This window comes from Phyllopteryx taeniolatus, chromosome 8 (assembly GCF_024500385.1).
Source record: "Phyllopteryx taeniolatus isolate TA_2022b chromosome 8, UOR_Ptae_1.2, whole genome shotgun sequence".
NCBI lineage: Eukaryota > Metazoa > Chordata > Actinopteri > Syngnathiformes > Syngnathidae > Phyllopteryx > Phyllopteryx taeniolatus.
In genome coordinates, this window is record NC_084509.1 from 3,412,903 (window position 1) to 3,557,081 (window position 144,179).

Sequence of the window (144,179 nt, forward strand, 5' to 3'; positions counted from 1 at the left end):
CAGGACGTCTCCCTGAATTGGAGGGTTATTCTCTGTCTCTTCTACCCCGCACTAGGATGTACAAAGACCCGGAGGCCGTGCACATTAAGGCTATGGGAAATCATTGAAAGGATAAAACAAATATTAATATGAACTGCAGTTTGCTGCATGCACTAGCTGCAGTGCAGGAAGATGATGGGTGGGAGTGGTGTTGGGGGGGGGGGGGGGGGTTGCAATTCATCACATTGTGAACAGAGATACTGCAATGCATTAACAGTTCAGTGTTCTATTTAATTTTTATATCTTATGAATATGGTTGTTACTATTAATTAGGACTTCTGTCTATATCAGGGTGCTTCTCATAAAGGATGCGCCAATGACGTACGGATGGTAAAACATTTGTGAATATTATTATCAGACAACGCTCAAGGTTTTCTGGATATTTCCATGCACTTTGTTAAACCCCCATTCTCCACGCAATTGCCTCTGGATCCTGCCCTCGCCCCCATCATCACCCACTAACAGCTTTGTAGGAGGCACTTTTAATGTTTTCTCTCTCACACAAAGATTTGAAGAAAAATGTGCATATATTTATTCTGTAATTTCAGTGAAGACTTTAATTGTAAAGGTAATGTTGAATCAATGTATAGTGATTATGCGTCTGGTATAGCCTTCTTAATAAAAAGAAACTCATTCAAACAAATGTCAGGAGGGTTGATGTCACGTAAAAGTGCGTGGAGCAATACTGAAGACTGTGTGATTGTTCAAGAGACATATCGAAGGTGTGACATCATCGCTGGGGCTGGTGGAATCCTTAAACTCTGTCGGCTCAGGAGAATTTAGTTGACAAATGTACAGAAAGTAAGCATCAGTTTACATTTGAACTGGACTCATATGGAGCAACACAGGTGTCACTCCAACTGCATAATATATATATAATTTTACTTTGACTTCTCTGCATTGATTACACACATAGCAGATAGCACACACACAGCAGAAAGATCAGTGATGTGTAGGCTTGAAATAAAAATGTGTGATCAACCTTAAAATATAGAATAATTTATTTTCTATCGAGTTCAGGAGCCTGCGCTCACAAGAATTTTGTGGAATAGAGTAATAGAATAAAGAGAAAGAACACAGAAAAGAATAACACTACATTAAGTAGAAAACTACAGGTTACCATTTACATTTTCTACACCGCTTATCCTCACTAGGGTCACAGGTATGCTGGAGCCTATCCGAGTAACTGCGAGCGTACACCCTAAACCGGTCGGCAGCCAATCGCAGGGCACATATAAACAAACAATCGTTCACACTCACATTCACACCTACGGGCAATTTAGAGTCTTCAATTAACCTACATGCATGTTTTTGGGATGTGGGAGGAAACCAGAGTACCTGGAAAAAACCCATGCAGGCATGGGGAGAACATGCAAACTCCATAACTCAGGCGAGGCCGGATTCCAACCCCGGTCGTCAGAACTGTGAGGCAGATGTGCTAACCAGTCATCCACCATCTAAAGGTTAAATGAGAAAGAAATAAGGATTTCATAAAACATGTGCAGGTGCAATGACACCCATGTTTTATATATATATATATATATATATATATATATATATAGAAGTGTGTGTGTTCATTTTTTAAACAGTTATTCATGGTGTAAGTTAAGAACGAGTGAGGTGAAGAGTGAAAAGAAGCTATACAGTATAATAGCTGTAATGCCCCAAAAGTAGCAGTGTTGTTGCGACACAAGCACGATGCGCTTTACTGAGCAGGCTTAATTTAGTATTAAAATAATGCACAAATTATGTTTACCTTTTTGTTATTTTAATTCATAATAAACACTAAACTCAGAGAGCGAAACCTGCTAATGGCCTGTTTGCAGCATTTTTGACGTTATAGATTTCTGCAATTTATTGTCTATTCAATATTTTCCAGCGAAGTTATTAAAATGGCAGAATAAACAGGTTGGCGCTGAATCAACATTTGACATAATTGAAGGTGTTGCTTTGTATATTACCGGTATGTATCAGTTTTGTGTATTTTTTGCTTTAAATGTATTGTGGCTGCAGAATGTTGACAATGTAATGAAAATGTCCAACAAGCTCCAATCACAGGAACACGCTGTTAACTAAAATGATTTCACAGTGCAGGCTCCAAAATTTGGGAAAGAAATGCGACTAACATTTTGATTCCTCTTAACAAAAACCTGTTTTACTAATGGGAACATAACATGCGTTTTTCTCGCACATAATCACGCTAATGTGACATCACTCCGAATTGAAACATTATTGTTTCGCAACTGTAACTTTACATATAAAATGGAACATCAAGTAACACTTCTCCCATTAGGCTAGAAGGACATTATCTTGCAATATGAAGCTTGTATAATACTGTTAGTATCAAACATCACAATTTTAAGAGCAAAGCATCTGTTCTGTGCTCCATATGATCTTTTTGAGGGACACACCCAAACCCAAACAGCTTCTCTTTTCCATGACTACCAGTCAGCAAATTCATTTTGCACTCACCTTGATTAAAAAATAAAAATCATGCATCAGTTAGCCCCAACTTTCACCTTTACCCTCCCATGAAAAAAATAAATAAACACAATTTGGGGATCACTGAAGGTGTTGAAGTTGCACGATTCTAGACATTTTGGCAAAGGTCCATCCTCCACCGCATGACCCCAACACTCCCCTTACTATGATGTTTCACTCACAGCTGTTTTGGCTCACTGCACCGTGCTGAGTGGTTTTATCCTAATAAATCCTCTTGTTATCCTGCACTAATATCGCCAAGGGATTTCATACTTTGCTGGAATATTAAATAATGGCAACCACTGGGATTCATTTAAGACTGCCTGACAGTTTCTCTTCTGTGTGAAATGCAAAAATACATACATTTTACTTGTTTGAATTGTCCCCTGTGCTGTCAGAGATGTTTCAATTTTGCACAGAAGTTAACCTTGCCTTTCGACATTTCCCGGGGGGTTTTTGTGTCGACAAGACTTCAGAATGGTAAATAGAGAAAGTGTGTGTCTGGGTTTTCGTGTGTATTTCTTTTGCTAGTGATTTTCTGTCTTCATCCTGATACTGTTGCTCCCATTGTCGACTTTGTTCTTCATGTCCGCACTAATGTAAGGTTTGCAATGTGATTTATTGTGTTCACCTGTGGCAATGGGCTTGGATTTTGTCGCCTGTGCAGACAGTTTTTGCTAGATTGGTGCTGTACGTCTTGATTTAAAGCATTTTAATCCGATTTGAATCAAATAGAGAAGTATTGTGACACAAAGAGTCCTTTAGCATTTAACATTGTCGTGAAAAAAAAACGCTTGATATACCAATTCACCAGTTTTTCTATATTAGAATTTATTGCAGCAAAGCATGCAAATAGCATACATTCATTCACATTAAGAAAACAGTCGCAGTGGGTTTCAAGTTTGCATATTAAATGAGCAATTAGGAGACAATGTTATCGAGGCTTCTGCATTCAAATTTTTGATACACATGATTAGATTGTTAATGTAGCCATAAAGCTGTGGTGAGTCAGTGTACGTAAGACAAAAGTGAAACAGTTTAATTTGAATACATTGTACATGTTGTATCACAGAGAATTGTTGGATGCAGGTGGGCATAATGTGGTCATCTACAACTATATACAATATTTCTAGTTCTGAATGCCTCCAGAGATCAAAAGGTTGAAAGAAAACAGTGAACGTGGGCTCAGGTTGTGATAACGATTGATGAGAGGGAGAACACACAAACAAGTTTAGGGAAGGGTGAGAGAACATAGAGTCATTCATGAGAGGATTACGACGGATGCGCTACTTGGAGAAAGTGGTGATTTTCTGCTCTTTTGTCATTGAGAAAAGCTGTAATCATCCAATTAAGCAAAGCGAGAGTCGACAGCAGAGAGTTACTGTCATGAAGGCAGTGAGAAAAAGCTGTGACCACTTTTTATTTATTTTTTTTTAATTGCAGTGCATTGCATGTGTGTTCGTTTGTGAGATATGCGATATGCCGTTGGGGAAACGTGGAATTATCTCCAGTTTGCTGAAGAAGCCAATCTGTCTGACCGTAATGCTGAAGTTGCAGTTTAGTGCAGGTGGTGCATACAAATATGCCAAATCCCCTTTTTGTGTATGCGTGTGTGTAGCCTCTATGTACTCACTATGAATGTGTCTCACTCGGTTTATTAGAAGTTTGACTGATCATTCTACGGGCTTAACAAAGTTTCTTTCAAACATTCTGCAGTACAGTGCTATATAAACTCACAGGGAGGGGCATTTTAGACCCTCTTGCAATCCCAGACAAGAAAGACCATGGACGCCAACAAAAACACATATCATGACGATGGATATGCAAAGGGAGGAGCATTTTAGACGCCTCCCTGGTGAGGTGTTCCTGGCACGTCCCACCGGGAGGAGAACCCGGGGACGACCCAGGACACGCTGGAGAGACTATGTCTTTCGGCTGGCTTGGGAACGCCTCGGGATCCCCCCGGAAGAGCTGGATGAAGTGGCTGGGAAGAGGGAACTCTGGGCGTCCCTGCTAAAGCTACTGCCCCCGCGACCCGACCTCGGATAAGCGGTAGAAAATGGATGGATGGATGGATGGATACACAGAGAGAAATAGAGAGAGGGAGAGAGATAAATACAATACAGTCAGCCCAGGCCTGCCAATGTTTTAGCCATGGCTGTACTTATTTTTAGTTATTGTTTTCTTATTTCTATTTTTTTAATATATAATTATTTGATTCATTACTAATTGATTCTTTTAAGTTATATTTAAAGTTGAGTTTTGGTAGTTAAATAAATACTACGTTTAGAAATCAATGAATAATTTATTATTAATAATTATGATTATATTTGTTCGAACATACAAACTCCACACAGGCTATTTGAACACCGGTCCTCAGAACTGTGAGGCAGATGTGCTAACCAGTCGTACACCGTGCCGCCTATTTATTGATTTATTTATTTAAGTATTTATTTATTTTAAATCCTGAATACGTAACGCTGGTATGGTACATATATTCCGTGACACCTGTCCAAGACGGTTTCCACGTTCCCCCTACAATGCGCTCGCGTACTCCTAGGGGTACCCCGGGTTTGGAAACACTGGTCTATTTCGCCATTTTTGCTGCCCTTCACTGTACTGTATTTAGAGTATATTTCTGTTAAATGTAAGTAAGTAAATAATATACAGTATAGATCACAGGTGTCAAATGTGGTCCGTATCAAAAATGAGTTTGACACCCCTGGTATAGATTATAGGTAATAGATGGTCTCACAATACAGGTCACAGTTTTATTTGTATCACATTCAAATAGAGGCAATTATTATATCTCTCCTGAGTTTTGATGATGTTATGAGATCTTTTGGGTTCGATTGGTATTAAAAAAAAAAAAAGTTAACTTTTCCATTTTATTGGAACCTGATTGTTGTGTTGAACAACTTTTGTTCATCTTACAATAACATAGACAATTGAAACATTGTTGTATATGACCATGCATTTTTAACTTATGATTGTCTCCACCGTCTGTGAACAGAACTTATTAAATGATGCAGTGGTATTGTCCCTTCAATCAGTTCTTATGGAAATAACTGACCAAAATCAAAAAGAAAGGAGAAGAGTCCGTCCTTCCAAAATGGAAACATACCTTCAATACTGTACATCAGTCAGCAGTGCTGAAGTACAACACGCTAACTGACCTGGTGTGTTGGAGCAGAGAGAAAGCAAGAGAATGCTGTCTGAGCTATAAAGTGGTTTTGTTTGCCTAATGATTTGAGTCCACTGAGACTTTGGCTGTCTCCTTTTTGAATATGTTGCAAGTTTTGTAATGTTAAAAAAAGTTCAATCTGTACAGCAATCAGTTTGCTTTCAGTCTTGGCTTGTTTATGTAAGGAAGCAAAGTGAACCTTTCCCACTCATTTCAGAAACTGGGGGGGGGAATCATTTAACAGACTTAAATATGGAGCATAATGTCCCCGGCTAGAGTTGTGAATAGCCCATATAAGTCTTTGTTCTGCAGTAGGAGGCCTACTTTACATTTCAGAATGGCCTGTTTAGAATTTCTTACTGCAGCATCTTTTTAATTAGCATATTTTCTTCGTGCAGCTATTACAAACGAGATGACACTTGACAACAAATGCGGTCTTACATATTTTGTGTTCTGAATATAATTTCAATGTATTTTTTTCTTTCCGTCATTCATATGGAGGGGAATTATTCCAACTGATTTTTATTCATTTTTTATTCCTTGCACCACTGTACAGAACTCCAGGAATATGGCCAGACTACTTTAAACTTTGATAAATGGATAACATTACATTGTGTGTGCACTGCAAAAACGTAAAATCTTAACTCGTGAATTCATCTCAGTTCAAGTGAAAACATCTTACTGTACTTATTTTAAGGCAGTTTTGAGGGTTTTCTCTAAATTATTTTAAGAATAAGAATATTAGTTCTGTCACTGATGGTGTAGTAGTACACTCGCCTGACTTTGGTGCGGGCAGTGTGGGTTCAGTTCCCACTCAGTGACGGTGTGAATGTGAGTGCTAATGTGCCCTGTGACTGACTGGCGACCAGTTCAGGGTGTAGACCGCCTTTCGCCCGAAGTCAGCTGAGATAGGCTCCAGCGTCCCGCGACCCTAACCAGGATAAGCGGTGTTGAAAATGGATGGATGGATGGATATTAGTTCCATTGGCATATTTTTTCACTTGCTTGAGGAACAAAGGGCTCAATTTTCGTGACTTGCGCAAATCCAGCACTGCACTTGGTGTAACTCTGCTAGGAGGCACGCTAGACCCGGTTTTGCTAATTTGGTGGACCAGTGTACCACCAGCTCATTTTAAATGGGCCGTCTGGAGTGGTGGTTCAGAGTGTAAACTGTTACCGGTTAAGGATTGCAGAATGTTGCAATCTCAATAGCACTTTTTTAAATGAAACATAAGAAGGAGGACCTGCTCTTCCTCATACTATTTTCACTGACATCCTGTCATAGACCAAAATTAACTATGTGGGCTTAGCTGGAGCCTCTAAATTGCCATAGGTGCGAATACAGCATACATAATCTACAGCATACAGTATCTCACTATATCACCCATCACTATATTGCCATGGTGGTGATCGGTCCACCACAGTGTACCCTTCCTCTCACCTTTTGTCAGCTGGGATAGGCCCAGGTTCCACTTGACCCTGCAGAGGGGTAATAAGCACTAAAGAATAATGAATGCAGTGGTGATGAATGAAAACTCGGGATGAGCAAAGAAAGTGGAGGTCAAAAGGATGCTGAGTGATCACTACACACAAGTTGGAAACACTGATGCTTCAAACATATACTGAAGCAAAGTGTATCCTACTTGTAGGAGGACTAGATTATGCGTTATAAGCGAGGTCAGCCTGATGCAAAACCCTGTGCTTATGGATAATGCATATAGGATATACTGTACATTATAATGCACATGCTAGCATGCACCTGAACATTATTCCACATTAGGGGAACAGCAGGGAGTTGTTTCACACGTAAATAAACATAGCTCTATTTTATTTATTATTCTATTTTAAAAACAATTGAAGCTGAAACGTGTTGTACATAAATAAAACAATCATAAAAAACATTGCTATCATGAGTTTTTATTAATAATAATAATAATAATAATGAAAAAATAATAAATTATTATTGTTAATATTATTATTAATATTATAATTATTATGTACTGTTAATTTAAGTTGAATGAACAAGTCCGCCAAAATCTTTTGCTGATGTTACAGCGACACAGGTCCTGAGTTGTAAACGTTTCAATTGGAGGTGCAACAGCGCGTTGTGACACAACGTTCCGTCCTCATGCCGTCGCAGCACATGCACAATGAATGGGTTTGTCGACCGCGTGCTGTCAATTGCAGTGTGAAAAGGCCTTAAGTGGGTTACGAACATGTCAAGTGGTGCAAGAGGGAGGGACAAAGTTGAGAGAAATCCAGTTGTCATGTAAAAATAAAAAGATGTTGACTGTAATCAACATAAAGGGACTGCCATTATTGTTGAATTATAGAAAAGCATTTGCAAGACTATCCCTTGGGATTTGTGTTGTGTTTATTGTTTAATTTTGCATTTATTTGTGTATAATCATATGTGTATTGAAGTGATGATTTTAAGTTGTCACAGTTGTCACTTACAATATAAGTAGATTTCTAAAAAGAAATATACATAGACTTTTTTTGTATATGCACTTTAGTGTGTGTTTATGAGTGTGCGCAACCACACAGTTTTCAGCTGACCAAGACAGACTTACTAACCTTAGGTTAGCCAACATTTCCGCTTGGTTAATGATGCATAATGTGCTTGGACTCAATGTGTGTGTGTGTGTGTGCGTGCATGTGTGTGTAGTTAGGAAATGATGCCTGGTGTAAAAGTTGTTGTGTGTGTGTGTGTGTGTGTGTGCGTGTGTGCATGTATGTGTGTAGGTGTGTGTGTGTGTATGTGTGTAGGTGTGTGAGTAATGATGTGGATATATTGTGCTGGTCCTACAACTGCAGCAGAGAGGAAAAGATTAGTGGAGATTTTTGCTTTATGAGCATGGATCACTTGCATTGTTACCATTAGCTCAACAATACAAGCATGGCCTGAATGCTTTTAGAAGATCAGCATACAGCCACCCCCCCATGCATGCCTCTCCATATACAGCAGATGATGGTGTTATTAGACAGTGGCTGCAGGGATTTAAAGATGACTATTAAATTGTAATATGATTGAGCGATTCCGATTTCATTATCAATCCCATGTCATGATTCGATTCTTCATTGATTCAGTTTTCGATTCTCATTGTGTGAGAGAATGAAATAATTCAAATGATATCATATATACGTACATATTTCCAAATGTATTCGCTCACCTGCCTTGACTCACATATGAATTTAAGTGATATCCCATGCCTAATCCTTAGCGTTCAATATGACGTCGCTCAAACCTTGGCAGCTATAACAGCTTCAAACCTTCTGGGAACCCTGTGCTGTCCACAAGATTTAGGAGTGTTTATGGGAATTTTTGAGGTCACACACTGATGTTGGACGAGAAGGCTTGGCTCTCAGCCTCCGCTTTTATTCAGCGTTCTCCTGGCAACCACCAAACCCAGACTCGTCCATCAGATTGCCAGATGGAGAAGCGTGATTCTTCACTCCAGAGAACACGGATTCACTGCTCTAGAGTCCAGTAGTGGCGTCCTTTACACCACTGCATCCGATGCTTTGGATTGCACTTGTTGATATATGGCTTGGATGCAGCTGCTCAGCCATGGAAACCGATTCCATGTTCTCTACGCAGTGTTCTTGAGCTAATCTGAAGGCCACATAAAGTTTGGAGGTCTGTAGTGATTGACTCAGAAGAAAGTCGGCGACTTCTTCACAATATATATATCCATCCATCCATTTTCTGAGCCGCTTATCCTGACAAGGGTCGTGGGAGTGCTGGAGCCTATACCAGCAACCTTCGGGCAGCAGGCTGGGTATACCCTAAACCGGTCGGCAGCCAATCGCAGGGCACACATAAACAAACAACCATTCGCACCCACATTCACACCTACGGGCAATTTAGAGACTTCAATTAACCTAAGATGCACATTTTTGGGATTTGGGAGGAAACCGGAGTGCCCAGAGAAAACCCACACAGGTGAACATGCAAACTCCACACAGGATTGAACCCCGGCCCTCAGAACTGTGAGGCAGACGCTCTAACCAGTCGTCCACCGTGCCACCTATATATATATATATATATATATATATATATATATATATATATATATATATATATATATATATATATATATATATATATATAGTTGTTGTTTTTTTTTGCCCATCTTCTTAAAACTCGGGTCTTCTACCAGAGGACTGGGAGCTTGAGAGTTGTCCGCAGGATCTTAGCTGTTCCCAGTATTGCGCTCTTCTGGACGGCAATGTCGCATGTTGTTCCTGGTATCTGTTGGAGCCATCCTCCCAGCTTGGCGGTTACTGCTCCCTGTGCCCCGATCACTACTGGTACTAATATAGCCTTCACCATCCACATTTTCTCTAGTTCTTCCTTCAGTCCTTGGTATTTCTCCAGCTTTTCATGTTCCTTTTTCCAGATGTTGCTATCACTTGGGATTGTTAGATCTATCACGACTGCTGTCTTCTAATGTTTGTTCACCACCACCATGTCAGGCGGGTCGACCACCACTAGTTTGTCAGTGTGAATCGGGAAATCCCACCTGATCTTGGCCTGGTTTTTCTCAACCACCTTGGGTGGTGTCTGCCATCTTGATTCTGGGACCTCTAGTCCATATTTGGTACAGATGTTCTGGTCCAAGGCGACACGGTGGACGACTGGTTAGAACGTCTGCCCCACAGGTCTGAGGACCGGGGTTCAATCCCCGGTCCCGCCTGTGTGGAGTTTGCATGTTCTCCCCGTGCCTGCGTGGGTTTTCCCCGGGCACTCCGGTTTCCTCCCACATCCTAAAAACATGCATGGTAGGTTAATTGATAACTCTAAAAAGCCCGTAGTTAATGTCGCTCCATGTTTGCCTTGCCTGCCAGCATCTTACACCCTACTGTGATGTGCTGCACTGTCTCTGGGGTGTCCTTGCACAGCCTGCATATGGGGTCCTTTCTGATGTGGTAGACCCTGGCCTCTATTGATTTTGTGTTTAGGGCCTGTTCTTGTCCTGCCATGACTAGTGCATGTGTTGTCTTTCAGTCCAGCCTTTTTCATCCAATAGTATGTTTTCTCTATGTCAGCCAGCTCTTTAATTTATCGGTGGTACATGCCATGCAGGGGATTGTCTTTCCATTACAGCCCATCTGGCTCCTTCTCCTTACTCGGCTTCTGTTACCTGAGGCATTCATTTAGCTGTTCGTCCCTGGGCCATCTTCTTGATGTATTCTTGGAGACCTGTTGTTTCCTCCTGGAGAATCAGTGCCTCTGGTGCTCGCTAGTACTTGCACCGCTTCTTTCCACTTTGTGTACAGCCTCAGGATGCTGGACTGGGGGTGGAACCCTTCTTGCATTGTAAGGAGATTTCTTTACTTGATGTCACTGGCTTGCATCTATTCCAGTGGCCAGGGTATTATGCCAGTGGGGTATCTGATTACTGGCAGGGCATATGTGTTAATGGCCTGGATCTTATTCTTGCCATTCAGCTGACAATTCAGGATCTGCCTCACCCCTTTCGGTATTTGGCTGTGGCTGTCCTTTGAGCTGCCTCCTCATGGTTGCCATTTGCCTGTGTAATTAAAAATTATTTGTAGCAGTCCTACACATCTGGTATGCTAACCCCAGGTAGTTATATCCCTTTGATTATGATCATCCTCCCTCATCTAGATATCATTTGCCCGCACTTATCTCGTCCCAATGACATTCCAATGACATTGCGTGACTGGACACCTGTAGGCACCCTGTTGTTTTTTTTTTTTTTTTTTTTTCGATACCATTCAGAAATTAGGGCGCATATGCGACCACATTAGTCACACTCGAGAATCCTGTCTCGTCCCAAAAAATGCATACGCAGGATTTCCACCACCACGCCCAAAAAATGCACCCTCAGGATTTCCACCACCACGCTAGAGGACCAAGCCATGCATCCAAAGACGCCAATTGATCATACTTTACACACATCAAACGAGATCCATATGTGTGTGTGTGTGTATATACATATGCAACGACCAGTTCTGGGGACCTGGGTTCAAATCCGGCCTCACCTGTGTGGAGTTTGTATGTTCTCAACGTGCCTGCGTGGGTTTTCTCACGGTACTCCGGTTTCCTCCTACATTCCAAAACATGCATGGTTGGTTAATTGAAGACTCTAAATTGTCCATAGATGTGAATGTGAGTGTGAATGGTTGTTTCTTTATGTGTTCCCTCTGATTGGCTGGTGACCAGTTCAGGGTGTACCCCAGCTCTCGCCCAGAGTCAGCTGAGGTAGGCGTCAGCACGCCCGCGACCCTAGGATAAGCGGAGGATAAGCGGTACTGAAAATGGATGGATGAATACAGTACATATGCAACATTTTGTCAGCTTGTACAGACTACACTTTCTCACACACCCCGTTTATGTTTGTTTTTGCCTTCAAGTCTGTGGTGCCTTGTGAGTAATGGTGTTTCGTGGCACTATGTTGTGAGTTCTGGGAATTCAGTTTGACTTGCGCGCAAGGTATTTGTCCCAATATGTCCATTAATATGCATCTGCTTGAATATATTCTGCTGTCAGGAAGAGAGGGCAGCACCAGATCTCAAATATGTATGAGTGGTGAGGAGAACGCTTAGGGAAACACAACTAGACAGAGAGGAACACAGCCCCCTGCTGCATGTGTGTGTTTGGGAGAGAAAGCATGAGGGAGAGGCAGTTGGATTGAGATTAAAAAAACAAAAGACAGTGCGCTCACACACACCTACACACACACACACACACACACAAACACACACAGCCTCTACAGCTTTGAGCTGCTGTCACTCTTCTGTCTGCTATCTCCTCTTCCCCGCTGGTCTTCTCCCCTCTCGCTCTCACCATCCTGCCAGGTGATGAGAAGGAAAGCTGAGATAAGATGAGATGGAGGAACGAGGAGTAACACCAGAGTCAAGTAAACTAATGGACAAGAAGTAGTCAAGGAATGTATGGGCGCTGTTTCAAAATTAGATGTACATACAGCATGAGCATGCTCCACTGCTTCACCTGAGTAAATGTCTGGTCTTTGTTTGTAATTTGGATTTCACTTTGGCTGAGCAGTGACAGATGGAGCTGGCAGATGAGAAGAACCTACAACATAATGTAAAGTTTAAATGCCTTTGCCTCCCCATTAAAGCAAGTGTGGGTGATATGCCAGGGTGATTTTATCAACATTTTCACTGGTTATTACACCAAATTATTTTGATTTTATAAAACACGTAGCACAGTGTTCGCACAGAAAGATTGCAACTTCATTTAATTGACAAACACTTACACATCAGAGAACCAACTTGGGGTGCATAGAGCGTGAGATACAAAAAAAAAAAATTACATGAGTAAAAAACTATGGGCCTTGTTCAAAATTAAGTGCATTCTTTGTTTTAGCTCTTGTCATCCTGTCCTAATTGTCAAACTTGATTTGTCTCAAACAGTGGGTTCCAATCTAACTGAAACAGTGTCTGAATTAATTGTTGAGTGCATTTCACCCCTTTTTCCTCACCCCACCATACTCTGTATTTCTTCTTCTATGCCACGGTCATCTGTGCATCTGTTTGTCGTGGTTTGACCATTTGTTTGTTTATCATTTATCAGACCCCTTAAGAAGGAAATAGAGTACCGTTAAAAAAAAGTATTTGCTCCCTTCATAAATGTAAAGACCGTCGAACGAATTTAAATATTACACAAATATAACAAAAGTAAACACAAAAAAATCTGTTTCTAAATGAAGAGTTGTTGTTTGTAACAGTAGAAAAAGCTATTTAAACCTCCCTAGCTCTGTGTTCAAAGTAATTGCTCCCCCGTTCTGAATTAACTGTAGCTAATTGTATTTATTGGACCACAACAGAGTTTGATTACCTCCAGACCTCTTCAATCAAGGAATCACCTAAATAGAATCTTTCTGACAAAATGAAGTCAGCCCAAAAACTAAAAAATCTGCAACAAAATGCCCCAATCCAAAAGAATTTCAAGAACAGATGAGAAATAAAGTCATCGCCATCACTCAGTCTGAAAATGATTACATAGCCATTTATAAAGCGTTGGGACTCCAGTGAACCACAGTCAGAGGCATTATCCACAAAGAGAGAAAACATGGAACAGTGGTAAACCTTCCCAGGAGTGGACAGCCTACCAAAATTACACCAGGAGCACAGCAAAAAATAATACAGGTGGTTAACAAATGAACCCAAGACAACATCTAAAGAATTGCAGGCCTTGCTAGCTTCATTTAAGGTCAGTGTTCACGATTCAAAAATAAGGAAGAGATTGGGCAAGTTGTCAGAGTTCCAAGGGGAAAAACATCTTTGACCAAAGAGAACATAAGGGCTCGTCTTACTTTTGCAAACAAACATCTGAATTATCGCCTAAACTTTTGGGAGACTATCATATGGACTGACGAGCCGAAAGTTGAGCTTTTTGGAAGGTTTTTGTCTCATTACATTTGGTTTAAATGTAACACAACATTGCAGAAAAAGAACATCATGCCAGCAATCAAACATGGTAGTGTGATGGTCTGGGGCTGCTTTGTTAGATGACTTGCTGTGATTGATGGAACCACAAGTCCTGCTCTCTACCAGAATATCCTAAAGGACAATGCTTGGTCATGAATTCTTGAACTGCAGAGCTTGTTGATGATCTTAAAGAAAGTGGGGAAAATATGCAAACCATATAAATTTGATAATGGGGCAAATGCCTTTTGACAGCTCTGTCTATGAATTTGACTGAGCACTTCCAAAACAGGAAATGTTGACATCAACTTGCAAATTATCCACAGCGTAATTGGTTTGGTTGGGTCTTCGTATTACCATTATGAACCACTCATTTACACCATAAAGCACAACCCTTTTGACACTGTACTCGCTGTTTTAAATCCGAGTTACAGTAGCTAATAACATTATGCTGCTTTACTTTAAAGGAATATACCTTTTAATTTAATCCTAAAGCACTCAACTTTGAACAATTAACCCTTTGACCCATAATCTCATGCATGAGTTGTACAGTAAATGCAAATTTGACTGTAGGCCTACATAGGGCAGCTACCTGATAGCTCGTGATGGCACAGTGACGATGCAGTGATCAAAATCAAAGCAGGAGCAGAAAATATTGAATGGCTATAGAGATACATTTGTTTTGATCTTGAAAGATATAGGTATCTCTTTAACTGGACAAGGCACTTTCATTGGTTACATTGAATGTACAATGTCACCTCAAATTTCAAATGCTCCAATCTTACACTCTTTCTATAAGGTACTCATTGATTCCTACTTGATCAAATGATTCTGAATAAAATCGATACTATAGCATCTGTAACTTAGGAATTGTTAAAAAAAGAAAGAAAACACAAGTAGCGAAGAACTGATAACGCATCGAGCCTCACCACTAAAATTGTACGTTTTTTAAATACATTTTGGGGAAGTTCATCACAGCAGGGAGGTTCACATGGAGCTCACACAGGCACAGTGGCTCTGATGTTGCTTGAAAATAGGCCAGTTCTAAAATGGTATGTATTCAATGTCCTTTGTGAGCAGGTTGCACTACTTCATGTAACATACTTTAGTGAGGTATATTCTGCTTTCTGATGTCTGTTTGAAAAGTGCAGAGTGAAACAAGCACCATACACATCAACATGTTTGGGATTCTGGAAACTGTCCAAATTTAGCTTTCCACATCTCTTTTTGTACATTTTATTTACACAAACAAGGGCACTTGTTTGTGTTAATAAAATTTACAATGTGACGTTGGGACCAGAATTTTGATGAAGTGTCTACGTCCATTTGCCTTGGCTGGAGCGTCTGCGTGTGTACACGTATTTATAACACAAGGACAGTGATGTGGGGAGGAGCTGCATATTGATTAACTGAAGCCTAAGAGAAGGCCTCTGTGTTGGCAGGCACAGCCACACTCGCACAACAAGCCATTCACCCCATGTAGCACACAGAAACACACGCGCACACACGCACGCCTATCTCTGAATTTGATACCTCTAATGAACCGCAGTGTTTAACTTTCACTCTGTTTTTGCTTTTATTTCTAATTATACACATATTGGAAAAGAAATTTGACGTCTTCATTTGCTTGGACATATGCAGGAACTAAAACGGGATGAAGAGTAAGAAGAGGAGAAAGGTGATGATGAAGATGAGAAGTACCTTTATGTCCTTTTTAATGAAAAGGGGAAGCATACGACAGCTGTGTATCTGCAAGATAAAGGAAACACAGATAAGCGAGTGAGAGAAAGAAAGAAAGAAAGAAAGAAAGAAAGAAAGAAAGAAAGAAAGAAAGAAAGAAAGAAAGAAAGAAAGAAAAAGAAAGAAAGAAACAAAGAAAGAAACAAAGAAAGAAACAAAGAGAGTCAGGCAGCTGCCGGAGTGAGAGTGACAGAGTGAAAGGGGATTTGCAGTCTTTCACAAAGATAAGCACACACACTGTTTCCTTTCTATCCTTCAAAAACTCAGTGAGGTAGCATGCACATATACACAAACGCGTGTGCGCACACAGACGTATAACCAACACTATTCTACTGCAAGTGAGCTCTTGGCACCTGACAAAAGTTCACCTGCTCAGTTACTATGGCAACGAGGAGATTCCTTGTTGCGACCCGTGCAGCATCAGCTCACACAAGTAGTGGAATAAACTTAACAACAGGTGTTTAACGCTAACTTGATCCAAAAAAGGAGCATGAGAATTGTGTAGTTCATATTGATTGACCTCCAAACTGATGTTTCATTAAAACATTGTGAACATTGTTGCAGTTTAGCCCAGTGCCCAGTTATTTGCATCCCTTGCGATATTGCGCTTCACTTATTGTGGAGTCAGTGCATGTTTTTTCATAGGTCAGTGTAGTGCAGTTATTCACCTGGGCAATATGTGATAGGGTTAGGTTTACTGGCTATATGAGTTTAATGTGACAGCAATGATTCACATAAGGTCAACTGGGCTCTTTTTTTATAACAGAAAAAGACACCTTACTGAGTAGTCTCAACTCATTCGTATGCTAAATCATCAAATTGCTTGAGGATACAAAGAACATGAACGGAAAACCAGTCTGCATTGTATGAAATACATTTACAAATACCAACCTTAGTCTAACGAATAGCTAATGCACACGCTCATAACAATATCGACAGGAACAAATTCAAGTAAAGAGCAACATTTAGCTTGATTTTCTACTGCTACAGTACTGTAGTTAAAAACATCACCACAATGAATTCTGGGTTGCCATAATGCTTCTCGTTGACTACATTGCCGAGACCATCAGTGTGAGCAACAAGCCAATGCTTAAGGCTGTCTACATGTGCTGTTGTTCACATCACTGAAGCAGAGAGTACAAAGGCATGTGCTTGTGTAGTGTATGGATGGTTTCTCTGGGGGTGGTGGGGGTCGGGAGAGTGCGGCTGTTGGACCGGGTTTCAGTACATCAGTGCTGTTTCCCGGTCTAGACGCCCTGCTCCTCCCCCCCAAATTTTAATGCATTACACACACTCATCCCCTTTCTTTTAATGCACTACACACACCTATATCTGGAAGGCATCGGGTTGGGGGCGGGGGGGGGGGGTTTAGCTGCGAGGCCGCAGTGCCTGGCAGCCCTGCCCTCCCTCCATCCTCACAGGCCACTCCACATTTTAATGCACCGCACCACTCAGGCGCCACTTATACACTGGGTAGGGCCAATGACTGCCAGTCGGGGTCCAGGCAGTCATAGTAGCAGGTGGGAGGTGGGTTATCACTAGGCTCCTGGGGCCAGGCCCCTCTGGCGGGATGCCTGCTTTGTGTGCGGGTTCCCCTCACATGCCCCGTGGCTGCTCTCCGGGTTGCCCCCCCTTTCGCTCCCTTGTTAGACGCCCCTCGCCGCCATCCTTTCCACCAAACATGGGACACCGTCTTGCATCACCAGGCCCAGTTTTATATTTATATCCTTGCTAGTATAATTGTGTCTATCAAATGAAAATGATTGTTTATTAATTGGGTCTGGATCCAACTGAGGCAACATGGAGTGAACTACTTGACTGCGACCACCAGAAGCACTGTTGATTCAATTTCCATTTTCTGAGCCTCTTATCCTCACAAGGGTCACGGGAGTGCTGGAGCCTATCCCAGCTATCATCGGCCAGGAGGGGAGGTACACCCTGAACTGGTTGCCAGCCAATCACAGGGTTGATTTAATTGTAACTATATATACAGCCTGAAGAAGAACAATGTGCAGTCACGCTCCATGCTATGGTACAGCATACCCAGCTTTAATCTTCTCAATACAACAACACTAGCATGAAAACAGGAGATGAGAACATTTTCCCATCCCCTGATTGCAGTCTTACACACTGATGGAAATGAAATAGAGTGAGTTGACAAGTTAGCACATAGGCTCAACTCAGTATCTCTTCATTTATTAAGATGTGTTTAACCCACTGCACTATCAGTGATATTTACAACAATTGTTGTAAAACAAAAGTAAACAAACAATTTGTGTTGAAGTAAAGATATCTATGTGTGGAAAAATTATTTCATTTTTTAATTTCACAGCACTTTCCAGTAGGTGAAATGGATATGAGATTTTGTATATGACAGTATGATACAATAGCATACTTAGCATCACCTTTCTACTCATGTGCTAGTTCACTGTAAAGTCTTTTGATCTGAGCTCCTGAGAATCAAACCAATGAAAATAGAAATACGGATACAGAACTAAATGGTAATTAGCATTTATAACAAGCAGGTTAAGGTTTTTAATGGATGGTACTTTACATGATCCTTTGACAAAACCAACACACACACATAGACACACTTTAGCACACACATACCTAAGCTAAGGCTGACTGGTTGGCAGCTCTCAATGTTGAGTGCCTACTTTTAACAAGACAGGATCGATACAGGGGACTGAATAGCCAATTTCAGTTTGTTCTATTGAAATCGGCGCGGTGCTGCAATCCAGGGGAAGAGCACCTGAAATTGGCACTGGCAGAGTGGAATTGGATTTGTAAAGAGAGAAACGCTGATGAGTGAGCCAAATTATCAGTGAAAGATTAGGAAAATTGCACTATTCAAGAGGTTCTAATGTTCTTGTTGTACAATGTTGTGCACAGATAAGCACTGCAAAAATATATTGAGACACCAATAGCAGAGTATCTTAGTCACTTGTGCTCAGTGTCTGTTTCCTACTGCTTTGTGAAGCCCAAGTTGATGGAATAGTAGATGTACAGAATGTGATCCATGAAAATGCAATAATATTCATTTGATTCCATACATTAATTTTATTGGAATTCCATGGGAGGCCATCACCAGCATATTGAAAAAGGCTGACAGACTGGTTTGTACTGTACAGCTTCTATTAGAAACCAATGGAAACCAATGTTTAGTTTTGTGTCGGTATTATATATGGTTTTAGGAAAATTATATTTCTAATAATAATTATATTATTGTAGTTTTCATGGCATGTAGCCAATCTAGTGGTGCCCCACCAACTTTTTTTCTTTTTTTTTTTTGAAGAAAATCACTACCTTTTGAAATCATATAAAGATTTTCAGTTTCTTGTTGCACAAACTAATATTGTTTCGTTTTCTGGCAATCAGCTAAGTATGCTAAGTCTAACTTTACTCTAGCACTGTAAATACCATCACAACTTGAAATCCTGAAATACAATACATGGTAGACTGTGTTTCAGCAGATATAGTCTTGGGAAACCAAACACCAAAACAGATCTCAACTGCTTAAACAATAGGAAAGAGGGGAGATGAGTGTATTGCATATTTGTATTCTGGAATGCTAAATGAAGACTGTCATTGTGAGAGTGTCACAATAGTGTGGCTGTAATATGTTTCCCCCCCAGAAAGATAGAAGCCAGGAAACAAAGGCTATGTAGAAATGAATATCAGAAGAGCTGTGTGGGGACTGGGAGTTCATTAAACAATCTAACAAATCCCTGTGCGTAATCTTATTTCAATGAACCTCACACCTTAATGCATAAAGCAGTTCATGCCAAAATACTTCACAGATGGGTAAAGCTCAACTCAAGGTCAGGAAGATACTTGTTAAGTGTTACATCGTTGCATATTCATGTCAGAGCTTAAATTTAGACTGCATCATAGTGAGAGCCATTTTAATATTCTACCCTCGTGTGGTTCAGTACATAATATTAGATACACTTCTGCCTTCTGAAGTGTCTTGTGAGTATGACTAGAGTGATTGCAGCACATGGATTAAATATATAATGTACATAGTCCAGGTACAGTAGATAGGTGAAGATAGGTGTCTACTCATTTTCAGATGTGTGGTCCTATCAAAGTATTTTTAAGTGAATCCTGAGATCAAAAGAGAATAAAGAGCCATAAAGATTACCGTAAATATTATCGGCAAACTCATTTGTTCGATTTTAACTCTTCATTTCTCATTCATTATCAAGTATGAAACATAATGAAAACGATCCAAGTCCTGAATGTCATGGTTGGATTCAAGATATTCATAATGTACAGAACATTCAACTTTCAGAATCAGAGCATCTTCAATCACAGAACTGAATTTTATATTCTCAGATTTATGTTGGTGCCTCAAAGATGTGTTAATTAGTTTGCTGGATCTCTGCAGGTCAACCTAATTATCAAGACCCATCATCTCTCTGTGAATGGCCTATTACGCACTCATAGCATGATATTTATGTGCCTTAATAAAGGGTTATACATTTTATTTTGTAATATATTCATGATAGTAAAAGTACCTGTATCATTCGTTGGGTCTTTTCATTTCATTCTGGTACATTATTTTGATGAAAAAGTCATGCAAAGTCATCCTCAAATAGAAATCCATTAAACACCAGTGTTGTGTGTGTGTGTGTGTATGGGTGCGCCAGTGTGTGCATGCGTGAGACTAAGGTCATAATATATCATGTGGATTGTAAACTGTTGTCTTCTTTCGGCACAGGCACTTTGAGGAGAACTTTGCTCCCCGACAAAGCGGAGACAGCCAAGGTAAGACAACAGCTTGAGCCGTTCTAGCTCTTCACCAACAATAAATTAATCATTTATACTTAATCTACTTTATTAATTTGTGCAATAAATGCACTATGTTCATTATAGTCAGATTAACACTACAAAATGAGTTGGTGGTGTCTGCGTGTTTGTGTGTGTGAGAGAGAGAGAAAGAGAGAGTGTGTGAGAGACAGAGAGCGAGAGCAAGAGAGAGAGAGAGAAATAGAGAGAGAGAGAACAGAACAGAACAGAACATAACCCAGAAGATGCATGTTTTACAGTTACTTCTGATCATAAAATAGTGCTAATGTTGCCATATGCACAGCCAAAACAACAGCAAAAACATTTGCAATTTACCGCAAAGTGTTTTCTCAAGTTAGAAGTCGGCTGAAATATCCAAGTTTGGGCAGTGACAAAAGTACGGTGCATGTTAAAGCTGTTGTTTTTCGTAGTCTGTAATGCAAACCACAAGTCGCGCACGCCTGTCATAACTCTGATTGGCCGGCGAAGCCCAATAGAAGACTTTGCGTGTGGACATATGACTTTCTTGTGTCGTTTGAATCAGAATGAGAATCAGAATCATCTTTATTTGCCAAGTATGTCCAAAAAAACACACAAGGAATTTGTCTCCGGTAGTTGTAGCCGCTCAAGTACGACAACAGACAGTTAATTGACAGAGAACACTTTTGAGACATAAAGACATTGACAAAAAACAGTCACTGAGCAATAAAGGGTTGCTAGTTATCTTGTAAAGCCGGTACAAACGTATTTATTTTTTATTTTTTTTGACAATTGGGCAAACAAATGCAGTCCTCTAGCACTTAGATCAGTTTGAATGACTAATATAGCAATGGTCCAGTAGAATGACCATTGTGCCAAGGGCGCCGAGACTTCAAGGAATGTATGCAGTTTAAAGTGACTAGTAGTGCGATAATCTGTGACAATGTTGATTGTGCAAATGTTGCAGATACTCCTCAATCAATGTGCAAATGGTGCAGATGCTACTCTGGCATCAGTGGCCAGTATTGGTCAACAACAGATATGCAAATAGTGCAGCGTGGCGAGACTACTACAGTGAGTGCACGAGTAATGTATAATTGGCCCGACAGAAATCTGACAACAAACTCAAGACAAAAAAAAAATTGGTGAATTTGAGTCAAACATCACTGTGGTAATCACGGGGGATTAGAGCAACGGCACTCGATGCGGAAGTCGAAAACGCAAGTCTAAAAATAGATGCCGCACATAATTATTGATAAATGTAAGTAGCGAGCGGCATGTAGATTATTATAATGGATGTTTCTTCTTAACATACAGTAAATACTAAAAATAAAAAGTATGCTTCATTAAAACTACTCTGACAAGTACAATTAATCCAAAATTTTACTTGAGTAAATGTAACGGAGTAAATGTAACGCGTTTCTACCCACCTCTGGTTGTGATGTTTCTATTCAATATGACGTTCAATAACCTGGGTTTCCTAAAGATTCCACTGGGGTTAAAAGTTCTCTGTACTGCATGAGGAAGAACACATTCCTTCACCGAGGTAAAAGTACAGAAAAGAATAACATACTCCATCATTCTGAAGTGACTATTAAGTACTAAAGTAGTCGTCATGAAACACACATGCTGTACAAAAAAATAACTCCTTTTAGGGAATAAACATACTCCATCATTCTGAAGTAACTATTAAGTACTAAAGTAGTCGTCATGAAACACACATACTGTACAAAAAATAACTCCTTTTAGGAAATAAGATAGAGAGAGGGCCTGCCGAGGATAGCACTGGGTGGAGCTGAAAGTCTGATGTGTAGGTTACTAGGGCGACTGCACATCTTTATGTAAACCAGATCATGCCACCTGCACGTACACATAGATTCAGAAAGTTGAGATGGGATGGAACACCCATCGCTGACGTCAGAAACTGTAAGCCTTAAAATAACGTGGTGAAGGCCTGAATCCAGTTCCTCTCTCCCGGCTGCTGCGTACGCTCAGTTGGATATAAACTGCTTGCGAAAAATAAACTCTTTCCTTCTTATAACGAGCAATGCAGTCGTCCTTCATCATTTATCACCACCTCTTGACTAGAGACAGTCAGCATTCAAATACACTTCAGTTGATCTCTTTTCTGATATCAATTATTTGATGCCAAACCCAAGTGTTTTCAGTCTGCAGCAAATACAAAGGAATGGGCCTCGTGATTTGCCTCACCTTTTCATCCACTCTGAGAAACGTGTTTTCACACCACAGACGCACAATGATCCATAAAATAAAACGGTCCAGTTAGTTCAGCGGGCGTTTGAGGGATCTAATCTGAAAAAAAAGCGAGTGGACGGACGTACAACACTTTGAAATTAGTGTGCTTCGTAGTTCCAAATCTGTTGCCAAAGATGAATGGCTTGACAAAAACGAAACTGTTACTGTAACAAAAATAGCATGTTCCAGACTCCAAAGACTTGTTTTGTACTATTCAAAGTTAACGCTGCAGCCATGCCGCTCTCTCTCTGCTCTATTTATAATAGACAATAGATACTGTATAACCATCGTCACATGGCCGCCAGGTCAATGCCCCAGATTCAACATGGACACCACGTAGGCATAGAAGGCACTTCTTTTGGAATTGGATCAAGTAATACTGTATATCTTTGACACGGAAATACGTCAGTCCCATTCTCTGCCTACATTGCGGCAGTTAACAACAGCGGCCGGTTCTGGAACTAACAGACTTTGTCAACGGCATTTTAAGTGACAAATAGAAACTGTTTCTGGACCCATTGTTCAGTCCTGATGGTCAGTTTTATCCGATATCGTGGACTTCAGGAGGCATCCTTCGCCACAGCTGCCCCTCACGTTGTCCACCTGCCTTGTGTCAACCGTCGAGACCTTCAAGTTCCTGGGAATTACAATCTCCCAGGACCTGAAGTGGGCGACCAACATCAACTCCGTCCTCAAAAAGGCCCAGCAGAGGATGTACTTCCTGCGGCTTCTGAGAAAGCACGGCCTGCCACCGGAGCTGCTGAGACAGTTCTACACAGCGGTCATCGAATCAGTCCTGTGTTCTTCCATCACAGTCTGGTTTGGTGCTGCTACAAAAAAGGACAAACTCCGACTGCAACGGACAATCAAAACTGCTGAAAGAATTGTCGGTACCCCCCTACCCACCCTTGAGGACTTGCACGCTGCCAGAACTAAGACAAGGGCGTGCAAAATCCTCTCGGACCCTCACCCACCCCGGTCACCAGCTCTTCCAGCTCCTTCCCTCAGGTAGGCGCTACCGATCAATGCAAACTAGAACTAGTAGACATTCCAACAGCTTCTTCCCTCTTGCAATCAACTTCTTAAACAGCTAACTTATAATTCCATTACAACAAGCTGGCAATTTTTTGACTTGAGTTCGTTGTCACATTTCTGTGGGGCCAATTATGTATTACTCGTGCACTCACTGTAGTTGTCTCGCCGTGCTGCACTATTTGCATATATATACTGGCCACTCATGCCAGAGTAGCATCTGCTCCATTTGCACACTGATTGAGGAGTATCTGTAACATTTGCACAACCATTGTCCCAGATTATCGCACTACTCGTCACTTTAAACCACATACACTCCTTGAAGTCTCAGTGCCCTTTGCACAATGGTCATTGCACCGGACTATTGCGATATTAGCCATTCGAACTGCTCTAAGTGCTAGAGGACTCTGCATCTTTTTGCACAATTGTTGTTTGTTGTTGTTTTTTGTCAATGTCTTTCTGTCTCCAAAGTGTTCTGTAAATTGACTGTCTGTTGTACTAGAGCGGCTCCAACTACCGGAGACAAATTCCTTGTGTGTTTTGGACATACTTGCCAAATAGAGATGATTCTGATTCTGATTCTGATATCCGTTACTGTATATCGGGGACCGTTTTATTGAGGTTCTACTGTATGAAAATTCAGAAGTTTTAATGGTGAACTCATTCCAATTATTGGATTCAAAAAGAAAATCAATATAAGACACAGAGAAGAGAACTAAAAAGGAAAATATTCTTATGAAATCATTTTACATTTTTTTTACTCTTCATATGCAGGTGAGGCTCTGCCTCCCCAGGTTTATGGCATTTTCTACCATAAGCTAATGAGAAGTTGAGCCTAAAGCAGCTTGACATTCAATTTGTTTCTGTCTACAATAGTACATTGGAGGGAAGCTTAATGGCTTGAGTGACATGACGAATGTCTTGGAAATGCTCAAGATAACCTGTCTGTGCATTTTGAAACAATATGTGGACAAAAGTATTGGGGCATCTGATCATTTTCAGGAACAGAAAATGGATGGAAGAAATTCAGTAGAAGGTCTATTGATAATATAGTGGTTCACATCGCTCACTTTATTGCAGCTGGCATGGGCTCAATTCCCACACAATTCTCTTCACAATTGCTTTGTGATTTGGTGGCGACATGCCACTGCCGTCACACAGAATCGGTTAAAATGAAAATGATGGCATGCTTGATTGTTTGAAATATAGTGGTTGAGTCAAGTGTCTGAGAAAAAAATTGTCTAGTCATCAAAAAGAATAATTTTATTGTATATTCTCCCTCATAGTTCATCCTAAAGGGCCTTTCCAAACTGTCATTTCATCTGAAATTTTTAGATTAAAGGGGAGTTTATGGATCTAGCCCAACTGTTGAATGATTAAGTGCTTTGACTCTATATTTCTGTCCAATTGCTGTTTGTCTTCTAAAGTACCTCAATATTTCCCTTCATAAATATTTCACAAATGGTTTTGTTAAAGGTTACTGGTTGTTCTAAGAGAAAATGTCCACACGTGTACAGTATAGCAGTTGTGTGTCCTGCCAATGGGGCTCATTAAGCAAGGAATGATATCTGAACTTTGGGACTTTGCCTTTAGAATCATGGTGTCGTTAATTGGTTCTAAAGTTGTTGACCTTTGTAATCACTCAGCTTGCATGCCTTTGGTTTTGTGTTTTAGATGGGGAGAAGGCGGTTCTCGGGTTTGGAGGTGACCTTAATGGTCATGTTCGCATTGATGTTGGCAACATCCATTGCTCTAATAGTTCTTTTTGTTACTGGCGAACCTGGGGTCATCAAGGATGGTAAGTGAATCGACGTGTGGAAACCCAAATACAAGGGATTTACTTTCATGGCTCACAATAATAGGTACACCTGCCTAATAATGTAGTAAGATCAACTACTAGAGCTTTTAAAATGTACATTTCAAATACAGTGTATAATATTGTGATTGTGATTGTCATTGTTAGATAGGCCATAATTTAGAAACATGTTTATTACTGATATTGTAATTTGCAGTGGTGTACAAGTGAACTGCTTCTGAACTGTTAAGTATTGACCCTCATTCATATTGCTAAGGTAACCAAAATATTAGAAACCTCTCTAAGTATGATGCTGTACAACTCTAGACAACTGCAAACTACCACAATTGGATCATCATATTGGATTGAACAAGTGTTGTGGGCTGTGATTCTTAAAGTACATCAAATATTGACTTAATATTCTGAACAAAATTAGTTTACCAAATGAATTAATGACTCATGATTCAAATATTTGTGTTTAGTCATAGAATAAGTTTGTTAATAAAATTAAATTGAACACCAAAGAATCTTATACTGACCAGTTTGTAAAGCTTTGGTCATTCTGTTTTCATAGTTGATAATTGTTAATTTCTTATTGTAAAATTGTCAACCAAAAAATACAATTATCATATGAGGATAAGCGGTATGGAAAATGGATGGACGGATGTTTACCACTTACAACAACTATTAATGTGTCCGTCATGAGGTTGTCATATCTTTTGGCAGAGACAACAGAGGTATTTGTTCCACAATGTCCGTCTATTTCTCATGCGGAAAGGGTGGACTGCTTCCCTGATGCTGGAGCCTCCAAGGTATGTGTGACAATCAGAGGTGGGTAGAGTAGGCAAATATTGTACTCAAGTAAGAGTACTGTTACTTTAGAATAATATGACTAAAGTTAAAGTAAAAAGTAGTCATCCAAATATTTACTTGAGTACGAGTAAGAAAGTACAGAATTAAAAAAACTACTCAAGTAAAGAGTAATTTGTGAGTAACTTATGATTTCTTTTTTTATATATATCAGAGCATGACCATCAAATAATAATAAAAAATGTATGGGAGTCGACACACACCTGCCAACATTTCAATCTTTAAGTCCCACAAACCAAGAACACATGCATTGGGCCCCACAGAAACATTATTACCTTTATTCACTGGAATGACTTCATGAAGAAGCTATTTGCTGAACAGACGAATTGAGTGTGTGCACGCGTGCGACACCATAAGGATAGTGCTAATGTTGCCATATCCACTGCCAAAACAACAATAGTAACATCCGCAACTTGCCACAAGGTGTTTTCTCAAGTTAGAAGTGGAATGAAATGTCCAAGTTTAGCGAGTCACAATTTAAGAGCTGCATGACAAAGCTGTTGTGTTTCACACTCGCGCGGCTGTTTCCCCCAACCCTCAAAATGAGTCATTTTGATTGGATCATGAAGGCTTCGTGCGCGGTCATGTGACTGCTTTGTGTCGTCTGATTGGTGGATTGGAGTCAAATGACACTATTGATCCCGTTTGATTGACGCAACGGCTGCCCTATGCGGAAGTCGAAGATGAAGTCTAAAAATAGACGCCCACATCCATGAATGGATAAATAATAGTAGCGAATGGCATGTCGATCATTGTAACGGAGCAAAAGTATCGATACTTCTTCACATAAATACTCAAGTAAAAGTATAAAGTACAGTGCATTTAAAGTACTCTGACAAGTACAGTTTGTAGAAAATGTTCCTCCAATAAATGTAACAGAGTAAATATAATGCGTTACTACCCACCTCTGGTGACAATCAATATGTGAGAGTTTGTGTAGATTTTGGACACCTCCACATATTGTACTTCCTTCATTGTTCTCTTTGATATGACAACTGGCTTTTCACTCTCAAATTTGGGATAAGTATGGTGGTGCTGTAAGAGTGTAAACAGACAGTATAGAGATTTATTGTTTGGTTTCATACAGAGTTTTGGTGTAAAATAGGCCTATTTAAAATGTTATCATAGTAATTTGCTCTTTTGGCCTTGTTGTCGTGTCTAAAGGCTATCACTGTGTTAAATTTAGTTCTATATGCACCACCTCTTATTTGGAACCCCCAAAAAGTATAATCGCAATAATATGAAGGCTAAAAAGGTTGTGTAGCTACTGTAGCTCCTAATTTAAATAAAAACAAAAAACAAAAACAAAACAAAAACCACACCTAAATTCATGTTGCTTCAACAGAGAGGATGTCAGCAGCGTGGATGTTGCTGGAGTCCACTGGATGAGCAAAATGTACCATGGTGCTTCTTTTCGACCAACCACGGATACACTGTTGAATCAGTGGAGCAACCAGATCCTTATGGTAAATTTGTATTGTCTTAGGACCTTTATTGACATAGAAATCGGTGTGGAGGGGTGAGGGGCAAAATTAAACTCTTGGTTTTGTTCCCAATCACCATCCTATCCCATCCCAGACAAGACCCTGGTGTCCATTTTCTCTTATTAAATTAAACTTCATACCTTCATTTAATCATTGTATATCCCTCAATTGAGGAAATAAAACCAAATATTTTTGATTGATTGATTGATTGATTGATGCGGCACAGTGGCCGACTGGTTAGAGCGTCAGCCTCACAGTTCTGAGGACCCGGGTTCAATCCCCGGCCCCGCCTGTGTGGAGTTTGCATGTTCTCCCCGTGCCTGCGTGGGTTTTCTCCGGGCACTCCGGTTTCCTCCCACATCCCAAAAACAAGCATGAATTGGAGACTCTAAATTGCCCATAGGCATGACTGTGAGTGCGAATGGTTGTTTGTTCCTATGTGCCCTGCGATTGGCTGGCAACCAGTTCAGGGTGTACCCCGCCTCCTGCCCAATGACAGCTGGGATAGGCTCCAGCACGCCCGCGACCCTAGTGAGGAGAAGCGGCTCAGAAAATGGATGGATGGATGGATGGATGGATGGATGGATGATTGATTGATTGATTGGTAATATCCTTAATTTGTTGCAACTCTGGATGGGAAAAACTTGTCATTTAGGTTGGGGGACTTAAAATTGAAATAATTTACACTTTCACCTGTGTTTCATCTTTTGCTCACTGACTGATTCTCTTTTTGCCTTTTCTATTCAGCTTAGTTTGGACGCCAACTGAGAGTGTATAACTGCAATCTGTCTGTTTTACCCTCATCTTGTTTTTTCCACTATCGCTCACTTTGCCTCAGGCATGTCTGTCAGTGAAACATAATGTCCAGCATCTCAGAGAGCCTGGTTAAATTTTCAGAATACAGATTTTTCTATTTCCTGCATGGATTAATTTTGTTTTAGTGAGTTTAGTTACTGGTTTCACAGTCTGAACAAAGATTTCCAGCTAATTGTTAGAATTGCTAAACAAATGTGATGTATACTATTTAAACATACACTAATGGCAAATTAAAATGATTTTTAGATGATAAAATACTGTACTTGGGGGAAACTGTGTGACAAAGGTGTATGCATTGAAATATGGTAAAACAAATGATGCCATCTCCCAAGACTAACAGTCAGCTGACAAAATTCATTTAAACACAAAAATAATTATACAATGTGGGACAGTGAGCCACCCGTCAGAAATAATTATTATTGAGGGGAAAAAAAGACTGGGGCCTCTCCTAATCCACTATTAATATTATATGATATCTATTATTGTCAGAGGTGGGTAGAGTAGCCAAAAATTGTTACTTTAGAATAATATGAAAAAACTGTTACTTTAGAATAATATGACTCAAGTAAAAGTAAAAAGTAGTCCTCCAAATATTTACTTGAGTAAAAGTAAGAAAGCACTCAAGTAAAGTGAAACTGTTTAGTAACTTTTTTTTCTTTTTTTTTTAAATCAGAGCAAATAAAATTTAATAATATATGGGAGTACACACACACCTACGACCATTTCAATTTTTAAGTGCCCAAAACCAACAGCATTGTTGTGTGTTTGAGTGTGTGATTGTGAGAGCACACGAGAGAGAGTGAGAGAGAGAGAGAGAGCGAGAGAGAGAGAGACAGAGAGAGTCTTTAACCAAATTAACATGCACAATTTGAGCATTTATGGCTGAGACTGACCTTTGGATTTTGGTATTTGCATTAAAATTAAAACAGTTGCAAGCAGATGGATAATCACTTTAGAGAAAAGTGTAAACAAAAATCTGACTTTTTTTAACATTGCATTCCATTGTAGAAGGATGTACATTGCAATACAAATTTTGGCTGCCAATGACCACTTCTGTCTTCTGTTGACCTTTAAATGTCATAATAAAAGCCATAAGGCAATGATTGAGGACCGCAAGATCATTAATTACAGTTCTTTTAATGCTGTAAATTCATTTTTGTTTTTCTACATATAAGTTGTCTTTGCAATCTTAGTTTAACATAACACATCAGACATGCATTAATGATCTCCGCTGTTTTATGACCTGGACCTTGCTTTTATTGTGTTTTCATGGCAGTAATAAAGGCACATCTGAAGAGAATGTCATCCCCTTCCCTGTTTGGAGCAGATATACAGGAACTGTCATTTCATGCTGAAATGCAATCAAGCAATCGACTTCGTTTTAAGGTACCCACAAAGCAAACCGTCAGATAATTATTGTTAATAACCTCAGATTTAATTCACTTGTTGGTTGTGGTGTACTTAGATAACTGACGCTCATATGCAGAGGTTTGAGGTGCCGCACGAACATGTTAACAGCCTCAGCAATCACCCGACCAGTCCCGTTAGCAACACACTGGAGATCACACACAATCCTTTTGGACTGGTTGTGCGCAGGAAGGAGAACAAAAAAGTCTTGTGAGTTCCCACTGCTTATTGATTATTTTCTCTTTATATTGCTGTGAATGTAAACGTGCACCATTGTTTTCTTATGGCCAGTCACACAGTGCATGTTACAAGTTCAAAAAAACATCATACTAAAGGCAGGCCTTTGCAGTTATAGGCATATCGTCACCGTGTTATGAAAAAATTTTCTCAGAAGCAATAAAACTGTTTCACTGTGATGTCATTCATGAAACCACACCACAAATTTCAAAAGCAGAACTATTTGTTTAAAGGACTGTTCTGGCAGCGAATGGAGATACGCATTTAAAATTTGGTGGGCTACATATTTTAATAGGACACAAGCAGGGGAACACAAAGTAGTATGTTCAGTCAAAATTATCATAAAAGATAAAGATTTTCCATTGGACAGCAGCATTTAAAGGAGAGTTTGCAATTTTCCTCCGAAAAATCACTTTGTCATCTTTGTTAAATGAGTTATTATGACTTGACAGTAGCAGGCTACATGATAAATATGATATGTGAAATAACCAGTCGTCTCTGTCCCCATCTTGTGCCTCGAATTTGATATACATGTATAACCAACGCAACTACAGTAGCTACCAATCAGAGACAGAAGGCGAGACTTTTGAGGTGTCAGTCATTTGCCAGGCATTTGTGGGCACACTCATCGCATCACTTATCATAAACTGTATACCACACAACCAGTTCAGGGTGTACCCTGCCTCCTGCCCGATGACAGCTGGGATAGGCTCCAGCACGCCCGCGACCCTAGTGAGGAGAAGCGGCTCAGAAAATGGATGGATGGATGGATGGATGGATGGATGGATGTATACCACACACAATGTTTGAATACTTCACATGGCAACCTTCCATTCCAATTTGCATCAACATGAGGCAGCATTATTGACTCGCCCAATAACACAAATGCCTTTTATCTACACGATGTGAGATTACACTTGACATTATTTTTGTGTTGCAACCATTTAGAAATCAAACATTTTATTTCACACCAGAATTTATGATATTGCTTATTACCGGCATCATGATCAGTTGATCAGGTGTTCAGATTTTGGGGATTAAGTAACAGAAAGATCTGCATTTAAATGCCAATTATACTTGACTATACAGTCAATTCTATACCATACTTTACTGCATCCCCAAAATATTAAAATAAATAAAATATTTTTTTCCCTTTTTCACATCTTTTCAAATAAAATTTAAAATTAAAGTGCATGTGCAATACTCAAACCGGGCTTGACTTCTTTACAACTACAGTTTACTCTTTTTTTCCTTTACATCATCAAGAGCACGGTGAGATGTGAGCAAGCCAAAAAAAAAAAAATGTTATCATGTTATATTTACCTTTCACATCATAAAAACTGCAATAGTTCATAAAACTGCACACAGAACTTTGGCCTGACTATCATCGATTTTCCATACCGCTTTGTAAGCCAAAATGTAAAAGCAGTATAATATGTCCATTTACCACACCTTCTGATAACATTTTGTGTCTAAGAAAAATATCTTTCAAAATCTGCAGGATTATGGACATTTATAGTCATCAAAATGTTTCTTATAAATGTATTGATATGAGATTTGGCTCTATTGCTCCCTAAAAATCTAATTGTCTTCTTACTTCTTGTAGGTCATGACATGTTCATATGCTTTTTCCTTAAATTTTCCATTTGCTTGTCACAAAATACATACAGATTTGACACAACCATGGGACCATTAGTGTTTGCAGACCAGTTCCTACAGTTGTCTGCTAAACTTCCATCCCATAATATTTATGGCCTGGGAGAGCACGTACACAGACAGTTTCGCCATGATACATACTGGAAGACCTGGCCCATCTTCACCAGAGATGCTTTTCCTAATGGGGTGAGAAATGTATTTTCCTTTTTTTTTGTTTTTTTTTGTCCTGTTCGGCGGAATGGAAGATCTGTATCCCTTTTATGCCGGAACAGTTTTATTGTGTCACTGTGGAGTTTTTAAGCTTCCACTGTGGTTTCTTAGTATTATAATTGAAGCTTATTGAGAATCAGAGTCGAACAGAATAAAGTTTCTCGAGGGCAGAGAGAAACAAAGACAAAAGACAAAGCACTAATTTTGTAAATAGGATGAGAAAAGTAAGTCATTACATTATCTACAACAATGAAACATTAAATATGTGTGTTGCATGGGGCTGTAGTGCTACACCCTGTGAAGGACGAACAGGACAAGCTAGAACAGGATAAGGACAGGAGAAGAAGCATGCAGGACAAGGGTCGTGAACCCGGCTGTACAACTGAAGTGGGGTGGGATTGACTATGTAAATTATAAAAGACTATAGGACGAGAGTATGAGTGAGGGGATACACAAGCAATTTGCATATTCATGAGTTATTTGTCCCAATAAGTGAGTGGCCCCACACCCAGAGAAAGAGTCCCAGGGGTGTGTGCCTGCGGACACATGCAAGTGAATTGACACCATTTTACATGCACAAAGACTGACAGAAGTGTCCTGTAATTGCTATGCCCACACCGCGGAGGCTGAGGACCCCACCCAATCAATCGAGAGGCGTGATCGGGCCCATGGGTCCATCCGAGAGCAGCCCGGTGGACGGGACACATCCTACACCAAGGGACCCAGGGCGGTCCGTCGTCCCCACCGAAGCGCCCCGATAACTGGCCACCCGGTGGGGGCCGCAGGGACCCAATGCAAGGAGGGCGGATAGGGGCACCCGACAAGGGAACGATAAGGGGGAGGAACTCAGGGAGCAGCTGTGGGTCATGAGAGGGGAGCCCCAACGCTAAGCAGTCATCCAGTCTGGGGGGGCCCGGCCTCAGGACCTGTTATTATGACTGCCAGGTCCCCGACTGGCAGGGGGGGGGTGCAGGGCTGCCAGGCACTACTGCCTACCAGGACACATCCCACACCCATGACCCACTATCCCCCAGAGATGGGTGTATGTGGTGCTTTAAAATGTGGGGATGAGTGTGTGTGATGCATTTAAAATCCAGGGGGGCAGGCAGGGCGGAGCGGCAGGGCACACGGACCGGGAAACAGCACAGACGTGCTGAAACCCGGTCTGACACCCACACCCTCCCGACCCCATACCAGTCCCCCAGGAACTCTTTGATATGTATATGTAACCAGATGTGATTAGTGAGAAAAATGAGTGGTGTGAGTGTGTGCTAAGTGAGTGATTAAGAGGCATGGGTCCTGCAGGTTGGGACAACCACCGATGAAAAGGGCTGCCCCACCCAGACCCGCAGCATGGACCCCCCCGCAGCCACCCCACATACACACACTCCTGGTAGCACCTACTACCCACCCCCGAGTGTAGGAGGTGGACCCCCCTGTCCCCTCCCTCAAACGAGGCAGGGACAAAAACCCCACAGCAGGCCCCACAGCCCGCAGGGGACCACCCGGCTCCCCCACGGGAAGAGGAAGAGGTGACTTTTCATTGACTTATCTTTTGTCTTGAAGTAATTACATACACACATTTAACATACTTGTATGTTAAATACATTGGACAGGGTACTTGGATGTGTTGATCGACTCGTATGTTGACAGGAGCTTCCTTGTAGGGTTGCACAGTAAACACCGGAACTGTTCTGTGAGCACTCAATAAGTCACATGAATTTGTCAAGATATAGCCTCGGAGATTCACTCTGCCCCTCCTCTGCCAATGCTTTCCATCCGCCTCGGTGGCATTATCAGACAGTTCGCCTGCATCTTTTTATACACTCAGATGGATAGGTATGTGTTGTCAAATGGAAGAGATACAGAGAGGTTTAGAACTGGCTGGGGAAATGTAGCTTCTGTGGCCGCTACTGTGTTAGGTGATAACAAATGTAGCTACACTACTGAAAAGCTATTTGTTGTTGAAATCAGCAACATTAAGACCATGCTACTGGGAAATGTAGTTAAACAAGTAAGACCACCACTTGTAACGCGGCTACTGCTCAACACCCGGTAAATATACAATCATGCCGGAAAACTATGCAAAACATAGTACCATTATCAATTAAAAGTTTTTGATAAATTGATTATAAATTAGTTACTTTACATTTGAAATGCATAAATAAACTGCTGTCATTCGCTAACAAGAGCTTCAGGGACCTGCTGTTCGCTGTATTATAATCATGGATAATGACATGTCTAATGTGTTGTCTAATTTGGAACCACTTGTAGCAGCTGCAGCATCAGACATTCGACAGAATATTTAAATAACCTACACTTAATGTAAAGTGTTCTATGTTATAACTTTTAATTATAAGCGGTACGGAAAATGGATGGCTGGAGTTAAAAGCAATATGTAATTATTTAAAAAAATAATACCATAGTATTTAAAGGACAATACTGATAATGCTGCATTACCCCGAAAATGACAACCTAAAAAAAAAAAAAACAACACCATCATAATAACAAATCACATGCTCAGTGATACATTATTTATATCGCAGCCTTTTATCCAAGTGCACACAAGGTAACATGCTAATGACGATAGATGACAAGTGAATAGATATCAGGAGAAGTTTGCGGTAGATGAGCCTTGGAAAAGCAAAATTTGTTTTATCCAACTTTCCAGCTGTGAGTCAAGTTTGTTTCTGACAGACTTTCCAGCAGGAAACCCTTTGCTTCCCATTTGCAATTTAAAGTTGTACCTTTCCAGCTGCGAGTGAGGAAAGGTGTTTTTAATAATGTAGTAACTTAATCTTCATAACTCCATAACTGTAATCTTTCACTAAAAATGAGCCAGTTAAACAATGGTGTGAACTCAAACAAGTATTATTATATATAAGATTAATGAATTTAGTTGAGTGTGTAATACTAGTAATCTATTCAAAGTAATATTTTTCTCCTGTGTTTACTTGATATAATTACTCGTTTCTCTAGGGAACACACAACCTATATGGACACTATCCCTTCTTCCTCTGTTTGGAAGATGAGAGTGGAAAGTCATTTGGGGTCTTCCTAATGAACAGCAATGCAATGGGTGAAAAACACAAACAATATAAAAACAAAATTTGAATTTCTGAGTCAATGAAGCACTCATCAAACGAGTGGATTTTGATTTGATTATGACAATAAAGCCTGTCATTATTTTGTGTTGCCTTTCAGAAGTGACTTTGCAACCTGCACCTGCAGTGACGTACAGAACAATTGGAGGAATCCTTGACTTCTATATTATTTTTGGAGATACACCGGAACAAGTAGTGCAGGGGTTTCTTGAGGTGATACATCAATTTACAGTATTGTGCATTTTGTTCAACTACAGTCAGTATTTTTGGCACTCAATGATGACTTGAGATAACAGCTTCAATCGCTGTTACTTGCACACTTGCTTTTAATGGGGATGGAATCTTATCAAACGAGCAGTCTCTTATATTGGTTCAGAAAGCTATTTTACGTACTGACTTTACTCTACCAACTGCACTTTCAGCTTATTGGCAAGCCCGTCATTCCGCCCTACTGGTCCCTGGGATTCCAGCTTTCTAGATGGGACTATGGTAGCTTGAGTGAGGTCAAGGAAACAGTGGAAAGGAATCGTGCAGTGCACCTCCCATACGTAAGATTATGTCTGCTCCTATTTTATTATTTTCAGACTGACACTATATTATATATAGTACTACTTAATAGGTTCAGGGTTTGAATCTTGTCTCCGGCCTCCCTGTGTGGGATTCTCAAACTCTCAAACAGGTGTGAGTTGTTGCCTCCTCAGTTTGTGGCACATGCAGGAACTCTCCCGTATGAAGCAAAGTCACACTTGACTTTACTGTGTGCTTGTTGTCTGTGGGAGACTCTACCAACTTTGGGCCATATATAGTAAAATTGTAGAAAAGAAAAGAAAAACATATTACTCAAATTTTATACAGCTATTAATTAAAAATGTAAAAATAACAATGAACTCTTCCCCGCTGCAAGCTGCTCCACAAAGTTAAACAAAGTTGGAATTGCTATGTGCTGGACTTGGTTGTGTGGGAATGAGACCTGACCTTTTACTGTATATTTTGCTAACTATCACAATAAAACGTTTTCCTAGGCTTACCAGGTTGGGTGTAAGCCTGTCATGCTTTTTCATTAGGATCACTGACTTTCTTTGCTTTTCCTTTTTTCCGCCACTGACTTTCTTTCCAAAGTAGAAAACATAAATAGAAGCAGATCAATGAAAGTCAGAGCCTGTTTTTTTGTCAAAATGTGTAAGAACGTGAGCTGCCAGCGGTTTCTTTAAGAGCACAGATGAAAAGCTTCCAGTAAATGAAATCAATACCTCACCTTTGCGACTTGCGTTATTCTTTAACAGTTTACACACCAGTGTGTGCTTCCATTGGCCTGACATGTAACACTATCTGGGGAGGCATGATATGGAGCTGGAAGCAACAGTTTGATAGACAGTCTGAGCGATAGCAATGGCCTTTAGCTTAGACAGGGTTATTCAGCTCTCTGCCGAATAATGGAATGTCGGCTGGGCTGTGTTCAGGTTCAAACATGAGAGCACTATTTTTCAAGTGTGACTGAATGTTAATGCTGATCTCATATCAATCGAACAAGTTCCTTTCATTATCTCATTCATCCTGATCAAAATGTGAAACCTACTCCGGCCGCTCTCCCCTTTTGTAGTGCTTGATAAATACCAGTTCTGAATGACATTTTCATGGAAATGAGTCTCACAGCTCATTTCAAGTTGGGTCAACAGTCGCTCTCCATACAAGCACTTATGTTTGAGACCTTTTTCGTTTAATTAATTGCTAAGGTAAACTCCTAATCTTAACCTTGACACTTTATGTCCTCATAAAACTGTATCACAGCATCGGTGTTGTATCTGGTCCGCATGACCTTATCTAATTTCTAAATACAATAAAATACATCATTGATTATGTTCTAACTTTCATCCATCCATCCATCCATTTTCTGAGCCGCTTCTCCTCACTAGGGTCGCGGGAGTGCTGGAGCCTATCCCAGCTGTCATCGGGCAGGAGGCGGGGTACACCCTGAACTGGTTGCCAGCCAATCGCAGGGCACATAGGAACAAACAACCATTCGCACTCACAGTCATGCCTATGGGCAATTTAGAGTCTCCAATTCATGCATGTTTTTGGGATGTGGGAGGAAACCGGAGTACCCGGAGAAAACCCACGCAGGCACGGGGAGAACATGCAAACTCCACACAGGCGGGGCCGGGGATTGAACCCGGGTCCTCAGAACTGTGAGGCTGACGCTCTAACCAGTCGCACACCGTGCCGCTTGTTCTAACTTTCATTTACTATATATCCAAATATTCTAGGCTTCCTCTTCTGTCGAGAAACAATTTATGACAACCTAGAGATGAACTGATAATGATAAATAATAAATCATTTTTATTTAGAGGTGACTTTCATGTCACCCATGGTAACTTTACAAAGTAAAACATTAATAAAAACATCAATAAGGCATCAATAAAACAGAAGGACTATTGGATTAAAGGTGACTGCAACTGAAGGAAGAGTCAGGGATGAACAGTGTCCTTTGTTAAATGCATGATAGAATACAATTTTAAAAAAAAGTGTTAATATTGTCCTGTGATTCCATTTACAGTATGACGTTAAAATGAGAATATATTGTACGTGTCAATTTTTCTGAAAAAGAAAAAAGAAAAAGAGTAAAGTTATGATCTGAGTAAAATATGAGCCATTTGACAACAACTAAAGATTATGGCTACACCCAGTGTCACTGTTCAATGAAAAGCATGTAATTCCAAAATGGATTTCAAGTTATGTCCTATTCAATGTCTCACATTTCCATTTTTTTAAAAAAGCAAACAAAAAACAAAACAAAACAAAAAACACGGCTCTGTATTGTTTTTAGACAAAACATTTTAATCACACAGTACACACTTTTCCTTGGATGATATGTTGGATATTTAATCTGTGGAAGTTTGTAAAATGTTTTTTGTATGATTACTTTAATTCTAGATTCTTTTTCAAGCCAAATTAACGTATTTCCTCTTACATAACATTCTGCTGTTGGTTATCTCAAAGGAAGATTGTCTTTGAAGAAGTGCATGTCATTTTGTCTGAAACAACCTCACGCAGGACATCCAGTATACTGACATTGACTACATGGAGAATAAGAAAGACTTCACCTATGACAAAGTCAAGTTCCGTGAGCTGCCTCAGTTTGCTGACTACCTTCACGAGAAGGGACAGAAATACATCCTCATACTGGTAGGAAACCTCAGTATCAATGAAGCATATTGTCTATTTCGTGTTAGAAAAAAGAGCATGCAGTATATTTAAAAAAAAAAAGATTTCAAAATAGCATAGCATATAAGTTTTATAATATTACAACAAATTTGCTGTTGCTTTTTGTTGACTCAGTTAATTTGAGCAACAAAGGCCAAATTACTCTGAAATTGTATCTCCTCTCATGGGTAAACTGTACAGTCTATCTGTGTTCTCTAGGATCCTGCTATTGCCACCAGTAAGAAGGTCGAGGGTATGCCATACGAGTCCTTTGACCGTGGCACTGAGAAGAAAGCCTGGGTCACTGAAGCAGATGGCAAAACTCCTTTGTTGGGAGAGGTGAGATAGAAAAAAAACGCAATGCTGGTCGAGGGCCAGTAATTGTGTTCTTATCACCATTTATTACTGACAGCTTAATTCTTTTAATAATCACTTTCATTAGCAAGTCATTTGTCCAGATGAAATGAAGTGCAAATACAAGTTAAACAAGATTAGACAAGAGTAAGATTATTATTATAAGGTACACATTAAGCGTGTTCCTAATTACAAAATTAGGAACACGCTTAATCTTCCATTTAACATTCTAATCAACATCACAAATAATAATAAATCTATTCTCAATCACCAAGAAGTGGTTTATTTCTCACTGAAGCTGTTAGCTATTAGGACATTCAAATTTTCATAAAATACGTAACCTGAGCCACAAATATGCAAAATTTCAAAAAAAAAAATACAAAAAACAAAAAAGATTTTACTTTAGAACAGTAGTACAAGGCAACACAGTGCCCAAGTGCTTTCCTCTGTTGCCCCACTGTACAAAAGTTCCATATTCGAGCCCTGCATAGTCTAAGTGGGACAGCAGATGGATAGCTGTACCATGATAGCTGTTTGTTTTGAGCCTCTGCATTAAATAGTAGGTCTTTTATTAAGCATGTGTATTTATTTGCATGTACACTGATGTCTGGGTTACTAGTTTGTCCTAATTTCCATCAAACCATAACACACCCTAATGGAAGTTCAAACCCCTGGTGTGCTATTTTCTACCCTTTCCCCCCACACAGCTTGTTTTTAAAAAGGCTGATACCCGCTGTAAAGAGTGGATGTGCGAGGGATAAACTTCTGTTGCTCTTGTGCTTTTACAGCCTTGCTTTGATTACGCACACGATTAGGTCCAGTCCCACTGCTAATCGCCTTTTAATGCAGCTTATAAAAGGGTCAAACATATGCATTGATTCCACATTAGTATTTAATCTTAAAATGTTCTCCATCACTGCATTTCAGATTAAGCGTGTAGAGAGAGAGCAAGAGAGAGACAGAGAGAGAGAGAGAGAGAGAGCGACAGACAGAGACAGAACGATATAACACTTTATACATAATTGTGGCCCGAGTTCTGTGGAAGACATACTGCTGTTAGTTCATTATGTCCATGCATGTTTTATATGTGTGATTATTATAGATTGTTGTTTATTTCCATTTGAATGTATGGGTCCAGATTTTGAGATCAGAGGAGAATGGAGGCTCAGAAAATGGATGGATGGATGGATATTGTGCAATGTTTTTTTCCCCCCACAAATTAAGACCATTAATTGATGAAATACTTCAGTTAACAAACTCCAAGGATAAACAATTACAGAACACTTTTGACCCTCTTTTTACAGTCCTCTTGAAAGTAGACAATGTTTTTTTGGGGGGTGGGGGCAGTATCACATCTCTTGCAAATGAACCACTGCTCACCCCAACCACTGGTCCACCCCTGACTGTGAGGTGTGTCAATGCAAGCAGGGCTTTTTGTAAAAAAGTGGGTGGACCTGAGCCCCCATAAAGGCAGCAAAAACATTGGTTCAAGGAAACTACAATAATACATTAATAGACTTATGGAAATTATTATGAATTATTACAATTATGAAAACAAACTCAAGATATGAGAAAAGAGAGTAATGTACTATGACAAGAAACCAGAATTTTAATGTAACTTTATGAGAGATATTTTATGATGTTCCAAGAAAAAAAAGTGATACTGCATTTTGATAACTGCTGTGGATGTTGTCAAGTTCCACTTTAGTATATATTTCACAGACAATGAAATAGTCACCACCAACATTCGTATAACATTTTTCATGTGGTTGGGAAAACAATCGTGTCTGTTTCTGAAAAATAATTCCCTGGACTGAATTTGTTTCTTCTCTTGGGTTTGTTCGATCATCCCAAAAAAATATGGAAAGATACTGTATTATTCAATTAATATACAGTAAAGCAGATTTCTAGACCCTCAGTCTGTTCCGCTTCAGTTTGTGTGGGAAGTTTGACATTCACTCATAAAAAAAGTAACACTTCATCCTTCTTTGCTAATCTTGTAATATTATTGCATTATACTTTGAATTACTTATATTGAAGTATAGACAAGGAGTATAAAAGCAAGCAAGTGGGTGGTATGCAGCTACAAAAGCTAGCAGTTTTTTTATGGAAAAAAATCCATTAAAAAGGAGGAAGCAAAGATTTAAAAAGTAGCTCGGACCAAACACCCTTGAAGTTCTGACCACCTGCCAGAAACATCTGCCCAAAAGTAAAAAGTGAAGTCTGTAAAGTACTGCGTGGATGAAAAAAAAAAGATTCAGGCCAAGGCTTCTAACTACTTATGTTATTGGTGGAGGAAGTCACGATGTCAAGTGGGCCGACCTTGGGGTCCATTCTATACACAAAGATATTTCTCTCACAAAATAATTGAGCACACAGACCAAGAAGTACAATCTCTTCCATTCTGAATGGATCAATAATTTTCCTTGATACATGATACATAGGATGACTCAGATCACATGGTCACATCTAGAGATCCCTAATACTTTATTGATTCCTCCTCTCAGTAGTGTTCTTCCGCAACATTCTTTTACTTTGCTAGTTTCTACCCTGCTGTTTTTTAAATTAATTATTATTATTTTTATGCTTTCCCCCCATTTTATTTGTGGAGATACAATAATATGGTTGTTGTTTACTCCAAACGCTCTCTGTCCTTCTCAGGTATGGCCAGGAGAGACTGTATTTCCAGACTACACCAGCCAAAACTGCATCGACTGGTGGGTTGATGAGTATGAGCGATTCTCCCGAGAGATCAAACATGATGCCCTCTGGATAGTGAGTCTGATTTAAAAATACTACAATACCCTAACAAGTATGAGAATCCCCACACTGGTGATGCCATTAAAATGATGCATTTCACTTTTATAGTTTTTTTGATGGAATACACTTTGTTCAAATACATGTGTGAGAGGGCAGCATGGTGAGGTAGTGGTTAAAATGTCTGCCTCACAGTCAAGAGCTTCTAGAATCTTAGCTCGGGATTTCCTGTGTAAAGTTTGTATGTTCTCACTCTTTTTTTTTTAAATGTATTTTTATATTCAAAATAACATCATGCTAGCTTAATTGAAGACTAAATTTCCCATGAGTGTTAACGTAAGCATGAATGATTGCAATGTCAGTGTTATTTCAATAAAGAACTGATCGAGTTCATCTATAATGGAGGGAATTGAATTTAGCATAGTATTCCTTTAGCAATAACCAGTATACATAGTATGTTGCTCGATATGCATAGACTCTGATTCTGTATCAAGATAAAACTTTACTTCCTGGCCATTCACTCATTGTTTCATTGTGAGAAATGTTTGAACCCAGCTAGTGGTTTGTGGTTATTGAGAGGTCATGGCTGGAGTTTTAGTTTGTACAGTTGTGGAACTGATTGCGCTTCACTGTACTAAGAGGTGGCTCTCTAATTATGTTTGCACTATTTCGCTACACGAAAGTGGCAAACTCTTAAAACTCCAGTATGATGATGTGCAGTTCTACACTACTGTACTGCAAACTACAACCCCAATACCAAACACTGGTCATTTACTACATCTCTGTCAATCAAAATGTAATTGTCTTTAAGGCACATTTATTTTAGACGATTAGTATTAATATTTCAATTTTAGCATGTAAGCCCTTTTGAAGATGTATGTACATTTTATATATAATTGCAATGGTTAAAGGTATTCAAGGATTCATATATATGACTCTTGTTGCAGGACATGAATGAAGTGGCTAACTTCAAGAAAGGATCAACTAAGGGCTGTGTTGATAACAACTTTAACTATCCTCCCTACACACCAAGTAAGAGACATTTTTCCATCCACCCAGCTACAGTATTTTCTGTACCGCTTATCCTCATTAGGCTCGCAGGCGAATCTGTCTCAGATGACCCAGCTTTGTGCAAGAGGGCGGGAGAACCCTTCTAGCCAATTCCATTCACAGTCACATAATTATGACAGTAATCTGATCACTCACGGTTATCAGATTTGTATGGTCATGCAAACAGGCTCACCGTCTTATTTCATGTTTTCACTTTTTGTTTTTACCATCCTTTGTCTCCCATGGTGGCCTAAACTTTTTGTTGTTGTTGTTTTTGCCTATTCATCACTGCCATCATCTTTCCCTCCAATAGAGATTATGGATGAGGTGATGTATAGTAAAACTCTGTGTATGGATGCCAAGCAGGCCTGGGGGAACCACTATGATGTCCACAGTCTCTATGGTTACTCAATGGTGCTGGCAACTGAAAAGTGAGTGCAGAATCAATGGTAGTATTTTGCCAACTTGTGCTTTGCAAGCCAACTGGCTGACATCCCTACAGAGCAATGAAGAATTTGCAGTAAAATACACAGTAGAATTACAAAAATAGCTAAGCCTGAAATTAATGTACCGTACGTCATTTTGGGGGGGGGTGTACTGATCACATTCCAGAATTAATGAAAGGGCCCCTGAAAAATCTGATATTTCATTGCAGCTTGTCGAATTCCATATTCCCTGAAATTATGACCTGCAATTCTTGGAGAACAATTACAAGCTAGAGCCCAGATGAAATTTTTGGAGATTTAGAAAGTTAGTCAAGGGATTTTTCATCTCATAAATATGATTTTCTTTCATGGTGTTAAAAAATACATTTTTCATTCTTATTTTTCCTTGTTTAAATGTTTGGGAGTCATTAGGTTGTTGAGTTCAAACAATTCTCCCAATTCAATGTCAGGGAGAGATCGTATATATTCTAAGTGGCGACTGAATGAAACAATTGTTCATCATGAAGGTTCTGAATCTTCCAGGAAATCAATTCTGCTTCTATTTCCTCCATCAAGGAAAAACATTATAATCGCAATCTCTTGTTGTGTATGCAACCATCCCTCTTGTCTTGTAGTTCTTTTTTCATGTTCACTATCTTTGACCACTTTATTTTTTCTCTGTTCCTCAGAGCTCTGCAACGTGTGTTTGGAGGGAACCGAACTATGATGTTGACCCGCTCCTCCTTTCCAGGTGTGGGGAAATATTCGGGTCATTGGCTGGGGGACAATGCTGCCAACTGGAACGACATCAAATGGGCCATTCCCGGCATGCTAGAATTTGGTCTGTTTGGAATTCCATATGTGAGTTCTGAACTTTCAATTAAGTGCAAACTGCTCTTATGATGATATAATTGTGAGTTGGCGTGTTGCTGTTGTATTGCTCGGCCTCTCACAATTCTCACTCATCTTCTAAGCAATTTCTCTTTTTTTTTTTTGTTCTTTGTCACTGATAATCACTGTTTGAGTTACACAGGAGCCAATGGGAGCCAAGCTCTCAGGAAGCGCACCTCCCACATAGGCAGTAAATTCATCAACCATGCAAACTGAAAAATATGCAAATTACTTGATGATGTAATTTGAAGATTTTTAAGACAACCAACAGCTACAGTACTTTCCTGACTGAGGAGTTGGCAACGCTGACACCATGTCTATGTAGCTGTAATTGTTGAAGTTTGCAACCATCCAAGTGCAAATTAGCTTAGAGTATTGATAGGATCGTAATGGACAAAATGCTAACATACCTCAGCGGCAATAAAACGTTTCAAGACGAGTTTCCTTTAAATTAACATGCAAATCTGGCATTCAAAACATTTTTAGCTGCTAATTGATCCCAGTGTTGAGACATACAGAAGGAAAGTCTACCTACAATGAGATCCATAAAAAGTCAGGAACACTTTTTTTCCTGGAGCAGTATTACATCTGACACACCAAACACACACATGTATACACACACACACACACACACACACAAATGCTAATAAATACACCACCGGCATCAAGGTGGCACTGTGTCATACAAATGTCAGGTTTGTGTGAATGCACACACAGAGTACACAGTGCTAACATACTATAAATAGAGAGAAAATAAGAGAGAGAAATGGTATTTTGATCGATTCCCTCCCATTTAGTTTGTTGTAAAATGTGACCAACAGTAAACAATAGAACTACAGCAGTGTTGAGGGACTGGTCTTTGAAAGTCTCTTGACTTGCATTGTGTAATCAATTTAAATAAAGATCACAGATCATGTCTACTGTCTACTGTCTGCCAATAAATGAGCTGACACAGTACAGTTATGAACGTAAGACTTCACATGATTTTTCTTTTAAACACACCCACAAATGATTTGCAATGGCATACCAATGAGAATTTCATGTCATGATCGGTGATCTTGTGAGATTGAATTGAGCCCAAAGCAGGCGGAAGCGGGGGAAGTAACTGAGAATGGTTTATTGAAGGATATCTCGGAGGCTGGATGTTCGAGGAGTGTGGGTGGTTGTCCAAAGCAGGGAACATGCAGGAAGCGGGGGGGGGCTTGGGCAGGAGGAAGTGCCTGGCGGCGTGGCTGGGACAGACGGCGAGGCAGGGGACATAGAGGGAGCACTGGATAAGGAGAAGAACACAATGGGGTAAGCACAATCGCGGGGAGTCGAGTAACTCGAGAGGTATGGCAACTGTGCTATAATTACGGATGAATCGTCAGTAGAAATTGGAAAATCCCAGGAAACATTGCAGCTCTTTATGGGTGGAGGGAATGGGCCAATCAACAACTGCTTGAATCTTCACTGGGTCTGGTTGTAGTTGTCCCTTGGCAATAATGTATCCCAGGAACTGCATAGAGGTAAGGTGGAATTTGCATTTCTCAGGCTTGACAAAGAGACGGCTCTCAAGGAGACACTGAAGGACTTGGCGGACATGATGGCGATGTTCTTCAAGAGAGCGGGAGAAGATGAGAATGTCATCCAAATAGATGTAGATGAACCGGTTCAGCATATCACGGAGGATATCGTTGATAAAGGTTTGGAACACAGTTGGTTAACCCAAAGGGCATTACAAGATACTCAAAATGTCTGAGTTGTGTATTGAAGGCGGTTTTCCATTTGTCAACCCTCCTTAATGCGAATACGATTGTAAGCATTGCGCAGGTCCAACTTGGTGTATATTTGGGCGTCACAGAGGGGTTCGAAGGAAGAGGCTATGAGAGGTAGAGGCACTTTATTTTTCACGGTAATGTCGTTGAGGCCTCGGAAGTCAATACAGGTGCGCAGAATGGTGTCTTTTTTTATCAACAAAGAAAAATCCGGCCCCCAGGCAGAGGAGCGACGGAGAGGGGAAGGTGAGGCACCAAGCGCCACCCAAGTTCCAAAAAAGGAACTGCAAGTGACACACTATGACATTTCAGGCATTTTCATTCTATTGTATACTTGTAATTTTATAAAATATATTTGAAGGTCAGATAACAAAAGATGTTATGGGGTCAGTAAAAATGCATATTTGCATTGTTTATGTTATGTAATACATGCACGTAACTTCCAGCAAGTTTTCAACATGTCAAGTATACATCAAGTAAAAGTAAAAGGTACGGTGCATTTAAAGTACTCTGACAAGTACACTTTATGGAAAATCTTAATTGAGTAAATGTAACGGAGTAAATGTAGCACGTTACTACTCACCTCTGCTTAATGGCAACTCCCTTTGTGTGTGTATGTGTGTGTGCCTAACTGTAATTGTATGGATGCCATTTTCTCACAGGAAACCTGTAAGTTTCATAAACAGACGCAAACATTGACATTTAAGGCTTTCATTCGTTTCAGATTGGAGCTGACATCTGCGGATTTTTTGATAACTCCAGTGAAGAATTATGCCGTCGCTGGATGCAAGTGGGAGCTTTCTATCCCTTCAGCCGCAACCACAATGCTAAGGACTACAAGGTAGAGTGCTCTTAAGTCATGTTGCACGTTCCTTGTGGTATTAAGTTTTATGTTTATGTATCACATTGGCTTGAATGCATTATTGTAGAAGAGAATTGAGTAGATGGGACACAAATACTGGGAGGGGGTGGTAACTCACGGACAATAGTGTTTATGCTTTAAAGCAATCACTTGTCACACTCAGAAAGGCCAAAACTAGTTTTAAAAGAGGCAGTCACTGAATTTGGAAATCATTTGTTCCAGAGTCAAACTGTTGTCGTCATAACATCTTGGTCAACTAAATGCAATATTTAAAGTAACATTTTAACAACTGTCATACAAGTATGAAAAGTAATCACAAAAGACTTCAAATTCAACTGGCAGATGTACATTTTTCTAAAGGTAGGCTCTGATAAACGTTATCCTTCAAAATTTCGAACTAGGTAATATTGATTCCGAAAACATATTCATGATAGAAAACATATTTATGATAGAAAAGAAAAACAACCACTGGATACGTGATTATTCTTTTCTTATATGAACATATTTCTCATTTTCTTATGTAAGACATGAGGGAACTGGGGTCGACTTATGCTGTACATCATTTTACTTTTAAGGCTACATGGGGTTGATTCAGAATTGGTGCCCTCAATGATACTGCTTTTTTACACTTTAAACTTTCCATTTGCAGTTTGGTAACTTATAATAGCTGGACTTTATGACCATTGGTGTAGATTGGCCTCGCCATTGTCATTGTCAGAATATATTAATTTCTTTTTGACAAAGAAGTTAGAGATTGGGACTCAACTTGCTTTGACTTGAATCTCACAAATGGCATGAGACTTAACAAAGGAAAACCACCCTATGTGCAAAGAGCGGTGTTTATATTGACATCAAATACTGATTATATCAGTTAAGCACAAATGACTGGGGAGAAAAATCAGACCCTTAGTGGTGAACAGCATGAAAATGAAGGCTCTGGCATCAGACGTGACAGTTCCATGCTCATCAGTGATACAAAGATAGAACAGTTATAAATGGAATGAAGTGCATTTGTGTCTGTTTCTGTGCCTGTGCATGTGTGTGTATGTGTGTGTGTGTGTACGTGTGTCTGTGTGCGCAAAAGCACATCCAGATCCTACTGGTATATGTAAAAAGTGGTTATGAACATAATCATAAATCCGAAGTAATATTTTGCCAAAACAAAAAACATATGTGACCTTTGCTTAAACCTAATCATAGCTCTTAATCCGATGTCTGTGCAAACGAACACACACACACACATCATTTTGCTTCACTGTTGGAGGTGGCAAAGGCATAGGGTTATTATTAAGACAGTGGTCGGTTAGTAGCTAATTGGCCTCTTTGAATTATTCAAAGAATACTCCTCCCTTTTATCTCACATTGAATTGGTTCTATTGTAGCAAATGCATTTAAACAGTGACGACTCTTCAACAAAGCCAGGAGGTAGTGGTACCAGATGAAGTGTTGTGACTTCATTTTCCTGACGTGTGTGTGCGTGTGTACGTGCGTCTGTGTGTGTTTGTATGTGTGTGTGCATGCACGACCTTGAAAAAAATCAAGCTATTATGTTTTCAGATATTTAATACCACAAGTTAGTTTAAATACATTTCAGTTATGAAATTCTATTTGCCGTCACAGATAACTCAGTAAGACCATTTTATCTTTAAGCTTTCAGGACATTAAAATAAGCCATGTCATTTGTAAATGTGAGAAATGTAGTGCAATCTGCAAGACTGACTTGTTGGTACACTCATGTGCTCCCCCTAAAACAAATCAGAGGGCAAGTGAGGTTCTCGCTCATCACCTCTAGTCCCAGTAATTGATGTTGTCTGCAGCCTCAGGATCCAGCGGCATATGGGCCAGGCTCAACTCTGGTGGAGAGCTCCAAACACTACCTGAGGATTCGTTACACACTGCTGCCATACCTCTACACACTCTTCTTCAAAGCCAGCACCACAGGGGAGACCGTTGTGCGTCCCCTCATGCATGAGTATGTCATTTTGAATATTGTGAAGCCCACAACACAAGTGTGACTTCGAGGAAATTTGCAGTTTTTCATTCACCAGAATGTGTATTAATGTTAATTTATTCATTTATTTTAAAATACCAAATTCAATCTTTATATAATACCTGTATTGTAGCATATTAATTTTTAATTGTATTTTTAAGGTTTTTTTTCCTCCTTTTTTTCAATCCAGGAAGATCTAATGTTCTTCTAATGAGTCTTTATTCTTTCAGTCTTCTTAGGAATGATTTATTTATACTGTTTACTGTTATACTGTGCATTTTTTTTTAGTATATATGTAACTAATATTTTGCTGTTCACTGTTGCTGCTAAGGTTCTATTCTGACAATGCCACCTGGGCTATAGATCGCCAGTTTCTCTGGGGCAAACACCTGCTCATCACACCTGTACTGGACCCGGTTAGTCAAAATGAACAACAAACAGTTATGCAACAACACATATACTTGAACCATTGACTACAACCACTGACCCCTGAGACTTGAACAGTTCTAATGGGACATTTTTAATGCAGTAAGTGCCATCCAAATTGGATGACCAGCTCATCTGACACACACATGCATGCACGCGCACACACTTTCACATACACACACACACACTGACCTCCACTGGGAAAACATGACATGGGATTTGCTTTGTTGCCCTCCCCTCCTCTCATCCCTCTTTCTTCCTCTTTCATACTCTCACTCTTTTCTCTCAGCTCTAATGAGAGCACTGACCTCATTACAAGCAGATTAGAAGTATAGATGGAAGTGTGTGTGTGTGGCTGTGCTTAGTAATGTCCAAGTGCTAAGTTTCATGTACTGTGGTGTTCTGTACATGCATCTGTACATGCACAGGTACAGCGATCGCGGTCATGTCAAAGTGGCCTGATTACCGAGCAATTTAGCATGGCCCGTTGTGATTTAGGGAAAGTTGGAAAGTAAATTCTATTCATAGTGTGTGTACCAAGTTACTTCAATTGGTGTGATAGCAGAATAGTTGAGAATACTTCAAGCTGAGGGCGCAGCTCTCAAGAATGTATCAAAAAAGCATAAAAGATTGTACGAAAACCAATAAGAAGACAAACAAAAGCTAGTAACAGCAAAGCTTAACAAGAGCAATTTTCTCGGGAGCTTCTGAAAGGTCACAGATACAACAGATGCACTGACCAGCACCAACACTGGGGGTGGCAGTCAAATCAATCCATCACCAACTGTGGACAAAAGGCTTGGGACACACAATGAAAAGTTGGTATCTGGTTGCTGGACAGTCCAGTTGCCACTACTACAACAACATTTTGATTCTGAGTTTGCATGTGGGTGTGTGTTGGGGTGTGGGTGCGGGGGGCAGCTGGGGGGTGGCATTGGGTCCCTGCGGCCTCATCAGTTTTTGTGGCGCCTCGGTGGGGCTGGTGAGGGACGTGTCCCATCCGCCAGGCTGTTGTCGGGTGGACTCCTGAGCCCGATCCTGCCTCTCAATTGATTGGGTGGGGTCCTCAGCCAACGCGGTGCAGGCACAGCAATTACACGACACTTGCACGTTGTCCTGCATGCTTCTTCTCCCGTCCTTCTTCTGTCCTACCTTGTCCAGTCCTTCCCTCACAGGGTGTAACACTACTGCACCATACAACACTCATATCTAATGTTTCATTGGTCTAGATATGTAATGATTTACTTTTCTCATCTTGTTTACTGTTAGTGCTTTGTCTTTTGTCTTCTTTTCTCACTCCCCTCTAGAAACTTTGTTGTGTTCGACTGATTGACTCTAATTGCCAATAAGTATCAATTATAATACTAAGAAACCACAGCGGGAGCTTAAAAACTCCAGTGTGACACAATAAACCTCTTCCGGCATAAAAGGGATACAGATCCTCCATTCTGCTTAACCTAAAAGCTGAACAGGACAAAAATTAAAAAAAAGATTCTATGTTCATGAAAAAAATACTTATTGTAGCTTACCAGGGAAACTCTTTGTTCAGAGTTGTCCATTTCCCCATATCACAGCAGAGATTTATTTCTCCAGTGTCATGCTCCCATTTTGTGTATTCATTTGAACAGATCTACCTATGAGATCCAGATTTTTTTGCAGCATCCTTTTTGGCAACATTCAAACTTTTGAAAGGACTTCTCACAGATATCAGTCAGCATCATGGAGTGCTTCAATGCGGACTCTTTCATTTTCAGTGCTCTCTTGATGTTTTAGTATTCTGCAACTACAATACATTTTAACATACATGGATAGCAATAAGGCGGCACGGCGGCACGGTGGCCGACTGGTTAGAGCGTCAGCCTCACAGTTCTGAGGTGCGGGGTTCAATCCCCGTCCCCGCCTGTGTGGAGTTTGCATGTTCTCCCCGTGCCTGCGTGGGTTTTCTCCGGGCACTCCGGTTTCCTCCCACATCCCAAAAACATGCATTATTTGGAGACTCTAAATTGCCCGTAGGCATGACTGTGAGTGCGAATGGTTGTTTGTTTCAATGTGCCCTGCGATTGGCTGGCAACCAGTTCAGGGTGTACCCCGCCTCCTGCCCGATGACAGCTGGGATAGGCTCCAGCACGCCCGCGACCCTAGTGAGGAGAAGCGGCTCAGATAATGGATGGATGGATGGATAGCAATAATAGTTAAAGTTTAGTATTAAAAAATATTTCTCAAGAGCGTCCACATACTGGTGCATTTACAGAAGCTGTGGCATAAGGTTTCATTGGGTGGTGGTTTGGATTTATTTTATTCAATGGAATTAAACTTTATCAAATACATCCACTATAACAATACTTAATGGTGACTTCCTTAATAGGAACTTGTACAGCTAGAAAATCCATATGCTTGCAATTGTGGTGATGATCCCATTGTTTGACAGTTGCCAAGTCCATCGTCTTTGCATCTCACCAGGTAATCCAGCATTGCAGCTGCACCGTCACAGCCATTAACTGGTGAAGTAGTAATCGGCAGTGACTACATAATGTACAGTGACAGACCATCCTCCCCTTTCTCTATCTGCAGAGCGCCATTGTAATCAGCCATTGTATTACACCCCTGTCAGAGTAGATCACCCCCTAAACTGTTTTTAGATCGGGAAGACTGCAAATGCAAAAAATCATAATAAGATCTGGGTAGGGGTAAGATGCTGAGGATGAAGCCATCAAAGATCAAATTCCCACTAATTTCTAACCGGCATTACTATCAACTTCAATACACTGTCTTTCCTCATTCAAGATTCTGTGCATCTGCCTACCGATTGCTCTAATGATGCCCACCGTTCAGATCAGTAGCTGCACTAACCTTGATCTTTGTGGAAAACAGGGTAGATCTATTGACTTGCTCCCCAACATCCCCTCTGGTCACAATCCACACCCTCCTTTTGCCCATTTTCCACTTTTCTTTTTATTTCTTCTTTACACTACATCAAATGTTGGCTTCTTTTCTAATCTTGATTCGCCTCATCAGCTCCTGTCAACTCTTTTGTGTGATCCTTTTCCATTTCATCCAGGATCTCTTTCACTTGCCTCTGTGCCATTCACTACCCCTCTCACCTGTACTGACTGATCATAGTATAACATGGAGATCAAACTGTGGTCTGTCTACCTTGTGGTTTAAAGAGCTTGCTTCGGTAAAGTAAACGTGGAGACAGGCATCATGCGCTATCCCTTTGAATCATATTTAGCAGCAATGCTAAGCCTTTCTTTTCTTTCCCATTAGCCAGTATGGTAACTGATAGGCATGGCAAGTACATCAGATAACATAAAATTAGGTACCCAAACCCTGTGATCTGTATTAAATGTTACCCTTTGATAAGCTTTGCTCCTGCACTCATTGCAACTGTTTGAAATTCAACCACGTATATTGCAGTGCAATGCAATACAAATCCATCCATTTTCTGTACTGTAGCTAACTTCAGGAGAGAGGTACACCCCGAACTGGTCCAATAAAAATATTGCATTATTATATTTAGATTTAATAATAATTGTATATAAAAATATTTATTTAAAAAGTATACGGCTCCATCTTCATTAAGCCTTTTGTGTGGGTATTGTGTGCCCATGGAACCTTTACCCCCTTTTACAATATGAAGGTGGGATATTGTAGTCTCCTCTTTTTATCGTCTGTCTTGATGGAAAAAAACATGCTGCTAAAGATATTACGCACGTGACTTGCTTTTGATGGGTAGGATGATGTGATACCATTGCCATATTGTTATTAATAATTTTTGAGAAGGACCTGTGGCTGCTTCATTCATTGCTCTCTCTGTATTTATATCTGTGCCGTCTTCCACCTGTCAAAAAAAAGCCATGATCTGACAAGGCTATCAAAGGGCTGGTGCTCTTCTATTGATTGGTCTTGTCTGTCCGTCACCTTGAGCCATCAAAAATTGTCACCAGTTGTCAGTTGATATGGTCTTTCCTATCATGAGTTGCATAATAGTGGTGCAGACTGAAATGTGTAGGAGCTGTGTAGAAATCACACTTCACACTACTGTTAAAAATTACTTATCTGAGGTAATTATGTATGTAATATTTCTAAAATGCTTCCCTTGTGGTGTATTTTAACTTCTACCTTCACACATTTTAAGATTACCGTTAGTAGTCTTTGTTACTCTTTGCTCTCTGTAACCTAGACCCACAAAAACATGATTGAATGAAAAAATAGATCAAGGTTGAAATTGGAATTTGTTAATGCATGACAAATATTGTCACTTTTTTTGCAGGGTGTGGTTATGTTGGATGCATATATCCCGGATGCTTTGTGGTATGACTACGAGACGGTAAGACTTTGCATACTCATTAGAGATATCTTTTGTACTTCACCTTTCCTGTGACCAAATGAACTCAACATATTTCTGTAGGGATTATTTGCAATATGCTGTATTAAAGCAATAATAAATAAAACACCTTCAGAATTGTAATAAAGGGAATAATGTTGCTCAGTAATTAAGTGTGTGTGTGCGTGTATATAAATATAATATGACTTGCCTAATAATGAGCACAAAGTCATTAAGTACTTTTCCTTTAATCAGGCTCATCTGGGTAAATTATCATCAAACTTTTCTGAGATCGATTTCAGTGATCTATAGAGACGGGAGGGAAAAAAATGATCTATACAAAAATGTAAATGTTTATTTAACAATATTTCATACATCAGGATAATAATTTGGAACACCCTGTATGGGCACACCAGTTACACAATTTAAGCCTCTGAGAAGACATGATCATCTGGTATTGTGTAATCCAATTAAAAAACAAGTGATTTACAAATGTCAATGGAGCCAAATTAGCATCTCCTTGATACAGCCTTAACAAAAAGTAAATATCATAAACTGCCTCAACAGGGGAGAGGGATCATGATTAGGCTAAACTGGATTCTTTGCTGCTGCATCATTGCTGGATTAATTTATTGTGCAAGAATGCTTTAATTCTACAGGTGCAATCAAATGGTAAATGTAGTGCTCAAGAGAATGATTGCAGAGAGGGGCTTATCAGTATTAGAGGCATTAGCACCACAAAGAACAGAGTATCACGTGGAAGTCTATGCATGAAGTTCTTTGTCTGGGACTTGGAGACAAGAGAGATAAGACAGAGCGAGACTGAAGACAAAGATAGAGTGGAATCAGGGGCACAGACGAGAGCGGAGAGACCAGCTTCCTTACGAAGAGATAAAAGAGGTGTTGAGTCCCTCTGGGATCTTATTTTGGACGTCACAGTGCCATTGTAAAGTGGTCGCTGATCAGATGGACGATTAGATTTTGTTTCTCATTGCTGGCCCCTTGTCCTGGTCGGTCCCTAGTGGTTATTTAGGTATGAGGATGAGGGGAAATAAGGGCAACTGATCTAGTGCAAGACGTACAGGACTAACAGATCAAATTACATTATGAAGTGAAAAGAGAAAGCCAGGATTTGAGGGGGTAAAGTGTAGAAATACAGACACATTGGAGGACAAAGACTTGGGGACATTGTATTCATTGAACCTTTGTACAATATGTATTTTGTATTATTTCATTGCTGTTTTTGTTTTGTTTTTCAATGCATGGAAAATAGCAGAAACTATGAAACAGTACCATTCTATTTTTATCTTCATCTTATCTGTGTGGGGTGCAAAAGCACACCTTTGTTTAAATTATACAACAACAGAAGGTGTTATAAATTTTAAATATTTCCTTTAAAACATGGCCTACCAAACAGGTTAGCGGGCATCAATGTTAAAGGCACCTGGGGACCTTAAAACTGATTTACTTTCTTAATGTGCTCTACTGGCTGGATGAGTGGAATTACGGGATTAAGGACAGTCGGAGAGAATTTTAAATTGCTTGTAGATGTGCTAACTCCAGCCTAGACACGCAGCCATAGCACCATACTACATAAAATAGTACACACCTTGATGGAAACACAGAGAACAGAAGAATTAGAGCATCACATGAGAGGATAAAAGGACCTACAGCAGATAGGACGGTGAATGAGATGAGATTGAGAGACGATCCTTTTAAATTGTTTCGGCTTGCTCTAAAAGTTCAGTCCTCAGGAGATCAGAAATGAAGTGTGCACTATCTAGGCCTCAGCAGCAATGAGCGAGTGAGCGAATCTGTGGAGGACTCTTCAAACGTTTTTTTTTTTAAACTGCAAGAAGGCTAGTTTTATATACAAAGAAAAGTAACCTATAGTGTACTGGTAGTATGGAAACTCAGCTCTGCATTAAGACAAGCTGTATGACGTATTCTCATTTTACCAATCAGATGAAACCTTTGGCAGAGCGCAGACAAAAGATTGAGCTGAATCTACCTGGTGACAAACTTGGTTTACACATAAGAGGCGGCGCAGTTCTCCCCACGCAGAAACCTGCTGTCACCACAACATACAGGTACAGAAAATGGGGTCCAATTACTAACAGCAATCTGATGATTTTGAATGAAGATTTCATCAGAGGGTAAAAAAAATCCAGAGCTGGGGGAAGCCTCATCCATATCCCTGAGGTCGCCAACTTAGTTGAGAAACTCCATGGCCCATGGTTTAGGTAGAGATTTCTAAGGCAATGGACATTTTTAATATGTTGGTTGTCACACGAGATTGCATGACAAGGATCTATAATACTTGTGCAATTACACTATTTATTATACCTGATCTTTACCTGATCAACCAGGAAAGCCCACTGAAGTTTGCTCATGTATTATTGGTCTTTGAAATTTGTAGTAGGTGTATGACATGTCCCATGGAATGAGTAGTCAGTCGGTTGCCGGTGATGTCCAACTCTGAGAATACATGTGGCAACCCTGAAGGGCTTGTACAACAGGCAGCATATTTAGATCATCTAAGGTTGGGAATGCCTGGAGGTCCCCAAGGAGGAGCAAGAGTCCACTGCTGGGGAGAAGGGGCTCTGGCTTGCAATAATCAGCCGGTTCCCTTGGTGACGATTGCATAAGCTGCTTAAAAATACTTGATTATTGGCGCCTCAAATGGGAAAAATGTGATGCATGCATTATACTGAATATATTAACAATATGGACTTTTAATCAATTCTTAATCATCCAAAGGCTTGGCAAGACCACTTAGTTCTCCCTGAATCGTAATTACTCATCATACTAGATATCTCATGTACAAGCCCATTTCCAATGATGTTGGGACGTTGTGTTAAACATAAATAAAAACAAAATACAATGATTTGCAAATCATGTTCGACCTATATTTAATTGAATACACTACAAAGATATTTAATGTTCAAACTAATAAACTTGATTGTTTTTAGCAAATAATCATTCACTTAGAATTCCAAAAAAAGCTGGGACAGGGTAATGTTTACCACTGTGTTACATCACGTTTTCTTTTAACAACATTGAATAAACGTTTGGGAACTGAGGACACTAATTGTTGAGGTTTTGTAGGTGGAATTCTTTTCCATTCTTGCTTGATGTACAGCTTCAGCTGTTCAACAGTCCGGGGTCTCCGTTGTCGTATTTTACGCTTCATAATGCGCCACACATTTTCAATGGGAGACAGGTCTGGACTGCAAGCAGGCCAGTCTAGTACCCGCACTCTTTTACTACGAAGCCACGCTGTTGTAACACGTGCAGAATGTGGCTTGGCATTGTCTTGCTGAAATAAGCAGGGGCGTCCATGAAAAAGACGTTGCTTGGATGGCAGCATATGTTTCTCCAAAACCTGTATGTACCTTTCAGCATTAATGGTGCCTTCACAGATGTGTAAGTAACCCATGCCATTGGCACTAACACAGCCCCATACCATCACAGATGCTGGCTTTTGAACTTTGCGTCCATAACAGTCCGGATGGTTCTTTTCCTCTTTGGCCCGGAGGACACGACGTCCACAATTTCCAAAAACAATTTTAAATGTGGACTCGTCGGACCACAGAACACTTTTCCACTTTTCATCAGTCCATCTTAGATGAGCTCGGGCCCAGAGAAGCCAGCGGCGTTTCTGAATGTTGTTGATAAATGGCTTTTGCTTTGCATTGTAGAGTTTCAAGTTGCACATACGGATGTAGCGCCGAACTGTATTTACTGACATTGGTTTTCTGAAGTGTTCCTGAGCCCATGTGGTGATATCCTTTACACATTGATGTCGGTTGAAGTCGGCAGTGATTTCTCCAGATTCTCTGAACCTTTTGATGATATTATGGACCGTAGATGATGAAATCCCTAAATTCCTTGCAATTGTGCGTTGAGGAACATTGTCCTTAAACTGTTCGACTATTTTTTCACGCACTTCTTCACAAAGAGGTGAACCTCGCCCCATCTTTGCTTGTGAATGACGGAGCAATTCAGGGAAGCTCCTTTTATACCCAATCATGGCACCCACCTGTTCCCAATTAGCCTGTTCACCTGTGGGGTGTTCCAAACAGGTGTTTGATGAGCATTGAGTATTCTGTTTTTATTTACGTTTAACACAAAGTCCCAACTTCATTGAAATTGGGGTTGTAGTAATGTTAACAACAAAATGTGTAAATATCTCAAAATGTCTTCTCTTTTCAGCTACTAGAGATGTAATGGCCAGACATCCCAATAATATTCAGTAATGTATGTGAAAGTTATTTCTGTCTTTATTTTGATCTATAGTCGACGCAATCCCATGGGTTTGATCATTGCTCTTGATGACCAAGCCCAGGCTTCAGGGGAACTGTTTTGGGATGATGGAGATTCCCGAGGTAATGTTTCTCAAATAGTGTTTACGTTGGTCCAAATATGAGTACAGAAAGCCACTAAATGTTACTTCACTATTTTGCAGGCTTTTTTTTTTGGTCAGTTTTAAGCACTTTTTTGATCAATTTATTAATACTTGAACTGTATTTAACCCCATTAGTAGATGAGAAATCCCAAATCTTACAATATGAATTAAAAGGATAATGTAATGTGTACTAATATAAAGGACAACGACTATTTCAGTTGCACTTTTATTGATACTTGTAGCTTTTCCATTAAGGATGTGCAACTTCAACTGAAAATGCTCAAACTGTTTGAACATTCTGCTCACACAGATAAACAAATGAAGGTCAGTCACTCAGTGTGAAAGAACACTGTCTATATCCAATCTCTGTGACAAATTCCAACATCTGTTCTCTTTTTTTCCACAGAGACTCTCAAAACAGGCAAATACATCCACTACAAATTCACTGTTATCGATGTAAGTCTCCCTCGCACACCTGTTTTTTTGTAAATCCAGCCCTTACTCTCTATCTGATCTGGGCTCAAGTTTAAAGTTTAAAACCAGCATAGACCTTTCTGGTACAAAAAATGTCTCATGACTGATCATACTCTCCTCAAGTTTTGTTTGATATAATATATACAATACATTTGCTTTACTCCCCCAAGAAAGATATGAAGGATGTCAAATTTCCTGGCATGAAAGCAAAATTAAAAGCCTGAGTTAGTTATCCATCCATCCATCCATTTTCTGAGCCGCTTCTCCTTACTAGGGTCGCGGGCGTGCTGGAGCCTATCCCAGTTGTCATCGGGCAGGAGGCGGGGTACACCCTGAACTGGTTGCCAGCCAATCGCAGGGCACATAGGAACAAACAACCATTCGCACTCACAGTCATGCCTACGGGGAATTTAGAGTCTCCAATTCATGCATGTTTTTGGGATGTGGGAGGAAACCGGAGTACCCGGAGAAAACCCACGCAGGCACGGGGAGAACATGCAAACTCCACACAGGCGGGGCCGGGGATTGAACACGGGTCCTCAGAACTGTGAGGCTGACGCTCTAACCAGTCGGCCACCGTGCCGCCCTGAGTTAGTTATGACAGTGGGAATTTTATCACATTAGAAAATTGAAGCATAATGGCTGGAGGACTTGGATTTAGATCAAGCTTACTCTGCCTTCTCTGCTTCACAGAGGGTGCTGACCATGCAGGTGACGCATGATGACTACAGGGATCCCAACAACCTACATTTTGAGGACATCAAAATCTTAGGGGTTCCCCACCGTCCTATGTCTGTTTATGTGACACACGTGGGCTCTGGATCACTTGGAAACTCTACTACCATGCTTCCAGATTCCAAAATACAGTATGATGCTGCCAAGGAGGTACTGTTTCATTCATATTCATCCTCATTCACACGCTTGTATATTATATTATTAACGCTAATAAAGCTGCTTCTTTATTTCTTTATTTGCTCTCAAGCAGCCGTGGGAGGCTGGTGAATGTTGTTGGGTACATTCTGAAGATCATATCAGAGCTAAATTAAAGCAACAACATAGGACTAGAAGGCAAATAATGTACATTTACAAATATAAAAAAATGGCTTCTAGTACTGAATTCTACACTTATTAAGGTACTAATGTCAAGTATTTATTACAATATTTGTGAAGGCAATATTTGACAGTTTTTACTTATTAGTTACTTTTTATTAACATACATATTTTATTAATCCAATGTTTGTTAGTAATGCTTACAAAAAATACAAAGATATTTAAAAAAAGCATCTCTGAATATATTTATGTTAGACTGATGCAGGACAGATGCAAGGTGAATGAGTTACATTTCACTGTTCATTTTCAAGGTTAGCCACTAAGTGTGAGAAATGGTAACAATTTAATGTGGGTGGGTGTTTATATATAAAAAGAGACAGGAAAAAAATTACAATGCTTGCATGTGCGCTCAGGGTTATGTGTTAAAAGCCCACAAGAGAAGAGTCTATAAAATGAGAAAACATCCAGTTAATCAATTTTGTAGCTAATTTCACCATACAGAAAATTGTTCTGTCATGCGTAGTCATGCTCAAGGTTTTTCTGGTCAAACACAGAATGATACATTAATCAAATTTTACACCGTCATTTCCTGGAAATGAAGGACAAAAGATCTCTAAACTCTATATTTTCAAGCACAAAATTCTTAATATTTATTATATGTTATTCCCATACATTCAAAACCTTACCTATTTCCCAGCTGAACTTCTTTTGCACTTGCATGGTCCCCATCAAATATTTGACTCCGTATAATAACAAAATATGACTTCAAAAGAAAAGGACACATTTGATGAACATCCTTAATGTCTACCAAACAGATGAAGAAGCTTTAGGGTGGTACTGTGACTGCAGAGCTCCCCCAAGATTTGCTGTGACTCATAGTTCCCCATAGAGGCTGTTGAAGCAGCTTTGGAAATTAACAGATGTGTCTTAATTGGGAGCACAAACAACATCAAGCGCATCAGTTAGTCAGTCTCAAAGAGGTCTGTCTGATTTGCCATGCAGGAGGATTGGCTTTTTTCCCCTCTACATTTGTTCTCAGTGGTGTTTTATTGTATATGAAACAAAAGAAATGTGGTGCACCAACCCCTGAGGTAGGCTGGATAACGGGAAAACTTCCATTTTCACTTTAACTGTCTGATGTGGTTTTTAAGGTAAAGTGATCTGTCCAGTTAATGTGTTGGTCAGTAGAATTCAAAGGGTTGGATCATGACTGTTCGGTAATATGCCAGCATGACCACTAGACTGTTTGAATGAAAAACATTAGGCTGACGTCAAAGCCCACAGGAACAGGAAGTTACACACATGAAGAAATTAGTCCTAAAACCATTATAATGACACATTGTTATTCAGAGTCTGTAAAGGTTGAATCATTATTAAGAGTGTTTCTTGCAGCTCCTCGCTATTAAAAATGAAATTAAAAAAAAGTAATTATAAACGTTGTAATCTATTTTTAGAATTAATTATCAAAATAAAATATATAGCACAATCTGTTGAATCGGTGCTCCCCCTTCCCCTCATGGAGATTTGCTACTGTTTGTCATTAAGAAACTGCTTAAGAAAACCCGACACATATTTTTATAAAGCGCCTCCTAAATCAAAATATATACATATACAGTGCTTATAGAAAAATATGTTTTAAGAACCATCGATACATGAAGCCCAATCTTTCTTCACTGTCATAATGGCATCTTTTGCCATCATCCATTGCGGGAATACTGGAGCCTATCCCATGTCACTGTGATTCAAAGGCAGACTGCACTGTGGATTTATTGCTATTCAATTGCAGGACAGATGATGACAACTTTTCGCACATAACCACTTGCAGTTCCCACTCAAATGCAGGTTCTGTTCTTACAACGCCTGTCTTTAACTCTGGGGGAGACATATATTGTGCGTTGGGAGGTGGTGCAAGAGGAGTACCAACGCTTTGACTGCCACCCCGAGGAGCATGGAGATGAGGCAAAGTGCAAGGCTCGAGGCTGCATCTGGAAGGTGAGGGAAAATGTCATTTCAAATCTCAATTTTCCATTCTTAGTCTAAAATCTGCTAATTTCTTCCAACATCCTATTCAGCAAAGCAACATTGAACGTGTTCCCTGGTGCTTCTATCCCAAAGACCATGGATACATTGTCAGACTAAATGAACAGACCAAGTCTGGCATTTGGCTATTGCTCAATCGGAACAAAAGGTACCAGAGCAGCGGCCGCTCTGAGTCACCTGACATTGACAACCTCCATGTTCAGATCACCTTCCACAGCAGTTCCATGCTGCAATTCAAGGTTTGTTTGTCCATGCGCCATGTCACCTAAAGTATTTTATCATTGTGAAGTATAAGTCAACACAGCCTAGTTAAATGACCAGGTATGTGGTGTGGTATGGTATGTATGTTTTTATTGTCAGTCCATTCCTCAATATGTGTGGAATATATAGAGGGCCGAATTCTTTCTCAAGGACCATCAGAATACTATAGTATTAACTAGAGATGAACTAGAACAGGCCCTCTTGTCACAGTATTTTCGTTCATATGGTCTATCAATTGCCCTGTACTGAATAATTTTATTTCCACCAGCACTACCATCTTGTGTGTTCACCACAGAAAGTATGCCCTTCTGTCCAGATCTGGGACCCAGCCACAGTTCGTTATGAGGTTCCAGTTCCGCTGTCTCTCCCGCCTGTTCCTGGGACTAATGAGGACAAACGGCTTTACGAGGTCCTTTATAAAAGTAATCCATTTGGCATCAAGGTCATACGAAAAAGCACAGGGACCAAGATGTGAGTGCAACTGTTAAAGAAAAGCAGAACTGTTTTATTCTTTTCTGGTCAATGCACTAGGTTGGATGTTATCGACTACTGTATGTTAAAAATGATACTGCTTTGCATTTTTGTGCATTAGCAATACATTATTTTGATGCAGATAAGATACAGTATTACAGTTAGTAGAATGAATAGATTGAACACTGTGTGTCATTTGAAATTTTTTTTGCTGGATGCATTTACTGGCAACAAAATAAAGTGTATTTGTACATTTTAATTACATCCAATATAGACATCCGCATAAAGATATGCCTTTACAAAGATGCTTAGGGTCAGTTTTGATTGAAACTATCAATGGTTACAGTTTACCACTTTATCATTGCAGTGGTATAGAACTTCACCCGATCATATTAGGAGGTGTTTGTAATATTTCGTCCTTCTTGTGTCGTTATCGCCTCTCATTATGATGCACTGCAGTTCTACACCACTCCAAACTACATCCACAATAATAAACATACTGTGCAGGTTCAGGTGTATCTAAGACACAAAAACTCATTTAGTAAAGGTAGAAAAATAGACAAAACAGTAAATAAATTTTATGCTGTCCTAGCTAGATAAATGACCCGATGTGCGATTGATCTATTTTTAAATGTAATTTTTTTTAATCAATATTACCTCTCCTTGAGTTTAACATGAAATTAGTTGCTGAGGTTAATTGCTTTCAGTAACGACAAACATTTACAAGGACATATAAGAACATTGGACATTCATTTTCATCCAATAAATAACTTCTTTTGGCAATATCTGCACATGTAAACAGTTAAAGTATTATGAAAACTTATTATGAAAATTATTGAATTGCACAGCGAACTCTACATATGAGATCCATCCATCCAGTTACTATTCCACTTATCCTGTTCAGGGTTGTTCGGGCGAAATGCAGACTGTCCGCCAATCAATCACAGGGCGCATACAGTTTAGAGACAGACAATCATTCACACTGTCACTGATTGGGATACGAACACACAAAGTCAGCATCAGTGACCGCATATGAGATTATGCAAAAAAAAGTGTCAGGGGCAGTAGCTCACAGCTAACAACAATATTACATGAAATGAGATTTACAGCCCTCCAAAAAATTATTGCACCTCATGTGCATATTTCGACACTTCTCTGAGCAAGGTTGGTTATTTTGTATCAGTTTAAATGTTGCTAAATATTATATTTGAAAATATGACAGTATTTCCTTGGATGTAAAATATTGTGATGTTAATAACTCCCTTTAACAATAATCCTCTTTGATTTATTTAAAGCCTATGTCACTTCTTCCTCAGTTGGGACTCATCAGTGCCAGGTTTTACCTTCTCAGACATGTTCATTCAAGTATCAACACTTTTGTCATCTGAGTACGTCTACGGCTTTGGCGAGACTGAACATTTAACATACAAACATGACTTGAACTATCACACCTGGGGAATGTTCTCCAAAGACCAACCTCCTGGAGTAAGTATCTTACTGCAAGAAAACAAGCATACACATGCTGAAAGTAAAGTTTGGTTTCTTTGCTTATTTTTAGATATTTAATTTTAAGCGTCTCTTCTAGATGTAAAATAAAATGGAACATATTTTGGGGCTGTTTAGAAGCTGTGTTTTATTAACTTAATCTGATGAAGTGTTCCAGATGGTTAGTGCAAATGAAAAGTATTTTTTCCTGCATCATTTGTAACTCAAGATTGCACACCCAAGCAACACCTTATGATGCCAACGGATGTTCCTGTGTCAACACAAGTACCTTAACATTGATTGTAAAAATCATAATACTACAACAACCCCAAACCACAGACACACCCACACAAACACATGCCCACCCTACAAGAACACACACACACACGCACGAACACACACAATTTTACCAGCTCCTAAGGTACCAGTAGAGTAGGAGGCTGATGAAGTCTGACATACCCGTGAGCTTTTGTCATATATGTTGACATCTCAAAGTGGCAGATTTCCTTTTCTCCAGCACATCACTGTGTCCTCCATTGCCCAGTCAGTCTTGTTTGCATATTTTCATTGTAATTCAAAGTTCAATTGGGTATGCAACTCTCAAAGTTACACACTTTACAATGAGCACTGCTTTGCCCATAACTAAAAACTAAAATCAAAAAAGGTTCTTGTACAGCATACAAACAATGTAGCAACGGAAAAAAAAGTCAGTAATTTGACTTGTGTTTTCTTTGTTACAGTACAAGATGAACTGCTATGGAGTCCACCCATTCTATATGGGACTGGAGACCACTAGTGATGCTCATGGTGTTTTGCTGCTAAACAGCAATGCAATGGGTGAGAGGAAATCAAAACCTGCACGTGCGTGTGCACGTGCGCGCACACACACACACACACACTCACACACACACCTACACACGCACACACACACACTTGATAAAACACATGATGTCGGCATAAGCCTTGACATGGAGGCAGTGGGCATTTACTGAAGCTATTAATATTTATGTAATATTTTTATCATGCATGAAAGGAAGCCATCTAAAAACTCAATGCAACTCAACGTGTTTCTTGATTGTTTTTTGGGTGGTTTTTTTCCCCCACGTTATAATCTATGTATAGCTAATAGCAACAGACATCACTACACTGCAGCTTAAAACAAACATGCTGCTATTTTCATACAATGTACATGCTTTATATGTATAGACTTTAAGTATTTACTTAAGTTTGTTCTCCAGTAAATGTCAAAGACAGATTCGTAGATCGTTCCTAAATGGTACTTGTGGAAGCTGCCCCCTTAGCATTGCTAATCAGTCCTGCAGCTTGTATGTATTGTATTCTTTTTATTGCCTTTTCTTCAAATCTATACTTCATGTGATTGAGGAAAATTATATTTAAAATGATTGTTTTCAAAATGATTGTATTTCATTATAATTGGCACCACGGTGAAGTAGTGGTTGGCATGCCTGCGATACAGCCGAGCAGTTCAGGGTTTGAATCCTGACTCAGGCCTGTGTGAAGTGTGTATATTTCCATCATGATTGCGTTGGTTTTCTTCAGCTAATCTGGTGTCCTCTCACATTCCAATAACGTGCATATTAAGTACAACCCCAATTCCAATGAAGCTGGGACGTTGTGTTAAACAAATAAAAACAGAATACAATGATTTGCAAATCATGTTCAACCTATATTTAATTGAATACACTACAAAGACAAGATGGAAGAAGAAGAAGAAGAAGAATCATCTTTTATTGTCATGAACATGTATGCATGCACACGAAATTTGTTCTCTGCATATGCTGCCATCCAAGCAACATCTTTTTCATGGACTCCCCTGCTTATTTCAGCAAGCAATGCCAAACCACATTCTGCACGTGTTACAACTGCGTGGTATCGTAGTAAAAGAATGCGGGTACTAGCCTGCCTGCAGTCCAGACCTGTCTCTCATTGAACATGTGTGGCGCATTATGAAGCGTAAAATACAACAACGGAGACCCCGGACTGTTGAACAGCTGATGTTTTACATCAAGCAAGAATGGGAAAGAATTCCACCTACAAAACTTCAACAATTAGTGTCCTCAGTTCCCAAACATTTATTGAATGTTGTAAAAAGAAAAGGTGATCTAACACAATAGTGAACATGACCCTGTCCCAGCTTTTTTTGGAACATGTAAAATTCTTTATTATTATTATTATTATTTGCTAAAAACAATAAGGTTTATCAGTTTGAACATTAAATATCTTGTATTTGTAGTGTATTCAATTAAATATAGGTTGAACATAATTTGCAAATCATTGTATTCTGTTTTTATTTTTGTTTAACACAACGTCCAAACTTCATTGGAATTGGGGTTGTAGAATGAGTACACACACTCATTACTTATGCATAAAATATAACTAGCAAATGTATACAATTCTTGTACTTGTTTTTCTTGCATTTCCCCTCAGCTATTCATGCTCTCATCATACCCAGATGAGCAAAACCATCTTTTGCACACAGAGAAAAATAATTGAATATGTTCAAATAAGGCGGCACGGTGACCGACTGGTTAGCACATCTGCCTCACAGTTCTGAGAACCGGGGTTCAAATCCTGGCCCCGCCTGTGTGGAGTTTGCATGTTCTCCCCGTGCATGGGTGGGTTTTCTCCGGGCACTCCGGTTTCCTCCCACATCCCAAAAACATGTGTGGTAGGTTGATTGAAGACTCTAAATTGCCCGTAGGTGTGAATGTGTGCGCGAATGGTTGTTTGTTTGTATGTGCCCTGCGATTGGCTGGGGACCAGTTTGGGGTGTACACCGCCTCTCACCTCGAAGATAGCTGGGATAGGCTCCAGTACGCCTGCGACCCTTGTGAGGATAAAATGGTACAGACAATGGATGGATGGATGGATGTTAAAATAAACCATAAAATCTCGTATTTTCTGCACACAGATGTAACTTTTCAGCCTACACCAGCATTAACCTACCGAACTGTGGGAGGCATCCTGGATTTCTACATGGTCCTGGGACCTACACCCGAGATGGTGGTGCAGGAGTACACTGCTGTAAGTCTTCTTAGTTTTCTGATTTGTTTGTGTTACGTGTGTATGTGAGACTAATATTTTAAATTGTGTTTGTGAGCCTGTTTGTGTGTGTGTGTGTGTGTGTGTGTGTGTGTGTGCGTGTGTGTTGTGTCTGGCCCTGGGCCTCTGTTGATGGACTGCAGCAGCTGGGAGTTTTTCACTTCATTGCGCTCTCTCATTTGGACAGTCTAAACACACACGCACATGCACACGCATATCCACACACACTCACACACACAAATTTTTCCGAAATAAGTTTTTTCTCAGCTGAAGTGTTTTGACTTCCTCATTTGTTTTTTATCTTAATAGCTGATTGGAAGACCTGTTCTACCTGCTTATTGGTCCCTTGGATTTCAGCTCTGTCGCTATGGTTATGCTAATGACCAAGAGATAGCAGATCTATACAAGCAAATGAGGGCAGCAAATATCCCCTATGTAAGTTCCCTAAGATCCATGCACAATTCTATACAGTATATATACAACCCCAAATCCAATGAAGTTGGGACATTGTGTTAAACAAATAAAAACAGAATACAATGATTTGCAAATCATGTTCGACCTATATTTAATTGAATACACTACAAAGACGGAACGTTTTTGGAACGTGTTGCAGCCATAAAATTCTAAGTTAATAATTATTTGCTAAAAACAATAAAGTTTATCAGTTTGAACATTAAATATATTGTCTTTGTAGTGTATTCAATTAAATATAGGTCAAACATGATTTGTGAAATAATTGTATTCTGTTTTTATTTATGTTTAACACAACGTCCCAACTTCATTGGAATTGGGGTTGTATATATATATATATTGTATACAAACACACACACACACACACGCATGCACACACACCTACACACACACACACACACACACACACACATATTAAGTCGGCCCCAAGAAATAGGGACTGAGCCAGGCCGCGAATAACTGATGCCCCCTAAAAGTGATATCGTTTGTGATAGTTAAAATTGCTTACATTTGGAATTTAAACCATAAATACAACACAAACTATGATCCCATAGGCTAATACTAAATTATGAAACAGAAAATGCAACAGAGCAGGATTCTGTTGTTGTTTTTCATAAATTTACAAGACACTATATTCAACCTTGATCATAAAGTGGTCCAACCTTGATGATAAAGTGGTCCAATTCATAAAGTTCTAATTAGCCAAAGTTGACAACATGATGGGGCTTTTGAAAAGATAGTTGAATCTTTGCAAAAGGATAATCATATTACCATGTTTGTTTATTTGTTTTCTAACTGGAATCTGCAGGACGTTCAGTATGCAGACATTGATTATATGGATCGGCAGCTTGACTTTGTCCTGGACCCAGACTTTTCTGGACTACCCACCTTGGTTGATAACATGAGAAAAGAGGGCATGAGGTTCATCTTCATTCTGGTAATCAACAAGTTTGAAATTCTGCATAACACAGACACACAGACTAATGGCAAACATATAAAACGATGTGAGAAATTAATTATGGTGCCTTTGTAGTTTGCACATTTTGATCAAAAAATGGCACTGTTGCTTTTTGGGAATATAACCTCTTGCCTTTTTTTACTCCTAGGACCCAGCCATTTCAGGCAATGAGTCTCATTATTCTGCCTATGACAGGGGTAAGGCAGCGGATGTCTTCATTAAATGGCCCAAAAAACTCAGTGATGACATTGCGTGGGGGAAGGTAAGGTGGCCTGAATAGCCATACAGAAATGAAATACAAACATACTATTTTCTACATACAGTATGTACTCTGTGTACGGTTTGTATGTTTTCTTGGCATCGCATTCATTGCATTGCAGGTTTGGCCAGATTACCCGAATGTCACAGTAAATGAGTCTCTGGACTGGGACACCCAAGTACAGGTATGGTAAAAAATGATTTATAAACATTTTAGATATTGTATAGTTCATCCAAAATCGAACACAATCCACAATGTCCCTGGTTGACTTGAAAGTTGTTGTCATTTCCAAACATGTTTCCAATAGGAAATAGTGTAAAGTGAATTAATATATTCATCAAACTTGATCAATACTGGCAATGTTTTAAGTAAACAACTTAACATTCTTGCCTGTCATACAGAACAGGTGCATCGAAACTGTTCCATGTGAACACACCACAGAGTGTATAGTGTCTAATTCCAATTATTTATAGTAATTTCAAGTTTAGTTTCATTTACACCAAAGAACGACAAGTACAACTACACATATTGAGTAACATAATGCCATTGCTTTCCTTTCATTGGAAATACTATAGTTGCTGATCTGATTGGAACTTTTGTCTAACATCTCTTACAGCACATACTGTGGAATACATGGCAACACATATTCAGTTGATGTTTAATGAATTCTGTGACTCATATTTCACTAAGCCGCCTTCAATTGCAGTTAAATTTCTGCTTCTATGGCCCTCAAGACACTTTTCCTCTTTGCCATCACTGCTACCCTTATGCGGTGACATCACACAAAAATATACATAAAAAAATCAAAACACCTGTGGATTTAATCCTTTAGATCATAGGTGTCAAACGTAAGGCCCGGGGGCCAAATCTGGCCCACCAACTCATTTTATGTGGCCCGCGAAGGCAAATCATCTGTGTCAACTTCCAAAGATGATTCTTGCTCAAATTCTCATATATGATAAATAGTATTGTTGAGCTATTGCAAGCAAATCCTGGTTGAACCCAAATCGTTGACCTTTTTGGAGTTTTTGTCTTTGGAGGTTCCATTGTACTATGTATTCTAGGTATGAGCACATAGCATCGTGTAGAGAAAAAGTGCTTATTTCTACAAGTTAAAATGAGGCAATAAAACTTAGCTAATTTTCAGCACTTCATTACTTCTTTGCAGCTCTACAGGGCTTACACTGCCTTCCCTGACTTCTTCCGTAATGAGACAGCAAAGTGGTGGCATCAAGAAATCAAGGATTTCTATCAAACTACTATGCAATTTGATGGCCTCTGGATTGTGAGTGACCCGAAAGATAACATAGTGATAAACTTACCTTGTTTTTATGCTGCCTAATTATGTCAGATTTTCTTTCGGACTTTTATGCTCAAATGTCTCTTCGTCCATATCTGTAGGACATGAATGAGCCTGCCAGTTTTGTGCACGGTACAGTAGGGGGGAAGTGCCTTGGTAACCCGCTGCTTGAGAAGCCTCCATATATGCCATGTAGGACTGCACCATAGCATATGTTATGCTTCTTATCCCGACATTTCGTTGAACCCTCACTCTGCTTGTGTTTTTGTGTCTTTGTCCAAATAGCATTGGAATCCAAACATCTTGGCTTAAATCACAAAACTCTGTGTATGAACAGCGAACAGATACTCAGTGATGGAACGGCAGTCAGACACTACGATGTCCACAGCATCTATGGCTGGTCTCACACGAAGCCTACTTATGAGTGAGACATTTCATATGATTCTGTCAGAGTTAAGCTGTGTGTTACATCACAAATAGACTCTTAATAGTGCATCAATGCACATTGTATGAAGAAAAAAATATAGTAGCGAAACATTAGATCTTTAAATGGGCTATGGCAGAATATGTTTGCACTTATAATCATATACGTTTGTGGATATTGTGGATACAAATGCAAACAAAAACAGTAGTTGAATGATTAACTCCTGAGAGAAGATACAAATAACTAAAACTCTATTCTCCACCAAGTGGTGTTGTTCAGTTCTGGGTGTATAGGCAGTACGGCAATAGTAACGTCAGATACGTCAGGGAAAGATATGTGGAAGAAGCGTGCGAAAGCAAAGAGAACACATTGTGTTTTAGGCATCCAAGACTAGAACAGAGCTAGACTGACATTGTGGAAACATGAAGATGAAGAGCAGAACTTTCAGTTAGTTTATTGGAGAGGACAAACAAGTGCATTGATAACAAGCCATCCTAAAAGAAGTACTATGGACAACAGAGTGCGAGTCCTCCACAGACACCTATATTCCAACGGATATTAATTTTGACTACAGTTATATGTGAAGCGTCATAGATGAGATACTGTATAATTTCACAAAGAGAACCAATCCTTAAAAGTTTTAGTCTAAAAAAAAAAACAGTATAATGAATGGAAAGAATGTGGTTAGACTTGGATATGGAGGGCATGACTGAGAGAGTTAAAAATTTCCATCAAAATGTGTTTAATTTTCACGTTTCCATCAGTGGAGTGCGCCCTTTGGCAGTGTCGTGCTTCACACAACAGATTTACTTTAGGATTATTTTTTTGTATGCATAACTACATAAATGTAATCTTTCTGTCTCCTTTATGCAGTGCCTTGCAGAAAGTGACTGATAGACGAGGAATAGTGGTGACCAGGTCAACTTACCCCTCTAGTGGAAAATGGGCTGGACACTGGCTGGGTGACAACAACGCCAGCTGGGACCAATTATATAAATCCATCATAGGTATGTACAAACACTTGCAATAATCAGACCATTATGAACCCATGATGAACATATTTGGCTCCAACATCATAGGGTTGCACACCATTAAAGGCCTTTTCACAATACACTTGCTCAGTGTGAAAGGCCCCCGTGTCAAAGCGCAACATTGACGACAATGGGTGTGAAGCCATCCCATATCTGGAAGTGCTGACATAGCAGCCAACCAGGAAATAAACAGAAAGGTTTTTCCCACTGAAGTAGACCGCACCTGGGCAAGATGTCGCTGTCTTTTACACAAATGAAAGCCCCGGCGTTCACAGTGCCCAAAGTGCTTTACAAAGCCTCACATTCACCCATTCACACATACATTCATACACCAATGCATGACGTCACCGCGTCAACGCGCCAGAAGAGAACATGTACCTAGCCGATGACGCTCGGCGTCACTTCAAAATGCACTGATGCCTCCGCAGCAGACACACAATGAATGATTTGCCAAGTGCAGTGTGAAAAGGCCTTTACCCTTCACTTAAGATGTTCTTATCTCACAGGCATGATGGAGTTCAGTCTGTTTGGCATCCCTTATGTAAGTATCATCATCCATCCATCCATCCATTTTCTGAGCCGCTCATCCTCACAAGGGTCGCGGGAGTGCTATAGCCTATCCCAGCTATCATCAGGCAGGAGGCGGGGTACACCCTGAACTGGTTACCAGCCAATCGCAGGGCACATAGAAACAAACAACCATTCGCACTCACATTCACACCTACGGGCAATTTAGAGTCTTCAATTAACCTACCATGCATGTTTTTGGGATGTGGGAGGAAACCGGAGTGCCCGGAGAAAACCCATGCAGGCACGGGGAGAACATATAAACTCCACACAGGCAGGGCCGGGGATTGAACCCTGGTCCTCAGAACTGTGAGGCAGACGCTCTAACCAATCGTCCACCGTGCCGCGGTATCATCATCTGATCCTTTTTTTAAATTTTTTTTATTATTATTATTTTTTTTTTGTAAGCCATAATCTTATTGATGTGACCTTGTGTGCTATAAGTAGATTACATGGCCTCAGTGATGTTATTTCATTTTGTTGGACACTTTGATCAAAGGACATCTTGTACAGCATGTTATTACCGCAGGAGGCTGGGATCTTAATGCTGTAAGTCAACATAAAAAAAAAATAGGTCAATTCTTAAACCAATTGTTCTTCTATACTGTATTTAATCTTTGGACAGATAAGGTCAACTCTGTTTTAGAGGGGAAAAAAGCCTTTATTCGTTCCCCCCAAAAAAGAAATCTCCACAAGCAGGCTGCTACAGACAAAATTTAAGGGAGACATACAGTATGTCCAATTTTTCTACCACAGATGCCCGTGCGTTCCTTCCCTCACATTGTGATCAAGATCTGACATGTTTTTCACTTTTTGTCAAGGCCTTTTATGGATGAAATATAGATGCCGGGAAGCTTTGGAGCGAATTTGTGACCAAGTCAGACTCGAGTGAAGCGCCCCTGCAGCGTTTTACATACCTTCCAGAGTCGGCGTCAGAGCGTATCTAACCGGGGACCAGTAGTTTGGAGGGCACATTTGTCGGTTCAATACATTTTTGACAACAACTAATTCAATAATCCATCTATTGTACCAAAACATGCAAAAATGCCCATCATTCACATACAAACTGCAGTGCAGTCGCATTGCCACAAATTTGCAGGTCGCGCATCTCACACACAACCAATAAACATGAACAGGTACACCACGGCATGCATTGTAAGGTATAATAAATATATGGTTTAGCTTAAGAAGACCCTCCCAGACCTCGTGTGCAGTGTCAGACCATAGCAGAATGCGCTGGGTCCATAAGCACCATGATTGAACATGACGAAACGGGTACCATATACTTTAGCTTGCCAAAACAGAATCAAATTTGCACCAAACGTGGCAGAACATGAGCATTTTTTAAAGGACCGTATGATGGCAGGGAAATACATACAGTATGCTTCCAATCCCACTACAGTTCTCCTCAAAGTTTTCTCAAGCCCTATTACATACTGACAGATTTTGTTGCATTCACCCCATTTTACTACTGCTGACTAGGCTTCTCATCTGCACCGTGACTGTTGTGGCAATATTTTGACAGTTTAAAAATTTGCCCATCTCTTGCATTGTCTCACTTCCATCCAGTTTTGTCTGAAACTGGGCTGTCATGGCTCCCAGGCGCATAGTTTAAATGGCATGTATTTGGAATGTGGGAGGAAGCCAGAGTAAATCCACCCACCCAAAGGGAGAACAATGCAAGAACACACTCATTTGTGAGGCAGACATGCTCACCACAAGCTCACCGTGCTGCCACCCCCCACCAATCAGTCCTAAATGGTATACTACAGTATGGCACCGTGCCCAATCATGACAAACAGAGCTTGGACCATGATTTGGATTCGTGATTTGGATCCAAAATTATAACTCAATTAATACTGTGAGAAAAGATAATGCTGCTGATGAAGCATTGCATCTCATACAGTTCTCAAATAGTCCAGATATTTATTGACTTATGCTGAATATTACTTGCAATTATTGTTTAATGTGTTTATTTTCCCTGTTTTCTTGTCTTTTCTTTCATTGGAACTCTCTTTCAGACTGGGGCAGACATATGCGGGTTCTTTAATACAGCCAAGTATGAGATGTGTCTTCGCTGGATGCAACTGGGTGCCTTCTATCCATACTCACGTAACCATAACGGCAAGGGCAACCCGGTGAGTAAACTCCCTGGAGAATGATTAAAGCTTAGCTTGCCATGACAGACTACTAGTGCAAGGATTCAATGTTCACTTATAACCCACTTAGCAGTATAAGATAGGACTGTATTAATAGCCTATAAGTTAGAACTGGCCAATGCGGACTAGTATCAGATGAAACCAGATTCTCGTGGAGCCAGGTATAAGAGAAACAATTATGACAAACTGTAAACAGAATCTAAACAAAAGCTTACCAAATCATTTGAATTAAATTAGAAGCAACTGAATAAACCAAGACAGTCGCTGAAATATATAAATACAAAGAAAAACATATTAAATGTTAAAATCAAACATTTACAAAGCTCCACACTAACTTTTCCATTGATAGCAACTTTTTGGGAGCGTGGGGTCAGGGGATAAAGCATGGACTTTTAGGCAATTGGGCTTTCACTTGAAGAGCGCTTTTCTACCTTCAAGCTCCTCAAAGCGCTTTCACACTTTTTCGTTCACCGACTGATGACGCAGCGTCAGGAGCAACTGGGGGCTTGGTATCTTGCTCAAGGACACTTGGACATGGTCACAGGGGCCAAGGCTCAAACTCACAACCTTTGGGCTCTACCGCCCGATAGGATTATCAATAGTCTTACATAACTGACATACCGTAGCTTCATATGAAATAAAGATTGAGTGACAAGAGTTATATCTGCAAAATATGTATGTATGTTTGTACCGGTATGTATGAATGTATTTATTGATTTATTAATATGTGAGGATAAGCAGCTCAGAAAATGGATGGATAATATGAAGTTTGTCTGCAACCAGCAGTGGCTGACAAAACAGGTCAAGCACGCACACACACACGTACAGACACATGCACACACGCATGCGCGCACGCACACACACACACGCACACAAAAATCTACAAAGAGATACACTGGTTTAGTGTTGTTGTGTTGGTGGCATTCATTCTTACAGTGACCTTTAAGAGCTCTGGAACATCTAAGAAATCCAATAAGGCCCATCCAGAGATCGATCCCACGAGGCAAAATCTCTCTGCAATGGAGTCTGAAGTACTCGACGGGACAGGTTGTGTGTGTGCGCACGCATGTGCGCGTGAGTGAATGTGTGTGTATGTCTTGGGGATGGGGGGCTTAATTGAATTCTCAAGGTGATCCAAGCGCCACTGCACATCACCTACCCCCCACCATTAACACGCACACGAACCCCATTATTCTAGTGGTTTTGTAATGGCTTGCAAATGGGATAACAACCCAGATCTGAGTTTCGAAGCTTGGAATCAAAAACTTTGAGGAATGGATCATGCCAGCTATGCAACAAGTAAGGAAGAAGAAAAGACAAAAGCAACATTGGGCCACAATTCTCGGACCAGGCAGGATTCTGTACGCTTTAGGTTATGACATTTTTTCCTCTGCCTTGCAAGTTTTTTCATTTTTAGGTAAAAATCCAGACTTTAAATAGACTCAGTTTGGAATATAACATTAATGGTACTGAATTGTATGTTCTTTCTGATTAAGAGCTTGGAGCTAGGAGATTGAACCTTGCCATGTGTTGCTCTTATTTGCTTTTGACAATGCAGTATGATTTAAACATATTCATTCACACCATTTAGCATGAGGATGTGAAATGAGGGTTACTAAGAAGGAAGGCAATTACAGACACTTGTTCTTCCATATAATTCAGACCTTGTACACTTCATCAAAAAGAAAAAGTTAATCTCCTTCGGTCAGAAGTCAGTAAAAATGTTTTACATTCAGTCATGTGCCACTATGTCACCAGAAAGTAACCATTTCACTACTAATCTAACAATTACATTTCAATTGGAAAGAAATCCTCAGTGTTTAATTACTAAAATTATAGAAAGTTGCAGCAAAACAGTCTGTGGAAAACTGCACCCATTAGGCAATGACTTTGATGATCAGGCATTAAATTTGTTTGATTCAAACTGGGTTCCAAACTGTTCACCTCAAATTGCTGGTTTTTGGGGGCCAAAGGTGACCAACTCAGCCGTCAAATAATCATTACCTTCATCCAGTGGGATTTTATGCTGTGAGGATGATCTGATGATTACCGACCAGCGTTACAACTTTGGGACAGGAAACATTAAACATGCCTGTTGGTTCTGGGCTCGTGTTGTGTTCAAAATGGGTACATAAAAATTATGTTTGAATTTGTAAAAACACAATACTTTTGGGATAAAATAAATAAGTGCAATTTCTGTGTCCACGCTCAAATCTTGGTTCACACTGCATCCCAGGCAGTAGAAATAGTGCACGTGTTATTGAATTCAGTTTGAATCTGATTAATAATAATAATTGAATAATGAGTTAACTTTTTACATCACAAGCACACGGAAATCAGATTCTGTCGTTTTGCAAGCCTTTATGTCGTTTATCATTTGCATTCAATCGACAAACCGCAGAGATGTCAAACTTAAACCAGGTCACAGACTTATTTTGACCTAGTCTATGCATCAACTAGAGAAAAATAGGATTTTGATGGAAGGGTTACCTTCTGAGTGTTTCTCATGCACAACATGCCCCTTCTGGTCGTATTAATTGAATTATCTGACTTTTAAAAAGAATTGTTCACTGTCTTCAGTTCACAGCAAATGTGAGGGAAAAAAATCTCAATATATTTTTGGATAGGATTATTTCTTGAGTATTCCTTGTTTTCAGAGACAAGATCCTGTTTCCTGGAACTCCACCTTCGCTGAAGCATCCCGTAAAGTCCTCAACATTCGTTACACTCTCCTGCCATACCTGTATACGCTCATGTATGAAGCTCATACCAAAGGAAACACAGTCGTCAGGCCACTACTGCATGAGTAAGGGCGCCAAAATTGATCAATCTTTTTTGGTGACTTTTAGCTTGGGTGTTCACTTGAATTAATGAATGTGTCCCCTAAAATGCATGCCTCCTTAAAGAAACACATAGCACTGGATGAAATAAATTAAATTTAAAAAACGCTCCTCGCAACTGATGAGTTAATATGGTACAGTATTTAGATTTGAATTGAAATTGTTTTTATTTGATGAACCAGATATATTTGTTTTTATTTATTTAGTAACTGTTTAGTTTGCCATGTTAAAGCAACTCAACTCTAAAAGAACCTAGAGACGTGAAATTGTTTGCAGTTATTTGTTGGACCTCTTTACGCATTTTCAACATTTTTCTGCTGTGTCACAGGTTTGTCAATGATAAAACTACTTGGGACATTTACAGACAGTTTCTCTGGGGACCTGCTCTTCTTATCACTCCTGTCCTTGACCCAGTACGTGCACACAAACACTAACATAGGCTTCACCTTTTACATATTTATGAAGCACACATTTTCACTGGTATTATTTTGCTTTTTTCTCTACTTGTCTCTCTGGATATTTTTTTTCAATACTCATCTGACTTTGTGATTGGCAGGGAGCCACACATGTAGAAGCCTATGTTCCTAATGCCCGCTGGTATGACTTCCACACGGTGAGTTCATTCCTTGACATCATCTACAACCATTTCATACTGAATTGGAAAATGTATATATACAGGTAATATCTAACCAAGAGGAAGATCAACATTAGTCAGTACTTTTCGGCAATACATATACAGTCCTTGCATAGTTACTTTATTTCTATGTATGCTACTAATGATAGTATTTATAATCCTGAGGATTTATTGTTGCCCAGTTTATTCAACAACTCAGTGGTTTTTATTGTTGTGGGCTGTTGTCATGTGAATTTAACAACTTTTTTATACTAACCCTTTAACTGAAGTGGGGGCTTAGTATTGTCATTTAAGTACCTCACTTAACATGCTCGTGGCTGAATTTATTTCATCACCAAATTAATTCTGCAGTTGTGATTAGGCATCAATCAGTTACACAATGTACGTTTAAGCCATTTTCTCACTCAAACAATGCGATTAAACAAAAATAGCTATAAAACAGCTAAATTGCCACAGTAAAAGGTGAGGTGTAATGCTCATTTAACTGTATGGTGCAAAAAAAAAAAAAGATGCAAGAATAAACAAACACTGCTGTACTGAAGCTGCTATTCGCTTAAACTTTAACAGGATGGTACCTCAGTTGCAATGCATTTTTGTCTTGTCATTATTATGCAAACTATCATATTGTGTTATTTGAAAATATGGATGTGACTGGTTGTAAACGTTGGAAAGAGAATAGTGTGATTTTTTTATTTATTTAAATAAATCTGCCATGCTAATGACTTCAAGCTAAAAAAAAAAAATACTCACCTGCTGCAGTTAAATGTTATGGGTCGGCGGAAACATAGTTATATGGTAACTATCACTCCTTTCATTAGGCAAAAGATGTCAAAGTGTGTGGCAAAATGGTCTTGATGCCCACACCAATGGACCATATCAATCTTTACGTTAGAGGAGGATACATCCTACCCTGGCAAAAACCGGAGAACACAACGTACTACAGGTAAATGCAAATATCAGCTCACAGCTACAGTTGACATGCATATATATTATATATATATATATATATATATATATATATATATATATATATATATATATATATTGAAGTGCCACGTATAGATGTTAAGACCTCAGTCAAGCCCAATCACCTTTTGACAGTTTGTTTTATGGCAAGATTAGGCTATAAACAACCGAGTAATCGGAAAGCATTGTGTCACATGCACCCATTTAATGAAGCCTGACTTTTTTTTGTTTGAGTCACCATGAGGCGACACGGTGGACGACTGGTTAGAGCGTCTGCCTCACATTTCTGAGTGGCCTGTGTGGAGTTTGCATGTTCTCCCCGTGCATGTGTGGGTTTTCTCTGGGCACACCGATTTCCTCCCACATCCCAAAAACATGCATGGTAGGTTAATTGACAACTCTAAATTGCCCGTAGGTGTGAATGTGAGTGCGAATGGTTGTTTGTTTGGATGTGCCCTGCGATTGGCTGGCAACCAGTTCAGGGTGTACCCCGCCTCCTGCCCGATGACAGCTGGGATAGGCTCCAGCAGCCCGCGACCCTAGTGAGGAGAAGCGGCTCAGAAAATGAATGGATGGAGTCACTATGAGCTGTTTCCCCATCGTCTGAATGCAAATGGTAACAGTAGTTTTGGTTTTTTCCTATAGCAAATTTGAGAAAGGCAATAAGTTACAGAGTGTGTAGTGAATGAATGAGTGCAGTAGAGATCAGGTGGTTCCCCGCCAGCAATATAAATATAGCAGGTGTCCTACACTGGTACAACCCTCACCAGCACTTCTCTTTCAGCCGAAAAAATCCTTTGGGACTGATTGTTGCCCTGAGTGACAATGGGACTGCTCAAGGATTGTTTTTCTGGGACGACGGCGATGGAATAGGTGAGTAAAAGATCACCTGTGAGAACCTTGCTGCTTCAAAGTGTTGTGCAGTTACAGAAGAAGAAGAATCACCTTTTATTGTTATGAACATGCATGCATGCACATGAAATCTGTTCTCTGCATTTAACCCATCACAGTGAACACATACACATGCAGTGACAATGGGGGTAGATCAAATGACATTTTGATTGACTACATTAATTGATACATTTTGTTATGACAAATGATGAAGGCTGTAGAAATTTTTAAGAACAATACAATTGTCCATTAAAAAGCTGCTCATATAGCAAAGGCAAACATTATACACATACCATCAGTTAATAATCTTTATTTCCTATTACAATAGTTCAATGAGTGAAGGTTTATGAACTAGTTCGTATTTTGGGTGAACGTGAGTTGAACTGAGTTGAATTCTTCCAGATGCACGTTATTCAGAATACGCTCATTCTGGCGTCAAAGAACAGTTTTCGAGCGAAAGTTCATTTTCATTCAAGAGTGCCAGGTTTTGCTATGGACTTCCCGGACTAAACCCGTCTGACCGCATTAAAGACGAGCCTTCATATGTTGGCTGATAAACACTGTATTTGGCAACCGATTCAGTGCGGCCACCATTCATGGCAGGCATGTCACAGCTGTGTGAGAATATGAGGTGTGTTCATGGACACTACGTAAATGGGAGTGAACGTGTTCTTCGGTGGTCCTTTTGTAATACAATTCATAATTGTAAAAATTGATTACTAGGAAAATTGTTTTTTGTAATCAGAATGCTTTACTTACTTTGTATGATCACACTGTCATGATATGGAATGTATTTTGTTTAATATAAGAATACATAAATAAATATGGAAATATAGCCAGCCAGAGCTGCAAGGAATGCAAAGATATCAATGTCCTTTCACCCTCATTCCTGTCATATTGTTGTTCGATGCACTTGCAAAGCTGCGGTAAAATACATTTTACAAAGATGGGGCGTAATGGAAGTTAACAAATTAATTTCCCGTGTCTATTACTCTCCTTCCTCTTTCATATTTCCTGACGCAACCCACATTTTTTTTTTATCCGGACTTAGGATCGACAGTGGTGAGTAATTGCATTGACCGATGACAGTTCTCCTGTCCCTCTGGTCTGGCCCCACCCAGCAACATGGTCCTGCTTTTTAGTTGTTTGTTAAGTGGTGTGACAACTACTGACTGGAACTGAACATCAGCAATACCAAGGAGATGGTGGTGACCTTTTCCAGAAGGCAAAGAGAGCGTGCTATCACTGTCTCCACCACTATCTATGCGTCACCAGTTCAGACGATGACCTGACCTCTAGTACACCACAAGGATTATCACACACAAAATAATACTCTCTACAGATGACAATACAATAATGCATCATATTTTGTGCTGTGTTGTTTTTCATTGTAATAGAAACAATACATGTAATGAGTACATATGATTGCAATAATGTACTGTAAATTCATTATATACACCAAAGTATAGATTCCACCACCCCCTTCATACTTATGTGTTTATTTATATTGTAAACTCATGTCAATAACTCTTCTCCCCTACTGTAATTGCCTCATGGCGATAAATAGTTTTCTGAATCTGAATAGGTACTGTATATACAGTACTGTTCATATTGTCTATAGATCAATTTCTTGTTTGCAATGGTTTGTATTTCAGTAATTCATACGTCATTGTTTTTCTCCCCGCAGACACTGTTGAAAAACAACAATATCTACTGACCTCATATGCTGTAGAATCGGTGAGTCGAGAGGCTGACGAAATGCCACGTCTCTTCCTTTCTTTATTATCACTATTGTTATTAATGCAGCAATGGTATAATTAATTGATTTACCATAGAGCAGTGATTGGTGAATGTGAAAGGTTAACGGTTGCAAGTCCCCTTCACAGAAATTGGTCCAAACTATGGAAACCGAATTTGTGTGACTTCTTTTGGGGTAAAAATAAAAGTTACTGTGAAGGAGCAATCCCAGGACGGATTACTTATGTAATAATAAAACATAAAGCGTACTCCCCATTTACTGTAAGATGTGGGCATGGAGTCTGTTATTACATTAAATTGTCACCAATACAGCACTACATATGCCATGAACGGAACAGAGGATAGGACCCAAAAATGCACGACTCCACTACAAATGGACAGTTTAAAAAAAAAAGAGAGGTTTAATATACGGGCAGAGGTTGGTACACAGGCAAGCAATCTGAAAAGGCAACAGTATCCAAAAACGTGCGGCAAAAAGGCAAGGTCGATAATCGGAACAGGGTCTAGTCTTACTGTGAGTCGGTGATGTGGAAACAAGGAATGCTGGAACGCGACGACAAGAAAGAATAAGACAGAAGGTTAAATGCATGGGATAATTAGGGTAAACGAGGCACAGGTGGGGAAGATGCTCTCAGGAGCAGGTGTGTACGAGACAGGGGGAAAACAACAACCAGAACACACACCCATGACAACATAATGGTGGTGATGCGGAAAAAAAATGTGTTACAACTGTATGTACAGTCTACGTACAATATATACAATAGCACTGATTGTCAATGTCTGCAAATGTTTAGATACAAGTAAGGCTTTAATCAGGGTAGAATAGCATCATGGTCTACAATGTTTCTTGTGCAATAGTACAGTCATGGCTTAAAACATTGGCATCCCTTGTGTAACACAATCACTAAATACACTTACAGCTATAATTCCCAATGAGTCCATTAGTTTATTCTTACTTTAGGGAGCTTTGCAATGTCAGCAATACAATAAGTGTCATTGAGCAAAAAAAATATATATATATTAAAGCCAGTATATGTACTGATTGAAACAAAATTGCACTGCACCTGTATATTCTAAATTGGAAGTGCATGTTCTTACTAAGTTGAACGCGTTCATGCCCTTTTTAAGTCTGACGTGTCACAAAGTCACTAAGAACTTGGTTTTATGTAGCTAACTAACCCAGCCCCATTCTCTTTTCATCCGGGCAAAGACACACTATCACACACAGACACACATTAACGATCATACATTTAATCCCAAACATTCACAGATCGACGTGTACAAACACACACCCGCACGGACTGTATACACACATACAGCGACTAGAGCCAAACATCTGTGGCTGTCCTCTGCCTACCATCAGGCTCATTCCAAAGCAATTTCACACAGCGATAAAGCAGCCACACTGTCTGTCAGCCAAGGGGAGGAGGAAGAGAAAGCATCAGTGTGTGTGTGTGTGTGTGTGTGTTAGGGGTTTGTGTGCATGAACAGGCAGATGTGAGGAGATGGGGGAAAAGTTGGGCAATAAGGCCAAAGCTGCCTTGCAGATTAGCACATCACAAGCCATTTTGGATGACACTGAACATAGTCAATGTGCGTGTGTGTGTGTGTGTATTTGTGTGTGTGTGTGTGTGTGTGAGTGTGTGTGCTGTGTTTTGGACTCAGAGGTTTTGCATATATTAGATCTTAAAGGAAAAATATTATGCATTTTTCTGCACAATTTAAAACAGTTCACAGGTGTCCTAATAAGTGTATGTGACATGCTTTCATAAATATTATACTTTTTCATGGGAGAAAAATGAAGAAATTATACTTTGCTACAATGTAAATAAGTCACTTTAAAGCTTGTATAACAGTGTACAGTTACTCACCCCTTAAAATAACCCAACACACAATAATTAATGTCTAAACCACTGGAACAAAAGTGAGTACACTTTGTCCAAATTGTACCCGAATTTTCAATACATTTATGTCGAATGACCACCATTATTTTCCTGCACTGCGTACACTTACATCTTGGGCATGGAGTTCACCAGAGCTTCCTAGGTTGCCACTGGAATCATCTTCCACCCCTCCTCATTGACATCACGGAGCTGGTGGATGTTAAAGACATTTTTGTGCTCCTTCACCCTCCGTATGAGGTCGACCATCAGATGCTCAATAGGGTTTAGGTGAGACGCTCGGCCAGTCCATCATCATTACCCCCAGTCTTGGAGGTGTGTTTAGGGTCGCTATCATGTTGGAATAATGCCCTGGGGCCCAGTTCCAAAGGTGAGGTATCATGCTTTGCGCCAGTATGTCACAATACATGTTGCCATTCGTGATTCACTCAGTGAACTGTAGCTCCCCGTGGCAAGCAGCATGTAGGCATGTTCCAACTATTTGTATATAAACATTAAAAAGTACATTTTCCATCATATATATCTAAGTTGTTTAGAAAACAAGTGTGAGTATTTAAAAAAGCAGAAAATCAAAATAAAAGTGTGGCTTCAAGCCCATACCATATACCAAGAGGTTTAAAAAATATATATATATTTATTTTATTTTTTTGTGACCTTTTCTGTTTGCTATGGGCAATTCCCTTCTCAAACACTAAAGTGCAAGCAGTCTGTCTTCTCAGGGGAAGAAACATATTTGATAACGTGAATGGATGTTCAAAATGGACCCTGCACATCTCACTATGGGACAGTGGGACAGCTTTATCTCTCCATTTTTTTCAAGTTCACCATGTCTGTTTTATCGCATTTGCTCTGTCGATATTTAATGACACCTAGTCCATGTAATACAGTTTACATTTTCAATTCTTTAGGACACCTTATCTGAATAAATCTATGCTGTTTTGCCTCTGTGAGATTATCTCAGTGACACACATTACTCCAAGCTGAACTCATGCAGCCATTTGTGGTAGCACATATTTAATTACATATTTCATAACTGTGTGATATCATAATTTGAATATCTTCAGTTCAGCCCTGTCCTCTATACACAGTTGCGGTACATCTGACTATTTGTGTTTATGTACTGTGTATCTGTTTTTGTTTACTCCAGTCCTTCTACAATACGTGTTTTCTGATACGTGGCATTTTATTTTAAATGGAAAAAGAAATTCCAGTTCCTGCTGGTCTTGAGTTTCTGCCTCTCTTCTTTTCGGGTCCACTTGACAACATTACATGACATTTGCATATTATGTCTTATGTGGTAACTATCCAAAGAGCAATATAGCATGGCCTTGTCTGGGTGTGCACCTCCCCTGCTTCTGTCACTGGTGACCCTTCAACCATTCCATTTGATGTTGTGTAATTAATGTAAGGGCTCAGTAGCAGGAAGTTTCCTCAAAACCAATGACAATAGCATGGATATGCAGATATCCCAAATATTATCCAATGTTCTAGATGGCATCACTTTAACTATTCCTTTCAAAATTGGGCATTTTTCTGGTACACAAAATTGTACTGCTGAGGTCAAATGTTCCATATGAGATGAGGCATCTGCAGTTAGCGGCAAAAAATGTTTTTCCTGATATCTAACCGTTGTCTTTTTGGGAAGAAAAAAATATTTTATTGACCCACACACCTCTTAATCAATTTACCAACCATTTCTCATCAATCTTGATTTTCATTTCCACAAGACATTTTGGATTTTCTATGCTTGCAACAGTTTGGAGAAGGTCGTTTCCTGTTCCAATCAGGTCAATGAAATCTTGGTTGGATATTGGTTGGACGAATTTAGAGTCCTGACCCGAACCCCATCACACAACCTAGGGATGAACTATATTAGATTTTTGTCCGATGGATGACGATGATAATATAGGCACACTCCAACATCTTGTTGAAAGTTTTACCAGAAGAGTTGAAGCTGTCATACCTGTAGCTACAACTAGTTCCTTCTCCCATCTTTACAGCCTTTAATCATAATGACAAAAGTGTCCCACTAATTTTGTATGCATCCATATTGTATGTGTTTTATAATCTTTTAACTATTTAAGTGGATCCTTGTGAAATTATTGAGTCAACCCCTTTTTACTTGAACCCATGCGTTGATCTCTATAAGAGGAATGTGACCAGTACAAAGATTTTCAATCAGACTTGTCTGCCTCTTCACCTCTAAACAACACACAATACTAGTTGACTCTTCATTCCCTATCTTTATTTTTCCACTTCTAGAACACCTTGTCCAGTACAAATATCCACAACGGCTTGTTTGAAGCTGACCATTTGATCCTTGGCGTAGTGAAGGTCTGGGGGATAAACAGCACTAACATCACAGAGGTGACTCTGATGGATGTGACTGGAAAAGTACATTCTCTGACACCTCAGTATAATGCTGAAACTCAGGTGAGTACTATTCTAATATACATTTCTGTTATACACATACAGACTTAGAATTCAATGTTTTGTATGTATATATATATATATATATATATATATATATATATAGACTCTATATTAGGGGTGTAACGATTTTTTTTTAACATCGAATCGCTTCCAGGATATTATTGTTTCCTCTATAATCCGATATGATTCAATGGCTTGAAATCGATTCTGTAACTTTTTAGCCAAAAACTCTCCCTGTTTAACTGTAATATAAATATCTGGATTCTGGAGAGTGCAGGTGAAATTACCTAAATTCCTTTTGTTTCTTGTAAAGGTTATCAGGTAACATTAATTTTGGAGACGATAAACAAGCATTAATGGCTAATGCATTCACACTTTATGTGCAAGTAAATCAGATTGGATTAACAGTAGATTTATCTGCTAATTCAGATGTTTTTTTCAACATGGAAATAATACACGTAAAGAATAAACACACTTACTGTAAGTTTAATGCATTATTATTAATTATTATTATTAATTAAACACAAAATATGTAATGCTCAAATGTTCTAATCATATTTATTATTTCCCACTCGTTTTTACAATGTCTGCCGTAGTGCAGTACGTAGCTCTGAGTAGCCTGTGACAGTACAACCAACTGTCATGCTAGCATTTTGCTGAAGTATGTACGTGATGGAATTTTGTACTTCGGCTCAAGCGTGTTTGTGTTCACCAACCTTTTAGCTTGCGTGGTATCATGAGAAAGAACTGGTTGAAATGTCTCCCAAATTGAGGTTTACCTTGCTTCCTTCTTGGTTCCCGATGATTGTACATCAATGTATTGGTTTCAAGTTTTCATATTACTTGTATTCTCTGACGTGTAGAATACCGCGGTCAGCAGGCAGCTTTTTGCATGTCCGTCAGGTTTCATCCTCGATAGTTTTTGATTACTGCAAAACCAAAATGTGTCCATACTTCTGATTTTAAGCTTTGCGGGACATTTATGATTATTTTGTAATCACACTCTTCTGTGCTCCTTTCCTGCACTGTCCATGAGCGTCTCCCATGAGCCCCTGCACTACAGCGATTATGCAATATTGATAAAGATACTATATTTTGGGGAGGCAACTGAAAACTGCACATTAAGTCTATATTTAAATCAGTGTATATCATATTTAAAGCATTGTACATAATTAAATGATTGTAAAAAAAAAACACCTTACCAGTCTGATGAAATTATGACTTCACTCCATTTCACATTTGTTTTCACAAGCAAGAAAAAAACTGGATATCTAACATTTTGTTGTCAATGCCATGCGTTCATTTCTAACATTGAAATCAGCATTTCTTAGTTTAATGGTGAATTTACTCACCGTTGAGCAGCACGCATCAATCAGACTGTCAATTATTAGCAAAAACATTCATTATCCAAGGTTTTTTATGTTGGCTTTATTAAAACAAAGCAACAATGATTTCCTATATTCTTGGCTTTGTTGTGACTCTTCGCTCTGAAAACAAAATAAAGTGAACAGGGGGGTGGGTCATTAAAAATATAATGTAGTAAACCATGTTTGAATTGTTGTTTTAGACACACGGTATTGATGGAGTGTGTTGATGAGATTTGCGTCATATTAAAACGTCAAACTCACCATTAAGTGGACAACGGCACATGGAATCTGACAGTGCCATAATTGATAGCATATGTTCATGTATTTATATTTAACGTGATATTTTTCTAACCTCTAAATCACACCTCCTACATGAAAAGATACATTTGTTGAAATTTTAAACCTCTTGTTTTTATTTTCCTTTAACCTACAGGAGCTGATTGTAGATGCAACTGAAACTTCAGTCCGTGTGGATCATCGTTTTACTATTAGTTGGAGGGCCAGTGTCTGAGTATGATTTTCTGTTCAGTTAGTGAAAATTTAACATATCTGTACATAGTAAATTTATACAATTATACATTTTTATGAATTGATTTTTCCGCTCTTAAGTGAATAATTAATAATAATTAAGTCAACCTCTTGACACAAGCATAATTTGAACAAGTACACACGACAGAGCTGAAATGTAATTTTACAATCTACAGTTCATTGTTTTTGTACAAATTAAGAACTTATGCAATCAAAACTTCTTTAATATTGACATTTTTACTCTTGTATTGTATCTAAATAGCAGTCAAAATTACCAATCAGTCATTGTATCTTTTTCAAATCTAAAGTGAAACAGAACAGGAACAAGTGTAAACTGTAAGTAGAGGAAAGTTGAGGTAGACAGTGGCACAGTGTAGTAACAACTGTGCCATGTAGCTTTGACTAGCTGTATCAGGTAAAACTCTAGGTAATGCACATACTTATTTTACTATACCAGAATTCTAAATGCTCCATGTTCCGACCAGGCAATTGTTTTTTTGATGCAACCTGCCTTCTAATGTATGCAGTGATAAAAAAAAAATGTACCTGATGAATGACAATGTTTTACTGGTTTTGCTTTTTTAAAATTGATTTGAAATAAAACTCAAGAAATTCAAGACGTTTTGATGGCAAAAGAAGGTCACATTGTGTGTACTGAAAACAATACTGAGGGCAGATGGATGCAAAAACAACACAAATGAAGGAGTAGCATGAAAGCCTGGCAAAACACTCCCATGGAAGAAAAGCAAATTTGGTGATATCCATGGGCTCCAGACTTAAGCGCAGGAACTGGAGGTCCTTAAGCAATGGTAACAGACCACCATTGGGCAATTAAACTGATACTAAAAGCCCATTTAGTTACATGATTTAATTGTTCCTCAAACATTCAGACGTTCTCAGGTTGGGTTAAAATATATAGTCACCACTCTACTGGTTGCAATTTTTAATAAATTTTTCTCATGAATCCGTGACCACCTTCCACTCGATTAATGAAGATGTGCCCATTTTTGTGCTCTGATCAGCCATATGGTAATGACTGGCTGAGTGATGTTTTTAATTAGTATTCCAATATGTGAGTCTAACAGTGGAGCTAATCAGAATTAATTCGTTAATAATTAATTATAAAATGCATTACCTGATCCCCGGCCCCGCCTGTGTGGAGTTTGCATGTTCTCCCCGTGCCTGCGTGGGTTTTCTCCGGGCACTCCGGTTTCCTCCCACATCCCAAAAACATGCGTTAATTGGAGACTCTAAATTGCCCGTAGGTGTGACTGTGAGTGCGAATGGTTGTTTGTTTGTATGTGCCCTGCTATTGGCTGGCAACCAGTTCAAGGTGTACCCCGCCTCCTGCCCGATGATAGCTGGGATAGGCTCCAGCACGCCCGCGACCCTAGTGAGGAGAACCGGCTCAGAAAATGGATGGATGGACATTACCTGCATGTGTGAGTAATTCTAAGGAATTATATTTCTTTCACCACAAGGAAGTGCTTGAAGAAAATCTCCATCTGTGTCAAGCAAGTAAGCAGATGTTCATGATAAAATAACAACAGGAAGTAATGTTCAATGGAAACGACATCTCAAGAGGTACGCGTTCGATAATTGCAAACGCTTTGATTTCGGAGACACCTGATGCAGTAGCTAATACCCTTCAGCGAAACCGCCATAAACACAATAACATTATAAAAATTGGGAAACTCTGAATTTTAGGGTGCTGTCACACAGTGTGGTCTGGTACCTGTGCTCTTCCACAGACGTATATGTGGGGAGGGTTTTGGATGGATGCCAGGAGCTGAATGTTAATTGTAGTTTTTACCTGCCGTAAGCTTCCTATGTACTGTGAGTTTCGTCTCATCCCATTACATTCCTCTTCAAAGACGTAGTTATCCATTATTCACCCTACAGTAAATGTAGTGATAGTAATTTAGCTGTGGGCCCATCCAATTGATTTGCACCCTGATCAGCCCTTCATGATTTTGTCAGTCATTGCCACCTGTGGGCCTGTGAAGCCCTTTGAGACTCTTTTGTGATTAAGGGCTATACAAATAATCTCGACTTGGCTTGACTTGACATGAGAGGGAATGGACAGGCAACTTTACTTTTCACTGTAGTGTCTAGTTGCACTGATAAATTGTGTCGCTAAAAAAAGAAAAAACATGACAGAAAAAGGAAGACTCAAGGACTCAGAGCATATTTTTCTCTGAAACTAGCAGTGGTTTCGGTTTTAAAAAATTCTCCAAATAGTATATAAAATGTTAACACAGAGAGTAACATTAATGCACAAATTTCCCATCCAAGTACTCCATCAAATACAGTTAGGACCAGATATATTTGCATTGTGACAGCTTTTTTATGGTATTGTATGGCAATGACAATGAAAAGCAAATCAGTATTAAAGGAACACCACTGCAATGTCTGCAGAAAGAAAGGACCAACAGCAAAATAAGTTTGATGCAGAATGGCCATGGGCTTGAATGAATTTGTGGCCAGACAAAAGGACCAAAGTCAAGCTCAAAAGAATCACATTACAACATATGTATGCATATTGAGAGGATGTGACAAGCAGAAGATACATTTTTGAGAGTACACTGTGTGCTATTGGAAGATTCTGAAGGTTCGGTAGCTTGAGCAGCAAATCAATGAATGCATTCACAGATAGATTGACGTACCAGATAATTGGCTGCTTCTATTACGTTAGGAAACAAAAGCTCACTTTGGATTTATCAATGTCTGAGAAGCAAGCATGACAGAATCAAGGAAGGGAGGAAGACTGATACAATGTAAAGTTAAATTAGAGGTGTACTGTACCATATGCAATGCAGGAAGAACAGTAGAAGACTGGAATCACTTTCAAAAGGTTGTACTGGGATTTGGTAAATGTGACCGGACGGAAAGTATACATGTTACACGGGTGGCAAATCTCAGTAAATTAGGGCTGACGTGCCTGCAGTTTAGGGATGGTGGCATGGCGCTGTACTCAAGGGCTGCTTTCATTCAATCCCCATCAAAAGTCTACTCTCTGCTCACATTCAGCCAATGCTACATAACTGATAGAACGGCCCTACACTGTGCAGATAAATATAACATACTACAAAAGCAACTGATTACTTATTAACAGCAACGCAATGGAAGAGTCTTCAATGGCATGTCAGTGGCCTGATTTCAAAAACAATAGTGCATGCTTTTCACTTGCTGAAAACAAATGTAAAGAACCCACAGAAAACAGGTGCAGTGAAAGCATGTACATAGTCCATGTAGAAATAACACATTTTAAAATGTGTATGTCGAGCCTTTATCAAAGGTTTAATAGAGAAATATGTATTTTATTTAAAACAGTTTACAGGTGACCCTAACCCTGTGACAGCTAGGGAGTACCTTTTATACACCAATTTTCTTTTTCTTTTGTCGGAAATTTGACCCTTTTGATACTGCTCGGCTGATGGGGAATGTGGACTTTGTTCTGACCAAACTGTAAGGCCCATGTGAGCCCCTCACTTATGATGTATTGTATGTGTTAACGTCAAAGTTACATTTCAGTGGTGCAAAAATCTAATTGGGTCGCATAAAGACATTTTTGAAAACAGGCAGCTAACAAAATAGATACTTTTTTGTTTAATTTCACACCATACCCAACTATGTCCAACATGCGAGCAGTTAAAAAATTTAAGTTTTTCAGAATCTGTGTCAAGCAAATCTTTGTGTCTTTCTGCATAATCGTGTGTTATTTACATCCAGCTCTGGGATCACCTGTGTTTGAGGCAGTCAAGGGGAGGAGTCGCATGGCAAATGCAATGCTGGATTGACGGCTGAATGACAGCAGATAACATTTTGAATACAATGCTTGTCAAACACATGGTGCATTTTTTTTATTTTACCTTCACTCACATGGCTACCAGTTATTCATTGCACTCCCAACTCATCTACATAGTTGGCTAGGGAAGGTCTGTTATGCTAATCGGTATTTCTATAGTTAAAAAGGGTTGGGGTTGATTTTTGACACAAGCAAAGGTCACAAAGCCAAATTATCTGTAAATGTGTGTGTATGTGCGAGGTGGTGGTTGTAATTATGTAGTGGTTAATTATGTGAATTATATATGTTTTAATTACAGTCCCTTACAGACTAAAATGATATATTTCTTTACAGCACAAGACAATTTCTGAAAAAAAAAGAGCAAACCAAAATGAAAAGTGATTATATATTATGCAAAACGAACTGCGCAAAGATGGGCCAAGCATGAGCAATGTACATTGCTAAATCAGACACTGTCACTGAATAGGTGAAACATCTATTTGTGGATATAAAGTTGTTCTTAAAAAGTGGCATATACTCCATCATCCAACATTAAACAGTGATCATGAGTAATAAGTGCCATTAAGTAATAATGGTGCCTGTTAAAATATCAATCAATAATCATCACGATCATCATGATCAAATCATTGATAAACTAACCTCAACTGGGACCCTAAAAAAGCAGTAAGTCGGATTTGGTTCCAGTGAGAGTTGGACGCTGCCAAGGCTGCCCTTTGTCACCGATTCTGTTCATTGGTTTTGAGGGGGTCCAGTTTGATGACATCAGTATCACGTCACTGCTTCTTGCAGATGATGTGGTTCTGGTGGCTTCATCAAGCCATGATCTCCAACTCTTGCCGGAACGGTTCGCAGCAGAGTGTGAAGAGATTGGGATGAAGACCATCACCTCCAAATCTGAGGCCCTGGTCCTCAGTCGGAAAAGGATGGAGTGCCCTCTCTGGGTCAGGGAGGAGATCCTGCCCCAAGTGGAGGAGTTCAAGTATCTTGGGATCTTGTTCATGAGTAAGGGAGGAGCGGGTGATCAACAGGTGGATTGGTGCAGCATCTGCAGTGATGCAGACTCTGTATTGGTCTGTCGTGGAGAAGAAGGAGTTGAGCCAAAAGGCAAAGCTCTCGATTTACTGGTCGATCTACATTACTACCCTCTGGTCACGAGCTGTGGGTCGTGACCGAAAGTGTCATGGGTGCTCCTGTGAGCATCTTCACCACCTGTGCCTCGTTCACCCTAATTACCCCTTGTATATAACCTCGTGTCTCATTCCCTCTCGTCGCCAGTTCGTTGTACCTTGTCGTCGCGTTCCAGCATTCCTTGTTTCCACGTCACAGACTCACAGTAAGACTTGAACCTGTTCCGATTATCGACCTCACCTCTTTGCCTCATGTTTTTGGATACTGTTGCCTTTCTTGGATTGCCTGCCTGTGTACCGACCTATGCCCGTCTATTAAACCTCTCTTTTTAGATTTAATTTCATGTTATCCTACCGATGTTGGATTTATCTTACCCAACATTATAAAAAATAGACACAAAAGGAATGAAGACACTGGTTTCTTTTTCTCATGAGGAGGGCGTATGGGAGATTGTTCAGATCACAGCCTCTCAACACGCTCTCAACAATCCCCCCCCTCGCTCCTGCATTTATTTGAAATAGGAGGGATTTACAAATCATAATGTTCTAAGCAATAAGACACAACACAAAATATTTGATAATAAGAGGGTTTTTCCCAGACATAGTATTCTAAACAATAAGACACGACACATAATATTTGATAATAAGAGGGTTTTTCCCAGACATAGTATTCTAAGCAATAAGACACAACACAAAATATTGGACCAACACATCCGACCCGACCACATCCGATCACGTCCTTGGTCCAGGCGCCCTTCCATCGGATGATGCTGAGTCATCTTTTCGAAGGCGAGACATCTAAAATCGTCCATAATACTAATGCAAGCTAAGCAAATAAATGATAACTTCTAGAATATATTTAACAACCGACCTGGTTCTAAAAATCGTAAGCCAGATGCTTTGTCACGTATTTTCTGCGAAGAGAATTCTTTGTCCGACCCTAAGACTATTTTGCCCAAGTCATGTTTCATTTCCGCTTTTGTTTGGGACATTGAAACTGCGGTTAAAGGGGCTCTTAAAAACACTCTTAGCCCTGAAGATTTCCCTGAAAACAGGCTTTATGTGGTTCTGACCTTAAGGGGAAGAGTCATGCACTGGGGTCACACGAACCGAACTGTATGTCACCCAGGCATTGCCAAAACGCAATCAGTGGTCGAACAGCGCTTTTGGTGGCCTAATGTTAGGAGGGATGTTATCGATTACGTCAATGCTTGCCAGGTATGTGCTGCTAACAAACCCTCTCGTCAACGTCCTTCTGGGGAGTTGCGACCCCTGCCAATACCACAACGTCCTTGGTCAGACATTTCCGTAGACTTTGTGACAGGATTACCGGCCTCAAAAGGAAATACCACAATTCTCACCATTGTTGACAGGTTCTCGAAAATGGCTCACTTCATTGCACTCCCAAAACTCCCCTCAGCTAAAGATACTGCAGAGTTAATGATCAATCAGGTATTCAAATTCCATGGTTTCCCCAAGAATGTGGTGTCTGATAGGGGTCCCTAATTCATTTCGCAATTTTGGAAGGAGTTTTGCAATCTTATAGGTGCTCCCGTCAGTCTGTCATCTGGGTTTCACCCTGAAACCAACGGCCAAACCGAGAGGCTGAACCAGGTCCTGGAGACTGGGCTCCGATGTTTCGCTTCACAGGAGCCGCGATCCTGGTCTCAGAAACTGGTTTGGGTCGAATTCTCCCACAATTCCCTCATATTTTTGGATACTGTTGCCTTTCTTGGATTGCCTGCCTGTGTACCGACCTATGCCCGTCTATTAAACCTCTCTTTTTGGAAACTGTCCATTTGGTTTGGAGTCGTGCATTTTTGGGTCCTATCCTCTGTTCCGTTCATGACAGAAAGAACAAGAAAAAGCGGCCGAAATGAGTTTCCTCCACAGAGTGTCCGGGCTCTCCCTAAGAGATAGGGTGAGAAGCCCTGTCATCTGGAAGGGGGTCAGAGTCGAGTCGCTGCTCCTCCGCATCAAGAGGCGCCAGACGACATAGCTCGGCCATCTGATAAGGATGCCTCCCAGACGCATCCCTGGTGAGGTGTTCCAGGCATGTCCCCCCGGGAGGAGGCCCTGGGGTCGACTCAGGCCACGCTGGAAAGACTACGTCTCTCGGCCGGACTGGGAACGCCTCGGGATTACCCCGGAAGAGCTGGACCAAGTGCCTGGGGAGAGGGAAGTCTGGGCTTCCCTGCTTAAACTGCTGCCTCCGCGACCCGACCTCGGATAAGTGGATGAAAATGGATGGACAGGAGAGTATTATATTACGTAGATACTGTAATTCAACATTAGCATTTCAAATGCTGTATAATGTTGGCTCAAGCTGTCAGAAAATACATGGCAGTGTCCTTTTAAAATGATTAATGAAGTTATTCAAAATATTGCTGCCCATATACTGTAAAGTCAGCCACGAAAATTCAGAAATTACATTATTTGTTGATCCAGGGTTGTGTCAGATAAGATGTGTGAAAGTTAAATGGGGTAAATGCAAGTTTTAGTATTGAAAATTAGACAGCAAATATTTTTTTATTGAAAGGTGTGCCTGTACATGTTTTTTCAATCGTGAAATTGCATTGAATTTGGAGAACAAGAAAAATAGCTTGATTGCTTAAGAAACATAAGAAAAATACTGGCAGCCAGCAGACTGGGCATTAAACACTGCAGGACTCCACACACATACACATCTTCTCAAATCACATCAAACAGCTCAACAGCATCTCCCACCTATTTACACACACACACACGCACACACACATGCACACACACGCACACACACACAAACACGCTTTACAAACCAAATGGAAAAAAAACATCATTCACAAGAAGGAGTTGCTCGCCAATTGGCTACACCATTCACACAGAAAAGGATTTAAATATCATTGGAAATGGGGCCAGTGTGATTGCATCACTTCCGACTCAGCAGAGATACTAAAATGCCTCTGGTGCCCAAGTAATTCAATACTTCATATAATCTAATGAGCATAAATATAATAAGCCTGCATTGCACTTGTTATCACCAGGAAATTGGGAGCTCTCACGGGACCATAACAGCATGTCCAGTTATAATAATTATATTAGGCATATCTACTTAATTACAAACTGAAATATACTGTATAAGGAAGGTCAGCTTTATCACACCTCTTCTGTCTACTGTGAGAAATGAATTGTGACTATTGCTATCTGTCTGGAAAAATAATGTTACACAAAAGATGAAACCAAACAAAAGAATAATCCCTCTTCAGGATACTCACAGGGCCAGGGAAATAGCGCTGTTGAATTTGTATTTATTTATGTATTATTTAATTTACTGTATTTTAGAAAGGAAAGCAGAGGCTTAATCATCCACTTGTAACTTCACTGGAGATTACAATCAGGCTTAGAAAATGACACATCGATGACTCAATCGCACACTTCACAGACTCGTAAAAGCGGTGTTAGCTAATAAATCTTTGTGGAAAGCGTTGTCAAACATTTTCATTCAACAAACAGAGCAGAAGATGACAGCGTTCAAGTGTGTGATATAAACACACAATTATGATCATTTTATATTGTTATTGCAATACAGTGGGTCCGGGTGCCATTTATCTTACGGAAATCATAGGATTGATGTCCCTATTAAAAAAATAAATAAATACAAAAAACAAAAAAACTAACAAAAAAATGTCAACGGTGTACCCAACCTCTCGGGATAGGCTCCAGCACACCCGTGACCCTAATGAGAATAAGCGGTATAGAAAATGAATGGATGGGAGTCTGGGAAACTTGAAAATTGTCCAAAAGCTACATTAGGGCTAACTGCAGCTGTGTTTTTAAAAGATATTAGTCAAGGGTGTAGTCTACTTTTTGCCAGAAGTCTCCAGCTCCCTGTGACCTTCAACCAGATAAGCAGTTTCGAAAATAACTGGATGGATGCATAGCAAAGCAGCGGTCATTTGGAGTACACTAATTGATGGGTAAGGGCTGAATTAGGGCTTAGCTATTTAACATATATAAATTTAAAAACAAACAAACAAAAGAAGCATGACAAAGCACAAAAAGGAAAGTAATTTAGACTTTTCATACTATTATCGCAATGCGCAAACATTTTAGGAATCAGTCAACTTTGTTAGTGCTATTTCTTTATGTTGATTTTCTTTTCTTCTTCCAAGTGCAAGATTTGTAGCACACAGCTGATAGCAAACTGGAAAGCTCAACAGAAGAGCAAATTAGCATCACACAACAATAGAGGCAATGATGATGAATTGAGAGTGATCACCAAGAGTGGATATGGAAAGATGAGAAATGAGAGTGGAAACCGAGACAGGGGAGATGAGAGATGGGGATCACTGACATAGTGAGGGAGTGGCTCAGGAAGAATAAAGGAATGGGGATGATAGTCAGGGATATAGTGAGTTGGCGGAATGGATGAAGGGACAAAAAAAAGAAGGCGGATGTCCTCTTGGTAGAATGGCTCTGATTGAGGTCAGTTTTCCCACCGGTTGAGACTCCACTTTAATCACCCACTGTCTGCCTCATCACCATGGAAGGGCTGGCCTCATCACAGAGAGAAGAGACAGTGTGAATGAGGAAGCATTATGACAGGCGAGCGATATTATACAACATTTGGGGGGCGGGGGTTGTCTCCCATTCCTTTCCTCACACTGAGACACAGAGGACATAGAAAGGATAGTAGTCCACTGTAATCGCAAGAAATATGCAGCTGCAGATAAGTGCACCTTTAACAAGCAAAGAGATATATATTTTTTTTAACCATTATCGTTTATATTAAGACAGCATAGGTTTGTGGCTGTATTTTTTTTTAACAATCTTTATTAATGGATGTCATACCTTTAGTATATGTTGACTAATATACAGTATTTTAATGAACTCCTACTGTTGACAAAATCAGATCACGTAAAAAGCATTTGTTTATCCTTTGGTAGAAACTTGGGGCAACGTGCGTCAGAGCCCAAATGGTGGCGTATCCTCATTTTAGTGCAAGTGAAAGGCTCACTCGCATGTTTGCCAATTTGCCAATCCAGTCTGCGCCAAGATGGGAGTAACAATGCAACGAGGGTGTGTCCTTTGACAGCCGTTTGGTGCATGTGACAATTTGGTGACTGAAAGTTGGTCTAAATTTATGTCTATTCAGACCACATCTAACTTTTGGCGCAAGGGAGACCGCTGGTCTAACGCAAATTTGGCGAATTTGATCGAGGTGCAGGCAGACAGATACGTGAGCGCCAGGGACATGTGACAGATCAGCGGTATTTGATTCATAAATATGTGAACAGCGGATATTGAACCATCTGGATCAATATCCGCAATAATGCAATTAATTAATACCGTTATTATGATTATCATCATTATATACAGTATTTTATATTATCCAACTAGGGGGGCACGAACGATGTGTGGTGAGAGATACATGAGGTCCGCAGACATATTTAAGACACCCGTGGTTATAGTTCATACTGGATTTAATCTTGTAGTTGTTGTCGCATCGGCCAAGAGCATATTTCATGTATTGTGTTTAAGTGTGGCGTAAGACCTACCAGTGTAAAATTAATCAGTTAATTATATTGCAGAAACGTGCATTGTTCACAAGGTTGGATTTATCAAACACACTTATATTCTGTTTATTCAGTCAAAATTGCTAAAATGTAATGATCTTGTACAATACAAAACATCAATAATCCTATTTTAAAGCATTCAATAAATTATTACCGATTAAACTACAGACCATAAATTGAGAGCATAAGCAGAATTAATATTACCAAAGGTTCGAACTACTCAAAGGTTTTTGTGTGTTTGTTATGTGGAGTGAAATTTTGGAACAGTCCGGATATGCAGCACAAGCAATGCCAACATATTCATAGATTTAAACTGTTACATAAACATAGTCTGATCTCAGTATATAGAGAGGAGGGTCTTAACTTTTACTCCAGTACACTTTCTTACGAGTTATTGTTTGTGCTTTGTTTCCTTACTATTGTTGGCATAGAGTTTCTACCCGAGTGAGGATAAGTGGTACGGAAAATGGATGGTATAGTTGTTTTATACCACCGTTGGCATGTGCTATATTTGACCATTGGTGACAAAGAACTATTGTTTTATACTAATATGTAGAACAGCAGTTTACAAATTAATAATTACATTTCTGCTCCAGCAGTATAAACCCTTAGTTTGTGGTTAGATCTTCTAATGTGTTTACACAAAAGAGAAATGGGGGTGGGATTTAACAGGTTTTTTTTTTTTTCTGTTGTTGTTGGCATATATGAAAGAAGTTATGTAATTGCTAATCTACTTAGTATTCCTTGTGAAATGCCATAGCCTCAAATAAATTAATTTAAAAAAAAAAGATTGATAACAGAGCTGAGCAGCCTAATTACTGCATACTTGTGTGTCTAAAGATTAACAGTGTAGTTGATCTATTTCAACAGTCAACGTTTATTGAATTAAGAAAATATGTATGTGCATTTCTCAAACATAACCACAGTAATAGGGATAATTGAAATGGTGATAATGATAATTACAAATTTTCTACCATTACGTCCACTAAATGACTTGCCGTCAGTTTACTACTGCTGTTATTCTTACTTACTGCTTCTTCAACATTGTTATAGGCTACCATGGTCTGTCTGTCAGCGGACAAAACTAATATGTGGAACATTAACATAATCTTTACTTCATTTTTAGTATAACAAAGAGACTTGGCAGCATATTGCTGATCGCACTTCCACACTTTATTGCCCTTCAGTGCTATGATCAGAATTAAATCCCTTTGGGATCTTCTGTCCTGCACCACCATTTCCTCCAAGAGAACATCTAATAACATCCTCATCACATATACCCTCACTGTCTCAGTCACTAATGAAAGTAATGGCTGTAAGTAACGAGGCTACGGCAAGCAGCTCCTTTCTAAATACAATTGTAACATAACAGGACAAGTTTACATCAAACTGGATTTATCTGAAGAGGACATGCATTATTATTACAAGGGGATAACAAGTCATTTTGTGACATTTTATGAATGACCGGCTTAATTTTTGTCTAGGTTTTCTGAATGAATGATTAGATAGATAGATAGATAGATAGATAGATAGATAGATAGATAGATAGATAGATAGATAGATAGATAGATAGATAGATAGATAGATAGATAGATAGATAGATAGATAGATAGATAGATAGATAGATAGATAGATAGATAGATAGATAGATAGATAGATAGATAGATAGATAGAGCATGTGAAAACTTTGTCACCCTGAAACTTGAAGTGTCTTTTGAGTAATTAGATGTGAAATTGTGACAAAGTCACCTTTTCTAATCTAATGGGTGACTTGAAGATTTGTGGTTGATTTCATGCATGGCTGTTCATGTGAGCGAAAGAAGGAAACATCGTATTGTTTGTTTGTGTGTGCGTGAATGTGTTTGTGCGTTTGTGTGACAGGCTGCTCCTTGTTTACTGAGTGCAATTATTGTTTTGTTTTTTTTAATTCATCACGCTGGGTTAAACTGAGTGCTTCCGACACCGTTTTAACCTTGAGATGGGGGCCATCAAAATAGCAAACGATCAGTTGCCTACGACTCTCTGCCGCCATAGTACATGCACTGAGGGATCGTGGCTTTACTGAGGGATTGCTTTGCACATTAGGAGGTTGCATTTAAATGTGTTAGCATAAGAGTCAGGGCAGTCTTTTATTATAATGAACACTGAATGAAAACATAAAATGTTGAAATGAAAGTGTTAACATTTAGATTGATATAGATTTGATATACAAACGGTAACTGTAGCTATGTAGGAAGTAATGTATATTGGTTATTATGCCACATTAGTATAACACGTTATACACAGTACATTTGATTATTTTCTCTTCTTTTACCTCTATATTTCAATTAACATACTGTCTACACAAAGGTGAACCATTGATAAATATTCACACTCCCATTCATACCTGCGGACAATTTAGAGTCTTCAGTTAACTTTACATGTGTGTTTCTGGCATGTAGGAGTAAGCCCGAAAACCTGCAGAAAATCCACACAAGCACAGAGAGAACATGCAAATTATTCTTATTATTATTATAAATTCCACACAAGAGGGCCCAAGGCGAGATTGAAACAACCAAATCTGATAAATACTTCAAGGCTGAGTATTGACACTTAAAACAGATTTAGGCATTAATACAAAATCATTAAAAAGGTACCTTTTCACATTGCCATGTCCCTGTGTGTATAAACATTATGGCATAGTTTGAGTTGGGTAATGTACATTTAATGACAGGTGTTTGTTTCCAACTGGCAATTAAGAACGTGTCATATTTACTACATCAGAGCCCATTTTACTTTGTTTACAATATTACCCTTCAAATTTCGCCATCTGCCTGGAATTCTAGATGGTTTTTAGTGCAAATGAAGCGTGCTAATATAATAAACGAAAATATATTTTTTGCTCTGGTAATATGTCTACTGTGTAATGCAGCATAAATGGGGCATGTAGCACAAAGGTGTGAATCTGCGGGATTTAGTCTAAAATATGAGTTTGTTCATGTGTGACCTAGTCACCTACTGCCATTTTTTTTTTATATATGGGGAGGTAATCTTGCAGATGTTCTCAATTAATTTCTACCCATTGATGACAACCAACTGTTAAACATGTTAAGACTCTTTTACTGAATCCTTGTCAAATCTCATCAGATCGGGTTGTCATCTATAGTTTACATGTAGGATCCTTTCACATTTTCTGTACCGTCAGTGTGACTTGATTTTCTGGGACTTTGTGCATGTGGTATTTAGATCTACTGTGCTGCCTTAATAAAAAAATTAGAAAAATCAACACTTAATTGTATCACTTTTATTATTCAATGTGCAATAAAAGCAATGACTTTAATCAATATTTGTTATTGTACACCATTGTTTGCTAAACAATATTTCTTGCATTTGATAACACGAGTCTGTAACCCGTTGACAAAAAAATATTAAAATCAATACTTCATTATTTTTACAACACGTACGATGTGACGTACACACATGAACACACTTAGAACGGGTTGTTGTCCAAGGCACTGAAAATTAAGCTCTTCTTCTGGCATTGGGTGAGTCGCTGTGGCTGCCACTGGTCATGGTGATGAAGAGGCAAGCTGTGCGAGTGTTTATGTGATTGTGTGTGCCTGTGTGTTAACTCCGAGTCGAACACTCACAAACACTTATGCCCTGCAAATAAACACTCAAGGGGGACTTCTGCTCTTTATAACTTGAAGGAGGATAGGGGGGAAAAGCCTCATGTTGGATTTAAATACTTCCATCCTCCTCCATAAATACATTGCAAGTCTTATTTTTTTGGTGCCTTGGTGGGACTTCATTTCACCTGTTTAAAAATATACTTTAGTGAAAATACATCTGGTGGAGAATGATAAAGACGAGGCGTCCTCCGGCTCCCTGACCCAAAACATCCCCTTCCTTTCAAACCATCCACCCCACTCCATCATCCTGAATAGGAATCGCTCAGATGTTTGACAGCAAATGAGGATAAATGGCAAAGTTGGACTGTCAATTTACTTCCTCATGGCCACCAAAAAAATGGAAAGGTAGTGGGGATAAGGGAAGAAAAGGATGTGAATAATGTATTAGGCCTGGGTAAAAACAGTTGGTTAGGAAAAATGGAGATGGAAAGATGAGTAACATATTGATCCTGAGTAAGAGAGCTGGAAACAAGGTGAGAGAGAGGGAGATGCACACAGAAGGAAATACAAAAAAAGGCAATCACAAAAAATAAGAGTGAAAGAGAAATGAGAGCGAATTGGAAGTGAAGCAGGAATGTGAGATGGTGGACAAGGTGGCCTTACAGAATTTCATTTCATGTATTAAAGCCGGGAAAATGGAATATACAGTATAGGTTCAAGATGAAAAAGTCCACAATAAAAGTACAAGTGGAAACAAAAGCAACAACTGTGACCCATATATGGAAGAATATCTCGGCTTTTTGCGTTGTTGTTGTTTGGGGAGATGTAATTTTCGTTGTTTGTAAATACTTACATTTTACAATGCCCTGATGATTTTAGTGCAATAACTCACTTACTGTGAGTGCATGCTTCCCCTGCGTGCATCTTTTTGTTTACAAACTGTGCAATGTCTGTTGTGTGGTTAAAAAAATGCAGTAAAAATGTAATAGAACTTATCTGTAATTTATTTTATCTGCTTCTCCATATTTGTGTGAACATTCACCTTATTATAGGAATAAAACCCAAACACAGCAAAAGTGATCTGAGGGACTAAGAAAGGAATATTTTCAGAGGTCAAAGTATACCCTTATTAAACTTTAGTAGGTGCAACAGACTTGCAGAACCTAATGAGCTGCAATAGCTGTCTAAATTTTCTTTACAAAGATAAAAATGATCATGTGGTTATTGATGAATGATCACGAGACCATTTTCCCGCTTTGCATTGTCCCACACCCATCCTCTTTAATCTCTGTAACGAATGTTTCAAATGTTATGTGATTGTTCGAGAACACTACTATTTTCAATGTGGCATTTGTGTGGTGTGAAAACATTTCATCTGGTTCAGTTGACAACAGATTCAACATCAGACATTCAAGTTTGCAGAAATACAGTCACTAGTGGCATTCATGTAAAGTTCTTAAAATATTAAATCCCAGTCACATCCGGTAAAGATTGTGGTTAATGTACCTGCGTCTGCAGTGGCGTTCCGTTGCCTGTGGGTGTTGCGAGCACACCGTCCATTGTCCGGCTTGACTGGCCAAGTGGCGCGGTACATAGCAGGGTGGAGACGCCTTTGTTGGTGAAATCCTCCGGGCTGACTGGTGGTGGAAGTTAACTAATTTAGCGTTCTAGTGCAAACTAGGTATCTTTGGTCTCCACTTTGATGCTCCAAGTGCTGGTAATTCACTTAGCGTCTGTATGTGAAGTTGAGTCTCGCCAAGCTGTGGTTGTCTATCTCGGCGGGAAGAGCGGCAGTCGCTGGAGACTGGGGTTCATCTTTTCATGCCGTGTCCGCTACACGGGGTACACCCTGAACTGGTCGCAAGCCAATCGCAGGGCACATATGAACAAACAACCATTCGCACTCACATTCACACCTACAGGTAATTTAGAGTCTTCAATTAACCTACCACGCATGTTTTTGGGATGTTGGAGGAAACCGGAGTACCCCGAGAAAATCCACATAGGCACGGGCAGAGCATGCAAACTCAACACAGGCGGGGCCGGGATTTGAACCCCGATCCTCAGAACTGTGAGGCAGACGTGCTAATCAGTTAACCACCCTGCTGCTCCATGCTAAAATACAGTTTAAAAAAATATATATATATATATGGATGACAAGGTACCAAGAGTTCAAATTGAGGGGGAAATACATTACAATAACAGTGTGGCAAACATGTCATTTTCTTCTTTATTTTATTTTCCTAGAACAACAGCAGGTACATCCAGCTCCTTTCTCAGGCAATTACTTTTAAATGACTAACCTTTTCATTCATTGAAGAGCACTATTTTTAACTGAGCTTACAGTGATAAAGCACCCTGCAATCACAATACGGTGTTATGAGAGGAAGAAGTGAGAATTGGTAGGAAGACAAGGAGAAGCACACAAAATTGTCGGAATTTCCACGTCTGGGATGATTTCATAAGGGAAAATAAATAGAAGTGAGATTTGTGTCCCACTAAAATAAATACAGGCTGTTGTAAGAGTCTAGAAGGGAAGGCACTGACACTTTTAAGCTAATGTTTAGCTCGACATTCTGTAGTTTTGGATGACATCTGTCTCTGATTTTTGCTTTTAAGTTAGTAAAATGCAATTATGATATTGTCTATACAACGTGAAAGAATTTTGACCAAGATAAATCCTTTTAGAACTTTCTCCACCATTAATGTGACCTAGAATTTGTACAACTCAATTGTTTTCACATTTGCTTGTGACTATCAAATAGTGTAATGTTGCCATATGCACAGCCACAATAACACCAAAAACATCTGCAACTTACCGCAACGTGTTTTCTCAAGTTAGAAGTGGGCTGTAATGTCCAAGTTTTGGCATTGACAAACAACGCTGCATGTTAAAGCTGTTGTTTTCCGTAGTCTATAATGTAAACAGTCATGCACGGCTTGTCACCAGTCACTGTGATTGGCCCACAAAACGTTATAGAAGAGTTTGTGTGTGGACATGTGACTTATTTGCATCCTTTGATTGGTGAACTTCAGACAAACTTCACTGGGGTAACATTTGATTGTAGCAACGGCGTACGATGCGGAAGTCGAAAATAAAAGTCTAAAAATAGATCTCGCACTCATTTATTGATAAATAAAGTAGCAGAATCAGAATCAGAATCATCTTTATTTGCCAAGTATGTTCAAAGAACACACAAGGAATTTGTCTCCGGTAGTTGGAGCCGCTCTAGTACGACAACAGACAGTAAATTGACAGAGAATACTTTTGGGACATAAAGACATCAACAAAAAACAGTCACTGAGCAATAAAGGGTTGCTTATCTGGTAATGCTGGTACATTTTTTATCCATCCATCCATTTTCTGAGCCGCTTCTCCTCACTAGGGTCGCAGGAGTGCTGGAGCCTATCCCAGCTATCATCGGGCAGGAGGCGGGGTACACCCTGAACTGGTTGCCAGCCAATCGCAGGGCACATATAAACAAACAACCATTCACACTCATATTCACACCTACGGGCAATTTAGAGTTGTCAATTAACCTACCATGCATGATCTTGGGATGTGGGAGGAAACCGGAGTGCCCGGAGAAAACCCGTGCAGGCACGGGGAGAACATGCAAACTTTACACTGGGGGGGGGGGGGGGGTTGAACCCCAGTCCTAAGAACTGTGAGGCAGACGCGCTAACCAGTCATCCACCGCGCCGCCACATTTTTTATTTTATTTTATTTTTCTTGACAACTGTGCAAAAAGATACAGAGTCCTCTAGCACTTGGAGCAGTTTGAATGGCTAATATTGCAATAGTCCGGTGCAATGACCATTGTGCAAAGGGCGCTGAGACTTCAAGTGAGTAGTGCGATAATCTGGGACAATGTTGATTGTGCAAATGTTGCAGATACTCCTCAGTCAGCGTGCAAATGGAGCAGATGCTACTCTGGCATGAGTGGCCAGTATTGGTCAACAACAGATATGCAAATAGAAATGCAAATAGTGTAGCATGGCGAGACTACTATAGTGAGTGCATGAGCAATGTATAAATGGCCCCACAGAAATGTGACAACATACTCAAGACAAAAAATTGCCAGCATGTTGTAATGGAATTGTAGGTTTAAGAAGTTGATTGCAAGAGGGAAGAAGCTGTTGGAATGTCTGCTAGTTCTAGTTTGCATTGATCGGTAGCGCCTGCCTGAGGGAAGGAGCCGGAAGAGCTGGTGACCGGGATGTGGAGGGTCCGAGAGGATTTTGCACGCTCTTGTCTTAGTTCTGGCAGCGTGCAAGTCCTCAAGAGTGGGTAGGGGGGTACCGACAATCCTTTCAGCAGTTTTGATTGTCCGTTGCAGTCGGAGTTTGTCCTTTTTTGTAGCAGCACCAAACCAGACTGCACAGTCATGACTTGAGAGCTGTCATTTGCACTGATAAACAATGTCATCCTGCCAGTGGGCCATCACAGAATGAACTCAAAAGCTAAACCAAAAATAAAGTCATGCGTATTTTGAAAAGGCAATGACGCACATTTTCATGGCATGTCTTTAAAGCTTTTGGCAGAGGCAGACCTGAGCCAATGACTTGATGTTATCATCAGTGGCGTGGGTTTGGCCTTGTTCAAATGCATGTATATACAGTGCTCTCAAAAAGTATTGACTCCCTTCTCAAATGGCATACCCAAAATTATTTTGTTTCTGTAACTAAGTACGGTAATATGTGTGATTGAATCTTCCTCTAAGACTTCAAATTCCATCACTTCAAACTTCGCTGTGCTTGTGGTGCTCTCTCAAATGTTCCATTGTCAGAGCGAAAGAAAGCGCAAAAATCTCTTTTAAATTTACATTTCCACCACTTTTATTCCTGTTATTAAAAGTGCTCACAATCTGTAAGTGTGAGTGAACACGCAATTTAGCACGTGCTATTTGGGATCTTCGTAAAAGACTGCAATTTTAGAAGAGCATGTGCAACGCGCCCAATCAGTTAGCATGAAAATGCAATTCAGTGACTGCTATTTGAGATCTTAGTGAATAGGGGCCCCAAAGGAAAACTGCCAAGTGTGGACAACTAATTGATAGCAACTTTTCACCATGAAGCTGCCATTAGCTTAATTAAGTTCATGATATGTTAGTTAATTTACCAGCCTTCAAACTCCTGCACTACCTTTCACTTACTTGTTCATTCCCTGTAGGCTTGCTGATGTTAGCAATGAGATCTCATCACAGAAATACCGTTCTCTGGGAATGCTTTATCCGTTTCAATGTATGAATTATAGTGTTTCTTAATAGGAAAAGGGAAAAAAGGACGCTTGGTTTGAAACTAGGGTCAGGCACTTATTTCAAACTCTACTTTCACCACCACTGCACAATACTGTGTCTTGAATATGCCATGTGAAATGTTTAGTGCATGCGTGAACTAAATGCAGAGGTTTGTGTGGCGTCAAAGAACTGCACATCCACTGAGTTTTAGCTTTTGATCGCTATCTCTTTGCTGGGCAATGCGGCTAATATGTGTGTGAATATGAAGTGATTAATTGTTCTTATGTCAAAGTGTTTTTTTTTCTTTTTTTTTACTTTCTAGTCTGTCCTTATCTACTCCTCTGAAGGAACATCAGATCAAGCTATGACTCAAAATGGTTTTCTGATACATCTGTAAATCTGTGCTTCGCAATCAAACCTTTTCAGATAGGCCAGACTGTACTTTTTCCAGCAATCTTCCTGTCACTGCATCTGTCACGAACGGCAATGCCGTAAGGCCAGATCCCAAAAAATAGACTCCAGGTCAGAGGTCCGAACAATTTTAATTAAATGGCAGAGCATGTGATGGCGAAACATACGAAACTAAAGGAACTCACAACCAGAGAGAATCAAAAACAGATAACGCAGGGAGACACGACAAACGGTCCGTCTGGTATAATCGTAGTGAGCCTAAATTTGGACAGCGGTCAGAACGGCGGCAAACACGGGGCAAAAACGAGTGAATATTCCGACGCCCACACACTGTCACGGTGCCCCCTAAAAAGGCTGATGATTACAATGCATGACAGGTGTGTCACCGATGTCCACACCCACCTTCACTCACCCAGACACTGCAACACAAAGAAAAACAACTTGAAACACAGGGCCATGACAGTATCCCCCCCCTCAAAGGACGCCCCCTGGCGGACCACCCGGCTTCTGCGGGTGGAGAGAGTGGAAGGCCCGGAGAAGGGACAGATCTAGGATCCAAGAGCGGGGAACCCAGGAACGCTCCTCAGGGCTGTAACCCTCCCAGTCGACGTAATACTGCACACCCCTGCCCCTTCTTCTGGAATCCAATAGTTCACCCACCGTGTACACTGGCTCACCATCAACCACCCGCGGAGGAGGAGGAGGCACCGGTGGAGGACACAGAGGGCTGGAGGAAACCGGTTTGAGCAAGGAGACATGGAATACAGGGTGAACTTTCATGGTGGGAGGGAGCCGAAGTTTAACTGCCACCGGGTTAACAACAGAGTCAATTTCGAAAGAACCAATATACCGAGGACCCAGTTTTTTAGAACCCCCGGCCAAATGCAAATCTCGTGTGGACATCCAGACCTTCTCACCAGGACGGTAGGGAGGAGCTGAGATCCGATGACTATCAGCTAACTGCCTGTTGCGAGCCTCAGTACGGGACATGGCCGCCCTTGCATCCTGCCACACCGGATGAGCCCTTCGGAGATGGACCTGTACAGACGGGACGACCACCTCCCACTCCTGAGAAGGGAACAACGGCGGCTGGTAACCGTATGCAGTCGTGAATGGCGACCGTCCAGTGGCAGAGCAAACGAGGGTGTTATGCACATATTCCACCCAAGGCAGGTGAGAATACCACGAGGAGGAGTGCTGATGGCAAACACAGCGAAGAGCAGCCTCCACATCTTGATTCGCCCTCTCAGCCTGGCCATTGGTCTGCGGGTGGAAACCGGATGAACGACTGGAGGACGCCCCCAGCGCTTTGCAGAACAACCTCCAGACCCAAAAGATGAACTGCGGCCCCCTGTCCGACACCAGATCAGCAGGAATACCATGAACTCGGAAAACATGGTCGACAAGGAGATTAGCAGTCTCAAAGGAGGACGGCAGCTTCGGCAGAGCAACGAAATGGGCCATCTTGGAGAATCTGTCGACAACACTCAGGATGACCGAGTTCCCTCCGGACAGCGGAAGGCCTGTGATGAAGTCCAAGGCGACGTGGGACCAGCGGCGGGAAGGAATGGGCAGTGGACGAAGAAGACCAGCTGGAGGACGATGGGACATCTTGCTACGGGCACACACTGAGCATGCCGAAACATATTGTTTAACGTCCCTGCGTAGTCTCTGCCACCAGGACCGTTGGGAAATGAGGAAAAGTGTCCGACTGACCCCAGGATGGCAAGCGACTCTAGAAGTGTGTCCCCACTTCAACACCTCTGGACGTAAAACGACCGGAACAAACAATTTGCCATTGTTTGGACGTCCATCCCCGCCTCCACCACCTTCTTCTCAACCTCCCACTGAAGCGCTCCCACCACCCGGGTCCCAGGTAAAATGGTCTCCACAACAGGCTGAACAGCAGCCGGGCCATGCAGCCTAGACAAGGCGTCAGGTCTGGAGGGCTCAGGCGCCTAGAGAAGAAGGCGCAGGGGTGCAGCCTCTTGTCGACCGGGGACCTCTGGGAGAGGACCGCCCCCACACCTGAATCAGATGCGTCCACCTCGACAACAAAAGGAAGGTCAGGATTAGGATGATGTAACACAGGAGCCTTCACAAACAATTGTTTAATATGATCAAAAGTCACTTCTGCCTTAGGGGTCCATACAAATGGTATTTTATTGGAAGTGAGTCTTGTCAGAGGTCTCACTTTAAGGCTGTAATCACGTATAAATCGCCTATAAAAATTAGCAAAACCCAAAAACCTCTGCAACTGCTTCCTCGACGTTGGAGTTGGCCAATCAACCACAGCCTGGATCTTGGCTGGATCGGCCCGAAGCTGGCCCTTCTCCACAATGAACCCCAAAAACTGTACCGACTCCACATGGAACTCACACTTCTCAGCCTTGACGTAAAGACGGTTTTCCATCAAGCGCTGCAACACCATGCGGACATGTTGGCGATGTTCACGTAGATCACGGGAAAAGATTAAGATGTCGTCCAAGTACACAAAACAGAATACATTTATCATGTCCCGGAGCACATCATTAATAAGACATTGAAACACAGCGGGTGCATTCGTGAGTCCAAAAGGCATGACTAAGTACTCAAAATGACCTAATGGAGTATTAAACGCCGTCTTCCACTCATCTCCCTCCTTCATCCTCACCAGGTGATAGGCATTTCGCAGATCTAATTTTGTGAACACCTTTGCAGACTGCAAAGGGGCAAACGCCGAGTCCAACAGCGGGAGAGGATACTTATTTTTTATCGTGATGTCGTTAAGACCCCGGAAATCGACACAGGGTCGCAGGGTCCCGTCCTTTTTTATCGATAAAAAAAAATCCGCCGCCCACTGGCGACGATGAGGGACGAATCAACCCAGCAGCTAGCGAAGTCGAAATATAATTCTTTAATGCCTCTTGCTCAGGCTTGGAAATCTGATACAGCCTCGCACATGGTAGTGGAGCCTCGGGAATCAACTCTATGGAACAGTCGTATGGACGATGCGGAGGCAAAGACTGGGCGCGATCCTTACTGAACACTAGTTGCAAATCATGATACTCAGCCGGTACTTTAGCCAATTCGATGTACTCGTCTTGAACACGGGGGGTGGTAGTCAACATGGCAGACTGCAGACAATGAGAATGACAAAATAGGCTCCAATTCACAATCTGTAGTTGATCCCAATTAATATCTGGTTTATGAAGTTTTAACCACGTTAATCCCAGCACAACTGGAGCAGATTGACAGGGCATTACAAAAAATCGTCGCAATTCGATGTGGTTACCAGAGAGCTTTAAACACAGAGGAGCCGTAATATGTGTTGTAACCGCCAGGAGACGCCCATCCAAATCAAGAACTTTTCTCGGTTTGCTAAGTCTGTACAGTGGACAATTTAGAGTCTCTATCACACAGGAGTCCACAAAACACTCATCAGCTCCGGAGTCAATCAACGCGGAAACCTTCACACTGCCGCCAAATCCCGATACTTTGCTCGGCAATTGCAGTCTCCTGTTGTTCGATCCAGTCTCAATTCACCGGGTACCAAGTCTTCATCAAAATACTCACACGATGAGACGTTCTTTCCGGAGGCAGAAGGCGCTGTCACCACCACCTGGCCGCTCTGCTTGGAACGCGTAGCGTCACTTCCCCGTGAAGGTCTCGCCATGCAGGTGGATACCTTGTGTCCTGGTCGGCCGCAGTACAGACACGCCCCCGCTCTCAGGCGTCTCCGACGTTCCGTCTCCGTCAGTCGCCCCCCGCCGAGTTGCATCGGCTCCTCCATGGCCAGGGGCGGCTGCCTCGTCGACGCCGAGGTGAACGGGGTAACACAGGTGGCGTCTTCCATGGCGGATGAAGAATGTCCCGGGGGAAGCAGACTCAAAAAAAATGCGCCGTTCAGCCGCCTGCTCGCGCTGCCGTTCCCTCAGTCGATTGTCCAGTCTAATGGCTCGTCCGATCAACTCCTCCAAATTAGTGGTCTCGTCCCGGGCCGCCAACTCATCTTTGACGGCAGGACAGAGTTCCCGACGAAAAATGCCGCTCAACGCCACATCGCCGAATCCACTCTCTGCTGCCAGAATGCGGAACAAAATGGAGTATTCGGCTACTGACAAGTCCCCCTGGGAATGGTCCAACAACCGGCTACCGGCTTCCTTGCCCTTGACGGGGTGATCAAAAACTCTCCTCAGTTCAGATTCGAATGCCGGGAAGGAGGAACGTAACGCTGGGTTGGCGCTGCTGACCGCCATCGCCCACGATGCCGCCTGACCCGTAAGTAGACTCATTATAAAAGCCACCTTCGTCTTATCCTGGGCATACGTGACCGGTTGTTGGTCAAATACTAGGGTACATGGAGCTTGTGTAACGATGTCTCGTGTCTTCCTACCAAATGTCCCTGACTTGCCAACGCTTGGCGAAAAGAGTCTGAGTTTGTGGGATCCATTTCTGGTCGGAATATTCTGTCACGAACGGCAATGCCGTAAGGGCAGATCCCAAAAAATAGACTCCAGGTCAGAGGTCTGAACAATTTTAATTAAATGGCAGAGCATGTGATGGCGAAACATACGAAACTAAAGGAACTCACAACCAGAGAGAATCAAAAACAGATAACGCAGGGAGACACGACAAACGGTCCGTGTGGTATAATCGTAGTGAGCCTAAATTTGGACAGCGGTCAGAACGGCGGCAAACATGGGGCAAAAACGAGTGAATATTCCGACGCCCACACACTGTCACGGTGCCCCCTAAAAAGGCTGATGATTACAATGCATGACAGGTGTGTCACCGATGTCCACGCCCACCTTCGCTCACCCAGACACTGCAACACAAAGAAAAACAACTTGAAACACAGGGCCATGACAGCATCAGACCCACAACTTACTCTTGGGCAATCTCAGATTGTCACGTTAAACTGCAGAGTCATCTTCATAGTTGCTCTGAGACAATGCCAAGTCTGAGCTTGTGACATTCAAAGGGAAATTCTGTTGGTCTTTTTTTACAGTTAGTGTAGCTCATCCGCAAGGACTTGAGCTTTTGAGCCAGAGGGTCATGGTTTAAGTTTACTTTCAAGATGCCCTTGATTAAGGCAGCAACAATTAATTCCACCATCAATTACTGTATTGTACGACAATTACAATTATATTAAAGACCAGGATGTTTAATACAATTCTAAAGGGTAAGAGGATGCGTGAGGAATGGTGGGAAAATGTGCTGGTGCCCATTTTTAAGAGCAAGGGAGATGTGCAGGGTTGTGGGAACTACAGAGGGTTACACTTTCAGGGTTACACTTGATGAGTCATAGAATTAAGTTATGGGAAAGAATAGTGTAGGCAAGATTTTGGAGAGAAGCAGAAGGAAATATTTGCGAGCAGCAGTATGGTTTCATGCCAAGGAAGAGAATCACAGATTGCATTATTTGCCTCAAGGGTGTTGATGGAGAAGTACAGAGGAGGTCAAAAGGAGCGACATTGTGTCTTTGTCGATCTATAGCAGGGGTGGCCGACCAGTCAGAGGCTAAGAGCCATATCATACACATGGGCACACACAGTGTGCGATCGGAGATATCCTTCCAGAATTTCTTTGTTAATGGTGTGTGTATGTGTGTGTGTGTGTGTGTGTGTGTTGGGGGCATGGGGGTTAAACTGAGTTCAACAACTCAGGACAGAGGCCCTTTCGTTTGAAGCCACCCATTTTTCAAGTGAACAAAAGTATTGGCGCACACATTATTAAATTCACTTAAAGTGAATAACATTTAATATTTGGTGGCATAACCCTTTCTTGCAATAACTGCATCAAGCCTGCGGCCCATTGACTTCACCAGACTGTTGCATTCTTCATTTGAAATGCTTTTCCGGGCCTTCACTGCACCAACTTTCAGTTCTTGTTTGTTTCTGGGGGTTTCTCCCTTCAGTCTCCGCTTCAGGAGGTAAAATGCATGCTCTATCGGGTTAAGGTCCGGTGATTGACTTGGCCAGTCTAAGACCTTCCACCTTTTCCCCCTGATGAAGTCCTTTGTTGTGTTGGCAGTGTGTTTTGGGTTATTGTCTTGTTGCATGATGAAGCTTCTCCCGATTAGTTCGGATGCATTTTTCTTTAAATTGACAGACAAAATGTTTTTTAGACTTCAGAATTCATTCTGCTGCTACCATCATGAGTTACATCATCAATAAAGACTAGTGAGCCCTTTCCAGAAGCAGCCATGCAAGCCGAGAAGTATGTTAGCAATACGAATGTATGTGTGTGTATATGTGTATATATATATATTTATAAATATATATATATATATATATATATATATATATATATGTTTAAGTTTATGAACAAGTTCATATTTTGTGCGAACTTGAACTGAACTTATTTCATTTCAGCCTGATGAACGTAATTGAGAATGCGCTCATTCTGGCGTCAAAGACTGGTTTTCGACCGAAATTTCATTTTCATTCAAGAGTGACAGGTTTTGTTAGGGACTTCCAGGACAAAACCCGTCAGAACACATTATATACAGTACGAGCCTTTATATGTTGGTGGATAAACGCTGTATTTGGCAACCGATTCAGTGCGGGCACAGCCGCCATTCATGGCAGGCAGCTGCATAAGAATGCGAGGTGCATTCAGGGACACTGTGTAACTGGGAGTGAATGTGTTCTTCTGTGGGTCTTTTGTAATACACTATATAATTGAAAAATTCAAAACTAGGAAAAATATTTTTTGTATCAGAATGCTTTAGTTAAAACTCTGTACAATCACACTGTCATGATATGGAATTTATCTTTTTGTGATATAAGAAAAGATCAAATAAAATATTTTGTTAATGTAGTCAGCCAGAGCTCAGAGGAATGCAAAGTTATCAATGTCCTTTCACTATCGTTCCTGTCATAGTGTTGTGTGTTTTTGTTTGCACATGAAGGACAAAAGTCCTGTTTTTGTTTTAGTCCCTCATTATAAAAAAGACCATTTAAGCAACATGTTTTTCTTCTTGTTTTTGAGATTGTAGGGTGAAAGCTGCAGCTGGCTACAAGTGTGGACTGAATGGGTGGCAACTATAGGAAAATGAAATGCCCATATTTTAAGGGGAATAAATCAAAACACAAAATAAATATGAACTAGTTAATTTTTTGGAATGGTGAACTTAGTTAAAAATTGTGAAATATGAACGATGAAGTTCACTAGTGGTTAGGTGTGCTGTAGGTGTGACAGAGGAGTTTAAGGTGCAGGTGGGACTGCATCAGGGATTAGCTCTGAGTCCCTTCCTGTTTTCAGTAGTGATGGATAGGCTGAAAGAAAAGGTTAGACTGGAATCCCCGTGGACCATGATGTTCACAGATGACACTGTGATCTGCAGTTAGAGCAGGGAGCAGCTGGAAGAACATTTAGAAAGGTAGAAAAATGCACTGGAAAGGAATAAAGATGAGCAGAATACAATATACTGTATGTACATGAATGAGAGGGGGAAGAGTGAGGCTACAGAGAGAAGAAATAGCAAGGGGTGAGCACTTTAAATACTTAGGGTTGACAGTCCAGAACAATGGTGGGTGTGGCAAGGAGGTGAAGAAACAGATCCAAGCAGGCTGGAACAGGTGGGGGAAAGAGTCAGGTGTGAAATTTGATAGTCTCTGCCAGCATGAAGGGAAAAATTTATCAGAGAGTGCTGAAGCCAGCCATAATGTATGGCTTAGAGACAGTGGCACTGAAGAGACAACAGGAAGCAGAGGTGGAGGTGGCGGAGATGCAGATGTTGAGGTTCTTTTTAGGAGTGACCAGGTTGGATAGAATTAGAAATGAGCTCATCAGAGGGACTTTGGACACATTAAGAGGAGAGATCGTGAATATACCTGTATTGGTAGAAGGATGATGAGCATCGAGCTGCCAGGCAAGAGAGCTTGAGGAAGACAAAGAGAAGGTTGATAGATGTAATGGAGGAAGACTTTAGAGGGCAGTTGGTGTTCGAGAGGAGGATGCAGGAGATAGGCTTTGATGGAAAAGGATGTCCTGTAATGACCCCTAACAGGACAAGCCGAAAAGAAGAAGAAAATTGAACATACTGTACTGTGTATGGTGTTAGATGTCTACATTCGTAAAAGACCAATACTTGCTACATGCCACCATATTGTTATACTTTCCAGGACTGAACAATGTAATGCATAAAATCTTGTTATAGGGCTGACTGCAAAGGATAGTGGAGAGTTATCATTGAAAAAGTGGGAAAGGGATGAGGATAGGATGGAAAGGATAGTACCTCTGAATTTTAGAAGTGTTGGACTTTTTCTGGATAGAAAGTATATTCTGTCATGATTTAACCAACATTATAATCTTCAATTTATTATTATTATTTTTTGGGAAGAGTATTTCAGCCAGTTAACATATTTCTCAACATGCATTTTAAGGCCCCACAAACACCCATACAATCTGCCGTGCACATAAACATCATCATTCGCAAGCTCAAAAAACACTGCTGTCTTTGACACAGCTGCTTCCGGTCAGGCAACGAAGATTTTTACATGTCCTTCTGCACTAACATTTAAGGCCGATGGGTGACCTTTTGGTGCGCCGTCGCCTATTACAAAATCCCAGAGGAGTATCTACCTGCAAGGAAAAATCTACCCTTTTAACATTCCTCCATTTTCCCTTCTCAAGAACTGACCAGACACATCAGGGGAGAGCTTTAACATGACACACTGCTGCAAGTGACAAAAGCAGCACCACATGAACAAAAACATGGAGGAAGAACAGATGGGAAGAGAGGATTAACAAAATGGCTGATGAGAGAAACAGCTCAGAGATTATCACACAGTCATGACCATGATACGACCTTTACTTTTGTTACTTTTACCCGACCTTCTCAATATCACAGACATGTGCCTAGAGCTTTATCATTACCATCTGCTGAATAGGTGTAACCACAATTCAGTGCACTCACTTTTGTTTCCCAAAAGTTGAAAATGTGTCCAATGAGTGTGTATATATTTGATATTTATAATAATGTAATAATAATATTAAATAAGAACAAAGTAGTATTAAGTAATGTCATGGATCATTTATTCCAATGCATAACATTTATATTTAAGATATATATTTTTTCATGATTTAGGGATGTGTGCTTTATAATAAATGCACACAAAATGAGAAGTGCAGCTTACTTATTTTGAAATGGATGGTGTACTTACTCCAATTTAATAAACAAAATTATTCTTTTTTGGTATAGTATTTTTTTGTATAAAACAGTGTACCTCTAAATTAAGAACTTTTGTTGGTTCATCTCAATGGACTTGTGTTGGGTCAACGTAATTTCATATGTTTAATGTCACTGAATTACTGAGATTGCTGATTTACTTGGGTTGAATAAAGTTGGTTTATTTATATAGGTTATGTCCAACTTAAATAATAGGTTTGGAGAAACTAAAATTACACTATTTAAGCTGACCCAAGTAAATCAAGATGGGTGCAATCCTTGTAATATTGTTAAATTGGAGTCAGGTGACCTCAACCCTCAACTTCAAGATAGAAGAACCCACCTCAGAATCCCCAGATTCTGCTTCCTCATGGAGAAGACGTGTCAGTGGAATTGAGGAGGAAGTATTCGGCCCACTGACTCACAACGTTCCGAGTTGCACTGTCCCCACTGTACACAGTGTTGATGTTGTACTGCTTCCCGCTTCTGAGACACCGGATGGTGGTCCAGAATTTCCTCTGAGCTGTCCAGAAGTCATTCTCAATGGACTCACAAGATTCCTTCCACACCCGAGTTTTTGCCTCAGCGACCACCAAAGCTGCATTCTGCTTGGCCCTCCAGTACCCATCAGCTGCCTCTGGAGTCCCACAGGCCAAAAAGATAAACGATAAAATGTGTCCAAATTTTACTTCTTACTTTTTGGATGCTATTTATTTTTCACCTTAGCTGTGTGTAGTCGCTCTATCTTGCTATCTTGTTCCTCCCTCGTTCCAATCTACGTGCTCTTATTGTGGTGCGTGTCTGCGAACCCTGCTCCCACCCCCCTACCGCCGCACACACAGACGCCGCCGTACATACGCATCACATGCAGCTTTAACAGAAAAAAAACAACACATTCTTGTCTTTCAATTCACAGATAAAAAAAATGATCGTTCGCGACCGACAAGTCAAGTTTGAAACAGTAGCATAAGCATAAGACACGAGTCCCACACAAGGATCCTCGCAAACCATACCCGTAAATTAAGTACAGTACTCACAATATAGCCAACAGTTACCTTGAAAAAGTAACTGAAGTAACTGTACTCGGATTACTTAGCTGGATCTAGTGACATTTCTCGCCACTCGAAATGGCGGCCATTTTGGAGGCATCACTGCAAACAAGCATATAAGAGCTCAACACGGAGCACATAAGCTTGGATATACAGGAACAGTCAAACACATTTCAGGCAATATGTTAAAAGTGAGAATAGTTAAGGTAACAATAGTAAGTATAATTTTTACATCTACCCCTAATGTTCCGTCATACAAAGGCGTGGTGATCGATGGTCGGCTTCTGAAGTCCATGAATTAAAAATATCAAATAGCCTGTAAACAAATATTGCTGAAAAAGATGGAATAATATCTTATGCTACTCTTCCTGTATATTGAAGTTTATATGCTCTGTGTAGAATATGTAGTCTTTCATTTAGATTCATATGGAGGATAATGGAGACCTGCTTACTGTATTAATTTGGAGCCACCCGCTCTTTTCTTCTTTCCGTGCGCTTCCCGTTTATTTCCAAATTTTGCAAAATCTTCACATGATGACGTCTCCGCAGCATTGAAACGTGATTGCCTCGTTTTATTTAAAAGTGAATGAATCTATTAAATGTTAAGTCTTCTAAATGTCATGAAAAAAGACTTCATTAAATAATGTTCATCTTACATACTTGAAATTACTGATTACCAGTTACATGTTAGACTTTAATAAATCAAACAACCAGCTAATATCCTTTTTTTTTAATATATATTAAAATGTTAAATATGTCAAATGATCATTTATCAATCAAGTTATCATTTATCAATCAAGTTATCAATTACAATAATATACTTTCCTCATATTTGGTATCTTAAATTTGTACAGGTCATGGGAAGCTCGTCTGGCCTTGCCAAAGACAGCAAAGATAAAGTTGATATTAAGTGGACAGACCGGTAATGAAGATGCGTGTGTGAGTAAAAAGTTTGTGTGTGCGAGTATAATGACGTGAGCGCATGTGACAGAGCGAACACACTGGTTGAGAGGTGAAGATGGCCAAAGTGACAGAGACAGATAGAGATTTCAAAAGGCTACCGTTTCTTATCAGCAAAGGTCACTCAAGCAATTACGTGACACATTGATTTATATCCCCGGAGGCGAGGCATTCTACAAAAGCACGAGCAACACGCTTACTCACAAACTCCAAAACACTCACACGCAAAAAGCCTTTATCAATCTGCTTCCCATCCCTAATTATGATTGTTTTCTGTGGAAGTCGTACGCTTTGTGAGATCATTAAGGTCTTGGCCACTGGGAGGAAACACATTTTTGTTGTTGTCACAAGTTACTCCAAGAACTTAAAGTGAATCTGAGTTTTCACAAGTCAGCTAGTCGCATCCATCAACCCATTTCAACATTAATTTGGAAAGAATCAGGGAGGTAGGGATTGGGTGTGTGGGTGCGTGCGGGCGTGCGTGCATGCGTGTGTGTTTGCTTGTGTGCGTGTGTGTGTGTGTACCTACATGCATATACAGTCCTGTCAAATGGTTCATTAAACATTGTTGCCTCCTGTAGTGAGTCATGGTTTCTCAGGGTATCTTTTCATCTCGGCATCTGACGCACAGGAGAATTTTGAAATGCTCCCGTCCACTTACATTACAGTAGATGCCAGACATACATGCTAATGAACAGCTGGAGTTGATTTAGATTGATGACTACCTAATTTTATATCTTTGAAAGAAACACACACACACACGCACACACACCATAGCAAAGTTGAATACAAAAATACTGAACATTCTCAATCACCCTGTCACAAAAAATTACGTGAATATATTTTTAAATACCATAACCTGTTCTCTATAACTTTGATATTTTATTTCACTGACTTGTGCAAAGGCCTCTTTACTAACTGCTTAGTCAAATACATTGAAGTGGTAACTGCATTGCAGCATTGGGGTGAAGTAACTATGGGTGACAGGGCGGTCCATTCTTAGCCACTTTTTCATTGCTGTGGCAACGCAACGGGAGCATTTGGAGCGTTGAGGGTTGATATCGCTCTGCGGACAGGAAACGGGAATGGACATTGGGACTAGTTGTTGAACCAAATCCCCCACCAAAACATCGATAAAGGGCTAAAAAAAAACTGTTGTGTCACGCTTTCATTTGCCTTGCCTTCATGTGTCTGGAAGTGTCGGAGTTGTTGTTGCATGATGAAAGAAGTGTGCTTCGCATATTTGTTTCCCCCAAAATGCTGGTGTTGGTGGGCCTACCTTCAGAATATTAGGTGTCCCCTGCAGGTGGTCCATGATTCCACTTCATACAAGTTGGTTGGTAGAATTGCAGATTTGCCTACGAAAAGCCTTGTTTCAGGCCCCAGGTCCTCAAAGACTCTTGTTCTGAGTTTGGCAGAAGCCCTGCTGGCACAGCTCAGGCGATGATTTACCTTAGAGTGTTTGTCGGGTTTGGAGGAGAGAAGACTGCCAAGGTGTGTGTGTGATATATATATATACATATATATATATATATATATATATATATATATATATATATATATAATTTGTATTTTTTTACGGGGTGGGCCAAAAGTAGGTTGTTTCACGTTTTACGTAGATCTGTGCATTCTGTTTAAACTATAAATGCCAAATATGCATTGTAACTGGGAGGGTTGGGAGTGAATGAGTTTTAAGCGTGTTTGTTTATTGTCTAATTACAATCAGCTATTTCGAGGTCTAGGTAATTAGCCAAGCAACAATTCTAAACCAGTATTACTAAGCCTACTTTTGACATAAAATTCTCCTAGTGAAAACATGCACGGCTAAAATAATTTGGCAGGATGAGGGTGTGCATTGAGCATAGCAGCTCTGAATACCGATCTGAATTATTCAATGTGTCAATTTGACTTTAAAAACGGCAACAGTTATCACTTCAACATGGAGCTCATAAAAAAATTAATAAAAAGTAAACACGATTATGGTGAGTTAGAGAGAAGTAAAGAATAGAAACTAATGTGACATTAAGCAGCACCATAGAAACGCATAGGAGTGTAGCTCATGTAAAGTTTGAAAATCTGCATTTTTTTAAGAATAGAGAATACAATAGAAGAATAACTTTATGGTACCGGTACCAACTGTATAGGGCAGTTTATCTTCCTGACAGTTCTGTGTGCTCTGATAATACAGACAATTAGTTAGACAATAAGCATTTAACAGGCCGCATGAAACAGTCATCTTTCATTGATGAAGTGATTGAGGGTTCTGACCGATCATATCATGAAGCAATATCCTTTTTACCCAACATCTTGATTGATGTGTGAGATTTCTTAATGCAAAATTATAATAAGAGCGGTATGGCAATGTTTATGTGCTCTGGTTGCTCACTCATACTACAGTAGACCATCAGGAAACAGGAAACTGTTGTATCTGCAACCAGTACCAGACAACCAAGAACATGCTAAAAAGTTCAATGGCTAATAGAATTTAGGACTTAGCAGTCAAGTCTAAGACCCCTATCTGACTGGCCTGACAGAAAATAAATATTTGGATCAAAAGGTTAAGAATAACAGGGACCATCAAAGACTGAAAAATATCGTGATTTGTTTCACATAGTGATATATTGACTGATATAAATTGTGATCGCGTTTTCCCCCCCCATATCTCCCAGCCATATCTATGCATTGTTGGAATGTCAGTGCTCAATGAATATTTTTCATTTTGTAGTATTAATATTAATTTATACAATTACCATATTTTCATGACCATAGGGTGCACCGTGTTAAAAGGCGCAGTCTCAGTTACAGGGTCTATTTCTGTATTTAACACATACATAAGGCGCACCGTATTATTGGGCGCAGGCATGATAAAACATACGCTAGCTTAAAACATACGGTAGCATGCATGCACGCTAAAAGAATGTTTTTAAAAAGGCAGCGGGAGCAAAACTCAGTTCGGTTGTACTTTATTGAAGTATTTAACAATGTACTCACATTATTTTTTGCTCAATCCTCATCCACAAATCCATCAAAGTCCTTATCTTCTGTATCCGAAATGAACAGGTGGGCAAGTTCTCCATCAAACATGGCAGTGAGTCAGTCTCGTTGCCGTGCGAAAGCTCGAACAACAGTGCAAGCAGACACGTTAGCCCAAGCATCCACAATCCATTCACAAATTGTGGCGTATCTCGCCCGGCGCTGCCTCCTAGTCTTAGTGAAGCTGTGTTCGCCATCTGTCATCCATCGCTTCCACGCCGCTCGCAACTTCACTTTGAACGCCCTGTTTACACCGATGTCCAGCGGTTCGTCAAGTCTCCTGGAATGATGGCAAGCCCTGAGTTATTCTTTGCTCTTTAATCCATTGCTCGAGTTGGTCTTCCAACTCGGGCCACCTCGCCTTGTTTCCGCATTTTGTTTTTCTTTTTTTTTCCGCGAAAACTCAGCTTCATCTTCTTGACTTGCCGAAGCTCGTTTACCTGCTTCCTCCACTTGCGAACCATGCATTCGTTGATCTTGAAATCTCTCGCGGCTGCTCAGGGGTCCTTAGCCCAACCGATGTTGCGAGCTGTTATTCACCTGTATGTCTCCTCTGTGTCGGCAATCAATTAATATTGACTTTCCATCTCCATATTTAAAAAAATAAATAAATAAAACAAACACAAATACATGAGTTATAAATACATATTTGCAAAGAATATATATACTGTGTATTGGCCGATATCATAGACATAGCGATAGATAGACAGAGGCATCATCCTGGTGAGAGTGCAAACAATCTTTTGGTCGCCTCGGCAGGCTTGGTGACGTCCCCGCCAGGGGTCTAACATGCCAAGAATCTTACCACCACATTTGCACGGCATTAGTAATATTGGGAAATCAAGACACACACCTGTTCTAATAAGAAGATAACTAATTCACCAAAAAGTTACCTGACATTATTATTATTATTATTATTATTTGTCTCCTACCTGAAAGAGTATTTTTTGTCACTATGCTTTGCAAGAGACCTGATTTTTGGTGTGTAATAAACACGTAGGGCCATGTTTACTAAGATCCCAAATACCAGAAGCAAAATTGCATATACCCTCTAACAGATTGAACAAGAATAAAAGTGCCTGCCTTTTTAAAAGAAGGCTTTGCGCTTTAGGTAGAGCCAATTCTGATGAGGTGTCACCATGGAATATTTAGGAGAGCACGATAAGTACAACATGACACTTGGAAGTGTTAGTGGATGTCCAACAAACATTACTGAGTTATAGAAAATAAATCTATTGCTTCGACATTTTTGGGGCAGCCAACAACTGCATAAAAAAAAAAAGACTGGTTTTCTTTTATTTAACTTGTCACCAATGCAAGGAACATAGATGCAAGGAAATGGAGAGTGTGATATAACATGGCTCCTTCTTGTGACAGACTCCAAGTCAGCTCTTAGATCTATCACAAGCTCCTAAATGGCATTGCTGAATCGACCATATGTCACTATTTCTGACATTTCAAAAATGTTAACACGAGTGAAAAAGATCAGCTCTCCCCATTACCTCTCATTTTGCCTGCACCTTCTCATAATGGTTACACACAACATGCTGTTTTGCGCGTGCCTTTCAAATGCGCTATACAAAGATGGAAAATCAGCAATCGCAATTCATCTCAGGTTTGATAAATCACATTGCACTAAATTAATCTCTTTGCATATACTATGCCCAGAATGTGCATGATAAACTGCAAGGCAATTTTGTGCATTTGGCATCCTGGGTCAGCCCAGTTGGTTCATCAGCTTCCACGTTTACATGAGCAATCAAGTTTGTGCCTTTTTCTGGATGTGCAAACCTTCAGTAAATCAGGCTCATAGTATTAAGAAATGCATCACCTGTCAAAGACAATATGGTCACCATATCTTAGTCAAGCATAACCAATCAAAATGAGCATCCACTAAAACTGGTTCAGCATATACTGTACCTTTAATACATGTGAACAAGACAGAGGCTAGAATAGACTACAGCATTTCCCTGCATCCAGTCCACTCTGCAGCAGTTCTGTGAAATTGGATTCTATTCGACATTAATATTTTCTACAGCAAAATCTCCTGCCCCCATTATTGTGTTGTAATGCAATTGTAAGGGTGGGGGAGCACACAAGCTATTTTCACGTCGGAATGGGATATTCTGATTTCCTACACATTTCCATCAGATTGCAATCAGAAATCACATATTTTTATGAAAAGATATTAACATAATTATGATTTCACTTCATTACTTAAAAAATATTAATCGTTTCGATTAGATAAAACATCTATTATAACATCTTAATAAGGCAATACGCATATGCAATATTGAGAGACTAATTGCTACTTACATGTGCATATTTTTCATTTGTGTATTATGTATTTTGTAATGGGTACTTTTCTTGTAGAAGGAAGTGTCATTTTTATAGTTAGTGTTCTTACCTTTGCAACTGTGTTTCCGTGTCTAATCTGAATTGTTTGCTTTTTACAGTCTCATTCATGCAATTATCTGTTAAAATATGCCTGTGGATTTGAAGTGAAGTGTTAATTTATGATCACCGGTGTGAAATAAATTGTACAACAATTTATATAATTAGTCTGTCAGTCCTTGTTGATTACTATACAAGCACAGAGCTCCGTTTGATTGGTCTCCTCCAGTGAGAAATGACATGAGTGCGTGCATCACTAAGTCTACATAACAATAACCAATTCTTTTGATAACCTGTAGTCAGATTCAATGCAAACAGTAAAAAGGAAATGCATTATATTATATATCAATGCTGATCATGGATTGACTAATTATGTAGTTGAATGGCAGTGTGATGAATTGCTTTTAAGAGATTGTTGTTTTAGGCTTTATGGGCGTTTCACTGACAGCTCAAGCCATTGTGAGGCCATGCATCAAATGAGGGATGCGGCTTTTCAATAAAAAGAAATCAATGTTCTTTTGGGTATAAATTTAAAGAAGTGAGCTTATTGAAAAGCGCTGGTGCATGGCCTACAGAAAATAAATCTGGTCAAAGAAGAAATGAAATGAAGGAAGAAAGAATGAGGATGAACTTTAGGGAGCTTTTCCATCCAAATAACTTTCAGGCAATATTTTTAAGGGACGCATCTAATGTTTCATTATCGCCAAATTTGAAGGATGATGAGCCTCTTTTATGACTTAAAATAGACTATATGGACAAAACAAATGACTATTAATATACAGTAAACCAATATAGAATGTGTCCTCTGTCTGTAACATTAAAAGCTTTCATTTTTTCATTTTAAGACTTTTAGTAAGGCCAGCGCTCACTGTTGTGGAACAACCAGATCTCACTCACAATTTTTGTTCTCGTTCATCCCAAATGTGTTTAATTATGTCTATGTCAAGGCCCTCAAGTTCTTCTATAACAAAGCCATCCAACCACACCTTGCATGCACTGGAACACAGGGGATAATAAATCAGCCACTAATTGAGTAATTAATTAATTAAGAATGGCCTCCAATGAGGGGTGGCAATGTGGGCAAGTGCACATCTGTATTGAGGTTGGAGACTCAAATCCCTTTCCTTCCAATATGGAGTTTGTCCGGTCTCCTTGTGCTTGTGTGGGTTTTTTCCAGGTATGCTGGCATTCTCCCACAAATGCAGCCCTATGGGGGGCACAAGTCAGTGCAAACTGTAGGCCGGTCCCAAGCCCGGATAAATGCAGAGGGTTGCGTCAGGAAGGGCATCCGGCTTAAAACCTTGCCAAACAAATATGAGCGTTCATCCAAAGAATTCCATACCGGATCGGTTGTGGCCCGGGTTAACAACGTCCGCCACCGGCGCCGTCAACCTGCAGGGCGCTGTTGGAAATTCAGCTACTGTGGGTCGAAGTCGAAGTCAAAGAAGAAGAAGAAGAGGTGGAAAGCGGGTTCTTCAGCAGAAAGAGAAGAGGAAAACACAGAGCCTAGAACTGAATCTGGGGACTTTGAATGTTGGGACTATGACAGGAAAATCCCGGGAGTTGGTTGACATGATGATTAGGAGAAAGGTTGATATATTGTGTGTCCAGGAGACCAGGTGGAAAGGCAGTAAGGCTAGAAGTTTAGGGGCAGGGTTTAAATTATTTTACCATGGTGTAGATGGGAAGAGAAATGGAGTCGGGGTTATTTTAAAAGAAGAGTTGGCTAAGAATGTCTTGGAGGTGAAAAGAGTATCAGATCGAGTGATGAGGCTGAAATTTGAAATTGAGGGTGTTATGTGTAATGTGATTAGTGGCTATGCCCCACAGGTAGGATGTGACCTAGAGGTGAAAGAGAAATTCTGGAAGGAGCTAGATGATGTAGTTCTGAGCATCCCAGACAGAGAGAGAGTCGTAATTGGTGCAGATTGTAATGGACATGTTGGTGAAGGTAATAAGGGTGATGAAGAAGTGATGGGTAAGTACGGTATCCAGGAAAGGAACTTGGAGGGACAGATGGTGGTAGACTTTGCAACAAGGATGCAAATGGCTGTAGTGAACACTTTTTTCCAGAAGAGGCACGAACATAGGGTGACCTACAAGAGCGGAGGTAGAAGCACACAGGTGGATTACATCTTGTGCAGACGATGTAATCTGAAGGAGGTTACCAACTGTAAGGTAGTGGTAGGGGAGAGTGTGGCTAGACAGCATAGGATGGTGGTGTGTAAGATGACTCTGGTGGTGGGGAGGAAAATTAGGAAGACAAAGGCAGAGAAGAGAACCATGTGGTGGAAGCTGAGACAGGACGAGTGTTGTGCAGCTTTTCGGGAAGAGGTGATACAGGCTCTCGGTGGACGGGAAGAGCTTCCAGAAGACTGGACCACTGCAGCCAAGGTGATCAGAGAAGCAGGCAGGAGAGTACTTGGTGTATCTTCTGGCAGGAAAGGAGAGAAGGAGACTTGGTGGTGGAACCTCACAGTACAGGAAATCATACAAGGAAAACGGTTAGCTAAGAAGAAGTGGGACACTGAGAGGACCGAGGAGAGGCGAAAGGAATACATTGAGATGCGACACAGGGCAAAGGTAGAGGTGGCAAAGGCAAAACAAGAGGCATATGATGACATGTATGGCAGGTTAGACACTAAAGAAGGAGAAAAGGATCTATACAGGCTGGCCAGACAGAGGGATAGAGATGGGAAGGATGTGCAGCAGGTTAGGGTGATTAAGGATAGAGATGGAAATATGTTGACTGGTGCCAGCAGTGTGCTAGGTAGATGGAAAGAATACTTCGAGGAGTTGATGAATGAGGAAAATGATAGAGAAGGGAGAGTAGAAGAGGCAAGTGTGGTGGACCAGGAAGTGGCAATGATTAGTAAGGGGGAAGTTAGAAAGGCATTAAAGACAATGAAAAATGGAAAGGCAGTTGGTCCTGATGACATTCCTGTGGAGGTATGGAAGCATCTAGGAGAGGTGGCTGTGGAGTTTTTGACCAGCTTGTTCAATAGAATTCTAGTGCGTGAGAAGATGCCTGAGGAATGGAGGAAAAGTGTACTGGTGCCCATTTTTAAGAACAAAGGTGATGTGCAGAGCTGTGGCAACTATAGAGGAATAAAGTTGATGAGCCACACAATGAAGTTATGGGAAAGAGTAGTGGAGGCTAGACTCAGGACAGAAGTGAGTATTTGCGAGCAACAGTATGGTTTCATGCCTAGAAAGAGTACCACAGATGCATTATTTGCCTTGAGGATGTTGATGGAAAAGTACAGAGAAGGTCAGAAGGAGCTACATTGTGTCTTTGTAGATCTAGAGAAAGCCTATGACAGAGTACCCAGAGAGGAACTGTGGTACTGCATGCGGAAGTCTGGAGTGGCAGAGAAGTATGTTAGAATAATACAGGACATGTACGAGGGCAGCAGAACAGCGGTGAGGTGTGCTGTCAGTGTGACAGAAGAATTTAAGGTGGACGTGGGACTGCATCAGGGATCAGCCCTGAGCCCCTTCCTTTTTGCAGTGGTGATGGATAGGCTGACAGATGAGGTTAGACTGGAATCCCCGTGGACCATGATGTTTGCAGATGACATTGTGATCTGCAGTGAAAGCAGGGAGCAGCTGGAGGAACAGTTAGAAAGATGGAGGCATGCACTGGAAAGAAGAGGAATGAAGATTAGCCGAAGTAAAACAGAATATATGTGCATGAATGAGAGGGGTGGTGGGGGAAGAATGAGGCTACAGGGAGAAGAGATGGCAAAGGTAGAGGACTTTAAATACTTGGGCTCAACCGTCCAGAGCAATGGTGAGTGTGGTCAGGAAGTGAAGAAACGGGTCCAAGCAGGTTGGAACGGGTGGAGGAAGGTGTCAGGTGTGTTATGTGACAGAAGAGTCTCTGCTAGGATGAAGGGCAAAGTTTATAAAACAGTGGTGAGGATGTATGGATTAGAGACAGTGGCACTGAAGAGAAAACAGGAAGCAGAGCTGGAGGTGGCGGAAATGAAGATGTTGAGGTTCGCTCTCGGAGTGACCAGGTTGGATAAAATTAGAAATGAGCTCATCAGAGGGACAGCCAAGGTTCGATGTTTTGGAGACAAAGTTAGAGAGAGCAGACTTCGGTGGTTTGGACATGTCCAGAGGAGAGAGAGTCAGTATATTGGTAGAAGGATGATGAGGATGGAGCTGCCAGGCAAGAGAGCTAGAGGAAGACCAAAGAGAAGGTTGATGGATGTCGTGAGGGAAGACATGATGGCAGTTGGTGTTCGAGAGGAGGATGCAGGAGATAGGCTCTCATGGAAAAGGATGACGCGCTGTGGCGACCCCTAACGGGACAAGCCGAAAGGAAAAGAAGAAGATGCTGGCATTCTCCCACATGACAAAAAAATGCATGTTAACGATAGGGCTGTGACTATCCTATTGATTATTGATCGAATAATTACACCCCCACCCCCCAATATTACCCCCCCCCCCCCCCAAAAAAAAAAAAAAATAATAATATTACTACTAAATGCATTTTCTTCTCAAATTGACTTCAATCCTTGAACTGCATCTGTTGGTACAGAGTGTATGGTATACATTTGGTGTACAAAATTTTAGATAGTAAACTGCTAAATACTGAGTGGTTAACAATAGTGATTAGCACTAGCTCTAGCTCACCCGCATCCTGATTGTAAAAAAACAGATGGATGGGTCTTTTGAGGATAAAAATCATCATTATCTCTGAATATCAGAAAGATTACAATGAAAATCACTCTGGCATTTTGAGTGGCCTTTCATGTTATATTTTTTTCTCTTGATTTTGAGCTAGCCAGGGCAGAAGGTGTGTTAGGTGCAGCTATGGCTGTGTTTATTACAGCAGTAATTCAGAGACCGTAATTGGCAGCAGCAACAGGGCAGTGCCTGCAGACACGCACACACACACGCACACGCACACACACACGCACACACACACACACACGCACACACACACACACACACACACACACACACAAAAGTAATCAATTGTGCGTTATTATGGTGAACAAAGAAAACTATCTTGCAGTCACTAACAGCTCCATACAGGAAGAGTCACAGTTTGACAGAATAATAACCATCATCTAGGTGCAAAGGCTTGGAGATCTAACAAATCCCACTGCCTCTACCCATCATTATCTCCTGGGTATGTATCCAAATGATGACATGCCCCTGCGTCTGTGCTTTTATTTGAGTGCAAATGTGAGATTATGTGTAACAAAGTAATTTAGGTGACTTGTTCAACACTTATAACAAATCATTTAGATAAAAGTATACAGTTTGTCTAAGGACAGCTCCTAACAGGAATCTTTTTATGTTGTATAATGCCAGACTGGATTCCCCAGGGAGAGGAATATGTTAAGCTCCCCAGGAAATTGCTCATACCTGCAGTTTTTTAACTTGTGCTGATCATAAACGGGCGGCACGGTTGCCGACTGGTTAGAGCGTCAGCCTCACAGTTCTGAAGACCCGGGTTCAATCCCCGGCCCCGCCTGTGTGAAGTTTGCATGTTCTCCCCGTGCCTGCGTGGGTTTTCTCCGGGCACTCCGGTTTCCTCCCACATCCCAAAAACATGCATGAATTGGAGACTCTAAATTGCCCATAGGTGTGACTGTGAGTGCTGTGAATGGTTGTTTGTTTGTATGTGCCCTGCGATTGGCTGGCAACCAGTTCAGGGTGTACCCCGCCTCGTGCCCGATGACAGCTGGGATAGGCTCCAGCACGCCCGCGACCCTAGTGAGGAGAAGCGGCTCAGAAAATGGATGGATGGATGATCATAAACGCATGTTTGCAAATGTGTGCTTATGTACGAGCTGACCAGTTACTTTTTGTGTATGTTGTTTAATTGGGTATCTTATGTCTATGTGTGAGGTTGTTGATGCATCTTGTATTTGTTGAAGTGTGAGTTTCTTTTTGTTGGACATGAAGGGTAATTGCAGCCTTTGTAGATTGTTGAGGCAGGTGGTGAGCCATCTGGTGACGGCAGGTAAGAGAGGAGGACTGAAGCTTTGGGGACAAAGGAGCGTCGAGTGGCAGACGCAGGGATGGATTAACCCCTCCATCAATCACACATGGATAAACAGTTAGTTGCAGGTACATGATCTCTTGGAGCCATAGTAGGAGGCATCATGCAAATGATGCTAACTACAGTCTTTGCAGTTAAATGTGATGTGTCATGGTGATTATGATATTATAATATAGGGATTTGCAACAGATGGTCTACTGGTTAGTTAGTGGCTACTAACTACTTTGTTACTCTATAATTCATCCCAAGCAGAGCTGTGAAAAAAATGGTCTAACTCGGCTAAGTCAACCACAAAAAAATGGTCGATGCAGAAATTTCTGCCTTGAGGCAATAATAAGTATTAACAAAAGCACATTTGGACCGCCCGGAACCAATCTGCGCCACCCAAAACCATTTGGCCACTGTCCACAGTTCCAGCGGCATTGACCTTGGTGAGACGCTGCAGGAGGACCTGTGAGCGAGCCCGCCAGATGCTGCTGCGCCAGGGACGGTCCTACAAAATCGCTGCTGACCGTCGGAGGACATCGGCCCCGAACTACAAAGTGGGTCAGCGAGTTTGGCTCTCTACCAAACATATTCCACTCCGGGTGGAGGCCAGGAAGCTCGCTCCCAGGTTCGTTGGGCCTGGCCACTGTCCATGTTTACTGCACAGTCCATGTTTGTTGCAGACGGATGCACTGTTGAGCCAGTGGAAAAGCATTGCCGAAAACTGCAGAGGAGCATCTATCAGTGATTTTGAAAACACTATTAGATGTGTAATGTACATATAACATGATGTATGAGTGAGCTGAAAGGTAATGATAATCACGAATGCTAACCGTTTGCCAAAGGCTGATTTCTCAAATTTTGTAGAGAGCTTTTACCATACACTCAGCACCAACATATGCAGTTTAAGGATAGAAGTCCAGCCCTCATAAATGAAAAAAAAGCATATTTGTTGTAAAAAGAAGAAAAGAAACAAATAAAAATTATTTCATTATTTTTTGGCGGGGGTGTGAATTACTTGAGTACTGCTATACTTAATATATAAGTACAATGCTCTATAGGATAATCGATTCTGAAAAGATTTGATGGTGACAGCATTTCTGTAAAATTTAGTCACTTACCACATACCATACAGTAAAATACTGTGAAATGATTATGCATTAAAAAAAAATAATTGTTTCTACTGCATTGCAGGATTTTGGTCGATGTCACACACTATAAACAGGGTTACTGTATTTTTTAAAATTCATGTCAATTACTCTATTACACAAAAACCTTTGGCGCAAAAACACAGTAACATCCATCCATCCATTTTCTGCACCGCTTATCCTCACTATTTATATAAATTAATCACTTATTATAATTATATAATACATAATTATAATAATTAATATAAAAACTATTCTATACATTTAAAATTGCACTTGAGCGGGATTTAATGCACACTTGGACGAATTCTGGAGTCTCTAACCGATCTTCGAAGTGTTCATGAAGTCAAAAATAAAACGTTAACTATGCGGCGCTTTTATTTTGCAAGCGGTGCTTTTATTTTTATATGCAACCGTGTGGACGATACAAGCAAGGCAGTGAGCAAGCGCTACAATCTATCGATCTATCTATCTATCTATCTATCTATCTATCTATCTATCTATCTATCTATCTATCTATCTATCTATCTATCTATCTATCTATCTATCTATCAAGAGTCAACGCTATGATACATCTCCTAAATACGTGGATGATGGAGACAAACATTTGGAATTCCCAGTATGCACAAACAAGGCGAGTTTGTATGAATAATATTTCAAATGGGAAATTTGGCACCGTTGTATAAAGGTTTACAACATGTTAAGGATACAATAATACAAAATACAATATACCGTACATAATACAATAATATTAACAAAGAATATTCAGATATTGTATCTTTTAAATCATGGGATAGAAGATTCATGCCCCTAATTCCCAATATGCATTGTAACATTCATGGCTCCATAGTGTTTAAACATTTCAAGTAAATAACAAGACATGCAAAAAAAATAAGAGGACACATGGAAGAAAAGGCGATTATAAAATCTGCTGTGTACAAATACTGAACACTAACATTGCAGCACGTTGCAGAAAAAACATTGTTTTATATGCTTCTATTATTTACATTTGGTGGTCACAGCATGGTTCACTGGGAAGAAGTTCATTGTAGAGGTCAAGAGACAAGAGCCAATTGCCGCTGTCACTTGGTGTCACCTGATTCGATCTCCTGTGAGCGAGCCAACAGAAAATAGTGCTCAGTGCGGTCATAGCAGGAGCAGCAAGTGGGCGCTCATTCTAAGCGTCTCTATTGAATGTGATGTATGTTTGACTGGTGCATGTGTACAATGTATGAAGTGGTGTATGACTACAGAACCCAATTCAGACTACCCTCCTCCCACTTTTGTAAGTAATTTCGTTTTCTTTCTTTTTTTTTTTTATTATTATTTTTTTTTACTCTAACTTACAGCAAGTTACTGTAATTCAAGATTAAAGTTTACAGCTAGCATCAACCATTTTTTTATTCAAGTTTACAGTAAGTTACTGGTGATAGTGTTGCCAGGAAGTTACTTTAAAAACCCTATGAAAAGTCTGACTGTGTGCAAGGAACAAGCCTCTGTACTAAACCACGCTAATGGGGACTATGTTTGCCTATTGATAAATGAAGAAATGATTACACAACTGAGAGTGTCACCTAAAACTGAGTATTATTAATATTGTTAGGGTAATATTGTGCAAAACTGCTTAGTAGTGTCCAGTGGTTGCTCCAGGTCACAGCTTACTTTTAATTTATTTTTAGTTTTTTTTCCCTGTCAAGTCAATTATTGTGAATTGTGACAAATCTGTAAACTATAAAACAGGTCAACAAATGTAAAAGCTAAGGGCCTTAAATAATGTTATAAACATCACTGGAATTGTACAAAATGTGTTCTAAAATTGGGCCATATGTTTGGATTGCGCTTCATTCTCAATTATTGGCAGCAACTGCTCCTACTGAACCGAAATTAACCTGTCCATAGAAGGTTGGAAAAGTCGGGGAACATTTGCCAGATGATATAAACTGTGTTTTTGAAAGGTTTTAGCTCTGTGGTACAATTGGTATCTTTCAGCAATTTTGAAATTTGAATCAACATTAACCAGCCCCTAACATTTTGAGGGAGCAGTACATAAGTATAACTTTCTTGGTCCACACATACAGTATGGTGGCACATATTTTAGCCCATAGATCTCTGTCACAGCTAATTTGAAATTGAATTTGTCGACTTGAATCTAAAATGATCAAACTGAATGGGAAACTATATAATTAGAATTTTCAATTTTGCAAAGCAGGACTTACATCTGAAGGATAGTTATGAATAAATACCCATTATACTGTAATTATTTTGCTGGCGCTACTGAGCAAATGAATTGTTGAAAGGGACAAGCAATGATGAGACTGGAGTAAAATGGTAATTAGTGTAGATGTTGATAAAACACCGTGATTGCAAAGACAATTAATTATACCTCTATTTTGACAATTTCCAAGCTGACCTATTTCAGAACATCTTGCAATTTAATTATTTAAGTTACATGGCACCAAGTCACTGTCGCTTGGGATCCTTAAGGTTTTTGAAGCTCAAAATTTAAGGTTCACTATTATCAATACACCAGACAACAAGGCCTATTCAAACTGTTAGGAAAAGGGCACGAGGAAGAAAAGGAAAAAAATGTAAGAAGTAATTGTCCAAATGTTCATGTCAAGCATTACTTGCCAGTCAAATCATTAAATAGACTTGTAAAGTAAAAAAGCATTTGACAATTGACAGCCAGGGTGTCCAGCTGAAGTCATTCAAAAGAAGAATATAGGCATAATATCAGACAGGAAAAGAGTTCACAACTTCACAGTTTGTTTTTTTGTTTTTGTTGGATTAAAAAGATGAAATGTTCGAATAAAACCACATTGATGACTTTATCCATTTTAATCTTTCCAGGGATACTATTATTTACAGGCTTGCATTTGCTTTGCTTAGATGTTGCAGAGGAAATCCAGAAAAAACAGCTTCCAAATATATGTATGAGCGCAATATATCCCCAGCAACCATCCAGCTGTCCCCCCGTTCAGATGAGAGACAAGACAAACTGTATGGAAAAAGTTCCAACTCAAACCTTCATCAAAGAACTGACTGGATCTATGAAAGTGTCTCTGCGAACCCATCAAACTTTCTGTCTCCCTCTTTGTCTTCTTCACCCTCAAACATTTTACCGCCTGCAGTCAGCTTCGTACAGTGTGACACACCACAGCATTCTAGCATTAACGCTGGAAGAAGAGCAACAACTCAAACAAAAAATGCTGCAGGCCCATGAGAGCAAATGAAGAGCTGACATAGGGACAATTGCATGCTAATTACGAGGTCAAACCATTTAAGCTTGTCATCAGAATCAGAATCAGAATCATCTTTATTTGCCAAGTATGTCCAAAAAACACACAAGGAATTTGTCTCCGGTAGTTGGAGCCGCTCTAGTACGACACTTTTGAGACATAAAGACATTGACAAAAAAAAAAAAAAAAACAGTCACTGAGCAGTAAAGGGTTGCTAGTTATCTGGTAATGTCGGTATATTATTTATTTTTTTATTTTTTTCGACAATTGTGCAAAAAGATGCAGAGTCCTCTAGCACTTAGAGCAGTTCGAATGACTAATATAGCAATAGTGCGGTGCAATGACCATTGTGCAAAGGGCGCCGAGACTTCAAGGAGTGTAGTGTTTAAAGTGACGAGTAGTGCGATAATATGGGACAATGTTGATTGTGCAAATGTTGCAGATACTCCTCAATCAGTGTGCAAATGGAGCAGATGCTACTCTGGCATGAGTGGCCAGTATTGGTCAACAACAGATATGGAAATAGTGCAGCGTGGCGAGACAACTACAGTGAGTGCACGAGTAATATATAATTGGTCCCACAGAAAGGTGACAACGAACTCAAGTCATGGGTCATTGTTGTTACATAAGATCAGTATCAGTATTGAGACATTGTTGTTAATGAGGGAGCTTCAGTCTGTTGGGTTTCCATGATGGAATATTTTGCTGATGGTGTGCTGTCTAAAGACTCTCTGGGAAAATCATCCACTTTCAATAAATGCAAGCAAATACTTGCCCTGGCCTGTGGCTAACTAGGATACACTTTTTTGAAGAAGGGATCAATGAAAACTGCCCCCCTGGGCGGTAAAGAAAAGAGTCCACTAGGTTGTTTGAATGGTAAATTGGAGGCAGCCCTAGAAAGACAATCAGACACTAAAGACTAAATCTACAGTTTTAAGAAGTGTACCTTTTAAAATGTCACATTCACACTCTACCAGCAAGTTGCCTGTGACAGAAAGTCACAAAAGTCATGACTTGACTGCTCACAATGAATGCTGGTGTTTTTGCTTTTTCACTTAACTTCTGTCAGTGTCGGAGGCAGAAGTGAGGCGCCGAGTTAAACTTCACAACCTGGCCCAGGATTTCCGCTGTGCCTTTTCACACAGCTTCTGATAATACACTGATACCGCCGCGCTGTTCGCGTAGAACAGCAGCAAGTGGAAATTTCATGGGTTTAATAGATACTGTGAAAAGGTGCTACGAGACAAACCAGTCGACAGCTATTTGATTGACGGTTTCTCGACCAGAGATGATGGCAGGTTGCCTCTGGCACTGTGCCTTCTAGCCAGCAATTCAAACAGTCCTTGCATCCAATTGGTGTCTTTATACTGACTGGAAGAAAATGTCTTGCACAAAAATATGTCTCAGCTTTTTTCAATTCATAAACATTTGATGATTTGAATGGATGTATGGATGGAATCATATTCCAGTGAGGTCATATATTTTGAAAACATTATAAACTTTATGTCCCCCATAGTTTTCATTCAAGTGTCTATTGGAATTGATTATTATTTGATTCTCTTCTTGAGATGATTGTCTTATTCATCCATCCATTTTCTGAGCCGCTTCTCCTCACTAGGGTCGCGGGCGTGCTGGAGCCTATCCCAGCTGTCATCGGGCAGGAGGCGGGGTACACCCTGAACTGGTTGCCAGCCAATCGCAGATGATTGTCTTATCTATGACAAAAACATGTAAAAATGTGAAAACAAATACAGCCAGTTCTTAACAATGGCAGAACATTTTTACACACCTTGCTATTGGTTCCCTAAAGTTCATAGCCACATATGTTTTTCTTTGTGTATTGTGGCTTGAAGTAAAGTCATACAAATCAAAGACATTCATGTAGGAGTCCTAGCAGATATTGTTTAAACGTTGCTCACTCATGCAGCCACACAAAAAGACCAAGAGAGTTGATGACCAGAGTTGGGCTAGCTTCTGGCACTAAGTGTATATGTACCTGTCACACAACATTAGTGTTAGCACTGGGGTCAAGTGTTGCCACAATGCGCACTGACTTCATTTGAGTTAACGGCAGCTCATTAGTCAGGTAGTGCAGTCCACGTCACACCTGAACACACACAATCATTTCTTCTGCCTCTTTTTCTGGCCCCTCTATGCCTGCTGCTGTTCCATCTCTGCCCATTCAGTCACACTAACCAGCAAAAGTTCTTACTATTTCTGTGAGAATGATACTATTGTTGGTGTTATAGCATTGTACCCACACTGCATCAAACAACAAGAGGGTAGAAATATGCTAAATACAGTGTACTGTGCAATGTGGATAATATAAGTTTCTAATTTAGTAATTTACCTTTATGTTTTAATTAGGATGGGTTTCACCAGGAGGAAACTATATCACAATTTACCAACATCGGAACGACAAAAGGAAACAAAGAAGTGACAGAGAAATGTCAACACCTGGAAAAATGGAATGGATAAAATTGGTGGCACCTTAAAATGCAAAATAATGGTCTGTCTTTTGTCACTGTTGAGTATGTTTAGTTTATGAGTTGTAATTTAGGTGTTATCAATGACAGCAGTATTATGATAGAGGATAATCTGATAAACAGTCTATTTAATACTCACTCATATCTAATGTGTCATTGTTCTAGATATACAAGGATTTATTATTCTCATCTTGTTTACAGTTAGTGCTGTCTTTTGTTGTCTTCTTTTCTCACTCCCCTTTAGAAACCTTTTTCTGTTCGACTGATCAACTCTGATTCTCAATAGATATCCATTATAATACTAAGAAACCACTGTGACACAATAAAACTGTTCCGGCATAAAAGGATACAGATCCTCCATTCTGCTTGACCTAACAGCCGAACAGGACAAAAAAATTATAATAATAAAAGAAAATGTAATAACCGGAGCCCAATGTTTTTGACTGTGTTGTGAAGAGAGCTTTTTCTCAAGACAAAAAAGTAATGAACCTACATTCAGTTTGAGTGATTAATTGCTACTGAAACCTTTCCTAATCAAATGTATCAAGCTGTCGGAAACTTTGTTTTGTTTTGTTTTAATTCTGAATTAATTTACTCCATACAAATAATAGAATGAGGCAAAGGTTTCTTGGAACAAATGCTTACCATCTTAAAAAAAAAAAAAAAATCATTGTATATACAGATAATCATTAAATTAAACAACAGTTGTTGTGGAAGTGTAAGGAAGTAAAAACAACTTTGTCCATCCATTAATCCATTTTCTATACTAATACCATGTTAAGCATCAATTTATTAATTCGCCAGTAAAATAATAGTATAGTTATCAGTGATCATTTTCCCGTACAAAAAAAAACAAAACAAAACAAAAAAAACACCCTCATACTTATGAAACTCCCAAGAAAAAAATTCCAAGCTGCTTAGTCTTGTCACTCTATTTCACTTTGAATTCTGGATCGTTTGACTTGCCTTCCTTTGAATATTTGGTGTAATCAATCTCTCCATGCAATCATCCTTCCAGCCATTTTCTACCGTTTATCCTGTTCAAGGTCATGGGTGAGCTCAATCTTATTCTAGGTGACTTATTGTGAGAGGCAGGGTACACCCTGTACTGGAACCAGTCAGTCGCAGGTTCAAGTTTTCACATCCAACCACCGAATCATTGCAGTTCTGACAATTCAACGCATGCTGTAGCACACCCTCTGTCTTTCTTAGCCCTCTTACGCTTCTCCACTGCCAAGTTTTCTGTGTTATCCCCTTAATTCCCTTTATGGCCATGTCAGGTTTGTTCCCGAAGCATTTCAGTGACTTAGCTGTCATCGTGGCAGCATTCCAAATCTGCTTTACTGGTCCTTTCCCGAGGGAGTCCTGTTCCAAGCTAAGGCTTCAGCTGCTGGTACTACCACCCAATGCCATTTTACCCCCAGTTCGGGTTTGCAAAGTCACCTAAATGTTGTTAATTTTCTGTAGATGTATTTCCATGAATATTCAGATGGCTATTGATAATATGAGAGCTTTCATATCCTTGCTGACTTTCCCAAGCTCTCCATATACTTTTAAATTATAGCTTGAATTAACCTAAACATGTATTGATTATGATTTTGTGATGCATGCTTTGCTGGCTGTATTCAAACAAATGGTTAATTTTCATGAAATCGCAAAGAAGGCAAAAATTCAAAGCACACTTTAGGGAGGAATAGGATAAAATATGTATTGACTAAACTAAAACTAAATGTTTTTTTAACATAGCTATAAATAGAAACATTAACAACAGTATACAACAGTACAAAATATGATTCAAAATTAAAACAACTTTAACTTAAAATAACATAAAATAAGAGTCAGAGTTGGATAATTGGCATATTTCTCTCCGATTCTGAGGAAAAACTGCAGGTGTTCATCAATGAGGTGACTCAGTATGTTATGTTTTGTTAATACTCATCACAGAGAACAGCTGCTCAGATAGATATGTGCTGTGTTAGTATATGCAGTATTCCTCCAAGCAGCAGCTCCAGGAGGCAATTTTTACACGGCGTATTTCTATTTGTTGTATTTTTTAGCTTTTGTGGGTAATAACATTTTATTTTCAGTAATTTTGCTGTTTTGCTCTTGTTTTTTAAATCTCGATTTTTAAAACAATATAATTGTTGATTATCAAAAAATTTATTGACTGTAAATTGCATTGACTATTTAAGAAAATTAACAAAAAAGACATATGCATAATAATATGGACCACAGTGGAGTTCAAACTTCAGCAGGACGTAGTATTTATTATGCGCCATATTCTTCCATGTGCGTTACGTCAGAAAAGGTGTACATCTGAGTGCTCATCTGACTGCGCGCACTGTCCCGTCCACTCAAATCTGTCATTTATGCACACATGCCTTGTGAAACAAACTTAAAAAGTGGGCGTTCCCTGTCAAATATGGCCTTTCGTGCATTCTGCCATGGACTTTTAAGCACTTTTCCTCTTTCACCCTCCAGGGGCTGTAGTAAGTACAGCGCCCCATGAAGGTGAAACATCATATTGCATGTTGACACACCTGACTTATAATGCTCACCTCCCCTCACTGACTGTCCAATGGCTGTAATGTGTCCCTACCACTTTGCGCCCACGGCCAAATTATTGACATTATATCATAAATTGGCGAACATCAGTGCCAGCAGACTTTTTCCCCCCGCTGCGATCACAGAACTTTCTGTTTCAAAGATGCTGCTGGTGGCTTGGAATTGTTTTTAAAAGAGTCGCTAACCATTACTACAACTGCTGTCATCGTAATGTCACAATTATGAGTTAGATTTTGAATCATTTGTTTTTATTTACTCCATGTCGTTCGTCAAAATCGGTCAAAAAGGTTGCAGGGAACTATAGAACTTTTGTCTTTATGGACCTTCAAGCATGTTCAGTCATAATTCACAGTATTCTGATTAAATTACTTTTATTGGATTCATTTCATAAAGAATTTTTAAAAAAGTGTCAAGTGTTAGATGGAGCGGTGCACACATCTCACTAGTTATGACACAATCGCTACAGAAGACATTTTCATATTTAAAGATTGCTATATTTTCCAAATAGATTTCTGAGACATTTACAAGTCTCATAAAAACTCCATGCTCCATGGTTTTGAGCCAGCCTCAGACTTCAATGAGTCACGTCTCTTAGGCGGGTTCCAGGTTAGGCATGGTGGGTGTAGCAGACGTTTGCGCGGGAGACTGCACATACCTAAAAGCCAGGTGCTTAAAAAAAGACTCGCGGACAAACAGGAAAATATGGCCCTATATGTATACTTACTATACAAATGTAAACAAACACTCAAGAATGCCATTTACTTCACTTGTTATCAGTAACATTGTGTACAAATTCACTGTGTTGAGGCCATTTGAAAATATTTCCCAAGGTACTGCACTTGGTAAAATGATATAGACAAATTGTGAAGATAATCTATCTATCCATTATTTCCACAAGGAAGTGTTTCCTCCCACGTTCCAAAAACATGTGTGGTAGGTTAATTGACAACTCTAAATATGTCATACTGTAGGTATGAATGTAAGTGGAGAATGTTGTTAGTCTGTATCTGTACTGTATATGCCCTCTGATTGACTGGTCACCCAGTCCATACCCACCTCTCACGATATCAGCTGGGATAGGCTGTTATCGGCTTAAATACAATAAAAAATAAAAAATGTAAAAGGCTGTTATCAGCTCCAGCTCAGCCCTTACCCTGAACAAGAAAAAGGGTACAAAATGGATGAATGAATGTTGATAGGGTTTCCTTCAGTACATTTATTCACCAACTTATTCTGAATATTAATGTAGAACACTAAGACATATTATACAGTGTGTGTCCATATAAGATTTGAAGGTATTGATTAATGCTTTGAGGTTAGTGTATGTGCTTGTATGTAGGATAGAGATGGATGGAGTTTCTGGTATAAAAACTAGTTAAATGTCACTCCTGTCTGTCAAAACACACCTGCTCTCACTGATGTGTCCACTGAGACAGGCTGACATTTATACACCTTCTACTGAACAACACTGTACACACATACACAAACGTGTGCATGTTGACAAAAAACATAGACGTAATCAGGGGGGAAAAAAAGTCAAAGTTCCAAGCTCATTTCAGTGAGAACCATCAATATGATGCTGTGACATTGTAGATACTGAAGATCCAGACATATCCACTTATACTACAGTATTTATTCTTTATTGAAAAGCTTTTTGCCCGAAAGAAATATTTTACCACCATCACAAAAAGGTTCAAGATGACTGACATTTTCAATATTACAATAAAAATACAGCATGAAATATTAGTTTTATGATTTTCTTCCTGGGGGAATGAGGGGATATATTGGATTCATAGTCTACCATACACAGAGTTTTTCTTTGTGTGCAAACACCGGCCATTGTTTCATTTAAGTGCTTGAGATCTCAAAAATGTATTTATTCCATTTTGATAGTGACAATTTTTCCTTAAACATTCAGACATTCATTTGAGCTGATATTATGATTGGAACATGATTCACTATGACTATTACTATGGCTTTCTTGTTCATTCAATGCTAGAGTTTGGTCTACAAAATGGAAGCACACTGTGCTCTGCAGAGCAACACCACACTGAGCTGGCTACCTACAATAGCACTCAGGTGTCTGGCTGGCTCAAGCGGCTTGCACTCTGGCCACTGGGATACATGTGACAAGGGGACAGGCCTGAATTCACACAAGTACCTCAGCTGTCCTGCAACTGCTACACCAGTGTGAAATGAACAACCCATTGCAAAGTACAAAGTGTGTGTTTGCTTTCTAACACAATGGAGAGTTAGATAAAACACATTTCCATTCACAGAGGTCATAGTTGACGGGAATGAGAGCACTGTATGCTTTAAAATGTTCGTATTAAATGTGTCTTTGGTGTCTCACAATTATGTATCCAGGATTATTCACGGTTGGAACTCACGGGCGTCGAATAGGGCACCTCGACTCCGACATTTAGGGAACTGTCTGGCAGCACAACCCCCCCCCCCCCTCCCCTCCCCTCCCCAACTCCCCCGCCCCCGTTGCCAATCGGCCAAGCAGGCGCCATTTGGTCCAGGACCGCCTCTGATTGTGGCCCACTGAAAGTCCCCCCCAAGCATTCATTGACAGTTGGGTTAAGAATGTAATGATTTACCACCCATTGCCTTAGGACCATTGTTGAGTGGTGCAAATCAACCAGTCCAAGATGGCGCCTACCAGTGTGGTCGCCTCGGTAACGCGCTCTCTAGTATTGTTTTTGTTTTTGTGTTTTTCGTCCGTCTTTGGAGACCTTACACGACTCACTTACACAAGGGGAGACCTGCTAACCATCAAGGAGGCTACTCCGGACTTTCTGTCACCAACTTTCGCAAATCCGCTCAGTTTGTTCCCCGAGTTACTCACCGGAGCAGCGTCCGCGGTTTTCGGCGCATGGTGACGGAAGCGGCGCCACAGAGGGAAACGGGCCGGCATTCAGGTGAAACTCCGCAAGAGAGGACACAGATTGGCGTTCCCGTCGATCCACCTCGCGAATGTACGCTCCCTACCCAACAAAATGGACGAGCTTCATCTTCTGCTAAAGACCAGTAAAGACTTTGGACGTTCCGCGACCATGTGCTTCACGGAGACCTGGCTTTGAGATGCTGTACCCGATGGCGCCGTCATGCTTCCCGGCTTCCACATTCATCGAGCGGACCGCGACATGGAATCATCGGGGAAAACAAAGGGCGGCGGGATATGCCGCCCTTTATATCAACGAAAAATGGTGTACGGACGTCACGGTGCTAAGCACACACTGCAGCCCGCATTTGGAGTCGCTATTTTTAAACTGTAAACCATTCTACCCGCCACGTGAGTTCGCATCATTCATCCTGGCTGGAGCCTACATACTGCCTCAAGCTAACATGAACGCCGCACTGCTAACGCTCGCCGAACAAGTCAACGAAATTGAAAAAAAAACACCCGGACTCACCCCTCATTATTCTCGGGGACTTTAACAAAGCTAAACTCAACCACGAACTCCCTAAATACAAGCAGCACATCGACTGTCCTACCAGGGAAAATAATACTTTAGACCACTGCTACACTACGGTAAAAAACGCATACCGGACGCATATCAGAGCGGGGACAGGGCCCTGTATAATCGAGCTAGAAACCAGCTGACTAAAGAAATTAACATTGCAAAGAGAAACGATGCAGCAAAGTTGGAAAAACAGTTTAGCGCAAACGACTCTAAATCAGTCTGGCATGCATTCCAATCGCTGACTAATTACAAGCGACGATCCCCCCAAGCTGAGAACAATAGCACACTAGCCAACGACTTGAATACCTTCTACTGCAGATTTGAAAAGGACACTTTCACACCACACACCCACCCGGCCGCACCCGCGACCACAATCACACCTCTGACTACTGCGTTAACCATCCATGAACAGGATGTGAGACACATCTTCAAACAACAAAAGATTAACAAAGCGGCATGCCCGGACCATGTGTCCCCATCCTGCCTCAAAGTCTGCGCAGACCAGCTCGCTCCAGTCTTCACTCAGATCTTCAATAGATCTCTGGAACTGTGCGAAGTTCCATCCTGTTTCAAACGCTCCACCATCATTCCAGTCCCCAAGAAACCTGCAATCTCGGGTCTGAATGACTACAGGCCTGTCGCTTTGACATCTGTGGTCATGAAGTCCTTTGAACGTCTCGTGCTGGACCACCTCAAGAGTGTCACAGGTCCCCTGCTGGACCTCCTGCATTTTGTGTCATGGTCTGTGTTTTGGGTTTGGGTTGTGTTTAGTTTTGTTCCATGTTTTCCTGTGTTCCATGTTTGTCGTGTGCTCATTAGGTTGTTGTGTCCACCTGTTCTCGTCTATTTTGTGTCGACCAATCAGCTCTCTCCAGCCACTCGTGTCTTGTCCAGGTATTCCTCGTTGTCTCGTCAATTTGTTTGTATTTAGTTCCCTGGGTTCTTTCAGTCTTGGTCGGTTCATTGTCGTTGTCACATGTCTTGCCATGTCATAGTCGCCAGTTGTTTTTGTCATAGTCGCCAGTTGTTTTATCATTGTGATTAAATATTATTATTTTGAGATTCCCGCACTCCTGCCTTGCCTCCCTGCTTCCCTGCAATTGGGTCCACCATGTTCTTGCCTTGCGTTCCTCGCAACCCTAACCATGTTCATGACAGAATGAACCGACCAGAACAGGACCCAGCGGGAAGAACATGGCGTCACCCTGGACGCCACCAAACTGCCTCCCACCGTCCTCAGCCTGCCATCCATACCTACCCTCCTCCAGTAAGCCCTATCATTCAGTCTTTTCTGTCCTTTTCCTCGGGTCCCCCCACTTGTCCTAGTTATTCACCATGCCCTACTATTGTACATCCACATGTTTCTTTAGATTCAGATTTTTCTGATTGTGAAGATGGCCCTGATTTAGTTAACCTCCTGTCGGATTCTGACTCTGACACAGATTTAGATTTTTCTGGTTCCTTCCCTAGTTTATCCCGTCCTCGTCCGTTTTTGTCACGTCTCCCCGTTTCCAACCCCAGTGAGTCCAAATCGTTTCCCTCTGACCTTTTCTTGGGCACCCGTTTGGCCATCTACCCGGGACCGCCGCGTGGTGGCCAACGGAGGCGCCCAAGTAAAGGTCAAATTTTGCCCCC

General features: G+C 40.3%; 2 protein-coding genes across 4 annotated transcripts in view; both read left to right on the top strand.

Moving 5' to 3' along the window:
- Positions 1-65, top strand: part of slitrk3a (SLIT and NTRK-like family, member 3a) — a 5,625-nt gene extending 5,560 nt beyond the window's left edge. For both annotated transcript variants that reach the window (XM_061782755.1, XM_061782756.1), the window contains one exon: positions 1-65. This exon is cut by the window's left edge and continues 3,145 nt beyond it. The gene's annotated coding sequence lies outside the window, so the exon portion shown is untranslated.
- A 20,507-nt stretch (positions 66-20,572) lies between these two features.
- On the top strand, positions 20,573-87,898 carry si (sucrase-isomaltase). Of its 2 annotated transcripts, none has more exons than XM_061782322.1 (48): positions 20,573-20,635; positions 25,598-25,721; positions 26,445-26,530; positions 27,934-28,054; positions 30,165-30,274; positions 30,354-30,505; positions 32,203-32,374; positions 35,378-35,477; positions 35,603-35,715; positions 35,925-36,050; positions 38,554-38,685; positions 38,923-39,042; positions 41,719-41,832; positions 42,762-42,846; positions 43,178-43,295; positions 43,979-44,150; positions 46,662-46,778; positions 48,617-48,771; positions 49,121-49,205; positions 53,489-53,545; positions 55,508-55,632; positions 57,842-57,930; positions 58,357-58,406; positions 59,118-59,309; positions 61,317-61,466; positions 61,547-61,753; positions 62,092-62,246; positions 63,563-63,731; positions 64,472-64,568; positions 66,664-66,776; positions 67,104-67,229; positions 68,074-68,202; positions 68,372-68,485; positions 68,604-68,666; positions 69,651-69,767; positions 69,884-69,974; positions 70,068-70,206; positions 71,080-71,213; positions 71,744-71,778; positions 73,826-73,942; positions 76,621-76,769; positions 77,132-77,216; positions 77,360-77,416; positions 78,256-78,380; positions 79,188-79,276; positions 80,982-81,031; positions 85,216-85,386; positions 87,187-87,898. In XM_061782322.1, the coding sequence occupies exons 2-48, from the start codon at positions 25,598-25,600 to the stop codon at positions 87,262-87,264; spliced, it is 5,475 nt and encodes a 1,824-aa protein (XP_061638306.1). In that variant the 5' UTR covers positions 20,573-20,635; the 3' UTR covers positions 87,265-87,898. The 2 variants fall into 2 exon arrangements, with proteins under 2 accessions (XP_061638306.1, XP_061638307.1); XM_061782323.1 differs by lacking the exon at positions 20,573-20,635 and adding an exon at positions 23,456-23,899.
- Positions 87,899-144,179: the final 56,281 nt, after the last annotated feature.

Bases quoted from the DNA above. Each gene is read 5' to 3' on its own strand.
- si (XM_061782322.1), top strand. From the start codon at position 25,598: ATGGGGAGAAGGCGGTTCTCGGGTTTGGAGGTGACCTTAATGGTCATG. The intron at 32,375-35,377 runs GTGAGAAATGTA...TCGTTTCTCTAG, and splicing joins GAGATGCTTTTCCTAATGGG to GGAACACACAACCTATATGG. The intron at 76,770-77,131 runs GTAAGGGCGCCA...GCTGTGTCACAG, and splicing joins GTCAGGCCACTACTGCATGA to GTTTGTCAATGATAAAACTA.